The sequence below is a fragment of the Saimiri boliviensis genome, chromosome 1 (genome assembly GCF_048565385.1).
Source record: "Saimiri boliviensis isolate mSaiBol1 chromosome 1, mSaiBol1.pri, whole genome shotgun sequence".
Classification (NCBI taxonomy): domain Eukaryota; kingdom Metazoa; phylum Chordata; class Mammalia; order Primates; family Cebidae; genus Saimiri; species Saimiri boliviensis.
This window is the reverse complement of record NC_133449.1, coordinates 178,522,258-178,642,140: the sequence shown is the minus strand read 5'-3', so window position 1 is coordinate 178,642,140 and position 119,883 is coordinate 178,522,258. Positions and strand designations below refer to the sequence as shown.

Below are 119,883 nucleotides of genomic sequence, written 5' to 3'. Positions count from 1 at the left end.
TCTAACAGAGTAAAATGAGCTATGTATATTTTTCTCACAAAACATTTGAATGTAGAATGAAATTTTTGTAAACAAAAAAATTAAGTCAGTGCAATTTTTAAAAAGTCAAAAGAAATGTAGATCCTATCAGTCAATTAATGGGGCAATCATCTGAGGAAGTTTTGTTTCTACATTAGTTAAGTTACACTAAATGAGTACAAGTGGAAACAGGCTCAAGTCTGTCTGTATGTACAGGACCAAAGACACTAAGGATTAATGGCTGTCCATGACTGGCACAAAAAAGAATAGTTTCAGGTCCCCTCAGAAGGAGCTTTCCAAATACAATAACCTTGTGTGCTTTCATCTTAGGAAAAAAAATTACTTCATGGGTAATTATAGATAGTAAGGGAGTATTCTCTAATCATGTAATAGCTTTATTTCTGTAGTTTCATTTAGTGTTATACTTGACAGGTACAGAGAAAAACTAGATTTATTTACTATTATCCATCACATTTCTCCTACGTTGCAGTGCAATACTAAAGTCACAAAATCAGAGAGCACTGAAATGATAGAAGTTTGTAATAAAAGAGGACACTGATCGACTGGATAAAGAAAATGTGGCACATATATACCATGGAATACTATGCAGCCATAAAAAAGGGATGAGTTCATGTCCTTTGCAGGGACATGGATGAAGCTGGAAACTGTAATTCTCAGCAAACTAACATAAGAACAGAAAACCAAACATCGCATGTTCTCCCTCATAAGTGGGAGTTGAACAATGAGAACACATGGACACAGGGAGGGAAACATCACACACCGGGGCCTGTTGTAGTGGGGAATGAGGGTTGGGATAGCATTAGGAGAATTACCTAATGTAGATGACAGGGTGATGGATGCAGCCAACCACCATGGCACGTGTATAACTATGTAACAAACCTGCATGTTCTGCACATGTACCCCAGAAATTAAAGTATAATAATATAAAAAAGAAGACACAACTATACATGATTTTAAAGATTAAATTTTAAACATTTCAATTTTAGTATCAGTGAATATTATCTTTTTTTCCCCCTCTTACTTAGTACTACATCCTATCACAGAGAAGCTAAGGTGTCTTACAGGCAGCCTTTTTAAGGTTAACAAGTCAGCAAAGAGGAAATGTAAGAAAGAAAATAATTATCTACTCATTCATGCTATATCAGTGTGAACTATTGGGTAACAAAGATTAGACATAAGGCCTACACTCTCACTCAAGGGTAGAAGATTCAGTCTCCCCAAAACTTCAGCAGTCTGGGTTTCTGTCCACCTGCTTCAAAGATTTCCCTCCTGATAGCATAAAAGACATGGGTACTCTTTGCTATAGGCATTTGCTGGTTACCACATGTAGGAAAAGGTGCCAACGAAAGTAAAATCTTCCTACCATACTAATAAGTATAGCCTCAATCATGCTGAATTATCCTGATACAAATTGTAATTTCACTGATAATATCTCATAACAAGACATTCAGAATCAAAGTGATCAAGTATACCTGCCTGAAAAACATTTAGATAGAACTACCTCACTTTTAAAAACTCTTAAACCAACTGGCCATTTATTGCTATATAATAAGGAAATGGCGGTAGTCTCAAGCACCAGAAAACATAAACAGTGATTAATTCAACAAACATTTCTTGAGTCCCTCCAACATCTCAAACTAGAGGTATGGGGAATATGGTACTGAACAATAGAGTCCTTATTCTTAGAAACTGAGTTTTTTTGTGGGAAGAGACAAAATAAACAATATGTTTGCAAGTTGTGCTAGGAGCTAGGAAAGAAAGCATGTATAGCAAGCAACTAACTAATGGAGACCAAATTTAGATAGGGTGGTCAGGGAAGGCCTATCCAAATATGTGGGATTTGAGCTAGTATGTAAAGAATGTAAAGGAACCAGCCATAGGAAGAAGGTGGTGAAGAACATTCTGGCAAAGGGAAGAAAAAGTACAAAGCTCTAAGAGAGAAATGGTTTTGGCCTGTTTGAAGAGGAGAAAGGAGGCCAGAAGAATGAAAACGTACTTTGAGAATGGGAGATGGTTTGAAATGGTTAGAAAGATACAAGGGACTAGATTACATAGGACCTTGTAAATTATGGAAAGGAGGTCAGACTGAGTGTGATGGGAGCTGTCAGAGGAGTTTAAACAGGGGAGGGACATGATACAATTTATGACTCTACTGTGGCTGTTCTGTGGATAAGGAATTTTAGAAGAGGAAGAATAGAATCAGAAAAATGAAACAGGTGACTACCTGTACTTTAAGAGAGAATCGATGGTGGCGAGCAAGTTATTTTGGAGATACACACTTGTAACAGGAATGAAGGAAAGAAAAATCAAAGATGACTCCTAGGTTTTTGCTGTGAGCAACTAAGTAGAAGTCATTTCCTGATTAAAAGACCAGGGAACACATGGATTTGAAGAGGAAAACCAAACATATTAAGTTTGGATGTATTAAGTTTGAATTGCCTATTAGACATCCATGTGGAGATACTGAGTAGAATATATGGGGAGAAACTAGGATTAGTGAGAGAAATTTGGGAGGCATTAGCTTCTAGACAGAATTTAAAATAATGGAATGGATGACTTTGCCTGAAGGGAGTGTGTATATAAAGAGGGTTCAGAACTAAGACCCAAAGAGGATAACACTTACAGGTCTGAAGGAGAAAGATCCAACATAGAAGAATGAGAAGGAGCAGCAGTAAGACAAGAGAAGAAAACGTCTCCAAAAAGAGAAATAAGTCAACTATGTTGAATGTTGCTGAAAATTTAAGTGTTCATTACATTTGTCAATATGGATATCTTCACAAGAACAGTTTCAGTGGAGTAATGTGAGTAAAAGCCAGGTTCCAAAAGACAAAGGGGGCAAATAGGAAATGGTAAAGGAAACGCAGACAACTCCTCTTTTTTTTGCTGAGATGGGGAGCAGACAGGAGATGGAAAGGGAAAATTGGTTTTCTTTTGTTTAAAATGGGAGATATTAAAGAATTTTGTATGCAACCAAAACAACCGAATAGAGATGGTGAAAATAAGCATCTACTATGTTCCAGGTGCTAGGAATACAATATAAACAGGAAGGGTACAGGCCCTGTCCTTAAGAAACTAAGTAATAAAAAAGTATTACAGATTGTGATAAGTTCTGTAAGGTAATCAAACTTTTCCTTCAAATATAAATTGGCTTGAAATCCTCATTTAGAATTCTATTATAAATGCACAAAACTATGACAAAGATTATTTCAACAAATATTTTTCAAACATTTAATATGCCTAATATGTGTCTGTGCTAGAATCCAGAAATACAATAAAGAAGAAGTCATAGTTTCTGCATTCAAGGCCCTTACAGTCTAAGGAGAAAAAGCAATTGACAGGTTGGGTACAATGGCACATGCCTGTAATCTCAGCACTTCGGGAGGCCGAGGCAGGTGATTCACTTGAGATCAGGAGTTCAAGACCAGCCTGGCCAACATGACAAAACCATTGTATGTACTAAAAATACAAAAATTAGCCGGGCATGATGGTACACACCTGTAGCCCCAGCTACTCAGGAGGCTGAGACAAGAGAATCACTTGAACCCAGGAGGCGAAGGTTGCAGTGAGCCAAGGTTGCGCCAATGCCTCCAGCCTGGGTGACAAAGAGCAAGGCTCTGTAACAAAAAAAAAAAAAAAAAAGAAAAGAAAATTGATGGTCAATTATAGTACATTGTGATAAATCCCATGATGTGAGAAACTCTAGAAAGATTTTGATTGAGTCCATTAGTCAGGATGTTCTATGTTGCACATGATAGAAAACTCAAACAAAACTAACATAAGCAAAGAATGAAACTGATGAGCACTCATAATTGGATCTAATGTAGATGAACAGTTCAGGCACAGCTTTAACCAAGGACTGCAACAATGGTATCGAGAATTCAATTTCTTCTTCCCACCTCTAATTTCTCTGTACAGACTATTCCCAGGTAGTGTCTCCAATTGTGGACATAAGCTGGCCACCAGCAACTTCCGTGATATATCCTTTCAGATAAAAGTGCAGGAGAAAAAGGAAAGTGTGTCCCAGCATTCCAAGAAAAAAAGCTCTGATATTTAATCCCAATAAGATCATTATAGGCCTTGGACGCATCCCCAAACCAATTACTGTGCCAGAGTTGAGAGGGATAATGTGAATTCGCTTATGCCATTAAAGGCCTACCCCTGGAACTATCATGGGATCAATCCCACCTAAACCATATGGCTTAGAAATTTAAAATCCACTTAGGGTAAAGTTAGAAGGGCAATGCATAGATGCAGGGAAAGTCGCCACAAATGTCCAAAACCAATATCCATAAGAGAGACAAAAACATGGGGTCTACTGCACAGAGATGGTAACTAAAGCCGTGAGTAGATAACATCACCTAATGTAAGTGTGTTGCATGAAAAGATGCCCCAGAACAGAACCCCAGGAAACACCAAAACTTAAAGATTGGGCAGAGGAAAATAAGCCGTTGGAAGAAATTGAAAAGAGTGAGCTAAAGATGAGACGAAAGCCTGGAGGGTAATGTTTCAGAGAAGTCATTCTTTTCTGGAGGATTTTAGGAAGAAACTACTAGTCTGCAACATCATTAGCTAGAAGAAGTTGGGTAAGATGAGAACTGAAAAATATCCCTTAGATTCGCATCAAGGAGGTTGCTGGGAGCCTTAAGGGGAACAATGTCAGTGGAGAAACAAAGCTGAGGCCAAATTATGTGTGTCTGGGTGTGTTTAGGGAGGGTAAAAGGTGAGGGGTCTGTGAGAAAGAAGAAAGTACACTCTTTAGGAAACATGAATGCAAACAGATGAATGATGGGTTAGCTAGAAGAACATATGGAGTCAAGGTAGGATTTAACATGTAAGATGATGAAACATTTTTAAATTCAAGTTAGAAAATAAGAGTAGAGCAGGAGAGGTTGAAGATAACTTTTTGGGCATCACACCCTTTCTATAAACACATATGTTATATATAAAACATTAAAAGGATATTCATAACTGAACAAGCCATGATGAATGATACCTTGGAGAGGTGGAAAAAAAACCCCATTCTAGTTAAAAATTTTAAAATGGAAATGACATCACCTTTCAGGTTTTTGTTTTGTTTTCTTTTGTTTTGTTTTTGAGATAGAGTCTCACTCTGTCACCCAGGCAGGAGTGCAGTGGCACGATCATTGCTCACTGCAACTTCTGCTTCCTGGGCTCAAGCAATTCTCCCACTTCAGACACCTGAGTAGCTGAGACTATAGGCACGTGCCACCACACCCAGCAAATTTTTGTACTTTTTTTGTAGAGACAGCGTGTCCCTATGTTGCCCAGCCTAGTCTTAAACTCCTGGGCTCAAGCGATCTGCTTGCTTCAGCCTCCCAAAGTGCTGGGATTATATAGGCATGAGCCACTATGCCCGGCTCTTTCATGTACTTTTAACCAAACTTTTTAGCTGAACAAAAACCTGAGATTTGTTTTTAATGAGATAAAATTTTAAGATATAATTTAAAATGATTAAAAATAAAGTTCAGTTACATGCTGAAGTAAAAGGGTTGGTTTTTCTTAGATCGCAGTCTACGTTGAAAATGGATGAAAACTATGAGCTCCTCATCCCAGAAAGAGATGAATTCCTTTTTTCATGTTCTTTCAGGAAGATTCAATGAAAGAACTCTCAGGCCTGCAACAGATACAAGATTGAGCATACAATCTTTTCCAAGAACTTACCAATAGGATTCTTCTTTGGCCTTCTCATGTTACCAGCCGGCAGGCTTCTTCTGCTTTCCTTGCTCTTAATCATAATTGAAGTTGTTGTGTCCTCACTCCTAAGACTTGAATACCAACACCAATGCCAATTCCTTACCCCCTCCCACCTTTCCTTGTACTCCAGTCTATAATACAAAAATATTGGCCGGGCATGGTGGCTCACACCTGTAATCCCAGAGGCAGGCGGATCGTGAGGTTAAGAGATTGAGACCATCCTGGCCAATATGGTGAAACCCTGTCTCTACTAAAATACAAAAATTAGCTGGGCATGGTGGCACACGCCTGTAGTCCCAGCTACTCGGGAGGCTGAGGCAGGAGAACTGCTTGAACCTGGGAGGTAGAGGTTGAAGCAAGCTGAGATAATGCCACTGCACTCCAGCCTGGCACCTGGCAACAAAGCAAGACCCTGTTTCAAAAAAAAAAAAAAAATTGAACGTGCCTTTTCTGGGGAGAAGAAAATAATATATTATACTCAAATGCTACTGCCTCATATCTTGGCTCCACTGCTTCCTAAATTACATAACCCTGGCCAAATACTTACCTCTCTGAGCTACCTATATTTTTTTCATCAGCAATATGAAACTATCAAATGTTTATTTCTTCCAACCCCACCAGGCCCAATCTAAGAATCAAGTATCATTCTTTCAACCTACTACCTGATAAGGAACCAGCAAATAATTCATTATCATTCTCTCCCATCCCACCTGAATTATAAACTGCTTGAAGGCAGAGAACAGGGCTTCTATTTCATTCCTTACTTCCCCACTGCTTATCACATTTCTTCTTTTAAACTCACCACAAGAGTCGCTGACTTAGTTGAGTATTAATATAGAAAACAGGTCTAAATTTTATGCTAGCCTCCATTACTAACTGTCTCATCTATGTTTCTTCACAACTTTTCCATATTTCACCTTCAGATGAAATCACAAAATCACAAATAGCTTTGTTAGTGGCTTAAAGCCTCGTCAAATCATTACAAGGATATCTTCATAGGGATGCCTTGTTAAAAATGAATACTATACAGGTTATTTAACTACAAATTAACTTATAGATGTTATAATTTTTCTTAATCCTGAAGTTTTTGAAATTTGATTATTATGAATATGTAATATTAGTAAAGCCCTTTAGCATTAAGGACTAATCAAGTTAAAATCTCTCCAAATTACAGAACTGGACTCTGTTGACTGTACAGGATTACTGCTTTTAAAGAAGGGAATTGTTGAGATACTGCAAGTTATATTACCAAATTTTTAAGAATCCTACAGATAGTATTAGCTAAAGAAGGTTTTTTTGGGATAAGGTAATATATTAAATAATATGGGACTGATTATACATATTATACATTTCCTGCTTCAGCAAACCGTGAGTATAGAGTTTCTTTCAGTCAGACCTGAAATTAGGTCTCTAACTCATGTGGTTTCAATTAAGTTCTGTTAAAAATAGCTTGTAATATAAGCATTTTCATTTTTAGCACTTCAGTAACTTCACTACCTTTTTGTGTTTTTTGTTTTTGTTTTTGTTTTTCTCTACATTGCTTTAGAGAAAGATCTACTACTTTGAATCATACTAACAATAAACTTTGAAGGAAAAAAAAAAAACATCAAAGGAAGTTACATTGTACCCTGGCATTGGCTTTCTTTTTTCCTTCTCAGACCTCTCAGGGATGAAGCCTCCGTATGAATAGCTAAAAGCATCTATTTTAGTATATAGTCTTCTAATACTAGTGATTTGGTTCTTTGTCTTATAATATAAATACATATATTTTAAGAAGCATATGAATAATGTTTTTTTAACTGATTAAAAGTAAATGACAAGAACCTCAACTGAATTTCAACACAGAGATACATCACGAATAACTAGAGAATTTTTAATTTCATAAAATTTCAGGCAGACATTCTGCTTTACAGACTTTGACTTCACATTCCTATCTTCAAAGTAGTGAAAATTCAGCCACAGCTGTTTTTTCATGCCATTTTTATTATGATATCTGGAGAAAAAAACAAAACAATAGATTACTTCATATACAAGCAGTTGTCCAATAGTTATTAATAACCAGCCCATAGGGAGAGAGCACTTGATGCCCAGGCCACTCTAGTTTCACCCTATCAAGCCTTAGAAAACAAATCCAGAGGCCATTAAAAAAAAGAAAGAAAGAAAAAAAGGAATATTTGGCTTATCCCTTCTAGGGCATGCTGAGGACATGTTCTCTTTGGAGAAACAAGGAGATCTGCTCAATAACATTCTGGTGGAAAGCCCAGGAAAAATCACTGTTAGTGGCCATGATGGGGTCTTTAACCCCAGCGTTGTAACCTGGAGCACCTGATCCAGTTGTGCTTTTCATCCCTATCCTTAGTCACCACCCAGGAAAAAGCCTCTCATATTCTCTCACCTATCCTTCCTTTGCATTTTCCTGCCCTTTGTTGCAGTTGAACCCAGGTTCCATCCCAAAGATAGGATTGATTCTGGGGCCTTTGCCCCCACATTTTGGGCCAAGAGATCAAGAGTGGAACCAGCTTTACCTAGTTAGCACTGTTACTTTCATGCTATGATATACCTCATCCTATGGCCTAATCAGCCTATATCAATGGCTCTGAAATTTTGTTGCATCTAAAACTACCTAGGATTTTAAAATCCTGATATCTAGGCCATCCTCCATACCAATTAGATCAGGGACCCAAATATCAGACAATAGGAAAGTATGATGTGCAGCTAAGGTAAGAACCAGACACCTGTATCTTTGCTATTCAAAGTGGGGTCCATGGACCAGTTACGTCAGCATCACCTAAAAGGTTGTGAGAAATGTGGAATTCTCGGTCCCATTCTAAATGTACTGAATCAAAGTCTCCATTTTAACAAGATCCTCAAGCAATTCAAAAGCACATTAAACTTCTGGAAGTGCTGGCTATATTATACTATTCTCTACTCCTCTACTCCTCTCTGTTTCCTGACCTCAGACACTGCTCATTCATTAAAGACTTTGGAAACTGGTTCACAGTCATCCTCTCCACATGAACTTCTGAGTAACTTCCCAAGTGGGTAATCAGCCAACCCAACTATCTTGTCTCACCTACCCTTTACTTTCTCAGTCTTGAAATACACATCAAAGACCATGAGCTGTATTTTCCTTCGTCATCACCTACAGTACATCATTTCTGACACGTTACAATACTAGAGACCCACAAGTCATCTCTAACTACCATTCTTTCTTACTATCCTGCACCAGTACCTATGTTAGTCACTAAGCTCTGTCAATTATACTAATAAAAATTTTTTAGTTTAGACTGGTTCTCCTAAATCCTACAGAAATCCTAAATCAGATCCCTAAGGCAATGACCTGGGAATGTGCATCATTTTTAAATTCATCTAGTGGTCTGAGTACCACATTTTGAGATACACTAGCTCAGATACTTATTTTTTCAACTTTGCTCACTGGAGCTTTTGCAAAACTCCCATTTAGCCTTTTTGCTTCTAGGGTTATTTCTTCTCAAATCACCCCTATACTTCTTATGAGAATGAGCAAATAAAAAGCAAATTTGGGTCAGGTGTGGTGGTTCATGCTTGTAATCCCAGTTCTCTGGGAGGCCAAGATGAGCAGATCGCTTAAGCCCCAAAGTACAAGACCAGCCTGGGCATCATAGTGAAACCTTATCTCTACAAAATATATAAAAATTAGGTGGGCATGGTAGCACCTGCCTGTAGTACCAGCTACTTGGCAGGCTGAGACGGGAAAGAATCACTGAAGCCTGGAAGGTAGAGGCTGCAATGAGCTATGATCACACCACTGCACTCCAGTGTAGGCAACAGAGCGAGACTCTGTCCCAAACAGACAAACAAAAACACATATATACCTCCATTGGGCTTGTTTTATATATTTGACTTCCTCTATAAAACTATAAACTTTATGAAGATAACTATGTTTTTACCTCAATATCACCAGCAACTATTTCTAGCATATGACATCCAGACTCAATAAATAGTTGCTGAATGAGTGAACTAAACAACTAGAGAATCTCATCTTTTCAATCTATAACTACGATACTAAAACAAGAGATTTAAATGGCCTCCATGATGTCAGACTAGCTTGATTTCTTTATCCCCAAGACACTTGCCGCATATTTCATCTCTGTATTTTCACTGGAACAATGGTTCTGTGTCAAAGACTATACACACTTACCTGATACATTGTTTACATGAGATGGTATAACCAAATTTGTAACTAACCAGTCAGCGTATTTTAGGCTTTTTGCAATTTTCTAAAAACCAAAGAACAATTTCCAAAAGGGAGATGAAGAAAGCTAAGCTTGAGAAACTAACCTAACCTATAGAAAGAAATAATAATCATTGTATAATGAGTGATTTTTATATGTCACACACTTTACAAAGATTATCTCAAGTACAACAATTCTTTGAGGTAAGAACTACTATTTTACTAATTTTACAGATAGGAGGCTAAAATTCAGAAAGTTTAAGAATTTGCTTATATGACAGTTAGGATTTGAACTTATGGATGTCCTATTCTTTTTTTTCTTTCTTTCTTTTTTTTTTTTTTTTGAGATGGAGTTTCACTGTTGTTGCCCAGGATGGAATGCAATGGCGCGACCTCGGTTCACTGCAACCTCCACCTTCTGGGTTCAAGCCATTCTCCTGTCTCAGCCTCCTAAGTAGCTGGGATTACAGGCATCTGCCACCATGTCCAGCTAATTTTGTATTTTTTACTACAGACGGGGTTTCTCGCTGTTGGTCAGGCTGGTCTTAAACTCTCAACCTCAGGCGATCTGCCCACCTCAGCCTCCCAAAGTGCTGGGATTACAGGCGTGAGCAACCGCACCCGGCCGGATGTCCTATTCTTAAGTGATTTCTACTACCATCTTTCAGATAGTCAAATTAATATGTTTCCACTTCATTTGTCACATATCTGTGTCATACTTCTGTGTGATATTATTATCTAGAAAAATCAAACTTCTTGCTAAAGATAACATATGCATCTAGTTAAAGGCTGTGATTCAAGAGTACTAGCCTGATATACAAATTCATAACACATAATTTATCATCTTTTCTGGAGCTCAAAATAAAATTAAAAATTTTAATGTTAATATAAGGATAGTTACAGGTTTTGTCTGATCTATCAAACAGTATTATTAGACTGGAAGTCTTTTCTAACACCTTAAAGTTAAAAGTGTCCTCTCTTGGGTTCCTACAGTGTCTTGTTCTAGTTCTGATTCTGCAAGTAATAAGCTCTGTGAACTTGGGCAGGTCACTTAACCTGGGCAAGTCACTTAACCTGGCCAGGTCATTTTTGTTACATGTAAAATGAGTAAAATAGACTAACGAAATGGTTCTCAAATGTTTGTGTTTACTGAAATCACTTTCAAAATGCAGGTTCCTGTGCCATCGGTAGAGACTATAGTTTACCAAGTCTGCAGTTATTTTGGTGGAGGTGGTTAGAAGGACCACGTATTGAGAAACCTTAGACTAGATGTTTTCTACAGCCTCCTTTATCTGGCTGTCACTATTCTGACTACTTACCCACACCATCTCCTCTATCACATCTCTTTGGTTCACTTTCACCATTGTTTTTTCTTTAATCAGCATAATGCCGGTTATTAATGAACAAAAAGCATACTGATCACAATCCTAGACTGAAATTCAAAAGTGAATTTCACCCTGTAGTCCTGATTAGAGTACTGCCAAAACAGCTAAAACTTTAAATGCCAGGACTAAAAATAGGCTGCTGCATGTTTAAAATAACGTGATCACTAGTTAGCTTGGTGCTTTGCTATTTTTACTAAAGGAAAGAGACAAGTGGCCAGGGGTTGAAAGGGAAACAGGAGGCAGCTGTTATGGTAAGAGCCTGTAAAGAGGCCAGGAGATGGCACCATTAGTTCATTAATTCAACAGTAATGGGGTGCGGAAGCGAAGGCAGTTATCTCTGTAAATTAAACTAAAAGACTTCAGTCTGAACACTCAAAAGAACCACCCAGACACATTTTGGTTTTGATTTGTTGCATAGTTTAAGCCCAGAATTTTGACAATATCTAATATCAGAAACTAGTATGACAGGCCAAAAAATCAAATTAAGAGTATTTCTGGTGTTATTTGTAAACTTTTTTTTTTTTTTTTTAGACAGAGTCTTACTCTATTGCCTAGGCTGATGTGCAGTGACACAAGCTTGGCTCACTGCAACCTCTGCCTCCCAGGTTCAAGCAATTCTCCTGCCTCAGCCTCCCAAGTAGCTGGAATTACAGGCACCCACCACACACCCAGCTAATTTTTGTATTTTTAGTAGAGAGGGGGTTTCGCCATGTTGGCCACGCTGGTCTCGAACTCCTGACCTCAGGTGATCCATCTGCCTTGGTCTCCCAAAGTGCTGGGATTACAGGCATGAGCCACCATGTCTGGCCAACTTTTTCTTAAAGTATAACAAAGTACATATATGCGTAACAACTACATATATGTACAGCTTGATAGGTTTTCACAAACAGAACACACCTGTGTAAACAGCACTAAGATAATGAAACACAACATTACCAGCATCCTAGAATTCCCCCTTGTAATTCCTTCCAAGTAATGCCCCCACTCCAACAAGGTGATCCACTCTGATGATTTTCATTATAGTTTAAGTTTTGCCAGGTTTTATACTATATGTAAATAAGAGTACATGCACTCAACTCTGTCTGGCACCCTTTGTTAAATGCATCATTATGTTTGTAATTGTGTATCTAGCATGCAATATGTAACAGTTGCATCTAACTTTATATTATTGATTTTCACTGCTATATAGCACTCTAATGAATGAATATACCATAGTTTATTTATTCATTTTACTTAATGGGCATTTAGATAGTTTCCAGCTTAAGGCTATCATGAGCATTGATGCTATTAATATTCTAGTTATATATATTTTTGGTGACACAGATATACATTACAGTTGGGTATATTCCTACAAATGGAATTGGTGGGTCTCCAAAGGCCTTCCATCTTTGTAATTTCCAGGAGTCCAGTAGTATGAGGGACATCCCTATTAAGGTGAGGAATAAGGTGTTGCCTCTGGCACCTCCTATAACCAAAAGGGAGATACATGCCTAGTCAGCTTTTAGGAGTTTGGAGTTAACGTATTTCTCATTTGGGTGTGCCACTCCAGCCCACTCACTGAGTGACCTAAAGAGCTGCCAGATTTGAAGGGAGGCCTAGAACAAGAGAATGTTCTGCAGTAGGTCCATGCTGCTATGGAGATGCTTTGACAATTGTGCCAAATGATCCAGCAGATCCAACAGTGCTTGAAGTGTTAATGGCAGATAGAGACGCTGTTTGGACCCTTTGGCAGGTCCCTGCAGATGAATCACAGGGTGAAACTTTAGGATTTGAGCAAAGCCCTTCCATCCTCAGTAGCAAATTACTCTTTTGAGAAACAGCTTTTGGCCTATTGCCAGACTTTAGTAGCAACTAAACACTTAACCAAAGGCCATCAAGTTGCCATGTGACCCACACTGCCCATCATGGACTATGTGTTGTCTGACCTACCAAGTCATAAAGTTGGTGTTAACGGCTGTACTCCATTATCAAATGGAAGTGGTTTATGTAAGACTGAGCTTGAGCAGGCCCTGAAGTTGTAAGTAGGTAACATGAGGAAGTGACCCAAATGTCCATGGCCCCCGCCCTTGCTATATTACTTTTTCTCTCACTGCCTGCTCTTAATATGACATGAGGAATTCTCTACAGTTGACTGAGGAAGAGAAAACACATGTTTGATTTACAAATGGTTCTCTATGATATGCAGGCACTGCCTAAAAGTGTACAGTTAGAGCACCTACAACTTCTTTCTGGGACGTCCCTAAAGGAAATTGGTAAAGATAAGTCCCCTAATCGGCAGAACTGAGAGGAGTGCACCTGGTTGTTGAAAGGAGGAATGGCTAGGTGTTTAACTATATTCTAGAGTGGTAGCCAATGATTTGGCTGTAGGGTTAGGGACTTGGAAAGACCATTGTATTAGTCAGGGTTCCCTAGAAGGGCAGAATTAATAGGATATATATACATAAAGAGGAGTTTATTAAGGAGTATTAACTCACACAAACACAGAGTCCCACAGTAGCCATCTGCAAGGAAGCCAGTCTGAGTCCCAAAGCTGAACAACTTAGAATTCGATGTTAGCGGGCAGGAAGCATCCAGCTTGGAAGAAAGATGTAGGCTGGGAGGCTAAGCCAGTCTAATCTTTTCACATTCTTCTTCTTGCTTTTCATTCTGGCACGTTAGCAGCTGATTAGATAGATGGTGCCCACCAAATTGAGGATGGATCTACCTCTCCCAGTCCACTGACTGAAATGTTAATCTCCTTTGACAACATCCTCACAGACACACCCAGGAACAATACTTTGCATCCTTCAATCCAATCGAGTTGACACTCAGTAATCCACCAAAAGTAGGCTGAAAAACTTGGGAGGCATTGGACAGACCTTTTTTTTTTTTTGAGACAGGATCTCACTCTTTTGCTTAGGCTGTAGTGCAGTGGGGTGATTACAGCTTACTGCAGCCTCCATCTCCCTGGGCTCCAGTGATCCTCCCACCTCAGCCTCCCAAGTGGCTAGAACTACAGGAGCATACCACACCTAATTTTTGTATTTTTTTTTTTGAAGAGACAGGATTTCACAATATTGCCCAGGCTGGTCTCAAACTCTTGGACTCAAACGATTCACTCACCTCAACCTCCCAAACTGGTGGGATTACAGGCATGAGCCATTGCACCCAGCCAGGACAGACCTCTTTCAATGAGGGGGTGGGGAATGAAAATGTATCCCATAAAATTTCACCAAAAGGTGACCTTAGCAGAGGAGAATTTTAATAATAAAGTGAATACAGGATAATCAAGTCTGTAGAATCCAGTCAGTCTCTCCCAGCCACCTCTGTCAGAACAGGGCTAGGGAAAGAGTCTAACTAGTATCCTCTTCGTTCATGCTCATGAACAAAGTGTCCATGGTGGCAAGAATAGAGTTCATACATAGGCTCAGCAATATGGATTTCCACTACTCAAGGCCAACCTGGATGCCACTGCTGAGTGCCCAATCTGTCAGCAGCAGACAACAACACTGACTCCCCAGTATGGTGCTATTTGTCTGAGTGCTCAGTCAGCTTTGTGGTTGATTACATTGAACTACTTCCATCATGGAAGGGGTAGCATTTTGTTATTACTAGAACAGATATTCAATACAAATTTTCATTCCTCATACAAAATTCTGCCCAAATTGACATCCATGGACTCATGGAATGCTTTACCTATGGTCATGATATTTCATACAACATTACCTCTGATCAAGGAACTCACTTCACAGCAAAGAATTGCAGCATGGGTCCTTGCTCCTGGAATTCACTGGTCTATGTTCCCTATCATGCTAAAGCAGCTGTCTTAATAGGATAGTGAGATGGCTTTTTGAAGATGCAATTACAGCACCAGCTGGGGGAAATAACTTGCAGGCTAGGGCAAAGTTGTCTAGAAGGCTATATATATGCTCTGAATCAGCATCCAATAAATGGTACCTTTTTCCCCTCTGTAGCCAGGAATCAAGGGGTAGAAACAAAAGTGGCACCATGCATTATTAACCCTGGTGATCCACTAGCAAATTTTATTCTTTGTGGTCTCATAATTTGATGCTCCACTGGCTTAGTGGTCTTAATTCCAAAGGGAGGAATTCCTCCACCAGGATATTGATTCCATTAAACCGGAAGTTAAGACTGCTCCCACTTTGGAGTCAATAGGCTAAGGGGCTTACAGTGTTGGTTGGGGTGACTGATCCAGACTACCAATGGAAATCTGAACTACTACTCCACAATGGTGGTAAGGAAGAATATGTCTGGAGATCTCTTAGGGTATCTGTTAATTTTATCACATTCTGTGATTAAGGTTAATGGAAAACTATGATAACCCAATCCAGGAAGGACTACTAATGGCTCAGATGCTCAGAAATAAAGGTTTGTGTTAACCAGCAGGCAAAGAACCATGACCATTGGAAGTGCTTGCTGAAGGCAAAAGGAATATGGCATGGGTAGTGGAAGAAGGTAGTTATAAATACCTGCTATGATCACTTGATTAGTCAGGCAAATATCTTTGTTTTTTTCTCTCTCTTATCCCCTTATCATATAATGTATTAATAATAGTTAACTTTCTATCACAGTTTTTAAGTTACAGGATAGCAAGAAGGGTGAACATTGACCAAAACTTTGGGTTAGCACATTTTCAGTTTTATGTAGGACAATTGTAGCATGTTAGGCAAAAATATGACTTTATTATTGTCTTTATTTGGAGATTAAATGTGGTTTAAGAAGATGCAAATGGATGAGTAGTTGATAAGGAATGCACTGCGATGGTTAGTTGTATGTGACAACTTGCCTAAGATATATTACACAACTATTCAGCCAAACTAATCTAAGTGTTGCTGTGAAGGTATTTTGTAGATGTGGTTAATATCTATAATAAACTATATGAACTTTAAGGAGATTATCCCTGATAACGTAGGTAGGCCTCATCCAATCAGTTGAAAGGCCTTAAGAGCAAATCTTAAAAAATGTTTATCTGAACAAGAAGAAATCTGTATGTAAACTGCATCATCGGCTCCTGCCCAAGTTTCCAGCCTGCTGTACAGTTTGCAAACTTGCCCAGCTAGACTTGTACAGTTCCATAACTGTGTATGTCGATTCCTTGTTTTGTTCTCTCTAGAACGGTAATTAGCATACATTAGGCCTTATTCTATCCTCTATAACTTTCAACCTCTCTTTAATATTTTCCACATCTTATTGGCTCTTTTTCTTTGGTAGAATCCTGACAAATACAGGATCTTGCTATTCCCTACCACTATGCTGATGTTATCAGAGATAGAGATAGAAAGAAGTCAATTACATGCTTTCTCCTTGAAAACCTCATAACCTATGGAATATGAAATATGAAAAGTCAGCACTGTAAATTAGGTCGGGTAGCAATATATTATTGTGATAGTCAATTTTAGATATCAATTTGGCTGGAATAAGGGATACTCAGAAAGCTAGTAAAGCATTATTTCTGAGAGATCTGTGTCTGTGAGGATGTTTCCAGAAAAGACTGGCATTTGAATCAGTGGACTGAAAAAAGAAGATCGGCCCTCACTCAAAGTGGTCAGGTACCATCCAACTGGTTGAGGACCAGAATAGAAAAGGCAGAAAAGGCCAGGCGCAGTGGCTCATGCCTGTAATCCCAGCACTTTGGGAGGCCGAGGCGTGTGGATCACGAAGTCAAGAGATCGAGCCCATTCTGGCCAACATGGTGAAACCCCATCTCTACTAAAAATACAAAAATTAGCTGGTGTGGTGCGCCTGTACTCCCAGCTACTCGAGAGGCTGAGGCAGGAGAATTGCTTGAACCCAGGAGGCGGAGGTTGCAGTGAGCTGAGATTGTACCACTGCACTCCAACCTAGTGAAAGAGCAAGACTCCATCTCAAAAAAAGAAAGAAAGAAAGAAAGAAAAGGCAGAAAAAAGGCAAATTTTCTCTCTCTTCTGGAACAAGGACATCCATTTTCTCTTGCCCTTGGACATCAGAACTCCAGGTTCTCTGGCCTATAGATTCTGGGAGTTTCATCACAACTCCCCAGGTTCTAAGTCCCGTGGACTTGGACTTAGTGATGCCACTAGCTTCTCTGGTTCTACAGCTAGCAGATGGCACATCATGGAACCTGTCAGCCTCCATAACCACATTAGCCAATTCTCATTAAAAATCCCTTCATATATCTCTATCTATCTCCTTTTGGTTCTATTTTTCTGGAGAATGCTGACAAAGATAATTATTAAGTATCGAATGAGTAGCACTGAATTGAATATTCAAGGAACTTGTTAAAAAAGGAGAGATCTCTATAGACTTAGAGAATGATCAGGGCAGGTACTGTGGAGGAAATAAATACAAGAATTAAGAGTAGACATCTTGGTTGAATTGAAGTTGTACATATCTAAGCTTCAATTGCTTCATTGGCTGTTTACTCATAAAAATTCCAAAGTGCCATTGAGTAATTAGACATTCTGCCTGAAGCATAGTGAGGGGAGATGTTAAGCCTTTTAAACTGAAAAAAAAAAAACAACAACACTACAAATGCTGCACTTGGAGTTTAGCAGGCTTAAAAGATTGAATTCCTCTCTACCACTTGGAAGAACTATGATGTTGAACAAACTGCATACTACTTTAAATCTCAGAGTCTTTATATGTAACATGGGAATAACAGTACATATCTCATCTATTATAAAGTCATAGTGAGAAATAAATGAAATATAAGGTTCTTAGCACAGTGCCTTTCACAGAGGAAGTACTCAACCAATATGAGGTGAATGTAAAAACATATCCACATCTCTAAAAAGAATGCAACTGAAATTGAAACCAAAACAATACTAAATTTCACATAATTGTAAGAGGAAGTATCCTGGATAGATTTTACATCAGTGTTATAAGCTAATTTTTCAAAAGAGAAAATATCTGTATTTAAAAAATTATTTTACCCTAGTTCCAAAATCTGACCAGACTTTTTTTTTTTTTAATAAAGAGACAGGGTCTCTCTCTGTCACTCAGGCTGGGTGACCTGATGATAGCTCATCATAACCTTGAACTCCTAAGTTCAACTGATCCTCCCGCCTCAGCTATCCAAAGTGCTGGGACTATAGGCATGAGCCACTGAGTCTACCCCTGACCAGGCTTTTATAATTTTACCATTCCCACTTTGTGCAAGAACTACTGGAATATAATTTATAACTGAATTTCCTGTGTACATAAGGCATTTATAATGAAAAAAATTACATCATTCAAAAAGTATGTTCTGCATTCATACTAGAGTACCTTGAGGGATATCCTTAGGAAAAGAATATTTCTTCTTCTTTACAATAACACCTTTATTTTTCACTTGTCTAGTTCCTGGTGATGCTCTAATAATACAACATATTTCTGATGTATTTGCAGGAAACTGAAAAAGAAAAAAGGCAGATATTGCAAAATTCCTCTAAATATTACACTTATATATTGCTTTATTTCAAATGCAACTGGTCTCAATATCTGTATTTCTTAGATATTAATAACAGCAAGCATTTATTAAATGCTTACTCCACTCCCAACAGTAACTGGTTTTAAAACATATGTTCATTTAATATTCACAAGAACCAAACAAGGCAGATTATATTATCTCCATTTTATAAATGAGAAAAGTTTCAGAGAGATTAATTGACTTACTTAAGGATAGGGAGCAAGTAATGCTAGAGTTGAGATTCAAGCATGCTGAAGTGAGAGAGAAAATTTGCATGTTTATTAAGTTAAAACACAAATTTAAATTTAACTGAGTTAAACACTAAATTCCTTGATTTCTCAACTCAGGTAATTTTGACAATTTCCCATAATAAAGAAATACTGGCCAGACACAGTGGCTCATGCCTGCAATTCCAGTACTTCGAGAGGGACTCCTTGAGGCCAGGAGGACGAGAGAGAGAGAGAGAGAGAGAGAGAGAGAGAGAGAGAGAGAGAGAAACACCATATCTTGCAGAAGTGATATATCTTCTTTTTCAGAAATCAGAAGCAGAGATGTATTTATCAAGGGCTTTTGTTATTTTAAATAAAGACTATATAGAAACTTCTTATGTATTTTTTTTTTTTTGAGACAGGGTCTCGTTCTGTTGCCCAGACTGGAGTCTAGTGGCGTGACCTCGGCTCACTGCAACCTCTGCCTCCCAAGTTCAAGTGATTTTCATGCCTCAGACTCCCAAGTAGCTAAAAATACAGGTGTGTGCCACTACATCCAGCTAATTTTTATGTGTTTAGTAGAGACAAGGTTTCACCAGGTTGGCTAGGCTGGTCTCTTAACTCCTGACCTCAGGTGATCTGCCTGTCTCAGCCTCCCAAAGGTGCTGGGATTACAGGCGTGAGCCACTGTGCCCAGCCAGAAACTTCTTATGTAATTTTTTTAATTTTAAATTTTCATAAGTACATAGTAGATATAAATATTTATGCAGTACATGAGATATTTTGGTACAGAAATGCAATGCATAATAATCACATCTACGGAAAATTGGGTATCCATCCCTTCATTGTTTGCATTGCAAACAATCCAATTATACTCTTTTAGTTATTTTTAAATGTACAATTTAAAATACCAGACTTTTATAATTTTACCGTTTCCACTTTGTGCAAGAACTCTTAGAATACAATTTATAACTGAATTTCCTGTGTACATAAGGCAATCTCCTATAGTGCTACCAATACTAGGTCTTATTCATTCTTTCTATTGTTTTGTACCCATTAAACATCCCCAACTTCCCCCACCAACCCCCACTCCCAGCAGCTAGCTATCCTTTGCAGTATCTGGTAACTATCCTTCTATTCTCTATCTCCATGAATTCAATTGTTTTGATTTTTAGATCCCACAAATAAGTGAGAACAAGTGATGTTTATCTTTACGTGCCTGGCTTATTTACCTTAATATAATGATCCCCAGTTCTGTCCATGTTGTTGCAAATGACAGGATCCCATTCATTTTTATGGCTGAATAGTACTCCATTGTGTGTAAGTACCATATTTTGTTTACCCACTCATCTGTTGATGGACACTTAGGTTGCTTTCAAATCTTGGCTATTGTGAACAGTGCTGCAACAAACATGGGAGTACAGATATCTCTTTGCTATACAGATAAATATGGGAGTGCAGATATCTCTCTGATATACTTTCTTTTGGGTATATACCCAGAAGTGGGATTGCTGGATCATATGGTAGCTCTATTTTTGTTCGCTTGTTTGACTTTTTTGCCAAGACAGAGTCTTGCTCTGTTGCCCAGGCTGGAGTGCAGTGGCACAATCTCGGCTCAATGCAACCTCCACCTCCCGTATTCAAGCAATTCTCCTGCCTAGCCTCCCAAGTAGCCGGGATTACAGGTGAGCACTATCATGCTCAGCTAATTTTTGTAGTTTTAGTAGAGACAGGGTTTCACCATGTTGGCCAGGCTGGTCTCAAACTCCTGACCCCATGATCCACCCACCTTGGCCTCCCAAAGTGCTGGGATTACAGGCATGAGCCATTGCTCCTAGCCTATTTTTAGTTTTTTGAGGAACCTCCAAACAGTTCTCCCTAGTGGTTGTACTAATTGACAGTCCCACCAACAGTTTTAATAAGAGTTTCCTTTCTCCACATCCTCACTAGCAACTGTTATTGCCTGAGATTTTGATAAAAGTCATTTTAACTGGGGTGAAATAATATCTCATTGCACTTTTGATTTGCATTTCTCTGGTGGTCAGTGATGTTGAACACTTTTTCATATGCCTTTTTGCTATTTGTATGTTTCCTTTTGAGAAATGTCTTTTCAAATCTTTTCCCCATTTTTGAATCAGGTTATTAGATTGTTTCCTACAGAGGTGTTTGAGCCCCTGGCTATTAATCCCTTGCGAGATGGGTAGTTTGCAAATATTTTTTCTCATTCTGTGGGTTGTCTCTTCATGTTGTTGATTGTTTCCTTTACTGTGCAGAAGCATTTTAACTTGATGTAATCCTATTTGTGTATTTTTGCTTTGATTGCCTGTGCTAATGGAGTATTATTCAATAAGTATTTCCCCAATGTTTCCTTGCAGTAGTGTCATAGTTTGAGGTCTTAAAGTATTTAATCCATTTAATTTTTTGTATCAGGTAAGAGGTAAGGATCAACTTTCATTCTTCTGCATATGGATATCCAGTTTTCCCAGCATTATTTACTGAAGAGACTGTCTTTTTCCCCTTGTCCTTGGTACCATTATGAAAAATAAGCTTACTGTAGATGCGCAAATTTACCCTGGGTTCCCTATTATCGCTACCTGGTCCCACCTTTGACAAGTGGGGATTACTATAATCCAAGGTGAGATTTGGGTGGGAACATAGAGACAAACCATATCAATAGCTTTGGCTATTCTGGATCTTTTGTGACTGCATATAAGTTTCAGAATTGTTTTTCCTATTTCTGTGAGGAATGTCATTGGTATTTTTATAGGGATTCCATTAAATTTGTACATTGCATTGAGTAATATGGATTTTTTTATAATATTGACTCTTCTGATCTATGAACATGAAATATATTTCCATTTTTTGGTGTCCTCTCCAATTTCCTTCATGTTTTATAGTTTTCATTGTACAGATCTTTCACTTCTTTGGTTAGGTAAACTCCAGGCTATTTATTTTTATCTGTGGCTATTGTAAAAGGGATTGCCTTTTAAATTTATTTTTCAGATTGTTCACTGTTGGCATATAGAAATGGTACTGATTTTGGTATGTTGATTGTGTATCCTGCAACTTTCCTGAATTTATCAGTTCTAATAACTTTTTAGTAGAATTTTTAGTTTTTTCCAAGTATAAGATCACATTATCTGTAAACAAAGATAATTTGACTTCTTCCTTTCCAATTTGGATGCCCTTTATTTCTTTCTCTTGTCTGACTCCTCTAGCTAGGACTTCCAACACTATGTTGAATAACAATGGAGAAAGTGAGCATCCTTATTTTGTTCCAGGTTTAAAAAGAAAGGCTTTCAGTTTTTTCTCATGCAGTCTGATACTAGATGTGCATCTGTCATGTATGGCTTTTATTATGTTTGACAGAGCAGAAGCACTGTCATCTTGCATAAACACTGCCACTTTAAGTTCCAGCTCCCTTTCTAGCCTCATGCATTTCAAGGAAATCTCTTCTAACTACAAGCAGTCAGAAACAGCAGACAGTAAAACACAGATAAGACAGCTCTGGCACAGAGGAAGGTGGGGGAAGGTCTCTTGGGTAACTACCAAACTTCATACAATGGGTCACAGTAAAACAGTGGAAGAATCATTACATTCTCCTACTAAAGTAACCCCTTTATCTTTATGTAATAACCTGCTTTGTCTTTTATTACAGTTTTTGCCTTTATATCTGTTTTGTCTATGTATAGCTTACTGCTCTTTTTTGGTTTCTATTGGTATAAAATATCTTTTTCCATCCCTTTATTTTCAGTTTGTATGTATCTTTATAGCTAAAGTGTGCTTCTTGTAGGCAACAGATCACTGGATCTTGTTTTTCTTTTTAATCCATTCATCCACTCTATGTCTTTTCGTTGGAGAGTTTAGTCCATTTACATTCAATGTTGTTATTGATAATTAGGGATTTACTCCTGCAATTTTATTATTTGTTTTCCGGTAGACTGATGATCTTCTCTTTATTTTTTCCTTCCTTGCTGTCTTCCTTTTAGTGAAGATGATTTGCTCTTGCAATACATTTCAATTTCTTGCTTTTTATTTTTTGTGTATCCATTGTATGTTTTTTGATTTGTGGTTACCATAAAGCTTGCAAATATTAAAACATTATTTTAAACTGATGGCAACTTAACACTGATTTGCAAAACATGCAAAAGAATATGAAAACTCAATACTTTAACTTTGTCCCCTTGCTTTTTAACTTTTTTTTTTTTTTCTCTTTACCTTTTATTATACTGTCTATGTCAGGCATCCCCAAACTTTTTACACAGGGGGCCAGTTCACTGTCCCTCAGACCGTTGGAGGGCCGCCACATACTGTGCTCCTCTCACTGACCACCAATGAAAAGAGGTGCCCCTTCCTGAAGTGCGGCAGGCGGGTGGGGTGGGGGCGGATAAATGGCCTCAAGGGGCCGCAGGCGGCCCGCGGGCCATAGTTTAGGGATGCCTGGTCTATGTCTTGAAAAGTTGTTGTAGTTATGATTTACTGCTTTGTTGTTTAGTCTTTCTACTTAAGTCAAGAGAAGTTTACACACCATGATTAACAATGTTATACTATTCTATGTTTTTCTCTGTGCTTACTATTACCAGTGAGTTTTCTACATTTAGATGATTTCTTATTGTTTACTAACATAACATCCTTTTCTTTCATGATGAAGAACTCCCTTTGGCATTTCCTGTAGGAAAGGTTGGTCTTGATGAAATCCCTCAGCTTTTGTTTATCTGTGGAGATCTCTATTTCTCCTTCATGCTTAAAGGATATTTTTGCCAGATATACCATTCTAGAGTAAAAGTTGTTTTCCTTAGCACTTTAAATATGTCATCTCTCTCTCTTCTGGCCTGTAAGGTTGCTACTGTAAAGTTTGCTGCCAGATGTATTAGAGCTCTATTTTACGTTACTTGTTTCTGTTTTCTTGCTGCTTTTAGGATCTTTTATTTATCCCTGACCTTTCAGAGTTTGATTATTAAATGCTTTGAGGCAGTCTTTGGATTAAATCTGCTTGGTGTTCTACAAACTTCTTGTCTTTGGATATTGATATCTTTCTCTATGATTAAGAAGTTCTGTTATTATCCCTTTGAATAAACTTTCTACCCCTTTTTCTTTCTCTACCTCTTTTTTAAGACCAGTAACTCTTAGGTTTGCCCTTTTGAGGCTATTTTCTAGTTTTTGTAGGTGTGCTTCATTCTTTCTTCTTTTTTCTCCTCTGTGTCTTCAAAAAGCCAGTTTTCAAGCTCACTAACTAATTTTTTCTGTTTGATCAGTTCTGCTGTTAAGAGACTCTGATGCATTCTTAAGTATGGCAAATTGCAGTTTACATCTCCAGGATTTCTGTTTGATTCTTTTTAATTATTTGAATGTCTTTGTCTAATATATCTGATAGAATTCTAAATTCCTTCTCTATATTATTTTGAATTTCCTCAAAACAACTATTTTGAATTCTGTCTGAAAAGTCATATATCTGTTCTCCAGGATTGGTCCCTGGTACCTTATTTAGTTTTCCGGTGAGGTCATTATGCTGGTGCTTATAGATGTTCATCAACGTCTAGGCCAGGCGTCCCCAAACTACAGCCTGCGGGCCGCATGCGGCTCCCTGAGGCCATTTGTCCGGCCCCCCACCGCACTTCAGGAAGGGGCACCTCTTTCATTGGTGGTCAGTGAGAGGAGCACAGTATGTGGCGGCCCTCCAACGGTCTGAGGGACAGTGAACTGGCCCCCTGTGTAAAAAGTTTGGGGACGCCTGGTCTAGGCATTCAAGAATGAGGTATTTATTGTAGTCTTCACAGTCTGAGTTTGTTTATTCCTGTCCTTCTTGAGAAGGGTTCTTAGGTATTCCAAGGGACTTGGGCCCCAAGCCCAGTAACACTGGTTTTTGCAGACTTGTAGCAGTACTACCTTGGTAGTGTCAGATAAGATCTAGAAAAATTATCTGGATTCCTAAGCAGAGACTCTTATTCTTTTCCCTTACTTTCTCCCAAACAAATGGAGTCTCTATCTCTCTTTGCTGAGCCACCTGGAACTGAGGGTATGGTGATGCAAGCACCCCTGTAACTAACACCAATAGGACTAAGCTGGGTCAGACCTGAAGCCAGCACAGCATTAGACCTTGCCCATGGCCTTTCCCTTCAGTGTGGTAAGTTCTCCCAGGACCCAGGCTCTCAAGGATGAGCAAGCAACCAAAAACTCTCATGAATAAAATGCAGGCCAGGCACAGTGGCTCACACTTATAATTTCAGTACTTTGGAAAGTCAAAGTGGGAAGATCACTCAAGTACAGGAATTCAAGACCAGCCTGGGAAGCATAGTGAGACTTGACTCTTAAAAAAAAAGAAAAAGAAAATCAGAAAACGTAGCCAGGTGTGGTGGTCCACACCTGTAGCCATAGCTACTCAGGAGGCTGTGACAGGAGAATCACTTGAGCCCAAGAGTTCGAGGTTACAGTAGGATATAATCCCACTACTGCACTCTAGCTGGGTAACAGAGAAAGACATCCTGTCCAAAAACAAAACAAAAACCAGGAATGAAAAGCAGATTTGAAAATGAAACAATCAGAATTTCTCAAAATGAAAAATAAAGTTGGTGAAATAAAAAATTCAGTGAAAAGTTTAAGAAGCAGAGTAGATACATAGAGAATTACTGATGAAACTGCCCAGACTATAGCAAATAAATGAAAAATATTGAACAGAGGTTGAAAGATGTGGAGGATAGAATGAGGCCTAACATTTGATAATTACCATTCCAGAGGGAATATAATAAATAATAGTTGAAAAATTTCTCAACCTAATACAAGACATGAATCTACAGATTTAGGAAGCCCAATCCCAAGAAAAATTAAAATTTACAAAGAACAGCAAACAAAATCAATAATGAAGCCAGGTGCAGTGACTTACTGTAATCCCAATACTTTGAGAGGCTGTGGTGAGAGGATCACTTGAGGCCAGGAGTTCAAAACTAACGTGGGGAACATAGTGAGATCTCATTGTACTAAAAATAAAAAAATAGCTGGGCATGGTGGCATGCATCTGTAGTCCCAGCTACTCAAGAGGCTAAGGTGAAAAGATCACTTGAGCCCAAGAGGTCAAGGATACAGTGAGCCATGATCTTACCACTGCACTCCAGCCTGGGTGAGAGTGAGACTCTGTCTTAAAAAATCATCATCATGGTCATCCACTTATTCACACATTCCAGTAAAATTATAGCACACCCCAGACAAAGAGACCTTAACAGAATCCAGAAAGAAAAGATACATTGTGTCAGGCCCCAAGACCACTCTTAGGCTCTGTGATTTGCTGGGACTCACAGGATTCAGAAAAGCTGTTATATGCACGGTTACAGTTTATTACAGAAAAGGATACAGATTAAAATCAGCAAAGGAAAAAGATACAGGGCCAAGACAAGGAGCAGAAGCTTCCAGTTGTCCTTCTCTAATGGAGTCACATGGTCAGCAGTTAATTCTCCCAGATACAAAGGGGTAGCTCAGTAAGCCTTGGGGTCAGGGTTTCTATTTGGGGTCAGTCACACAGGCATGTAGTTCCTTCATGACAGACTTCAGCTACTCAGCCCCCAGAGGTCAAACAGATACAGGGTAGACCAAAGCCTCAGGCATCTAAAACAGTATTTACCATAAATCACATTGTTTGCATAAACTATCTGGCAAAACCCAAGACCTCAGGCATATGAAAACATTCTTATGAAAAAGAATACTCCAAGGACTCAGAGGTTATCTCCCAGGAGGCTGGCCACAGGACAGTCTTAAGAACTTGGGAATGTGCAAGCCTGTTGAGTTAACCCTTTCCTGCATATATATTTTGCAAGGAAATGACAATTTACTAATAGGACAACTGTAATTGCAACATGTAAGTCAAAAGATAGTGGAAATGATACAGTCAAAGAGCAGAGAGAAAATGACTGTCAACTTAGAAATGTGAACCAAAAAAATGATCTTTTAAGAATAAAGGCAAATTAAAGGCATTTTTAAAAAAACCTAATGCAATCTACCACCAAAGACCATCACTAAATAAACTAATCTAAATGGTGAATTTGTCTTGTTTTCTTTTTTTCTTTTTTTTTTTTTTTAACCAGAAATGGAGTCTCACTATGCTGCTCAGGCTGGTCTTGTACTCCTGGGCTCAAGCGATCCTTTCACCTTGACTTCCCAAAGTCCTGGGATTACAGTCATGAGTCACTGTGCCTAGCCTAAATGGTGAATTTCAAAATGAAGAAAAATGATCTGAGAAGGATGTTCTAAGAGGAAAGAATAAAAGATAAGTAAATTTATATATATTTAATATAAACAAACATTGTCTAAATCATAGCAATAATGCTGATTATTATATTTTTGGGTTAAAGAAAGGTCAGAACCAAAATACTATAAAACAAAAATATGTAAGTTGGGAGAGGATCATTGAACTTAAAGGTATAATAAGGTCCTTATATTTTTTCACCAACAAATTTGAGTTACTGTTTAATTTTTAGACATTACTAACTTAAATATATCTGGTAAAATTTCGAGAGTAGCCATGATTGATATGGTTTGGCTCTGTGCCCCACCCAAATCTCATCTTGAATTGTAATCTAAATTATAATCCTGTGTTGGAGGAGGGACCTGGTGGGAGGTGACTGGATCCTGGAGGCAGTTTCACCCATCCTGCTCTTGCGATAGTGAGTGAGTTCTCATGAGATTTGGTTGATAAGTGTCTGGCATTTCCCCTGTGCTCTCTCGTTCCTACCACCTTGTGAAGAAGGCACCTGCTTCCCCTTCACCTTCCACCATGATTGTAACTTTCCTAAGGCCTTCCCAGTCATGCAGAACTGTGAGTCAATTAAACCACTTTCCTTTATAAATTACCCTGTCTCAGGTAGTATCCTTATAGCAGTATGAGAATGGATTAATACAATGATAAAAAAAAAAATAGAAAGTATAAATTCTAACACAGTAGGGGAAAGAAGTGAAATTTAAAAAGTTTAAATTTTTTTTTTTAATTTTAAGAGTTTCACTGTGTTGCCCAGACACGATCATGGCTTACTGCAGCCTCAAACTCCTGGGCTCAAGTGATCCTCCCACCTCAGCCTCCTGAGTTGCTAGAACTACAGGCATGTGTCACCATGCCTGGCTATGTTTTTTTCTTTTGCAGAGACAGGATTTCTCTATGTTGACCAGGCTGGTTTTGAACTCCTGACCTCAAGCAATCCTCCAGCTTTAGCCTCCCAAAGTGCTGATAATCAAGTGTGAGCCACTATGACCAGCTAAAATTATTTTTTCAATGAATCAAAAATTGTTAAGAAGAAAAAGGAAGCATTCAAAAAATTGGATAAAAGGAAATAATAATTACAATCACAAAAACAAGTCCCAGTATATCAATAATCACAGTACATATGAATGGACTAAATTTGAAAGTTTAAAGACAGAGTTTGTCAGACTGGAAGGAAAATCCAGCTATTTACAAGAGACCTACTATAAACATAAAGCTGTGAGAAGGTTGAAAATAAAAGTGTAGAAAAAGATATGCCAAGGAAATATTTAAAGAAAGGCAGATAACTATATAGTGGACAAAAAAATTCAAGACAAAAGAAAACATTAATAGAAGCAGAAAAGCTTGCTAAAGAATGGAAACAGGTTCAGTTCACCAGAAAAACATAACAATCATAAACATGCACCGAATCAATAAAAGAGCTTCAAAATACATAAAGCAAAAATTTATAGATCTATAGGAAGAAAGTAATAAATCTACCATCATAACAGTGGCTAATTTCAACACATTCCTCTATATTATTGATGGCTTAAATTATAAGATATTAGGAAAGAGAGAAATATTAAAAAACAGAATTAACAAGTTTTGTTTAATTGACATATGGAGAAACTCTACCTATCAACAATTACAGAATAAACATAACTTTCAAACACATGCAACATTTAATAAAAATTGACTATGTATTAGGCTATAATGCATCTATCAATACATTTCAAAAGAATTTACTGGGCTTGGTAGTATACACCTGTGGTCCCAACTACTCAGGAGGCTAAGGTGGGAGGATCACTAGAGCCCAGGAGTTTGAGGCCAGGAATGCACCACTGCACTCCAGCCTGGGTGACAGAGCAAGAACCTGTCTCAAAGAAAAAATATATATATTAAGATTAGAAGATGTAGTAACCATGAAATAGTGAAGTACCCAGAGAACAAAAAATAACTCTTGTACATTAAAGTACATTAAAAACATTATTGCATAGTGCAAAAGCTTTAATATAAGATTTGTTTTGTTTTGTTTTGAGGTATGTCTGGCTCTGTAGCCTAGGCTGGAGTGCAGTGGCATGATCTCATGATCTTGGCTCACTGCAATCTCTGCCCCCTGGGCTTGTCATCCTCCCACCTCAGCCTCCTGAGTAGCTGGGACTATAGGCATACACCACCATGTGCAACTGATTTTTGTATTTTCTTGTAGAGAGGGGATTTCACCATGTTGCCCAGGCTGGTCTCAAACTCCTGAGCTCAAGCAATTTGCCTGCCTTTGGCCTTCCAAAGTGCTGGGATTATCGGTGTGAGCCACAGTGCTCGGCCTAATATAAGATTTGGAAGGTAAATTCGAGGATATCTTACAGAGAGTAGAACAAAATGAAAAAAGGATTTTAGAAAAAGATAGGAAGATTAGAAGGCCAATACAGGAAGCCCAACCTCCATATAACAGATGTTCAAAAAAAGAAAGAAGTAGAGATTATTAATAAAATAATTTTTATAATTTCCCCAAACCAAGGTGCATATTTTTCCAAATTAAAAGAATCCACCATGTTCTAACATATTGCATAGAAAAAGACTCATACTAAAGCGCATTTCAAAGAATCCATACCAGAGATGCAACACTTTCTCTGACTACAATGTAATTAAGTTGGAAGTATACAACAAATACATAAGTTAAAAGTTCTCCTACACTCAGAATTCTAAAATCCACATTTCTAAGGAACTCCTGGCTCAAAGGGAAAATCACAATGGAATGTAAAACTACATAAACCCAAATAATACTGAAATTATAACTTATAAAACTTGTTGGATAAAGCTAAACCAGTACTAAGCAATGTATAAAATAAGCTGAAAGAAAATAGAAAAAAAAAGTCAATAAAGATAAAAGCAGAAACCACTGAAGCACATCATCATAAAATTTCACAACACAAGGGACAAGGAGAAGATTCCTCTGTCTTCCACAGAGAAATAGTTGATCATTAATAAAGGAGGGGAAATCAGCATGGCTTTCCAAAGCAACACTGGAAGCTAGAATTATAATAAAGTTACGCAGAAAAAAAAATTATAAAACTCTCCAGCCAACTTAAAAAATCAAATATGTAGATAAAATAGAAACATTTGTGGTCATGAAAAGTATCAATTTCTATTTCATGTACTCTCTCTCCAATGGAAAATTAGCTCCTAAAAACAGAGAAAGTCATGGGATGGGGAAAACAGAAGATTGGCAAAGCGAATTCTCAGGATGATGGTATGAGGAGATCCTGGGATGGGGCACAGAGGGCAATAGCACCCTATGTGAGAACAGGTCAGAATGTTCTAGGAGAGATTTCCTTAGTAAACTGAAATTTGTGGTAAATTTGGTGAATCTGAAGATCTAAAGAGGCAATATAGGCAATCAGCAAAGAGTTTAGGATGGACTACACAGAAAAATAAGAAAACAAGTATTATGAGTTGAATTTTTCTCCCCAAAAAAGATATGTTGAAGTCCTAACCCCCAGTACTTGTGAAGTTGACCTTATTTGGAAATAGAGTCTGCAGACGAAATCAAGTTAAGATAAGGCTGTTAGGATGGGCTTTAATCTGACTGGTGTCCTTATAAGAAGAGGGAAATTTGAACACAGACACAGACACACAAGGAGAATACATGTGAAGGCACAACAACAAACAAAGGGGAAAGACAGTCATGTGAAGATAGGAGGTAGATATTGGAGTTATGCTGCCACAAGCCAAGAAATGCCTGAGTGTAACAGAAGACAGAAGACAGTGCCTCCCCTCAAGGCTGTGAAGGAAGCATGGCCCTGCCGACACCTTGATTTGAGACTTCTGGTCTCCACAACTGAAATAATGTATTTCTGTTGTTTTAAGAAACCATCTAGTTGTGGTTGTTACAGCATCTCTAGGGCATTAATACAAGAAGCAAACAAGATAATAATTTAGGAGAAACACACACAAAAAAGTGGTCACAGTTTATCGTATGCCATAAATTGGGTAGAGTCTCCACTGATTTTAAGATTTATGAGACTGGGCACAGTAACTTATACCTGTAATATCAGCACTTTAGGAGGCTGAGGTGGGTGGATTGTTTGATAACAGAAGTTCTAGATCAGCCTGGGCAATGTGGTGAAACCCTGTCTCTACAATTTAAAAAAAAAAATACAAAAATTAGCCAGGTGTGCTGACACATGCCTGTAGTCCCAGCTACTTGGGAGGTTGATGTGGGAGGATCAACTGAGCCTGGAAGGTTGAGGCTACAGTGAGTCATTATCATGCCACTGCACTCCAGCCTGGGCCACAGAGTGAGATCCTGTCTGGAAGAAAAAAAAAAAAAGATTTATGAAACAGAAAACAAAAAAAACTTAAAGACTATTTGCATTGCAAAAGAAAGTAAATGAAACTAGGCAATGATCAGATATAACAGAAAATGAGCTTAACATATTTTCAAAAGAAAGATATCTGCTCATCAAAATTCTCATCTTCCTTTTGGTTATAAAGTTTTTCAACTGACCACAGAAGTAAGCAAGTGACCCAGGATTAGCCAATTACAGTTTACCATTTCCCTGACAATGACAATTGGTCCAAAATGCAGGCACGTGACACAGTCAAAGCTAACTGGAACCCATAACCAGGACTGAAAAACATAAACACCTTGAAAGAAACCTCTCCCCTTCAATCTAGTCTATGATAAAGTAAGCCATAAGAGATGGGTGGAAGTCTGTTTCTTGGGTGGAAGCACAAAAAAATGAAGTAAATCAAAGATAGGTTAAGATTTTAAAAACAAGAACAAACAAAACCTAGAAGTTTGAGGAGGACTTTGGGTTTTGTTTTGTTTTTGTTTTCTTTGGAGATACAGTCTCATTCTGTAACTGAGGCTGGAGTGTAATGGTGCGATCTCAACTCACTGCAACTTCCACCGCCTGGGTTCAAGTGATTCTCCAGCCTCAGCCTCCAGAGTAGTTGGGACTACAGGTGCACACCACTGCACCCGACTATTTATGTATTTTTGTATTTTTAGAAGAGTCGGGGTTTTGACATGTTGGCCAGAAAGGTCTTGAATTCCTGACCTCAGGTGATCCACCTGTGTTGGCCTCCCAAAATGCTAGGATTACAGGCATGAATTGAATAAGATTTTCTAACAACATCCACTAAAGTTTGGATTTAACACTCTCCTTCCCAGTTATACCAGTCGATAAATCCTCTTTTGGCCAGGTATGGTGGCTCATACCTATAATTCCAAAACTTTGGGAAGCCAGGGCAGTAGGACTGCTTGAGGTCAAGAGTTCGAGACCAGTCTGGGCAACAAAGTAAGACCACTGTCTTAACAACAAAAAAATAAAAATTAGCCAGTTGTGGTACCACATGCTTGTAGTCCTAGCTATTCAGGAGGCAGAGGTGGATGACTCCTTAAGCCCAGGAGTTTGAGATTACAGTGAACTATATCACATCACTGTGCTCCAGCCTGGATGACAGAGCAAGACCATGTCTCAATCAATCAATCAATCAGGAAGTAAAAATCCTTCTACACTTTTTATTTTTGGTTTACACTATTTGAGGGCTTTTTTGATGTGTGTGTGATGGCAACTGTATTAGTCTGTTTTCATGCTGCTAATAAAGACATACCTGAGACTAGGAAGAAAAAGGTTTAACTGGACTTACAGTTCCACATGGCTGGGGAGGCCTCAGAATCATGGAAGGAGGTGAAAGATAATTCTTACATTGTGGCAGCAAGAGAAAATGAGGAAGAAGCAAGCACAAAAATGTCTGATAAATCCATCAGATCTCGTAAGCTTTATACACTATCACAAGAACAGCATGGGAAAGACTGGTCCCCATGATTCAGTTACCTCTTCCTGGGTCCCTCCCACAACACATGGGAATTCTGGGAGATATAATTCGAGATTCAGGTGGGGACACAGCCAAACCATATAATTCTGCCCCTGGCCCCTCAAAGTCTCATGTCCTCACATTTCAGTCAATCATGCCTTCCCAACAATCCTCCAAAGTCGTAACTCATTTCAGCCAAAAGTCCACAGTACAAAGTCTCATCTGAGACAAGGGAAGTACCTTCCCACCTATGAGCCTGTAAAATCAAAGGCAAGCTAGTTACTTCCTAGATACAATGGGGGTACAGGCATTGGGTAAATACAGCCATTCCAAATGGGAGAAATTGGCCAAAACAAAGGGGTTATGGGGCCCATGCAAGTCCAAAATCATGCAGGGTGGTCAAATTTTAAAGCTCCAAAATAACCTTTTTTTTTTTAAATTTTAACTTTTATGTATTTATTTATTTTACTTTATTTTTTAAGTTCTACTATTCACCTTTTTTATTTTTTTATTTTTAAAAATATATATTTTATTGCACTTTAGGTTCTTGGGTATATGTGAAGAACATGTAAGATTGTTGCATAGGTACATACATGGCAATGTGGTTTGCTGCCTCCATCCCCATCACCTATATCTGGCGTTACTCCCCATGTGATCCCTCCCCAACTCCCTACCCCCTACTGTCCCTCCCCTAGTCCTCCTTAACAGACCCCAGTGTATGATGCTCCATTCCCTGTGTCCATGTGTTCTCATTGTTCAACACCCGTCTATGAGTGAGAACATGCGGTGTTTGATTTTCTGTTCTTGTGTTGGTTTTCTGAGAATGATGGTTTCCAGGTTCATCCATGTCCCTACAAAGGACAAGAACTCATTGTATTTTATGGCTGTATAGCATTCCATGGTGTATATGTACCACATTTCCCTGTCCAGTCTTCCATCAATGGGCATTTGGGTTGATTCCAGGTCTTTGCTATTGTAAACAGTGCCACAACAAACATACATGTGCATATGTCTATATAATAGAAAGATTTATAATCCTTTGGATATATACCCAGTAATGGGATTGCTGGGTCAAATGGAATTAATATTTATAGGTCCTTGAAGAAGCACAACACTGTATTCCACAATGGTTGAACTAATTTACATTCCCACCAACAGAGTAAAAGTGTTCCTATTTCTTCACATCCTCTCCAGCATCTGTTGTCTCCAGATTTTTTAATGATCGCCATTCTAACTGGCGTCAGATGGTATCTCAATGTGATTTTTATTTACATTTCTCTAATGAACAGTGAGAATGAGCATTTTTTCATATGTTTGTTGGCCTCATATATGTCACCCACTTTTGAATGGATTTGTTTGTTTTTTTTCTTGTGAATCTGTTTTAGTTCTTTGCAGATTCTGGATATTAGCCCTTTGTCAGATGGGTAGAGTGCAAAAATTTTTGCCCATTCTGTTGGTGGCTGGTTCAATCTAACGATTGTTTCTTTTGCTGTGCAGAAGCTCTTGAGTTTAATTAGATCTCATTTGTCTATTTTGGCTTTTGTTGCCAATGCTTTTGGTGTTCTAGTCATGAAGTTCTTGCCTAGATCTTATGTTTAAGTCTTTAATCCATCTGGAGTTAATTTTAGTGTAAGCTGTCAGGAATGGGTCCAGTTTCTGCTTTCTGCACATGGCTAGCCAGTTTTCCCAACATCATTTATTAAACAGGGAATCCTTTCCCCATTGCTTGTTTTTGTCATGTTTGTCAAAGATCAGATGGTTGTAGATATGTGGTGTTGCCTCTGTTCTGTTCCATTGGTCTATATCTCTGTTTTGGTACCAGTACCATGCTGTTCTGATTACCGTAGCCTTGTAGTATAGTATGAAGTCAGGTAGCATGATGCCTCACTTTTGTTCTTTTTGCTTAGAATTGACTTGGCTATGCAGGCTATCTTTTGGTTCCATATGAAGTTTAGGGTGTTTTTTTTTCCAGTTTTGTGAAGAGGGTCATAGGTAGCTTGATGGTGACAGCAATGAATCTATAAATTCCTTTGGGCAGTATGGCCATTTTCATGATATTGACTTTTCCTAACCATGAACATGGAATGTTTTTCCATATGTTTGTGTCCTTTCTTATTTCCTTGAGCAGTAGTTATAGTTCTCCTTGAAGAGTTCCTTGACATCCTTTGTTAGTTGTATTCCTAAGTATTTTATTCTCTTTGTAGCAATTGTGAATGGCAGTTCATTCTTGATTTTGCTCTCTTTAAGTCTGTTATTGGTGTATAGGAATGCTTGTGATTTCTGCACATTGATTTTGTGTCCTGAGGCTTTGCTGAAATTGCTTATCAGTTTCAGGAGATTTGGGGCTGAGACAATGGGGTCTTCTAAATATACAATCATGTCTTCTATAAATAAAGACAATTTGACTTCCTCCTTTCCTAATTGGATACACTTTATTTCTTTTTTCTTGACAGATTACTCTGGCTAGAACTTCCAATTTTCTATTGAATAGAAGTGGTGAGTGAGGTCATCTTTATCTTGTGCCAGATTTCAAAGGGAATGCTTCCAGTTTTTGCCCATTCAGTATGATATTGGCTGTTGGTTTGTCATAAATAGATTTTATTATTTTGAGATACATTCCATTAATACCTAGTTATTGAGAGTTTTTAGCATAAAGGGCTGTTGAAATTTGTCAAAGGCCTTCTCTGCATCTACTGAGATAATCATGTGGTTTTTGTCTTTGGTTCTGTTTATGTGGTGAATTATGTTTATGGCCATGCATACGTTGAACCAGCCTTGCATCCCCAGGATGAAGCCTACTTGATCATGATGGATAAGCTTTTTGATGTGCTGTTGCAATTGGTTTGCCAGTATTTTATTGAAGATTTTAGCATCTATGTTAATCATGGATATTGGCCTGAAGTTTTCTTTTCTTGTTGAGTATCTGCTGGGTTTTGGTATCAGCATGATGGTTGGTCTCGTTAAATGATTTGGGGAGGATTCCCTCTTTTGGATTGTTTTGAATAGTTTCAGAAGGAATGGTGCCAGCACCTCTTTGTATGTCTGGTAGAATTCACCTGTGAACGCATCTGGACCTCAGCTTTTTTTGGTTGGTAGGCTATTAATTGCTGCCTCAAATTCAGCCCTTATAATTGGTCTATTCAGGGTTTTGACTTCTTCCTGGTTTAGGTATGGGAGGGTGCAAGCGTCCAGGAATTTATCCATTTCTTCCAGGTTTACTGGTTTATGTGCATAGAGTTGTTTGTAGTAATCTCTGATGCTAGTTTGTATTTCTGTGGAATCGGTGGTGACATCCCTTTTATCGTTTTTTATTGCATCTATTTGATTCTTCTATTCTTTTTTATTAATCTGGCTAGTGGTTTATCTTGTTGATCTTTTCCAAACACCAGCTCCTGGATTTATTGATTTTTTTGAAGGTTTTTTTGTGTCTCTATCTCCTTCAGTTCTGCCTTGATCTTAGTTATCTCTTGTCTTCTGCTATCTTTTTAGTGTTTTTGATCTTGCACCTCTAGCTCTTTCAATTTTGATGATAGAGTGTCTATTTTAGATGTTTCCTTGCTTCTCATGTGGCTATTTATTGCTATATGTTTTCCTCTAGACACTGCTTTAAATGTGTCCCAGAGATTCTGGTAAGTTTTATCTTCATTCTCATTGGTTTCGAAGAACATCTTTATTTCTGCCTTCATTTCATTGTTTATCCAGTCAACATTCAAGAAACAGTTGTTCAGTTTCCATGAAGCTGTGTGGTTCTGAGTTAGTTTCTTAATCCTGAGTTCCAATTTGATTGTACTGTGGTCTGAGAGACTGTTGTGATTTCTGTTCTTTTGCATTTGCTGAGGAGTGATTTGCTTCCAATTACATGGTCAATTTTAGAGTAGGTGTGATATGGTGCTGAGAAAAATGTATATTCTATGGATTTAGGGTGGAGAGTTCTGAAAATGTCTATTAGGTTTGCTTGGTCTGGATCTGCGTTCAAGTCCTGGATATCCTTGTTAATTTTCTGTCTCGTTGATCTGTCTAATATTGATAGTGGACTGTTAAAGTCTCCCACTGTTATTGTGTGGGAGTCTAAGTCTCTTTGTAGGCCATTAAGAACTTGCTTTATGTATCTGGGTGCTCCTGTGTTGGGTGCATATATGTTTAGGATCCTTAGCTCTTCTTGTTGCATTGATCCTTTTACCATTGTGTAATGCCCTTCTTTGTCTCTTTTGATCTTTGTTGGCTTAAAGTCTATTTTATCAGAGACTAGGATTGCAACTCCTGCTTTTTTTGCTCTCCATTTGCTTGGTACATCTTCCTCCATCCCTTTATTTTGAGCCTTTGTGTATCCTTGCATGTGAGATGGGTTTCCTGTATACAGTACAGCAATGGGTTTTGGCTTTTTATCCAATTTGCCAGTCTGTGTCATTTGATTGGGGCATTAAGCCCATTTACATTTAGGGTTAATATTGTTATGTGTGAATTTGATCCTGCCATTTTGATGCTAGCTGGTTGTTTTGCCCATTAATTGACATGGTTTCTTCATTGTGTCAATGCTTTTTACCATTTGGCACGTTTTTGGAGTGGCTGGTACTGGTTGTTCCTTTCCATGTTTAGTGCTTCCTTCAGGAGCTCTTGCAAGGCAGGCCTAGTGGTGAAGAAATCTCTTATCAATTGCTTGTTCATAAAGGATTTTATTTCTCCTTTGCTTATGAAGCTTAGTTCGGCTGGATATAAAATTCTAGGTTGAAAATTCTTTTCTTTAAGGATGTTGAATATTGGCCCCCACTCTTTCCTGGCTTGTAGGGTTTCTGCTGAGAGATCCACTGTGAATCTGACAGGCTTCCCTTTGTGGCTAACCCGACCTTTCTCTCTGGCTGCCCTTAGCATTTTTTCCTTCATTTCAACTGTGGTGAATCTGTCAAATATATGCCTTGAGGTTGCTCTTCTTGAGGAATATCTTTGTAATGTTCTCTGTTTCCTGGACTTGAATATTGGCCTGCCTTGCTAGGTTGGGGAAGTTCTCCTGGATTATATCCTGAAGAGTGTTTTCCAGCTTGGATTCATTCTCTCCATCATATTCAGGTACACCTATCAAATGTAGATTAAGTCTTTTTACATAATCCCATATTTCTTGGAGGCTTTGTTCATTTCTTTTCACTTTTTTTTTTCTTCTAATCTTACCTTCTCATTTTATTTCATTGAGTTGATCTTCCATCTCTGATATCCTTTCTTCTGCTTGGTCGATTCAGCTATTGAAACTTGTGTTTGCTTCATGAAGTTCTCATGTTGTGTTTTTCAGCCCCATCAGTTCATTTATATTCTTTTGTAAGCTGTTTATTCTCATTAGTATTTCATAAAACCTTTTTTCAAAGTTCTTAGTTTCTTTGCATGGGTTAAAACATGTTGTTTTAGCTCAGAGAAGTTTGTTATTACCCACTTTCTGAAACCTGTTTCTGTCAATTCATCAGACTCATTCTCCATCCAGCCTTATTCTCTTGCTGGCAAGGAGATGTGATTCCTTGGAGGAGGAGAGGCATTCTGGTTTTAGGTGTTTTCATCCTTTTTGTGCTAGTTTCTTCCCAACTTTGTGGATTTATCTTCCTGTGATCTTTGTTGTTGGTGACTTTTGGATGGGGTCTCTGAGTGGACATCCTTTTTGTTGATGATGAAGTTATTTCTGTTTTTTATTTTTCCTTCTAACAGCCAGGCTCCTCTGCTATATGACTGCTAGAGGTCCAATGCAGACCATGCTTGCCTGGGGATCACCTGCAATGGCTGCAGAACAGTAAGGGTTGTTGCCAGTTTCTTCTGCTATCTTTGTCCCAGAAAGATATCTGCCAGATGTCAGCCTGAGCTCTCCTTTATGAGGTGTCTCTTTAGATTTACAGGGTTGGGAAGCTGCTTGAGCAGTCTGTCCCTTATGGGAGCTCAAGTGTTGAGCTGTGAGCTCTATTGTTCCGTTCAGAGCTGCTGGGCTGGTACATTTAAGTCTGCTGCAGTGGAGCTCATAACCACCTTTTTATCCTAGGTGTTCTGTCCTGGGAAGGTGGGGCTTTATTTGTACTTTCCTGATGTGCTGCTGCCTTTTTCAGAGATGCTCTGCCCAGCAAGGAGGTAGCCTAGTCACAGTCTGCTAGCAGAGGTGTTGCTGAGCTGCTGTGGGCTCTGCCCAGCTTCTGTGTGAACTTCCTTGCAGTTGTGTTTACAGAGGTATAGTTGGAACTGCCTCAGTAATGGCAGTCTGCCTCAGTAATGGCAGACTGTCTCTGTAATGGCGGACTGCCTCGGTAATGGCAGGTTGCCTCAGTAATGATGGACTGCCTCAGTAATGGTGGACTGCCTTGGTAGTCGGTGGACCACCTCAGTAATGGCTCATGCCCTTCCCCCCACAGAGCTGGACCATCCCGGGTCCAGCTGTGCTTGCTGTGAAACTCTCAGTCCAGAGCATTTCAGATTGCTGGTCTTTGTGGGTGTGGGACTTGCCAAGCCAGATCACCTGGCTTCCTGTTTTAGCCCCCTCTTTTTCAGTTGAATGGGCAACTCTGTCTCCCAGGCATCCCACGCACCAAGTGAAACGGCACCCAGATTTGTGTGAGTTTTTGTGCGGAGACCCACTGCACTGGCTGAAACAGCTGTGCTGGAGACTCATGGCACTTTTCCACCTGGGAATCTCCTGGTCTGTGGGCAGTAAAAATTCATTTGGAAATGCAGTGATCACTCACCCTCTGTGTTCTCATTGGGAACTGCACTCCAGAGCTGTTCCTATTGGGCCATCTTGGATTGTCCTCACCAAAATTATCTTTTTTGACACCAGGTCCCACATCCAGGTCACACTGATGTAAAAGGTGGGTTCCCACAGTCTTGCACAGCTCCACCCCTGTGGCTTTCCAGAGTACAGACTTTCTCCTGGCTGCTTTTATGGGCTGGTGTTGAATGCCTGCTGCTTTTCCAAGTGCACAGTGCAAGCTGTCAGTGGATCTAAAATTCTGGGGTCTAGAGGACAGTGATCCTCTTCTCACAACTCTGCTGGGCAGTGCCTCGGTAGAGATTCTGTGTGGGGGATCCAACCCTACATTTCCCTTCTGCACTGCCCTAGAAGTGAGAATCCTGCCCCTGCAGCAAAATTCTGCCTGGGCATCCAGGTATTTCCATGTATCTTTTGAAATCTAAGCGGAGATTCCCAAACCTCAATTCTTGACTTCTGTGCACCCACAGACTCAACACTGTGTGGAAGCTGCCAAGTCTTGAGGCTTGCACCATCTGAAGCCTGCCCAAGCTCTACATTGACCCCTTTCAGCTACAGCTAGAGCAGCTAAGATACAGGGCACCAAGTCTTGAGGCTGCATACAGTATGGAGATCCTGGGCCTGACCCAGGAAAACACTTTTTCCTCCTAGCCCTCCAGGCCTATGATGGGAGGGGCTACCATGATGACCCCTGATAAGCCCTGGAGACATTTTCCCCAGTATCTTGGGGATTAACATTTGGCTCCTTGTTACTTATGCAAGTTTCTGCAGCCAGCTTGAATTTCTCCTCAGAGAATGGGATTTTCCTTTCTATCACATTGTCCAGCTCCACACTTTTCAAACTTTTATGCCCTGCTTCTCTTTTAAAACCAAATGCTGACTGGATATGATGGCTCATGTCTGTAATCCCAGCACTTTGGGGGGCCAAGATAGAAGGAACACAAGTCAAGAGATCGAGACCATTCTGGCCAACATGGTGAAACCCCATCTCTACTAAAAAAACCAAAAATGAGCTGGGTGTGTTGGCAGACACCTGTAGTCCCAACTACTCAGGAGGCTGAAGCAGGAGAATCACTTGAACCTGATGGAGGTGGAGGTTTCAGTGAGCCAAGATTGCACCACTGGACTCCAGCCTGGTGACAGAGTGAGACTCCATCTCAAAAAACAAACAAACAAACAAACAAAAAACAGAATGCTTTTAATAGCACCCAAGTCACCTCTTGAATGCTTTGCTGCTTAGAAATTTCTTCTGCCACATACCCTAAATCATCTCTCTCAAGTTCAAAGTTCCACAAATCTCTAGAGTAGGGTTAAAATACCGCCAGTCTCTTTGTTAATATGCCAAAACATAACAAGAGTCACCTTTACTCTAGTTCTCTACAAGTTCTTCATCTCCATCTGAGACCACCTCAGTCTGGGCCTTACTGTTCATATCACTATCAGCATTTTTGTCAAAGCCATTCAACAAGTCTCTAGGAGGTTCCAAACTTTCCCACATTTTCCTGTCTTCTTCTCAGTTCTCCAAACTGTTCCAACCTCTCCCTGATACCCAGCTCCCCAGTTTCTTCCACATTTTTGGGTATCTGTTCAGCAACACCCCGCTCTTCAGTATCAATTTACTCTATTAGTCCAGTTTCACTCTACTCAAAAAGACATACCTGAGACTTGGAAGAAAAAGAGGTTTAATTGGACTTACAATTCAAGTTGAAATTTGGGTGGGGACACAGCCACTCCATATCAGTAACCAAAGAAACCTCTGAAATATAACAACAAATTAATGTCTACCAAGTTCTAAGAAGAAAACCCAAGATTTTTATATTTATCTTTCCTTTGTCTGTACACAAATATATCCTCAGATAATAAAAACTCCAAAAGTTAATCACTGCATTCTTCATGACGTAAGAGTTAGTATTATTGCAACATTGGTTGGTAACCCACATTTTATTTTCATAATTTAAAAGACTGAAGTGTTTAAAAGTATTATTGTCTGGGTACTGTAATCCCAGTACTTCGGGAAGTAGGGCAGGCAGACCACTAAAGCCCAGGAGTTTTAGAGACCAGCCCAAGAAACATGACAAAACCCTGTCTCTGCAAAAAAATACAAAATTAGCTGGAAATGGTGGTGCACACCTGTAGCCCTACCTACTCAGGAAGCCAAACTGAGAGGATATCTTGAGCCTGGGAGGCAAAGGTTGCAGTGAGTGGGCCACTGCACTCTAGCTTGGGCAATACAGTAAGTTTCCATCTCAAAAAATTTATTAATTTATGTTTTAAGGCATCTGATGTATAAAATGTTAAAATCATCATCTGAAAGGGGTGGGACAGAGATGTAAAGGGGCAAAGTTTTTGCATGTCAATGAAGTTAACCATAAGTTCAAATTAGAGTATCATAACTTTAGACTGCTAAATAAAGTCAAATTAGAGTATCATAACTTTAGACTGCTAAAGGTAACACCTCTGGTAACTACAAAGAAAATGGCTACAGAATGTACACAGAAGGAAATAAAAAATAAATTCAAATACATCACTACAAAAAAATCAATTACCCACAAAAGAAGACAGTAATGTAGAAAGTGAAGGGCAAAAAAGATAAAGGCATATAGGGAACAATGAGCAAAATGACAAAAATAAGTCTGTCCTTATCAGTAAGTATTTTAAAGAAATGAATTAAATTATCCAGTGGAAAAACTGGGATGGGCACAATGGATAAAAACATATGCTATATGTTCTTTATAAGAGATTCATTTTATATCCAAAGACATAAATAAATTGAAAGAATAAGAAAAGATTCTCCATGTAAATAGTAACCAAAAGAGAGCAGGGGTAGCTATAATAATATTAGATAAAGTTTCAACCAAAAAGTTATGAAACATAGATGAACATTATATATTAATAAAAGACTCAAGAAGAACATATAACAATTATAAACATTTACACAATGAATGACAGACCATCAAAATATATGAAGTAAAAACTGACAGAACTGAAGGGAAAAACACACAACTCTATAATTACAGCTGATGACTTCAAAACCTCCCTCTCAATAATCAATAGAATAACCAGAGAGAAGAGAATAAGAAAATAGAGAACTCAACATAATAAATAAAATTATATGTAACGTATATACAGAACAATCTTTCAAATAAAAGCATATATATTCCTCTCAAGTGGACATGGAATATTTTACAGGATAGACCATGTATCAGGCCACAAATTAAGTCTCAATATATATATTTTTAAAAAGCTATCATACAAAGTATTTGGTCTGACCAAAATAGAAGGAAGTCATAAACAAAAAAACAGAAGTAAAACTAGCTGCTGCAAGTGATCCCCAGGCAAGCAGGGACTGGAGTAGACCTCAGCAGTCCTACAGCAGAGGGGCCAGATTGTTAGAAGGAAAACTAAGAAACAGAAGGAAATAACTTCATCATCACCAAACTGGACGTCCACTCAGAGACCCAATCTGAAAGTCAACAACTTCAAAGATGACAGGTGGATATATCCACAAAGATGGGAAGAAACTAGTGCAAAGAGGATGAAAGCACCCAAAACCAGAACACCTCTCCTCCTCCAAGGGATCACAACTCCTCACCAGCAAAGGAAAAAGGCTGGATGGAGAATGAGTGTGATGAATTGACAGCATCAGGCTTCAGAAGGTGGGTAATAAGAAACTTCTGTGAGCTAAAAGAACATGTTCTAACCCAACGCAAACAAACTAAGAACTTTGAAAAAAGATTTGATGAAATGCTAACGAGAATGGACAAATTAGAGAGGAATATAAATAAATTGATGGAGCTGAAAAACACAACATGAGAACTTCGTGAAGCATGTTCAAGTTTCAACAGCCAAATTGACCAAGCAGAAGAAAGTATATCCGAGGTCAAAGATCAACTCAATGAAATAAAATCAGAAGGCAAGATTAGAGAAAAAAGGGTAAAAAGGAATGAAAAACGTCTCCAAGAAATATGGGACTATGTAAAAAGACCTAATCTACGTTTAATAGGTGTACCTGAATGTGAAGAAGAAAATGAATCCAAGCTGGAAAATACTCCACAGGATATCACCCAGGAAAACTTCCCCAACATAGCAAGGTAGGCCAATATTGAAGTCCAGGAAATATAGAGAACCCCACAAAGATATTCCTCAAGAACAGCAACCCCAAGGCACATAAATGTCAGATTCACCAGGGTTGAAATGAAGGAGAAAATGCAAAGGGCAGCCAGAGAGAAAGGTCGAGTTACCCACAAAGGGAAGCCCATCAGTCTCACAGCAGATCTCTCAGCAGAAACCCTACAAGCCAGAAGAGAGTGGGGGCCAATATTCAACATCCTTAAAGAAAAGAACTTTCAACCCAGAATTTCATATCCAGCCAAACTAAGCTTCATAAGTGAAGGAAAAATAAAATCCTTTGCAAACAAGCAAGTACTCAGAGATTTCATCACCACCAGGCCTGCTTTACAAGAGCTCCTGAAAGAGGCACTAAACATAGAAAGGAACAACCAGTACTAGCCATTCCAAAAACATACCAAATGGTAAAGAGCATCGACACAATGAAGAAACAGCATCAACTAACAGCCAGCTAGCATCAAAATGGCAGGATCAAATTCACACATAACAATATTAACCCAAAATGTAAATGGACTAAATGCCCCAATCAAAAGACACAGACTGGCAAACTGGATAAAAAGCCAAAACCCATCAGTGTGCTGTATCCAGGAAACCCATCTCACATGCAAGGATACACAAAGTCTCAAAGTAAAGGGATGGAAGAAGATTTACCAAGCAAATGGAGAGCAAAAAAAAGTAGGAGTTGGCAATTCTCGTCTCTGATAAAATAGACCTTAAAGCAACAAAAATCAAAAGAGACAAAGAAGGACATTACATAATGGTAAAAGGATCAATGCAACAAGAGAGCTGACGATCCTAAATATATGTGCACCCAATACAGGAGCACCCAGATACATAAAGCAAGTTATTAATGACTTACAAAGAAACTTAGACTTCCACACAATAGTAGTGGGAGACTTTAACACCCCATTGTCAATATTAGACAGGTCAACGAGACAGAAAATTAATAAGGATATCCAGGACTTGAATTCAGACCTGGATCAAGCAAACTGAATAGACATTTACAGAACTCTCCACTCCAAATCCACAGAATATACATTCTTCTCAGAGCCACATCACACCTCTTCTAAAATTGACCACATAATTGGAAGTAAATCACTCCTCAGCAAATGCAAAAGAACGGAAATCATAACAAACAAACAGTCTCTGAGACCACAGTGCAATCAAGTTAGAGCTCAGAATTCAGGAATTAACTCAGAACTGCACGGCTTCATGGAAACTGAACAACTGTTTCTTGAATGTTGACTGGATAAACAATGAAATGAAGGCAGAAATAAAGATGTTCTTCAAAACCAACGAGAACGAAGACACAACATACCAGAATCTCTGGGACACATTTAAAGCAGTGTCTAGAGGAAAATATATAGCAATAAGTGCCCACATGAGAAGCAAGGAGAGATGGAAAATTGACACCCTATCATCAAAATTGAAAGAGCTAGAGGAACAAGATAAAAAAACTGAAAACCTAGCAGAAAACAAGAAATAACTAAGATCAGAGCAGAACTGAAGGAGATAGAGACACAAAAAACCCTTCAAAAAATCAATAAATCCAGGAGTTGGTTTTTCGAAAAGATCCACAAAATAGACAGACCACTAGCAAGATTAATAACAAAGAAAAGAGAGAATAATCAAATAGATGCAATAAAAAACAAAAAAGGGGATATCAACCACAGATTCCACAGAAATTCAAACCATTATCAGAGATTATTACAAACAACTCTATGCACATAAACTGGTAAATCTGGAAGAAATGAATATATTCCTGGACACTTGCACACTTCCATGCCTAAACCAGGAAGAAGTCAAAACCCTGAATAGACCAATAACAAGGTCTGAAGTTGAGGCAGCAATTAAGAGCCTACCACCAAAAAAAAAAAAGCCCAGGTCCACATCGGTTCACAGTCGAATTCTACCAGACATACAAAGAGGAGCTGGTACCATTCCTTCTGAAACTATTACAAATGATCCAAAAAGAGGGAATCCTTCCCAAATCATTTTATGAGACCAACATCATCCTGATACCAAACCCGGCAGAGACTCAACAAGAAAAGAAAACTTCAGGCCAATATCCATGATGAACATAGATGCAAAAATCTTCAATAAAATACTGGCAAACTGATTGCAACAGCACATCAAAAAGCTTATCCACCATGATCAAGTAGGACTCATCCCGGGGATGCAAGGCTGGTTCAACATACACAAGTCTATAAACGTAATTCACCACATAAACAGAAACAAAGACAAAAACCACATGATTATCTCAATAGATGCAGAGAAGGCCTTTGACAAAATTCAATAGCCGTTTATGCTATAAACCCTCAATAAACTGGGTATTGATGGAACATATCTCAAAATAATAAAAGCTATTTATGACAAACCAACAGCCAATATCATACTGAATGGGCAAAAACTGGAAGCATTCCCTTTGAAATCTGGCACTAGACAAGGATGCCCTCTCTCACCACTCCTATTCAATATAGTACTGGAAGTTCTAGCCAGAGCAATCAGGCAAGAAAAAGAAATAAAGGATATTCAAATAGGAAAGGAGGAAGTCAAATTGTCTCTATTTGCAGACAACATGATTGTATATTTAGAAGACCCCATTGTCTTAGCCCAAAATCTCCTGAAACTGATAAGCAACTTCAGCAAAGTCTCAGGATACAAAATCAATGTGCAAAAATCACAAGCATTCCTATACACCAATAACAGACTTAAAGAGAGCCATATCAAGAATGAACTGCCATTCACAATTGCTACAAAGAGAATAAAATACCTAGAAATACAACTAACAAGGAATGTAAAGGACCTCTTCAAGGAGAACTACAAGCCACTGCTCAACGAAATAAGAGAAGACACAAACAGATGGAGAAACATTCCATGTTCATGGTTAGGAAGAATCAATATCGTGAAAATGGCCATACTGCCCAAAGTAATTTAAAGATTCAATGCTATCCCCATCAAGCTACCAATGACCTTCTTCACAGAACTGGAAAAAAACACCTTAAACTTCATATGGAACCAAAAGTGAGCCCACATAGCCAAGTCAATTCTAAGCAAAAAGAACAAAGGAGGAGGCATCACACTACTGGACTTCAAACTATACTACAAGGCTATAGTATTCAAAACAGCATGGTATTGGTACCAAAACAGAGATATAGAACAATGGAACAGAACAGAGGCCTCAGTGGCAACACAACATATTTACAACCATCTGATCTTTGACAAACCTGACAAAAACAAACAATGGGAAAAGGATTCCCTGTTTAATAAATGGTGTTGGGAAAATTGGCTAGTCAGGTGCAGAAAGCAGAAACTGGACCCATTCCTGACACCTTACACTAAAATTAACTCCAGATGGAATAAAGACTTAAACATAAGACCTAACACCATAAAAACCCTAGAAGAAAATCTAGGCAAAACCATTCAGGACATAGGCGTAGGCAATGACTTCATGAACAAAACACCAAAAGCATTGGCAACAAAAGCCAAAATAGACAAATGGGACCTAATCAACTCCACAGCTTCTGCACAGCAAAAGAAACAATCATTAGAGTGAATTGGCAACCAACAGAATGGGAAAAAATTTTTGCAGTTTACCCATCTGACAAAGGGCTGATATCCAGAATTTACAAAGAACTAAAACAGATTTACAAGAAAAAAACAAACAAGCCCATTCAAAAATGGGCAAAGCATATGAACAGACACTTTAGAAAAGAAGACATACATGAGGCTAACAAACATATGAAAAAATGCTCATCATCACTGGTCATTAGAGAAATGCAAATCAAAACTACATGGATATACCATCTCATGCCAGTTAGAATGAAGATCATTAAAAAGTCTGGAGACAACACATGCTGGAGAGGATATGGAGAAATAGACACTTTTACACTGTTGGTGGGAGTGTAAATTAGTTCAACCATTTTGGAAGACAGTGTGGCAAATCCTCAAGGACCTAGAAATAGAAATTCCATTTGACCCAGCAATCCCATTACTGGGTATATATCCAAAGGATTATAAATCATTCTACTATAAGGACACATGCACACAAATGTTCATTGCAGCACAGGTTACAATAGCAAAAACCTGGAACCAACCCAAATGCCCATCGATGATAGACTGGACAAGGAAAATGTGGCACATATACACCATGGAATATTATGCAGCCATCAAAAATGATGAGTTCGTGTCCTTTGTAGAGACATGGATGAATCTGGAAACCATCATTCCCAGCAAATTGACACAAGAGCAGAAAATCAAACACCGCATGTTCTCACTCACAGGCGGGTGTTGAACAATGAGAACACATGGACACAGGGAGGGGAGCACTACACACTGGGGTCTGCTGGGGGAAATAGGGGAGGGACGGCAGTGGGTGGGGAGTTGGGGAAAGATAACATGGGGAGAAATGCCAGATATAAGTGAAGGGGAGGAAGGCAGCAAATCACACAGCCACGTGTATACCTATGCAACAATCTTGCATGTTCTTCACATGTACCCCAAAATCTGAAATGCAATGAAAATAAATAAATAAATAAAATTAAAATTAAAAATAAATAAATAAATTACCCAGTCTCAAGTATTTCTTTATAGCAATGTGAAAATAAACTAATATGGCCATATATGAAAACCCCACAGTAAATATCACATCCAGTGGTGAAAGATGTAAAGCTTTTCCTCTAAGATGAGGAAAAAGGCAAGGATGTCTGCATTTTCAACATACTACTGATAGTTCTAGCCAGAGCAATTAGGCAAGAAAAAGAAATAAAAGGCATCCATATTGTACAGCAAGAAGTAAAATTATTTCTGTTCACAGATAACACGTTATCATTGTGGAAAACCCTGAAGATTGAATTAAAAATTGTTAGAATAAATGAATTCAGCAAATTAGCAGGACACAAAGTCAAAATGCAAAAACCAGGTGAAATTTCTACATATTAACAATGAGCAATCTGAAAATAAATTACAATTCAATTCATAATAGCATCCAAAAGAATATTTAGGAATTAACCAAACAAGTCAAAGACCTACACAATGAAAACTACAAAACACTGGTGAAATAAATTAAAGAAGACATAAATAAATGAAAACACATCCCATGTTTATGGATTGGAAGATGTAATACTGTTAAGATGCCATTATTACCCAGGGTGATCTACAGATTCCATTCAATCTCTATCAAACACCCAGTGATTTTTTTTTTTTTTTTTTTTTTTTTTGCAGAAACAGAAAAACCCATCTTAAAATTCACATGGAGTCTCAAGGGATCCTGAATACTAAAAACAATAATGAAAAAGAAGAACAAAGCTGGAGGGCTCACACTTCCTGATTTCAAAATGCACAGAGCTTCAGTAATCAAAGCCATATGGTACTAACATAAAGACAGACATATAAATCAATGGAATAGAGAGCTCAGAAATAAACCCTCACATGTATGGTTAAATGACTTTTGGTAAGGGTGCTGAACCATCCACTGGGGGAAAGGATGGTCTCTTCAACAAATTATGCTGAGAAAACTGGATATCCACATGCAAAAGAGTGAAACTGGACCCTTACCTAACACAATACACAAAAATTAATTCAAAAATTGATCAATAACCTAAATGCAAGACCTAAAACAAAAAACATTTGAAGAAAATAGAGGACAATAGCCTGGACACAATGAGAAAACAAAAAAAAAATACAAAAAATTAGCTGGGCATGTAACACCTGTACTCATAGCTAATCGAGAGGCTGAGATGGGAGAATAACCTGAGTCCTGGAAGTCAAGGCTGCAGTGAGCCTGTGAGCCTTGACTGTACCTTGGCACTCCAGCATGGAGGACAGAGTGAGACTGTCTAAAAAAAAAGAAAGAAAAGAAAATATAAGGCAAAATCTTCAGATATTTGGTTTTACAACGTTTTCTTGCACAGGACACCAAAGGAATGGGCAACAAAAGAAAAAACAGACAAATTGTCCTTCATGGACATCAAAGACCCTAGCCAAAGTGTATAAAGGTAACCTGCAGAATACGAGAAAACGTTAGCAAATTACATATCTGATGAGTTAAGAGATTTCTTAAAGCACCTCATATGCAAAGTATCTAATATAACAGTAATTGTTTTCTTTAGTAATCGAAGGAAAAATAGAAAATACTACCTCATTTGAAGAATTTTCCCGCAAACTTGACATAGGGACAATTTCATTTGAATTAACATAATTGCTGACATTTGGGAACAGTTCTTCACAAGATGCTTTTTGTACTGAAGACAAATCAATCTATAAAAGAATACATTATTCTTTTGTAGAAGTTAAATATTGCAAAAGCAATGATTTTTAAGTAATTAAAGAAAAGTTTTAAAATACCATATCTTTGGAAGCATTTTCCCGTAAACTTGACACAGAAACAATTTCATCTGAATAAACATAATTATTGACATTTGGAAATAACTCTTCAAAAGATGCATGTTTAGAGACAAATCAATCTGTAAAGAGGGTTATAACATTCTTTCACTTTAAAGTTATTTTTTAATTAGGAGTTTTTGTTTGCCATGAAACATGTTTTTTTCTATTCAGCCATCCATTTATCAAGTGCCTACTAAATGAAATGTATCTATCCAGCAACCATGCTTCCTATAGTAATTTCCTCTGCTCTTCTTTTAAATGTAAACTTCCCAGCATTCTTCCCTTATGTTCTTGCCTACCATTTGAACAACAAAGATTTTTAAAATCACTATGTCTAACACAGAACTCTCTCCTAAGCACCATATCCATTTTTTCTGTCATGTTACTGAACTCACGTATTTCTGTACCAAATTCAAAATTTCAAAAAAGATGACCAATTGATTTAGAGATGATTTAAGGTATACAGGATGCACATAGGTTACATGAAAAAAAAAATACCATGCCATTTTATATCAGGAACTTTAGCATCCACATGTTCTGGTATCTTTGAGAAGTCCTGAAACCAATTCCCCATGGATACTGAGGGATGACTGTGTATAATCAAGACAACCGAAAACACAGACTAATACATTGGTCATAAAAAAAGAAATGCAGTACTGATACTTGCTAAAACATGTATAAACAAAATGTGTCATATACATATAATGGAATATCAATTCATCCTTAAAAACAAAATTCTGGTGCATGTTGTAACACAGATGAACCTCAAGGTGCCATGCTAGTGACATAAGCTAAACACAAAGGACAAATACTGTATGGTTCTACTTATAGGAGGTACCTAGCATAATCAAATTCATAGAAACAGAGAGTAAAATGGTAATTTCTGGGGGCTGGGGTAGGGAGGAGTAGGAAGTTACTGTTTAATGAATATGAAATTTCAGTTTTGCAAGATGAAAAAAAGTTCTAGAGATTAAGAGTGATGATGGTTACAAAACAACATGAATGAATGTACTTCAACTGTACACTTAAAAATTGTTAAAATTATAAATTCTATGTTACATATGTTTCACCACAATTTTTTAAACTGAATGGAAAATAAAGAAGAATCCTGGTTGTTGTTGCATACTCTAATCTCTCCTTCTCTCTTGCATGTATAGGAGCATACAGAGTACTTCCACTGAAAGCGTGCTTTAGCAACAGAAAAACATAGATATTATTCTCTATAGGCAATATACTCCTGATACGAGAAAAACAGAATAATGGGGAGAGAAGGAGCCAGAAAATAGATACTACAAGTGCCAAATGCTAATGCTTACCACAAAACCAGTTGTCTCTGAAGATGGAGTACTTGTTAAAAGGCCTCTCTTTTTCTTATCAGAAGTACTGGAATTTGTTTTCTATAAATGTTTTTATAAAATAGAGATTAGACAGCAGAAATAAACCACTTTAGTATTGTAAAACTACAATTTAAAGTTAGTTGACTACATCATAATATGCAATACAAAAAAATCCTTAATCTCTTTTTAAATTTTTCCTTTTTTTTTTTTGAGACAGAGTCTTGCTCTGTTGCCCAGGCTGGAGTGCAGTGGCGTGATCTCAGCTCACTGCAAACTCCAGTCCCCGGGTTCAAGCAATTCTCCTGCCTCAGCCTCCCGAGTAGCTGGGATTACAGGCACATGCCTTCACGCCCAGCTAATTTTTGTATTGTTAGTAGAGGCAGGGTTTCACCATATTGGCCAGGCTGATCTCAAACTCCTGACCTCGTGATCCACTTGCCTCAGCCTCCCAAAGTGCTCGGATTACAGGCATGAGCCACCACATCTGGCCCTGTTTATTAAATTTTAAACTAACTCACAGGAAACTAAAGAATTTTCTCACTTGAGCTAGATCAAACAATGTCCAAGAGAACTCTATATGGCATAGAAACTATATGAGAATATCTTGGTTGAAATTTTGGTTAATTTAGGAAGAAAAGCTAATTAGAGTGTTGAGTTAGGAAATGGTACCTTGGTTAACTTTGTTAACTGCTAAGAAAGGTATTTTACTTTCAGCATTTAATTCTTAGTATATTAGTGTACTTTTTGTGGAAAGAGATTATAAGTTATTTCTGAAGCTGTGAAAACATATGTAGCAAGGATAATTGGCTTAAAATATGTAAGTTTAAATGTATATAGATACTTTCATTTATGGAACATCAAAATTAAGGAAATTATAAAGTAGGATGTAGGCTCATTTTCTACTTCTTGCAGATACAAAGAGGCAGGCAGACAAAGCAAGAAATAATGAAAGAGTAAGGAGAGAAACAGACAAAATTCAAGATCCAAAGAAAGTGAAAGAAAGCAAGGAAGGGAGAGACTGAAAGAGAGAGAGGGAGGAAGGAAGGAGAGGGGAAGGGAGAGGAGATGAGGGAAAAGGTAGGGATAAGGAGAGGAGGTAGGAGAGGGAGAATGAAAAGCAAAAGAGAAGGACAGAAAAAGAAGACTAACAGAAGGAGAGAGGAAAAAAGAGAGAGAGAGAGAAGACAGAGACCAACACAGATTGTAAGCAGAGATTGAGACAGAAAGAGAGAATGATGAGAAGGACAGTGAGAGAGATCAAGACAGAGACCCAGGAAAAGAGAAAGAGCTTGAGACTGCGAAAGAGAGAAAATCTGGGATAGCAACAGCAAAGAAATAGGAAGAAAGGTAGAGTAGAAAGTAAGTGATAGTTAGACAGAGACTGGCAGCTTTATTTCTAGAAATCAGCTGCCTTTCAACCTTTAGATTCCATGTAACAACCATTTCCTTCTGATAAATGCTCTTTTTGAATAGGTGTCTATTATAAGATCTCAAGTCTGGAATCTTACTTTCATTCTTTCTTTCCCTTCTGGCTTAAAATCTCTTAAACTAATTGTTGGTACAAGACATAATATGGAATAGTTTATTAGGAAAATTTTTGTCAGAAATATTTCTGTATTTACAATAAAAACACATCAGCCTCTAACTTACTGGCTAGCTTTTAATTTTCCTCTTTGAACTATGAAGGTTATTGTATCACTAGGGACTGTGATGCAAGGGTTACAAATAACATATGCAAAGAGAACCTATGGCGTCTGGAGAGTAGGAATTACTCAATGATAACTATTATCATCGCCATTGTGGCAGCACTGAAGGTCCTCTGCTCAGGTCTCCTCGAACAAAGAACCAGCTGTTCCAATGCAGGGAGTGTAGTTAGCTGATATAGTCCCCAACTACAACACCTTTAGAATATGCTTCAGCTTTCATGCTGAGGCCGCCATCTTTTCAAGCAGCCCCAGCCAATGTCTGGGCAAAATAGCCCAACACAAGATTTTCATAATAGACAATCTTTGCTCCAGAACTCCCCATTGTGAGAGCTTCTGTCAGATCTGCATTGAAGACTGAGACTATCCCTGCACAATCCTGTTTCTTCCCTGCCTTCTTTTCTTAGTCATTACCCCCTGATGTTTGACCTCTTTATTCTGTCTGAATATCTGCTTCCCAGTGCTGTCATCTGACACAACTGTCAACTATCAGTCAATTTAAAAAGTATCAGCATTTATATAGCTGTAAGCATATAGCTTCCCTACATTTTCCCTAAATTTGTTAAAAATATATATATTTCTAAATCTTTACATTCAGTACATATTGTCTTTTCAAAAACTATTAGTTAATAATAAATTTATTATTAGTTAATAAAAGACTAGTGCTTATCAATGCAGGTTTTGGGGACTGAGGCAACAAAACTAAAGTGTTCTACCTGCATTGCTTTAAAAAGCAGATCTATAGTGGGAAGATGGAACCTTGACTTTTCAATAATGAGAGTTTAACTTTGAAAATTTATATCTCTATGTTCAGAATCTTTTTCAGGTGAAACAATTCATAATCATGAAATACATTTCATAGTGCTATAAAAACATTTCCAGCACTTCTCAAGTGTCCTATTATCTCAACTTGAAAAAAAGATTTAAACTTAAAAAATAAATGATTTTCTGGAAAAAACATAACATGTCATATATTAAGTAAAAAAAATCTGCTGAAAGACAAAATAGTTTAAAATACAGGTAGAGCAGAATGACCAGGGATGCCCATCCTCCAAGGCTTGCCATACTATTGTAGGTGGCTTTAGCCTTTCAGTAACTGTAGGACCTGGACAGAGTAGGGCAGTCTTGTCCACAGGATGCGGCCAGTCTGATCTGAGTATCCCCATCTGCCAGCCTCTCCTGGGGCCCCAACCTGGTGTGCTCGCTTGCGGCACAGCCTCACATGACCAATCCGGGTGCTTCCTGGGGACCCTCCTCATAGCTCCTTCACTAGCAGACCATGCCTAAATGTCAGAGAGCTCCCACTGACCAGCCATCATGGATGCACACATGCCTACTACCTACAGCCTCCACTCCCCTACAGCCTCCCCAAACCTTGCTTTGCCGTCATGCACTCACCCAAGGTCCTCTCCACTGCTTTGCTGGCCTGCAAGTTCAGGTGAGTTTACCTCCTCCCTCCCACTGGCATGTGTGTGTGCATGCACCCTGTCTCCACTACTGCTGGCATGAGCACACCCTGCCACCGTCAATGTACAGCACTCTGACATGCCAATGTGGCCTGCATGAAGGTGTGTACAAAATCCAGTGCCTCACTGCTGCCAGCACCTGGCTACCCTGCCCCACCACGGCTGCTGCTGCCACACTCAAGCTAGCATAGATCCTGCTATGCTATGCCACCACCTGAGGAAAGGCACTGGTCAGCACTTCCCATTTAGAATGCTGTGGCTGGCAGAGGAGGAACACCTGGGCCCCACCAGTGCATCAGTTTCCTAAGCTCCTGAGGCCAGAGAACAAAGCTGGGGGCCTGGTACCAGCAGCCCTGGAGTTAGAGCAGGCAAACTAGGAATACTGAGCTAAGCTCTGACCCTCTAAATCTTCCTGAAACAAACTTAACAAACATGTAGACCAATGGAACAGAATAGAGAGTCCAAAAATAAAACTGCCCACCTACAACCATCTGATCTTTGACAAAGCTGACAAAAACAAGCAATGGGGAAAGGACTGTCTTATCAAGAAATGGTGCTGGGATAACTGGCCAGCCATATTCAGAAGATTGAAACTCCTTCCTTACACCATATACAAAAATGAAAATGGACTCAACACTTAAATGTAAGACCTAAAACTATAAAAACTCTAGGAGAAAACCACAAAATACCATTCTGAACATAGACCCTGGCAAAGATTTCATGACGAAGAGGCCAAAAGCAATTGCAACAAAACCAAAAATTGACAAATGTGACCTAATTAAAGAGCTTCTGCACAACAAAAGAAACAATCAACTGGGTAAGCAGGCAACCTATAAAATGGGAGAAAATATTTGCAAACTATGCATCCAACAAAGGTCTAATATCCAGGATCTATAATGCACTTAAATTTAAGAGCAAAAACCAAACAATTCCATTAAAAAGTGGGCAAAGGCATAAACAGACACTATCAAAAGAATGTATACACATGGCCAAGTGTGTGAAAAAAATGCTCATCATGAATCATTAGAGAAATGCAAATCAAAACCGCAATGAAATACCATCTCACACCAGTCAGAATGACTTATTAAAAAGTCAAGAACTAGGCTGAGCACGGTGGCTCATGCCTGTAATCCCAGCACTTTGGGAGGCTGGGGCAGGTGGATCACCTTAGGTCAGGGGTTTGAGACCAGCCTGGCCAACATGGTGAAACCCCGCCTCTACTGAAAATACAAAACTTAGCTGGGTGTGGTGACAGGTGCCTATAATCTCAGCTACTCTGGAGACTGAAGTAGAAGAATTGCTAGAACCCAGGAAGCAGAAGTTGCAGTGAGTGGAGACCACACCATTGCATTCTAGTCCGGGTGACAATAGTGAGACTCCATCTCAAAAAAAAAAAAAAAAAAAAAAAAAAAGTCAAAAACTAATAGATGCTGGCAAGATTGTGAAGAAAGCGGGAATGCTTATTTACTGCTGGTGGGAATGTAAATCAGTTCAGCCACTGTGGAAAACAATTTGGTGATTTTTCAAAGAACTCAATGCAGAACTACCATTTGACTCAGCAATCCCATTATTGGGTATATACTCAAAGGAATATAAATCGTTCTACCATAAAGACACATGCACATGTATGTTCACTGCAGCACTATTCACATAGCAAAGATATGGAATCAACCTAAATGCCCATCAATGGTAGACTGGATAAAGAAAATGTGGTACATATACACCATGGAATACTATGCAGGTGTAAGGAAGGAGTCGTTTCAGTATGCTTAAGTCTTTAATCCATTTTGAGTTGATTTTGGTAGATGGTGATGATGTAGTGTGAATATGTGTCCCCATTCAAAACTTATGCTGAATTGTAATCCCCAATAATGAAGGTGGGGCCTGGTGGGAGGTGACTGGATAATGGGGATAGATTTCTCTGGAATGCCTTAGCACCATCCCCTTAGTGTTGTTCTCTTGATATTGAGTGAGTTCTTTTAAGATCTGGTTGTTTAAAAGTATAGTACCTCCTCTGCCTTCTCTCTCTGGTTCCTGCTTTTGCCTTATGAAGTGCTGCTCTTGCTCAGCTCTCCACCATGAGTAAAAGCTTCCTGAGGCCTCCCCAGAAGCAGATGCTGCCATGCTTCCTGTACAGCCTGCAGAACCGTGAGTCAATTAAACCTCTTTTCTTATAAATTACCCAGTCTCAGGTATTTATCACAACACAAGAACAGCCTAACAAAGCTGAGAAATAGAGGTCTAGTTTCATTCTTCTGCATGGAGATATCCAGTTTTCTCAGCATCATTTACTGAAGAGACTGTCCTTTCTTCAGTGTATGTTCTCAATGGCTTGTTGAAGATCGGTTGGCTATAAATATGTATATTCATTCCTGTATTCTCTATTCTTTTCTTTTGGTCTGTGTGCCTATTTTTCTACCAATATCATGCTTGTTTTGGTTAGTACAGCCTTGTAGTGTATTTTGAAGTCAGGTGGTATAGTGACCTGAGCTTGTTCTTTTTGCTTAGGACTGCTTTGAATATTCTGGCTCTTTTTTGGTTCCAAATGAATTTTAGGGTGTTTTTTCTACTTATGCGAAAAAGTACACTGATATTTAATTAGGGATTACATTGAATCTATAGACTGCTTTAGGCAGTATGATCATTTTTAATGATATGAATTCTTCTGATCCATGAGCATGGGATGTCTTGTCTCTTCTTCAATTTCTTTCATCATTGTTTTATAATTGTCCTTGTAGAGATCTTTCATTTCTTGGTTAAATTTTTTCCTAGGTTTTTTTTTTTTTGCAGGTGTTGTAGATGTGATTCCCTTCTTGATTTTTTTCAGATATTTCATTATTGGTTTATAGAAATGCTGATTTTTGTTTGTTTTTATCCTGCAGCTTCATTGAATTTCGTTATCAGTTCTAAGGGTTATTGTTGTTGTTGTTGCTGCTTCTCTTTGAGACAGAGTCTTGCTCTGTGACTCAGGCTGGAGTGTAGTGGCACAATCTTGGCTCATTGCAACCTTCACCTCCTGGGCTCAAGTGATTCTCATGCCTCAGCCTCCTGAGTAGCTGGGATTACAGGCATGTGTCACCCTGCCCGGCTAATTTTTGTATTTTTTAGTAGAGTTGGGGTTTTGCCATGTTGGCCAGGCTGGTCTCAAACTCTTGGCCTCAAGTGGTCACCTGTCTCAGCCTCCCAAAGTGCTGGCATTACAGGTGTGAGCCAATGTGCCCAGCCATAAGAGTTTTTTGATAGAGTGCCTTTTTTTTTTTTTTTTTTTTGCCTGATTGCTCTGGCTAGAACTTCCAATAGTATGTTTAATAGGCATGGGGAAGGTGGGCATCCTTGTCTTGTTCTTAAAGGAAAGGCTTTCAACTCTTCCCCATTCAGTCTGATGTTAGCTGTGAATTTTGTCATATACTGCCTTTATTATTTTGAGTTATGGTCTTTCTATGCCTAGTTTGCTAAGTTTTTGTCATGAAGGGATGTTCAGTTTTATCAAATACTTTCTCTGCATCTATAAAAATCAGGTAGTTTTTGTTCTTGGTTCTGTTAATGTGATTTATCAAATTTACTGATTTGCATACGTTAAACCATTCTTGCATCCCTGGTATAAAACCCATTTAATCAAGGTGTATTATCTTTTTGGTGTGCTGTTGGATGAAGTTTGCCAGTATTTTGTTGAGAATTTTGGTGTCTATGTTCATCAGGGATACTGGTCTGTATTTTTCTCTTTGTTGTTGTTGTGTCCTTGTCTAGTTTTAGAACCAGGTTAATGCTGGCCTCAAAGAATGAGTTAGGGAGAATTCCTTCCTCTTCGATTTTTTGAAGTAGCATGAGGATGATTGGTATTAGTTTTTCCTTATAAGTTTGGTAGAATTTGGCAGTGAATCCATTTGGCCCTGGGTTTTTCTTTATTGGGAGACTTTTTATTACTGATTCAATCTCACTACTTATTATTGGTCTGTTCAGGTTTTCTGTTTCTTCCTTACTCAATCTTGGTACATTGTATGCTTCTAGGAGAATACCAATGTCTCTAAGTTTTCTAGTTAGTATATAATTATTTATAAAAGTCTCTGATAATGTTTTCTATTTCTGTGGTATGAGTAGTAATGTCTTCTTTTTCATTCCTGATTTTGTTTATTTGAGTCTCTTCTTTCTTTGGTTAATCTAGCTATTGGTTTGGTAATTTTATCTTTTTGAACAAAAAACTTTTCATTTCACTGATATTTTGTATGTTTTTTAGTCTCTATGTTGTTTCTTTCTGCTCTGATCATTATTATTTCTTTCTGCTAATTTTGGGTTTTGTTTGTTCTTGATTCTCTAATTCCTTCAAGTCATAATTAAATTCTTTTTTGGAAATCGTTCTACCCTTTTTCTTACATAACATTAAATTTACATAAGCACATACTACTTTTTTGATGTAGGCATTTATTGCTATACAGTTTCCTCCAAGCACTGCTTTTACTATATTCCATACATTTTGATGTTTTGTGTTTCCATTTTTATTTATTTCATGAATTTTTTTTAAAGAGACAAGGTCTTACATTGTCACCCAGGCTGGAGTGCAGTGGCATTATTGTAGCTCACTGCAACCTCAAACTTTTGGGTTCAAGCAATCCTCCTATCTCAGATCCCTGAGTAGTTAGGACTACAGAAATGTTCCAACATGCCTAGCTAATTTTTAAATTTTTTAGGAGACATGAGGTTTCGATATGTTGCCCAGGCTGGTCTCAAACTCGTAGCCTCAAGTGATCTTCTCATTGCAGCCTCCCAAAGTGCTGGGATTACAAGCATTGGCCACTGTGCCTGTCCTTCTTTCAAGAACTTTTTTATTTCCATCTTAATTTCTTCATTGATCCAATAACCATTCAGAAGCATCTTGCTAAGTTTTCAAGTATTTGTATAGTTCCCAAACTTCCTCTTGGTATTGATTTCTAATTGTATTACATTGTGGCCTGAGAAGATACTTGATATAATCTCAGTTTCTTCAAGTTTGTTGAGACTTGTTTTGTGGCCTAACAGAATCTAGCCTGGAGAATGTTCCAGATGTAAATCAGAAGAATGTTAAAGTGTGTTCTGCAGTTGTTGACTAAAAAAAATTCTGTATATGTCTGTGAGGTCCATTTGGTCTAAAGTCCAGGTTAAATCCAATGTTTATGTGTTAATTTTCTGTCTATATGATCTGTTGAGTGCTGAGTGAGTGGGGTGTTGAAGTCTCCCTCTTTACTGTATTGGAGTCTGTCTCCTTTAGATCTAGAAATATTTGCTTTATATATCTGAGTGCATCATTGTGCACTGAGTGCATATGTATTTAGTATTGTTATACTCTCTTCTAGATTGATCCTTTTATCATTATGTAAGGATCTTCTCTGTTTTTTTTTATTTATTTGTTTGTTTTTGACTGTTTTTGACTTAAAGTCTATTTTATCTAAGTATAACTACTCCTGCTCAGTTTTGGTTTCTGTTTGCATGGAATATCTTTTTCCATCTGATATGGTTTGGCTCTGTGTTCCCACCCAAATCTCATCTTGTAGCTCCCATAATTCTTACATGTTATGGGAGGGACCCACTGGGAGATAAATGAATCATGGGGGCAGGTCTTTCCCATGCCATTCTTGTGATAGTGAATACATCTCATGACATCTGACGGTTTTATAAATGAAAGTTTCCCTGCACAAGCACTCTCTGCCTGCTGCCATCCATGTAAGATGTGACTTGCTCCTCCTTGCCTTCTGCCATGATTGTGAGGCCTCCCCAGCCATGTGGAACTGTAAGTCCATTAAACCTTTCTTTTCTTCCCCATCTCAAGTATGTTTTTATCAGCAATATGAAAATGGAGTAACACACCATCCCTTTACTTTGAGTCTCTATTTTTCTTTACAAAGTGCATTTCTTTTTTTTTTTTGAGACGGAGTTTCGCTCTTGTTACCCAGGCTGGAGTGCAATGGCGTGATCTCGGCTCACTGCAACCTCCGCCTTCTGTGTTCAGGCAATTCTCCTGCCTCAGCCTCCTGAGTAGCTGGGATTATAGGCATGCGCCACCATGCCCAGCTAATTTTTTTTGTATTTTTAGTAGAGATGGGGTTTCATCATGTTGACCAGGTTGGTCTCGATCTCTCGACCTTGTGATCCACCCACCTCGGCCTCCCAAAGTGCTGGGATTACAGGCTTGAGCCACCGCGCCCAGCCCAAAGTGCATTTCTTGTAGGCAGCATATAGTTGAATCACGTTTTTTGAAATTATTCAGCCAATCTATATCTTTTAAGAAGTTAATCCATTTATATTCAAGTTTATTGTTGATATGTCATGCTTTGTTCCTGTTATATTCTTTTTTTCTGATTGTTCTGTATACTCTTTGTTCCTTCCTTTTTCTCTTGTCATTGTGTTTTAGTGGTTTTACTATAGTGGTATCATTTGAGTCCTTTCTCCTCCTCCTCCATGTGTTTGCATTACTTGTGAGTTTTGTAGTTTCATGTGTTTTATGATAGTAACTATCATCATTTCACTCCCAGTTTTAGGACTCCTATGAGTTTAGTAGTAATGAATTATCTTGGAATTTGATTATCTGGGAAATATTTTATTTCTCCTTCATTTATGAAGAACAATTTTGCTGTAAATAGTATTCTTGGCTGGAAGATTTGTTCTTTCTGCACTGTGAATATATTATCCCATTCTTTCTGGCCTGTAAGTCTTCTGCTGAGAGAGTCTACTGTTAGTCTGATGGAGTTTCCTTTATCATTAGATACTTTTCTCCTGCCGTTTTTAGAATTCTCTGTTTGTCTTTCATTTAGACAGTTTGACTACAATATGTCATGGAGAAGACCTTTTTCTATTGTATCTGTTCGGGGAATCACTGAGCTTCCTGTATCTGGATGCCTAAATTTCATTAGACTTGGGAAATTTTCACCTATTATTTCATAAATAGATTTTCAAACACTTTCAGTTTCTATTTGCCCTCAGGGATATCAGTACTTCAAATATTTGGTCACTTGATAGTGTTCCATAGTCACAAAGGCATTGCTCATTCTTTTTAATTTTTTCTTTATTTTTGCCTAACTGGGTTATGCAAAAAGAACTGTCTTCATGTTTCTGAGAGTCTTTCTTCTGCTTGATTTAGTCTATTGCTGAATCTTGTGAATGTATTTTGTATTTCATTCAATGAAATCTTCAGTTCCAGAATTTCTGTTTGGTTCTTTTCTCAATAATATCCATCTCTTTGGTAAATTTCTCATTTGTATCCTGATTTTTTTTTCTGATTTATTTGTATTGTTTTTTGGAATTCTCTTGTACCTCACTAAACCTCTTAGTATCAAAATTTTGAATTCTTTTTCCTGGGATTTTGTGAATTTCTTTCGTATTAGGATCTGTTGCTAGAGAATTATTGTGTACCTTTGCAGGTGTCATATTTCCTCACTTTTTCATGTTTCCTGTGTCCTTACATTGATATCCATGCAGCTGGTGTCACAGTTGCTTTTTCCAATTTTTTTGAATTTGCTTTCAGAAGAGGCTTATTTTTCTGAAGATGTGTATATGGTGTTGGTAAGCTAGAGCACATTTGCTCTGATTGTCAGCATATGCAGTATTACTGTTTTTGTATGATTTCTTTGGCTGTAAACAGCATCAGTGGTATCTGTGATTTCCTTGATGGCTTAGCATATGGTTGTTAGTGGAGGCTATTATGAAGTTTTGCTGGGGACTGAGATGCCAAGTAGAGTGGACTTCAGGCCTCACTGGTGGCAGTGGTATGTTGAGTATGCCTGTCCTTGGGTCCCAGGGCAGCATACCCTGGCATTGGTATTAGTGGATATGGGTAGCCAATTGTTGGGCCTTCAGGTGGCTTGCTTGGACGCCAGGAATGGCAGCAGTAGGCCGTGTAGGTGGGCAGATTCTAGAGTCCTTGGGAAGTATGCATAGCATGGCCAAAGGCAGTAGCAGTGGTAGGAAAACCCATTGAAACCCAGTCAACCGTGTTGGTGTTGGCATGGCTATGAGGTTGGGCAGGCTGGTTTCCAGATTTTGCAAGTGGCACACACTGGTGAATGCCAGCTGTGGTGGTAGCAGCAGTTTGACTGGGACTGATGTTAGACCCTGGGAGGAGTGCTCAGGTGCCACCACTGGTGTACTGGGCTGCATGATCCTCAGAACCCCTGAACAGTGTCTTTGGGTACTAGGGGAGGTAGAGCCAAGTTAGGCTGTATCCTTAGGCCCACTCATCATGTGTAAAGATGTTTGCTATGGCATGAAGGGGCAGCATGACCCCCTGGCCACTGGCAGAATGCTCAGGTGGAGGCAGTAGCAGCTGTGCTGTGGCCCTGCAACTGGGGAGAGTAGAGTTGCTTCCCCTGGGAACAGTCATAGGAAGGCAACTGAAAGGCATGGGCTTTATCTGAGCCTTGGCTGAGAGTAGGCAGTGGAATTTATCTTTGGAGTGCATGAGAATGTACAGTTGTCCCTCTGTGGGGGTTAGGGAATAGGATTGCTGTCTGTGGCTGCCTCTACAGCCCCAGGAGGGAAGGAAGGAGAGAAAGAGGGAAAAAAATCATGGAACTGACAGTATGCATGGAAGCAAGAGAAGGATAGGTAATCATGAGGAAGTGAAGAAAAGAAAATGTAGAAAGGATGCGGAAGATTTTTCATTGCTTTTGGCTAAGAAGTGAAATTCAGGCTAAGTTCAGTTAGATCTCTAGGCCACAGTGAATTCTAGTTGCCTGTTAAGTTTAGCTATCCTCTCTTCTCCCTTCCTTCATTCCCATTACTCCTCAACAGTGATATGGTATATCTCATATTAAAAGAAAAACTTTCCTGGCCAGGCGCAGTGGCTCATGCCTGTAACCCCAGAACTTTGGGAGGCCAAGGTGGGTAGCTCATCTGAGGTCGAGAGTTCAAGACCACCCTGACTAACATGGAGAAACATCATCTCTAATAAAAAATACACAATTAGCCAGATGTGGTGGCACATGCCTGTATCCCCAAATACTTGGGAAGCTGAGGCAGGAGAATCACTTGAACCTGGGAGGCAGAGGTTGCTGTGAGCCGAGATTGCACCATTGCACTCCAGCCTGAGCAATAAAAGCAAAACTCCGCCTAAAAAAAAAAAAAAAAAAAAGAAAGAAAGAAGGAAAAAGAAAAAGCTTCCTATAACCCTGCCTATCATCCAGTTACCATTATCTTTCTCTATTTCTCCTGAGAATCAAGCTCTATAAGTAACTGTTATTTCCTTGCTTTCCATAACTCTTCAACCTATTCTATTATGGTTTGCCTCTTTAGTCTGCTAAATTTTTCCTACCAAAGTCACCAGTTTCCTTCATTATTCCAAATTCAATTGACTTCTTAAAAAAACAAGTAAATTTTACTTCTTATTTTTAATTTAATTTTTATTATACTTTAAGTTCTGGGGTACATGTGCAGACATGCAGGTTTGTTACATAGGTATACACATGCCATGGTGGTTTGCGGCATCTATCCCTAACCCCCTGTCATCTACATTAGGTATTTCTCCTAATGCTATACCTCCTCAATCCCTCCATCCCCTCCTATCCCTCCCCTAGCCCACCTCACCTCGACAGGCCCTGGTGTGTGATGTTCCCCGCCTTGTATCCATGTGTTCTCATTGTTCAACACTCACTTATGAATGAGTACATGTGGTATTTGGTTTTCTGTTCTTGTGTCAGTTTTCTGAGAATGATGGTTTCCAGCTTCATCCATGTCCCTGCAAAAGACATGAACTCATCCTTTTATATGGCTGCATAGTATTCCATGGCATATATGTGCCATATTTTCTTTATCCAGTCTATCTTTGATGGGCATTTGGGTTGGTTCCAGGTCTTTGCTATTGTAAATAGTGCTGCAATGAACATATGTGTGCATGTGTCTTTATAATAGGTCAGTTTATAATCTTTTGGGTATATACCCAGTAATGGGATTGCTGGGTCAAATGGTATTTCTAGTTCTAGATCCTTGAGAAATTGCCACACTATCTTCCACAATGGTTGAACTAATTCACACTCACACCAACAATGTAAAAGCATGCCTATCTCTCCACATCCTCTCCAGCATCTGTTGTCTCCTGACTTTTTAATTATTGCTGTTCTAACTGGCGTGAGATGGTATCTCAATGTGGTTTTGATTTGCATTTCTCTAATAACCAGTGATAATTAGCTTTTTTTCAAGTTTGTTGGCTGCATAAATGTCTTCTTTTGAAAAGTGTCTGTTCATATCCTTAGCCCACTTTTCAATGGGGTTATTTTTTTCTTGTATATTTGTTTTAGTTCTTTGTAGATTCTGGATATTAGCCCTTTGTCAGATGGGTAGATTGTAAATTTTTTTTCACATTCTGTTGGTTGCCGGTTTAATGATAGTTTCGTTTGCTGTGCAGAAGCACTTAAGTTTAATTAGATCCCATTTGCCTATTTTGGCTTTTGTTGCCATTGCTTTTGGTGTTTTAGTCATGAAGGCCTTGCCTATGCCTATGTCCTGAATGCCTATGCCTAGGTTTTCTTCTAGGGTTTATGGTGTTAGGTCTTATGTTTAAATCTTTAATCCATCTGGAGTTAGTTTCTGTATAAGTTTTAAGGAAGGGATCCAGTATCAGCTTTCTGCACCTGGCTAGCCAGTTTTCCCAACACCATTTATTAAACAGGGAATCCTTTCCCCATTGTTTGTTTTTGTCCAGTTTGTCAAAGATCAGATGGTTGTAGATGTGTGGTGTTATTTCTGAGGCCTCTCTTGTGCTCCATAGGTCTATATCTCTGTTTTGGTGACAGTGCCATGCTATTTTGATTACTGTACCTTTGTAGTATAGTTTGGAGTCAAATAGCATGATGCCTGCAGCTTTGTTTTTTTTTTTTTTTTTTTTTTTGCTTAGGATTGTCTTGGCTATGCGAGCTCTTTTTTTGTTTCATATGAAGTTTAAGTGGTTTTTTCCAAAGTGCTAGGATTACAGGCATGAGCCACTGTATACCCAACCTTTTATCAGCTATGTGTTTTGCAAATATTGTCTCCCAATCTATAGCTTGTTATCTCATTATCTTGACATTGCCCTTCACACAGCAGAAGGTTTTTTTTATTTTTATTTTAATGAAGTCCAAGTTACCAATTATTCCTTTTATATTTAGGCTTTGGTATTCTATCTAAAAAATCATCATCATACTCAAGGTCACCTAGATCTTCTCCTATATTATCTTCCAGAAGTTTGTTTGTTTTGTAGAGACGGAGTCTTGCTCTGTCACCCAAGAGGACTGCAGTAGCGTGATCTCGGCTCACTGCAACCTTGGTCTCCCAGGTTCAAGCAATTTTCCTGCCTCAGCCTCCCAAGTAACTGGAACTACAGGTGTACACCACCATGCCTGGCAAATTTTTTTTGTATTTTAGTAGAGACAGGATTTCACCATGTTGCCGAGACTGGTCTCAAACTCCTGAGCTCAGGCAATTCACCCGCTTTGGCCTCCCAAGGTGCTAGGTTACAGGCATGAACCATCATGCCTGGCTCTTCTAGAAGTTTTATAGTTTGCATTTTACATTTAGGTCTATGACCCATTTTGAGTTAATTCTTGTGAAGGGTATAAGGTCTGTGTCTAGGTTCATGTTTTTGCATTTTGGGGTCCAATTACTCAAGCACCATTTGCGGAAAAGACCAACTTTTTTCCATTATATTGCCTTTGCTCCTTTGTAAAAGATCAGTTGATTAAATTTATATGGGCCTATTTCTGGGCTCTCCCTCCATTCTGTTCCATTAATCTGTTTGTTTGTTCTTTTACCAAACTCACACTGTATTGATTATTGTAGCTTTACAGTTAAGACTTGAATGAATACAGGTAGTATCAGTCCTTTGACTTTTTCTCCTTCAATATTGAGTTGGTTATTCTGTATCTTTTTCTTCTCTATATAAACTTTAGAACCAGTTTGTCTGCCACATAGGTCCCCCAACAGGTTAGGTTCTGTAAAATACTTTCTCCGAAGCCAGGCCTTGTTACAAAAAACCCAGAATGTTCTAGCATTCTGTTTCAAATAGTTCCTTTCTGCTCCCACTGCTAGAAGCATGAGGGAATTTTACTCTAACATTTACTATGAAGATCTGGTAGTAGAGCTCCTGGAAATAAAACTCACAAAAGTGGCAGGGACACCCCTTATGACTCTCAGATTTGTCCATATGGAGTCTCCAGCAATTCATAAACACTGTTTAGGCTATCCTGTCCTGGTAATGGTTCCCATGGAGGTTTCTGTTCACAGGTTTCTGTTTTGGTAAGTTGTGATTCTCCGTATCCTCCTGTCTATCTATCTAATATTTGGTGAAGCAGTTTTCTCTATGACCTACTTCTCTGACGAACCTAAGAAGAACCAGTGACTTTTCAGTTCATTCAGCTCTTTACTTGTTGTTAGGACAAACCGATAACTTAAGATACTTACATTGCTGCACTAGAAAGTGGAAATCCTACAATTGACTTTTAAATTCCTTCTGAACACAAAGAAACAATAAATTTTGAGATGATGGATATCCCAATTACTCTGATTCGATTATTATGCATTGTGTGGCTTTATCAAAAGATTGTATGTATCCCATAAATATATATAGCTATTATGTACTCATAATAATTAATACTTTTAATATAAATAATCAAAATAACATAGGCACAAAAAACAAAAAAAAAATTTGTATAATACTGGACCTTCAAGCAGCATTGTTCATTCCCCCTTTTGTGGGTGAAATGATTTCCTCTCTTGATACCTATGATTCTATATTCTGTTTATTTTTCTCCTCTTTTCCAGCCACTCTTCCTTTTATACCTGACTATGGAGTTTTCCAGGGACTGACCTGGGCCCACTTCTCTTCCTTACTCCATAGATACTCTTTTCTAGGTGATTTCACCCTTTTCTATGACTTTAAAAAAGTATCTATAATACAGTATATCTCTTCCCCTGACCTCCAGATTTATAGCCAATGGCCTTCTCAACATTTTCATCTTCATGCATCCTCAGAACTCCTTTTTTCCTGTCACACTAAATAGCATCTTTATCCATCAAAGATGCTGTTCTTAACATTTCTTTTTCCTTCATCATTTGTATCCAATCTATCAACTCTACAGGCAAAATTATTTTGAATACACGCGTATGTCTTATCTCTCCTATCAAACACTCTAGTCAAAGCCACCACAATCTTTCACCAAAAATCTTTATAACTTCCTACAAATGGGTCTCCCTATTCACACTCTTGTTCCCTTTTAATTTGCTCCCTATTTCCTTACAGTGACAATCTAGTGTAGGAGAAAGGCTTTAGATCTGGAAATACCTGCAGAACCTCCTCAAAAAAACTGGTGAAAATCTAAAGCTCAGTTTTCTCAGCTATAAAATAGGTAAAAACAAACAAACAAACAAACACTAACTACTAAAGTGCCTGGAATGATATAAAGAAAAGACATAATTAATGAAAAGTCACTCAAAAAGTAGCTCTTGCTACATAGAAAATAAAGTCCCAAATTTTCCCCAAAGACCTCCAGATTCTGGCTGGGCTTGATGGCTCACACCTGTGATCCCACATTTTGGGAGGTTGAGGCGGATGGATCACTTGAGCCCACGAGTTCAAGACCAGCCTGAGTAACATGATGAAACCCCGTCTCTACAAAAAATATGAAAATTAGCCATGTGTGGCAGTGTGTGCCTGCAGTCCCAGCTATAGGTAGGCTGAGGCAAGAGGATCATCTGAGTCTGGGGAGGTCAAGGCTGCAGTGAGTGGTAAGTGAGCCACTGCACTCCAGCCTGGGTGACAGAGCAAGACACTGTCTCAAAAAAAAAAAAAATCTCCAGATTCCAAGCCTAACATATGATTCACTAGTAATCTTCAGCATTATTCAAAGGGATGCTGGAAAAAATGTAAAGTACACTGGTCCACCTAACCCATCCACAGTTTTGTTTTCCACAGTTTTAGTTACCTGTGGTCAACCACAGTCCAAAATATAAAATGGAAAGTTCTGGAAATAAACAATCTGTAAGTTTTAAATTGCACAACATACTGAGTAGCATGATGAGTAGCATGATGAAATTGTGTGCCTTCCCCCTCAGTCCAGTCCACTTCAGGATCATTAGTTACTCAGTAGCTGTCTCAGTTATCAAATCAGAAAAATACAGTATACACAGGGTCAGTACTATTAACATCCACTGGGGGTCTTGGGATGTATACTTCACAGATAAGGGGGACTACTGTACATTTTCATTTTTTTTATAAAATTAAATAATCTATTTGATAAACTCCCAAAATGCTTTTAATTACTGACTTAAATAGCTGAAAAAGAATTCCTTTAAAGGTGTTAGTTAAGGCTAGATACAGTGGCTCATGCCTGTAATCCCAGCAATTTGGAAGGCTGAGGTGGTAGGATCACTTGAGGCCAGGAGTTTGAGACTAACCTGGGCAATAAGGGAGACCTCATATCTACAAAAATAAAGAAAAAAAATTAAAAATTAGCTGGGACTGGTAGTACATGCATGCCTGTAGTTCCAGTTACTCAGGAGGCTGAAGCAGGAGAAAAGCTTAAGCTCAGAAGTTCAAGGCTGTTATGAGCTATGATCGCAGCACCGAACTCTAACCTGGGTGACAGAAAGAGACCCCATTTCTTAACAACAAAAAAAGTAAATTTAAAGTGTTAGTTAAAAGTATATTCTTCATTAATAAAATTCATTATGATTTATGTGTTATTCTGCTTCAATACTTGCTTTTTTCTTTGTTTTTTCAGGAGTTGAAGGGCAAGTTTCCTCAGCAAGCAAAACCTCACAAGCTGCATTATCTATAAATAAAAACATAGTTTAGCGTTCTACTTATTTCATCTGTCATTAACTGTAAGTCCAAAAACCAACAGAATTCAAATTTGACAAAACAAAACAACATTTTTTAAAACCCTTGATTTTAATGACTATGCCTTTGTTAATAATTAAACAAGAAAAATTTATGTATGTTGAATAATAAAAACATCCTTATCTTAAGAGCTCCAGGTTTCACAGAAGCAAATAAAATACATATAAAATATTTTCTTTTCAGTTAGTAGGAAAAGTGATTATAATTCTTCATTCATTATCCAACTATTTCCCACTCCCACATTTTCAAGCTCTTTTCCTACTGCAACTTTTTCTTTTTTTAAATTTCAATAGCTTTAGTGGTACAAGTGGTTATATGGAAAAATTCTATAGTAGTGAAGTCTTGGCTTTTAGTGTACCTGTTTACTGCAACTTTTCTATCAGCATTTTAAACATACTCAAGCCTCTCTCTTCAAAAACTTTTCCTGTACCTCATATCCATCTCCTGCTACAGACCCTATTATCTCTTCTTTCCCACAGGCACTCTTCAAAGATCTGTCCACGTTTACTAACTTTATTTCCTCTCCCTCTATTTACTTCCAAATCTAAAGTATCCAGTTGCACTCCCACCAATATCAGCAGAAACTTTTCCTGTCCTATCTCATTGAACCTTAATACAACAGGCTGGAACATTTCCAGCTTGGCTCCTTTTTATGTCTCTTCTTCAGTCTTGAGTCTTCCCTTTTCCGCTCTCTGGACTCAATCCAAGCAACAAATATTTATTGAGTGCTATGTGCCAATTTTGCCTATCATATGGATTTGAAATTGCACATTCAGCTTTTCTTTTTCCTTTTCTTTCTTTCCATTTATTTATTTATTTATTTATTTTGAGATGAAGTCTTGCTCTGTTCCCCAGACTAGACTGCAATGGTTTGATCTGGGCTCACTGCATCCTCCACCTCCTGGGTTCAAGTGATTCTCCTGTCTCAGCCTCCCAAGTAGCTGAGATTACAGGCACGCACCACCATGCCTAGCTAATTTTCATATTTTTTTTAGTAGAGATGGGATCTCACCATGTTGGCCAAGCTGGTCTCGAACTCCTAACCTCAAATGATCCACTCACCTTGGCCTCCCAAAGTACTGGGATTACAGGCATGAGCCACCATGCCCTACCTGCCTAACTTTTTGTTATTTTTAACACCACTACCTGAATTAAGGCACCAAAAGATTTTTCTTTAGATTTCAATAGCATTTCAATTCACCTCCCTCTGCAGTCCATTATCCTTGTATACCTAAAATACAAATATTGTTTGCTTAAAACTCTTCAAAGGCTTTCTACTGCCCTAAGTTAAACTCAAGCACCTTAATTTACCATTACAAAGTCCTTTTTATGATCTGTGTATTGTTTACGTATTCCTCAGCCTCACTACAGAGGCCAATAAGGTTGAAGACAAAATACACTATGCCCAGTTAAATGTGAATTTCAGATAAACACAGAATAATATTTTAGTATATCACATTTAATAGTACAAGTATGAGCAGTATTTAGGACACACTTACATTAAAAATTATTTGCTGTTTATTGGAATTCAAATTTAACTGAGCATTCTGTAACTTTATTTTCTAAATCTGTCAACACTAGAGACTGATCATTCCTGCCATATGGATCTTTGTGGGTAAGATGAAACAGGTGGTTTGAGAGCTCTGTAGGAGACAAAACAAATACTAAGATTTGGAAATAGATTAGATAGTAGCCTGAGAAATGATAAAAAAGGAAATGTCAAGGTTGACCCTCAGGTTTCTGGTTTGCTAAACCACATCTGGTAACGAAGCTGGAGAATAATAGAGTAGAACCAGGTTAGGTCTTGGCTGTAATGATTCTTAGTCCTCAATCCCCATTTTATTTCATAATCTTGATAACTTTTGTCATAGCTGGGATTATTCTTTCCTTAAAACACTCTCCTCTCCTGGCTTCTGAGGCATCATTCTTCCTGGTTTTCCTACTTCAGCACCAGCCACTAGGTCTCAGTTTCCTTTGCTGAATATTTCTCCCTTTCCCTACTTTTAATGTTGGAGTTTCCTATTTCCATTCACTGTATGTTTTTTAAAAATTATTTTTATCTCCTACATTATTTCATTTAATCCTGTGGTTTCAAAACATCTCTTTGCTGACTCCAAATACGTATCCATAGCCCCAGCCTCTGGCATGAACTCCAGACTCCTCATCATAAACTGTCTTCATAACATCTCTACTTGAAAGCTAATAAGCCTTTCAGTTTTAAAATATTTTATTAAAGTATACCATAAATATAACAGTCACAAATCTTGGTATATATATATATATATATATATATATATATATATATATATATATTCATCCATGTCTCTACCACCCAGATCAAGATATAAAATATCTCCAGCACCTGAGAAGTTTTCTATGTGTTCTTTCCCTGTTGGCTTCTCCTTTCCAAAGACTACCAGTGTTTTGACATGTCACCTTGAATAGTCTTGCCTGTTCTTGAAGTTTATATATGAAATTATATAGTATATACACATTGTATCTATGTTCTTTCATACAACATTATGTGTATGGACTGACAGATCAAATTTAATATGTCCAAAAACATTTCTGTTAATGGTTCTCCCAACTTGCTCTGCCCTATAGTGTGCCTATCTCAGTAAATGGTATCATCATTCAACTGATTTCTCAAGAATTTAAGACTCATCCTTGACTTCTGTTTTTCTCTCTTACCTAATATCCAGCCTAATCACAAATTCCTGGTATATCTGCCTTTAAAATATAATCCAAACCAGACCACTGCTACCACCTTGGTCCAAAACACTATTATCTGATCACTATAATAGTTTAATAAGGTCTTCTGGCTTCAACTCTTGCCTTCTTAGTCTGTTCTACACATAACAGTCCAAATGATTATTCTAAAATATATATCTGAGTCTTTGGAACATAGAAAAGTAACACGTCTTAGAACCTTAGGACCACAGACTTATTGGACCTAGGAACACAGAACTCAAGGGCTCTTAGAAGCTTGGAGTTTCTCCAGCTTAGCGTTTGCTCCTGTGGAGTAATGGATAAAGCAGAAACAATAGGTGAAACACAGTGGTTTCTCAGATATTATATTTAGTTTATTTTACATCTTACTAAAACATTTATGAATATCCTAAAATGGTAATGTCCAGTGTTGTAGCTACTGACCTATGGGGCTATTTAAATGTATTAAAATGAAATAAAATGTAAACTAAAAAAATATATATCTGATCATGTCATCCCTCTCCTCTAAGATGATCTAAGATGTATTTCTCAGTACACTTAGAATAAATGGAGGAGTGCGTTGTAGGGAAGGTGGGGGTGGTTAATGGGTATTTAATTGTACATTTAAAAATAACTAAAAGAGTATACTGGATTATTTGTAACACAAAGTATAAGTGCTTGAGGGCATGGATACTCCACTTACCCTGATGTGATTATTATGCATTTCATGCCTGTATTAAAATATCTCATGTAAGCCATAAATATATATACCATCTATGTATCCACAAATATTAAAAACATTAAAAAGAAATGTGTAATAAAATTTCTAGAGCAAGAAGTAAACTATTTAACTTTAAATTTAAAATTACCGCACAAAAGTAAGAATACAAAAACATACAGAATTCAAGAATCATTATTCTGCCCTACCACCAAGCTTCATAAATATTTTCCATAGCAAAAGAAACACTTTTTATTAGGAAAAACCTAGGTAAAATTATGGTTGTTTTTGGTACCCTTACCACTTTCGCTATAATTATCACTCATCTGTTATTGACACATTCCCTTATTCTTTGATCTGTAAAACAAATCCTTCTAATGCTAACCCTCCAGGGTAGAAGGTATTACTCCTTCCAAGGATTTTGTGCTTTTACAAGTTTAATTTTTATCACTAAACTAGTTTTGCTTAGAACGGAAAGCATATTAATCGTCTTATACCTCTATTTCCTAACTTAATGTGCAGGATTTTGTAAATGCTCATTAAGATAACTTACTAAAATGAAGATTTTGCACATATATATTCATACAAACATTTACAACCATCAAGAGCAAAATCAGTAATTCTCCAAGTTTACTCTCAAATGGATGCTATAAAACTTGATGCAAGAAACACAGAAAAGAGAAATCTGTATAGCAGAGGTTAATAAGGATGTAAACATCTTGCTAAATTTATTCTCATAGTAAATTACATAAAAAAGCATTAATAATACAAGACACTTTGCTGATCCCTTTATTTTTCAATCATTATGCATAACCACAATATATCTGTTTACTTACTGTCCTCTCCTACAATTGAAATCTACAAGGGTAGGAAAAGTGTATCCCCTCCCACTAGTATACACAGCAATGTCAAGTACAGAGTTTATGTTCAGTAAATGTTTATTAAATGAATAAGTGATTGATGCTGTGGAGATAGCTAAGGCCCACTTTCTAATCTCACATATCTTCATTTCTTAAATACAATCAAGCTAAAAAGTACCGTTCACCAAGCTACTAACTTCGTTAATGCATGTTGCATGTAGCAAAAATACAGAATCATTTATTTTAACAGAGTAGTACAATTATTACAGAAAATAATTAGTTTCATTATTTATTACCTGATTCTGAAGTTGAAGCACACTTTGCTTTTGGAGAAATATTTTTATCTTCTACTGTCATCACTCTAAAACAAGAACAAACTAGTCAGTAGTATTTTCTAAATCAGTAACTTTCAAAAATCCTCAAATAATATTTAAAATAAAGATATTTATGTGCAATTAATTATCCTGTGGGAAAATATACAGTTAATTAGAAAATGTTATTGTATTTATATAAACAAATAGTTTAGTAAAAAAGACAATAATACATTTTGTACATTTATCGGTGTAAAGCAATATGTATAGAGAGCAGGACACAGTGTTTAGAATAAGACAGACCTTCCTTTAAACCCCAGTTCTACTACTTATACTTTGAGTGGCCTCTGGAAAGCTACTTAGCCTGTCTTGAGTCTTGGTTACCTTACTTATGTAAAAGGGATAGCTATCTTGTTTCCTAAGATTCTTGTGGAAACACTTTTAACATACATGAGAGATTGATGATGATGATGATGATGATTGAGAGTCTTGCTTTGTTACCCAGGCTAGAGTGCAGTAAAAGATTTTTTTTGAAATTAATATGATGGGTTTTTTTGGTACTTCTACAAATTAGACCACCTCCAATTCTATCTAAATGTGTAGGAAAGGACTAGCTATAAATAAGAGGAATAAATACCAAAGGATCAAAGTTCAGCCTTTGACCACAAAAATGGGATTTCTGAGTCCCTAGCAAGAAAATGCAGTTGAAACCCAAGGTGAGAAGGGGATTTTCTAAATTCCTATACCGATTAATTGAATAGTTGAACTCAGTAAACAGGTATAATTTTATCCTTTCATATTTCCCTTTAAACACATCCTGTCAAAATACTACTTTCTTGCCTCTGAATGAACTTTCAGGTAGATTTCTTTTTACTAATGCCTTTCTGGCATTCTCTTATAAGAAGTAGTTATTTATAGGCAACACAAAGTTCAGTGTAATATCACAACTCCAAACTCTTCTTATCTAATTTAAATTTTTTCCTTTTCTCAGCTTGGGCTTGATTTAGACTCAGAATATGCTGTAGGAAAAGCAACCACCATTGCTTTTGTCTCTATTTCTTGTTCTTTTCTCTTACCTATTTGGAAGTTATTCTTTTTGTTCCTCTGGCAGTGAATTACAGTGAGTTCTAGAAATGCACAGGAAAGGTCTTTCTCAGCCTTGACTGATACTCTTTTGTGCCATTGGTATCTCTGGGGTATGAAAGATAATCAAAGGCCGGCTCTTTCAAACTTGAAGTATTCTGAAAAGTTCTTTGGAGGTTTACCTAGCACTGGGGCTCTCTCACTTGCTGCTTTTTATCATCTCCTCAGCTTTTGCCTTTGATGACAGAACACCCAACCACTTTTGAGTGAGGTTACTTCATCCTTTGCAGGAAGTCATATTGGGCATAATCCCTTTCAAGATTATCCATAATTATTCCCCTTCTATGGAATCCATATTTGATGTATAGGCACTATGCACAAATCTTTGTCATGTCAAACTCTAAAAGTATATCTAGCTTCCTCTTTATTCTGCCACTCCAAAGAACCTAATAGACTCTCTTGCCTTTAGAGTTATCAGGTATGAGTCAGAAACTAAATCCCAGGGACATATGCTGAACCTTTCAAATGGTTCTCTTGGAAATTCCTCGCTTGTGTTGAGGTGAGGGGGAAGTCTCCTCGCTCCCTCCAAATGACACCAATAACAGCTCTTGTCAAAGAAATAGGCATTCTTGGACTTTGCATCCTTTCCATGTATTCTTAGCCTTTTCTTAGTTTGGAGATGAGTAATGAGTGAATGCTGGTAAAACTGGGTTTTGATCTCACCTTTTACAAACTCCACACAGATAATTCTACACAGAATAAGGAATGGGGGTACTTGACAACCATTTGTTTTCATCTGTAAGATCATTGTCCAAACTCTAAGACACCATGAAAACCACATTTAACGTTCTGCCACATTCCTCAAGTTCCTATTAACATATGTTAAGTTAAAACACAACTACAGAGTTCTACTATTAGCCATTGCTATGGTTTGAACGTTTGTTCCCTCCAAAATTCATGTTGAAATTTAATTCCCAATGTGAGAGTACTGAGAGACAGGGCCTTTAAGAGGTAACTGGATCATGAGGGCTCTGCCTTTATAAATGGATTAAACCATTCATGGATTAATGGAGTAATGGATTAATAAGTTATCATGGGAATGGTATGATGGGCTTTACAAGAGGAAAAAGGCCTGAGCTACTGTGCTCAGCCCCTTTGCTATGTGATGCCCTTTGCCACCACAGGACTCTGCAGAGTCCTCACCAGCAAGAAGGTCCCCACTAACTGCAGCCCCTTGACTTTAGAATTCTTAGCCTTCATAACTGTAAGGAATAAATTCCTAGCCAGCCATGATGACACATGCCTGTAGTCCTATTTACTCAGGAGGCTGAGGATGGAGGATCACTTGAACCCAGGAGTTTGAGGATACAGTGAGCTAGGATGGTGTCACTGCACTCTAGCCTGGACAACAGAGTAAGACTCTGTTTCTTAAAAAAAAAAGAAAGAAAGAAAGAAAAGAAAAGAAAAAAAATAAGATAGGAAAGAAAGGAAGGAGGATAGACGGATGGAAGGAAGGCAGAGAGATGGAAGGAGGGGTGGAGAGAGAGAAAAAAGAAAAGAATGAGAAAGGAAAGAAACAAATAAAAAGAAATAAAGAAATGAAAGAAATAAAAAGAAAGAAAGATAGATAGATAAATAGATAGATAGATTCCTTTTCTTTGTAAATTACCCAGTTTCAGGTATTTGTAATAAGCAACAGAAAGCAGACTAAGACAACCATATGATACAGAAAAAGCTACGGAAGTTAACAAAGATAGATCCCTCCTCTACATCTTCCAGTCTAGAGCATTATTACAAAGAAAAGGGGGATAAAGACTTAGAAAATAAACAGATAGTGGGAGCTGACTTTTATCCCTCAAGCCCAAAATATAAAGATAGGGGTAATAAGTGGGAAGATGACATTAGAAGAGGTGAAGAGAAAGCCAGAAGGATAGGGAGTATGTACCAAATTTCATGTTTAGAACTCTAGGAGATGTCCACACAGGGTGGAAACAAGAAGAGCTGGGGATGTTCAGGCAGAGAGGGGACCTCAGTTAGCCCTTCTGAGATTCTCTTCAATCCTGTGCATTGAGAACAAGTTCTCAAGGTTCCATACACCACACACAATGAAGAAAATGGCCAAATTTATAGCCAAAACACCTGAATAGGAGTGCTGGAGTGAGGTGACTTTACTACAAAGATTGCAGAAAGTCACCTAGTCATAGTCCAGATACTTCAATGAGACTCAAAGGGTTTGGGAAAGCAACAGAAACCAAGGTGAGGTAAAATCAGCAATGGAGGACCTCAGGTCCTAAATAAGGCCTTAAGTTTATGAGTCAATGACTTTTTTTCCAGTGGAGCCTAGACCAGCTATAGAACCAGTCTAGAAACCTGGCAGCATCAATCAGTAAAAATCCAGAGACAGCTTATGGGATTCCAGATACTCTCAGGTCCCAATCTTACCCTTTCCCCAGGCCTGCTAGAAGGCTACATAAGGTCTGCCCCATTCCTATACACCTACGTTTAAAGTGACTATTTGTCCAAACTGGAACATTTCTGAGAGTACAAGGGTACTCTATTAAGAATAAGGCCAGAAAAACAGGTACATACTGAGACTGCCCAGGCAGGTAACGGGATATGATCACCTACCAATATACCATTCTCTGGGATATGGAATGGGGATAAAATCCGATTCAGCATTCACCCAAAAAGGACTTCTAACTGGAAGTAAATGGATGACAATAAGTAAGTTTAACTCATGATTTCCCAGCTAAATAGGGGAGAAGGGTGATGAGGGTTTATGAGAACTTTTGATGAGTTATTTTTAAAAACAAAGGTATATTTTCTTTGTACATGTAAGTGGTAGGTTTTATTTTTCAAAGAGAGGTCAGTATTTAGATGAGACAGGAAATAGTATCAGATACACATGATCAAGTGTTTTATTACATTTGCTCCATGTAAATACATATGTGACAGTCATTAAAGTGGATCTACAAAGAAGTTATAGCAATATAAATAAAACTCCCTTTCTCCATTAGCTACTATGTCGAAGTTGTATGGATTTTACTTTGTGAATGTGCCACTTAAATAAGGAGAATGCCAGATGTCTAGTAGATAATAGGCACTCAAATCTGGTATCATTATTATCCAAATATCACTCTATCCTTCTTAAGAATATATTACATTATAGATTGTGGAAGGAATTTTTTAAGTGACCTTAGTCATTTATATTTACAATTTTCATTGTAATTTACTAAAAGACAATTCACCCAAAAACAACAGTAACAGATTTTCTTTTCTTCAGAAATTTCTCACCATTTAGATGTGGCATATTTATAAAGAGGCTATCATACTAACGCTACTCCCTTCTCACTCTACAAACTTTCCTAAGGAGACAACTAGGCCTTCAGCCCAGTACTTTTCCCTTGCTCTCCAGGCCGGGCCATCCAACTCCTTGCTGGACATCTCCACTTTAAAGTACTGTCAGTACCTCAGTGTCACCGCAACCCACTCTTGCTTTTTCATTTGTGTTCCCTCACCTAGTGAGTAAGTTTTCATGCAATTTCCTAAGTCAGAGGGCTGGGGGCCAACTTGAATTTCAACTTCTTCCAATTTGTCATTAAAAATTATTGACTATCCCTCTTGAATTTGTCTTCAACTTTTCCTTTTTGCTATTGTTGCTGAGGGCAGAGATTTTAAAATCAATTTTGTTCACTACTATATCTCTAGCAATTACAACAGGTCTGACACGTGATGAGTCCTCAACAAAAAACAAATGAAGACCTGAGTTTGTGGAGAATCATACTTGCTATAAAAGTATTATAAAATAAGGTTTCAAAAGCTTGATACAATTAAAAATTCTTTAGTTCTTACATTTTTCTATGGCACTTCTGATAGTCTTCTGAAGAGGTACCTAGGAAAGAAAACAAAAGCAATCTATTAGAAATATAATTGAATCCATGTCCAGATGGGATCACAGCCAAATTCTACTAGATGTACAAAGAAGAGCTGGTACCATTCCTTCTGAAATTATTCCAAACAATTCAAAAAGAGGGAATACTCCTTAACTCATTTTATGAGACCAACATCATCCTGATACCAAAACCTGGCAGAGATACAACTAAAAAAGAAAATTTCAGGCCAATATCTATAATAAACATCAATGTAAAAATCTTCAATAAAATACTGGCAAACCAATTGCAACTGCACATCAAAAAGCTTATCCACCACGATCAAGGAGGCTTCATCCCGGGTATGCAAGGCTGGTTCAACATATGCAAATCTATAAACGTAATCCATCACATAAACAGAATGAAAGACAAAAACCACATGATTATCTCAATAGATGCAGAGAAGGCCTTCAACAAAACTCAACAGTGCTTTATGCTAAAAACTCTTAATAAACTAGGTATTGATGGAACATATCTCAAAGTAATAAAAGCTATTTATGACAAACTCACAGACAATATCCTATTGAATGGGCAAAAACTGGAAGCATTCCCTTTGAAAACTGGCACTAGACAAGAGTGCCCTCTCTTACCATTCCTATTGAACATAGTATGGGAAATTCTAGCCAGAGCAATCAGGCAAGAAAACCAAATAAAGGTATTCAATTAAGAAAAGAGGAAGGGGTCTTCTAAATATACAATCATGACAATTTGACTCTATTTGCAGACAACATGATCATATATTTAGAAGACCCCATTGTCTCAGGCCAAAATTTCCCTAAAATGATAAGCAACTTCAGCAAAGTCTCAGGATACAAAATCAATATGCAAAAATCACAAGCATTCCTATACACCAATAACAGACAGAGGGCCAAATCATGAGCAAACTCCCATTCACAATTGCTGCAAAGAGAATAAAATACCTAGGAATACAACTAACAAATAATGTAAAGGACCTCTTCAAGGAGAACTACAAACCACTGCTCAAGGAAATGAGAGGACACAAACAGATGGAAAAACATTCCATGCTTATGGTTAGGGAGAATCAAGATCATGAAAATGGCCATACTGCCCAAAGTAATCTATAGATTCAATGCTATCCACATCAAACTACCATTAACCTTCCTCACAGAACTGGAAAAAACCACCTTAAACTTCATATGGAGCCAAAAAAGAGCCTGCATAGCCAAGACAATCCTAAGCAAAAGAAAACAAAGCTGCTCAGTGAAATCAGAGAAGACAGAAACAGATGGAGAAACATCCCATGCTCATGGTTATGAAGAATCAGTATCATGAAAATGGCCATACTGCCCAAAGTAATTTACAGATTCAACACTATCCCCATCAAGCTACCAATGACCTTCTTCACAGAACTGGGTAAAAAAAAAAACACCTTAAACTTCATATGGAACCAAAAGAAAGCCTGCAAGCCAAGTCAATTCTAAGCAAAAAGAACAAAGACAGAGGCATCATACTACCTGACTCAGAACTATACTACAAGGCTACAGTAATCAAAACAGCATGGTACTGGTACCAAAACGGAGATATAGACCAATGGAACAGAACAGAGGCCTCAGAGGCAACGTCACACATCTACAACCATCTGATCTTTGACAAACCTCACAAAAACAAGCAATGGGGAAAGAATTCCCTGTTTAATAAATGGTGTTGGGAAAACTGGTTAGCCATGTGCAGAAAGCAGAAACTGGACTCCTTCCTGACAACTTACACTAAAATTAACTCCAGATGGATTAAAGACTTAAACATAAGACCTAACACCATAAAAGCCCTAGAAGAAAACCTAGGCAATACAATTCGGGACACAAGCATAGGCAAGGACTTCATAAATAAAACACCAAAAGCAATGAGAACAAAAGCCAAAATAGACAAATGGGATATAATTAAACTTAAGAGCTTCTTCACAGCAAAAGAAACAATCCTTAGAGTGAACCAAGAACTAACAGAATGGGGAAATGTTTTTGCAATCTACCCATCTGACAAAGGGCTAATATCCAGAATCTACAAAGAACTAAAACAGATTTACAAGAAAAAAACAAACTCATCAAAAAGTGGGCAAGAGATATGAACAGACACTTTTCAAAAGAAGACATTTATGTGGCCAAAATACACATGAAGAAAGCTTGTCATCACTGGTCATTTGAGAAATGCAAATCAAAACCACATTGAGATACCATCTCACACCAGTTAGAATGGTGATCATTAAAAAATCTAGAGACAAGATGCTGGAGAAGATGTGGAGAAATGGAATGCTTTTACACTGTGGTGGGAGTGTAAATTAGTCCAACCATTATGGAAGACAGTGTGGCGATTCCTCAAGGATTTAGAACTAGAAATACCATTTGACCCAGGAATCCCATTACTGGGCATATACCCAAAGGATTATAAACCGATCTATTATAAAGACATATGCACACATATGTTCACTGCAGCATTATTTACAATAGCAAAGACTTGGAACCAACACAATTGCCCATTAAAGATAGACTGGATAAAGAAAATATGGCACATATACTCCACAGAATACTATGCAGCCATAAAAAAGGATGAGTTCATGTCCTTTGCAGAGACATGGATGAAGCTGGAAACCATCATTCTCAGCAAACTGACACAAGAACAGAAAACCAAACACCACATGTTCTCACTCATAAGTGAGTGTTGAACAATTAGAACACATGGACACAGGGAGGGGAATATCACACACTGGGGTCTGTTGGGGTTTGAGGGCTAGGGGAGGGATAGCAGGAGGTGGGGAGATTGGGGAGGGATAACATTAGGAGAAATATCTAATATAGGTGACCAGGGGATAGAGGCAGCAAACCTCCATGGCATGTGTATACCTATGTAACAATCCTGCAAGATCTGCACATGTATCCCAGAACTTAAAGTAAAAAAAAAAAAAAAGAAAAAGAAATATAATTCAAAGACAAACCATAGGCAAAAATTAGGTAAAAATGAGTATTTCCCCCCAAGTGTAGTTTATTTTCATAACTTTTTAAATATTGTTTTTTGTGTCTGCCACTTCAATTAGGTAAAAATATTTTCAAAATATCAAAGCAAAAAAAGTTGCAAAATTTTATGAGACACAGGAATCTCTCCCTTGTATTTGAATAGTTCTTTATAATTTTTGAAGTCTTTTTACATCTAGTATCTTTTTTTTTTACAACGATTTTTACAACGATTCTGTCATGTAAATATATCAATTTATTATCCCCATTTTATATAAGAAAAAAATAACTGGTCAAATCACAAAACTAGGCCAGGCATGGTGGCTCACACCTGTAATCCTGCACTTTGGGAGGCCAAGGCATGTGAATCACCTGAGGTCGGGTGTTTGAGACCAGCCTGGCCAACATGGTGAAACCCTGTTTCTACTAAAAATACAACGATTAGCCAGGTGTGGTAGCATGCACCTGTAATCCCAGCTACTTGGGAGGCTAAGGCACGAGAATCACTTGAACTCAGGGGGTGGAGGCTGCAGTGAGCCGAGATCACACCACTGTACTCTGGCCTGGGCAACAGAGTGAGACTCCATCTGAAAAAAAAGATTTACAAAACTAATAGTCAAATACTAGTTGAATACCAAATATATGGAAACATATACTAGTAGATTGATTAGTCAAGAGAATTTCTGCCAACCCACATTTGAATGCCTCAGGTACATTAGGATATTACTAGGAATAGAAAGAACCATGAGTATAGTTGTCTAAAGAAATCAAAATCTTTAGTGGCTGTGGCAGTTTGCTTACGTTAGAATAGAATTTTAAAATCTCCCCAATTAAGCAGAGACAAAGTAAATGATGCCTTTAAGCATTTCCTAAAAGGGAGGTTCTCAGAACATAAAGGCTACAGTGGCCACTTATCATCCAGCATCTACTCTATTTTTGCCGGTAACAGTCACCTGTTTTGCTTTGTTTTGTTTTTCCTGATGGTTTAGGCATAGCCTACAACTCAACGCAGTGAGAGCTCTGCATCTCCCTGGACACAGTGACTGGTTCAGGGAAAGGCATATAAACTAATTAAGCCCATGTATAAGGTTCAGGACTTCTGTTCCAATACTTGGGAAAGAGAAACACTTTTTAAAATGGATTTGAGGCTGTGAGTATGTAACCCTAGAGCTACCAAGAGTTGCTCTAGGAAGGGACTTGACTGGGAGCATAACTGACACAGAGGGATCCAGAGCCAAGAGATAGAGAGGAATTGGGTCCTACTGGTATCATTTAAAACCCTGGATCAAGTTGCATATATTTACCTGATTTATTGCTGAATTTTTCAGTTACATGTGCTAACAAATTACCTCTTTAACCTAATATTGTTATATTTTTTTGACATTTGCAAGGGACAAGGACCCTAACCAAAACATTTGCCAAAGAGACAGGCTGCTTCTTTGAGCACTTTATTTCAGCAAAGGAGATGCCAAACTAAACATAATACAGAAGACAAGGCCTTCAAACACTGTAGATTGCCATCTAGACAGCTATCAACTTTCCAATAAAGGACCTCTAACTCAATGTTTAGTTCTTTGACTAATATGCCCCTTTCTTAGCAGCAGGCACTAATAGGTGGGCAGACAATATCCATTCCTATTCCCCTTCTCCATTTTCCTTGCCTTCTACCACAATAGAGGATAGGAAAGCAAGATTTCTCAACCTCCCTAGATGCATGACCCAGTTCTGGCCAATAGACCAAAGTAGAGGTCGGCTGGGAATTTCTGGGAAAGCTTTTCTTCTTCCCATAAAAGGATATATGTGTGGCTACTCCTGCCCCTCTCTTTCTTTCTACCAGAAACAGGGGTGTGACACTTAGAGGTTTAGCAACCACCTTGCAACTATGGGGTAACAAGCCAGCACCCTTGGTTGTATGTTGACATAAGAGCCTATGATCTTGATGATATTATTGAGTTGCTACACTAGCTCTGGGCTGGTACACATAAACCTAATATAAATAAAAAATTTTTGCATGACAAAAAATACCATAAACAAAAAGACAACTGACAATCTGGGAGAAAATATTCATAACATATGAACAAAAGGTCACAGACAAAAGACCAATATTCTTCAAATAAAAATGACACCTAAACATATCAAAAATGTTTAAACTCACATATAATTATGGAAATTATTAGGAGTTTAAACATATAATTAAAATAGCACAGATATATCATTTCTCACCTATGAGAATAGCAAAAACTAAAAAAAATATGACAACACATTCTTGGTAAGGATATAGGGAGACCAGCACTTTGACACATGGCTGTTGGGAATGCAAACTGTTATAATCCTTCTGGAGGAAAATTTGGCAATATCCAATAAAACAATATATGCATTTACCTTTTGACCCAGCTATTCTACCTCTGGAAATCTACCTTGAAGACACACTGCCAATAACATGAAATATATATCATAAGTTTATGATATAAGTATTGTTTTTAGTGGCAAGTATTGTTAAGTATTGTTTATAGTGGCAAAATATTGGGGGAAAATCTAAATAACCAATTTATAGGTATTTTTGAATAAGCAAAAGTACATCCACACAGTGGAGTACTGTGCAGCTGTAAAAAATAAGAGGAAGATCTCTATGTAAACCAACGTGCAGTGATTTCTACTACATACTATTAGGTGGAAAAATTGAAGTGAAAAAAGAGTAGTTATACAGCGTGCTACCCTTCATGTAACAAAGAGGAAGATATAAAGAAATACACAGATATCTCCTCTTTTGTACAAAAGAAACACAGGAAGGATAAGCCAAAAACTAAAAAGACCAGTTACCCACAGCGGGTAGGGGAGAAAAGGGTAGAAAGAAGAGAAGAATGGTAGCTGGAAGAAGGAGAAAGTGATAAGTTTCTGAGAATACATTTTTATACAGCTATGACTATTAAAACCACAGTAATATTTCATATTCCTGAATACATAAGCAAAACCAAACAGGACAGGTGAATGCAAAAGTAAATCCAACAACAATAAATAAGTCTAACTATACATATTACAGGTGAATAACTTCTCATATGCTAAGAGCAGTGGGGAGAAAATGAACTTACATAACTTTGGAAAATTAGTATTTTGACTGGATGCTGTAATGCTAAAGACAAAAAGGACTGTACATAAATGCTGTAATTTATTCACTAAATGTGTTTCTTTCAGGGGACTGGGTTAACACCTCTGAAACTACTCTCTATATATACTAGAATTAAATAAATAAATAAATTCAATAAATAAATGATGAAAGTATTGGATTTCAAACCATAGAATAAATATCCATGAGTATACAGTGAATAAGAAACCAAATAAACAGCAGAAAAGAGAAAGTTCTTCTTTTACAGTAGAATTCCAATTAATGAAAACAGCAGAAAAGAGTAGACTAAAAAAAAACACCATTAGACAGACACCACAGTAACATGGGTTGAAGTCAGCTGGCTCATTTAACGGCTGCTAAAATTAGTGAAATAAAGTTCTAGGGGAAACAGAGTTTACAGTCTCAAACTATCTTTTTGTAGATATTCAAAAATTACAAAGAGAAAACAGCAATTTTTAATTGGAGAAATTCAGTAGATACTGGGTTAACCAAATGATGAAGTTTAACATCACCAGTAATCACGAACCCCTTGATACAATATGAGGCACTGCAAAGGCAAAACATCATTTCTGTAGTATTCTTACCAAAACTCCGTAACTTCATTCCCCTACCCGGCTTTTTTTTGGAGAAGATTCTCATTCTGTCACCCAGGCAGGAATTCAGTGGTACAAACACGGCTCACTGTAGCCTTGACCTCCTATGCTCAAGTGATCCTCTTACCCTTCCACCTCAGCCTCCCGAGTAGCTGGGACTGCAGGCACGCACCATCACATTTAGCTCATTTTTTATTTTTTGTAGAGACAGGGGTCTCACTATGTTGCCCAGGCTGGTCTCGAATTCCTGGCCTCAAACAGTCCTCCCACCTCAGTCTCCCAAAGTGCTAGGATTACAGATGTGAGCCACTGCTCCTGGCCACAACTTCATTCCTGTCATGAGGAAACATCCAGTAGATAAATCCCAACCAACGGACATTCTACAAAGTAACTCATCAGTAATCTGAAAGACTGAGGAACTATTACAAACTGCAGGAGACTAGGGAGAAATAACAATTAAATATGACGTGGGATCCAGGATAGGATCATGTAACAGAAAAAAAAAAAAAAAGACTGAAAGTCTAAAAATAGTTCAAAATAAAAAGTTATAAAAGGCTGAGTGCAATGGCTTATGCCTGTAATCTCAGCACTTTGGGAGGCCAAGATAGAACTGCTTGAGGCCAAGAGTTGGAGACCAGCCTAGGCAACATAACAAGACTCCATCTCTACAAAAAATTGTCTAAATTAGCTGGTTGTGGCCAGGTGCGGTGGCTCAAACCTGTAATCCCAGCACTTTGGGAGTCCAAGGCAAGTGGATCACCTGAAGTCCGGAGTTCAAGACCAGCCTGGCCAACATGGTGAAAAACCCCGTCTCTACTGAAAATACAAAAATTAGCTGGGTGTAGTGGCATGCACCTGTAATCCCAGCTACCAGGGAGGCTGAGGCAAAAGAATTGCTTGAACCTGGGAGGCAGAGGTTGCAGTGAGCCAAGATCATGCCACTGTACTCCAGCCTGAATGACAGAGCAAGACTCTGTCTCAAAATAAATAAATAAAAATAAATTAGCTGATTGTGGGTGTACATGCCTATAGTCCTAGCTACTTGGGCTGCTAAGACTGGGAATATCACTTGAGATCAGAAGTTAGAGGTCATAGTGAACTATGACTGTACCACTGCACTCCAGCCTGGACAACAGAGTGAGACCCTATCTCAAATTTTAAAAAGTTATTTAAAAAGTAAACCCAGCCCAGGGCAGTGGCATGCCTGTAGGGAGGCTGAACCGGGAGTATCACTTTAGCTGAGAAGTTCAAATCCAGCCTGGGCAACATAGCAAGATCTCCAAGCTACAATTTTTTTTAATTAAAAAAAGTGGCTCACACCTGTAATCCCAGCACTTTGGGAGGCCAAGGTGGGTGGGTGGATCACAAGGTCAAGAGATCGAAGCCATCCTGGCCAGCATGGTGAAACCCTGTCTCTACTAAAAATATAAAAATTAGCCAGGTGTGGTGATGGGCAACTATAATCCCAGCTACTTGGGAGGCTGGGAAAGGAGAATTGCTTGAACCTGGGAGGTGGGGGTTGCAGTGAGCCAAGATTGTGCTATTGCACTCCAGCCCAGGTGACAATGCAAGACTCCACCTCAAAAAAAAAAAAAAAGTAAACTCATACATACTTATACTATTATTAGATATTATCTATAGCCAAAGGCAATCCAACTGATAAACTTAGCTTAGAAATCATTCAAGAGAAAAAATACTTTGCTTTTCCAACATAGATAAGAAATGCTCTCCTGTATGTGTGACTCACTTAAAATTGCAGAGACATTTGAAAACTGTGGTGCCTTCTCTATCGCTACTGCTTTACTAGTATCCAGAAGAGTAGAATTCTTCCACTGCATGTGTTCTTCTAAGTTGGGACACTCCCAGTCTAAAACAGCAGAGAAGAAATTGTGTAAGACTTTGAACAACAGCCTACAAATGATGGGTTACCTCCTACCTCACCGTAGGTCCCCAACCCCTACCAAATGATCTTGGTATGATCTTGGCTCACTGCAACCTCTGCCTCCTGGGTATTATAATAGAAGGTTTTGGATGAGACAGAAAAAAAAAATAAGCCTGATAGATCAATGAAGTAATAGTCTATGTTCTATTCTGGTTCTCTTATCCTGTCTTCCTTTATAGACTTTTGTACCATAGGATTATTGATCTAAGAGACAGGTAGCACACATATGAGCTGCCTGTTATATTTTATAAATGTTATGCCTATGTGCCATTAAAAATAACATCACTAAATAACACACAGTCAGCCCTTTGTATCTATGAGTTCCACATTTGTGGATTCAACCAACCATGGACTGAAAATATTCACGAAAAAAATTGCATCCATATTCAACATATACCGACTTTTTTTTCTTGTCATTATTCTCTAAACAATATCGTATAACAACAGTTCTGTTTATATAGCATTTACATTGTATTAAATATCATAAGAAATCTAAAGATGATTTAAGGTATATAGGAGGATGTGCATAGGTTACATGCAAATACCATGGCATTTATATCAGGGACTTCAGCACCCACAGATTTTGGTATCCAAGGGAAGTCTTGCAACCAATCCCTACGTATACCAAGGGACAACTGTATATAAACTGCTATTATTTAATATCAGTTTTAAGCTTTCCAGTGACTTTCCACTATGGAAGAATAAGGCTATCCCCACCTTTCCTACCCCTCCCATTGTCCCCATATTGTTATATCACATATTAAGTTAGATTAATATTCATGTAGACATTATGATGATAAAATGTTATAAAAACGCTGTTTACTCTGGTGGTATATCAAGATCACCTTTTGTTTTTCCTGGAGTCAATACAAGTCCCTTTCCTTATTTGTTTAGTTTTACACACACACACACACACACGCATACCACACACACAAGCTTTTTTGAGATAGTCTTGCTATCTCGCCCAGGCTAGAGTCTGGTGGTATGATCTTGGCTCTCTGCAACCTCTGCCTCCTGGGTTCAAGTGATTGTCCTGCCTCAGACTCCCGAATAACTGGGGTTACAGGCACCCACCACCATGCCAGGCTAATTTTTGTATTTTGCAGAGGCAAGAGTTTCACCATGTTGGCCAGACTTGTCTTGACGTCCTGACCTCAAGTGACCCACCTGCCTCAGCCTTCCAAAGTGCTGCAATTACAAGCGTGTGCCAGTACTCCCAGTCTCGCTATATTTTTAAAGCTATTTAATCTCAAATGCTACCAAACTGCATGAGTCCATTCCATTTATTCTATTCCCTGGTGTTCTAAAATTTCATAATGCTGTGCCTTGGTGTTTTTCATCTGCTGCACTAGGCACACTATGGTCCTTTTAACCTGGAAACTCATAATTTATAGCTTGAAAAATGTTATTGAATTATTTCTTTGATAATTTTCTTCCTTTTTTCCATTATATTTTCAGGGAACTCCTATTATTTGATGTTGGATTTCATATACTGTTCTTCTATCTTATCGTTTTTCCTCTAAATTTTAATGTTTTTTATTTTCTCATTTTTTCCTCCTTTTTTTTTCTAGTAAATCTCAACTTAATATTTTAATCCTTTTACTGAGTTTTCCATTCTGCTATTGCATTTCATTGTTCTTCGAATAGCCTTTTTAAAAAAATAACAGTCTATTCTTATTTAATGGATAAAATATGTATTTTCTTATCTCAAGGAAGATTTTAAAAAATATTTTCTCCTTCTTATTTCTCCTTGATTCTTTTTCCTATTTAATTTTCTTGTTTCAAATTTTTTAATTTTAGAAGTTTAAACATTTTAATTTTTAAAATTCCTCTTCTTTATTGTTAGAACACTTCACATGAGAGCTACACTCAAACTTTCAAGTATACAATCCAGTGTTGTTAACTAAAGGCACAGTGTTCTATAGCAGCTCTCTAGAACTCACTCTTACATGTGTAAGTGAAACTTAATACCCATTGATAAGAACTCCCAATTTTCCCATCCCGCGAGATCCTGTCAAACATCATCCTACTCTCTGCTTCTATGAGTTTGACTATTTTAGATAACTTATATGAGAGGAAATGTGAAGTATTTGGCCTTCTGTGACTGGCTTATTTCATTTAACATAATGCCCTCAAGGTTCATCCACGCTGTCACAAATTGCAGGATTTCTCTCTACGGCTGAATAATATTCCATTGTATTTATATACCACTTTTTTTTTTCTTTTTTTTGAGACGGAGTTTCGCTCTTGTTACCCAGGCTGGAGTGCAATGGTGCGATCTCGGCTCACCGCAACCTCCGCCTCCTGGGTTCAGGCAATTCTCCTGCCTCAGCCTTCTGAGTAGCTGGGATTACAGGCACGCGCCACCATGCCCAGCTAATTTTTGTATTTTTAGTAGAGACGGGGTTTCACCATGTTGACCAGGATGGTCTCGATCTCCTGACCGTGTGATCCACCCACCTTGGCCTCCCAAAGTGCTGGGATTACAGGCTTGAGCCACCGCGCCCGGCCCATACACATTTTTTTAATCCATTCATTATCAACGAACATTTAAGTATTTTCCCACATCTTGGCTACTGTGAATAATGCTGAGATGATTAAGGGAATGCTAGTATCTCTTTGAGATCCTGATTTTAATTATTTTGGATATTCATAAGAGGGATTGCTGGACCACATGGTCATTCTGTTTTTAATTTTTAGAGACCACTCCATACTGTTTCCATAGCTGCTGTGCCATTTTACATTCCGACCAACAGTGTACAAGGGTTCTAATTTATCCAAACCCTTGCCAACATTTGTAATCTTTTGATTTTTGATAATAGCCATCTTAATAAATGTGAGGTGATATCGTGGTTTTGATTTGCATATTCCTGATGATGAATGATGCTGAGCATTTTTTCATATACTTGTTGGCCATTGCTGCTGCTGCTTTGGAGAAATATCTATTCAAGTTCTTTGTCTATTTTTAAAATTAGGTTGTCTTTTTTGTTTAGTTTTACTATTCAGTTATAAGAGTTCCTTATACATTTTAGTTATTTACCCCTTTATCAGATATATAATTTACAGATATTTTCTCCCATTTTGGTAGGTTGTGTGTTTACTCTGTTTATTGTTTCTTTTGCTGTGCAGAAGCTTTTTAGTTTGATGACATCTCACTTGTTACTGCTCCTGTTGCCTATACTTTTGGCATCATATCCATGAAATCACTGCTAAGACTAATTTTATGAAGCTTTTCCCCTCTATTTTCTTCTAGGAGTTTTACAGCTTCAGGTCTTATATTTAACTATTTAATACATTTTGAATTATTATGTATAGTGTCAATGTTCAATTTCATTATTTTGTATGTAGATACTCAGTTTTCCCAACAGTATTTGTTGAAGAAAGTATCCCTTCCTCGTGGTGTATTCTTGGTACTCCAACCTGTCAAAAATAAGTTGGCCATATGGATTCATTTCTCTTATGACAGTGCCATACTGCTTGAATTACCATAGCATTGCAATGTATTTTGAAATCAGGAAGTATGATGCTCCTACTTTGTTCTTCTCAAGATTGTTTTGGCTATTTGAGCTCCTTTGTGGTTCCATATACACTTCAGGGTTGCTTTGCTATTTCTTTTTTTTCTTTTCTTTCCTATATTATTTTTTTTTTCTTTTTGAGACGGAATCTCCTTCTATTTCCCAGGCTGGAGAGCAGGGGCATGATATTGGTTCACTGCAACCTCTGCCTACCAGGTTCAAGCGATTCTCCTGCCTCAGCCTCCTGAATAGCTGGGATTACAGGCATGCACCACCACACCTGGCTAATTTTTTGTATTTTTAGCAGAGACAGGGTTTCACCATATTGGCCAGGATGGTCTTGAACTCCTGACCTTGTGATCCACCCACCTCGGCCTCCTGAAGTGCTGGGATAACAGGTGTGAGCCACTGTGCCCGGCCGCTTTGTTATTTCTATTAAAAAATGCCATTGGGATTTTGACAGAGATTGAATCAAATTTATAGATTGCTTTGGTGTATGGTATTTTACCAATATTAAGTCTTCCAAATCATAAACATGGGATGTGTGCCCATTTGCTTGCATCTTTTTAAATTTTGTTCATCACTGTTTTCCAGAGCACATATCTTCTACTTCTTAAGTTTATTCCTAAGCATTTTATAGTTTTTGATGATATCGTAAATGAAATGGTTTTATTTCCTCTTCAGGTAGTTTATTGCCAGTATATACAAACACGACTGATTTTCATATGTTGATTTTTATAATCTATAATTTTACTGAATTCACTTATTCGTACAAATAAGTTTTTGTGGTGTCTTTAGAGTGTTTTACATATAAGATCATATCCTCTGCAGATACGGATTATTTTACTTCTATTCAATTTAGACACTTTTTATATTTTTGTTGCCTAATTGCTCTGGCTAGGACTATGTTGAATAAAAGTATTCAGCATACTTCCTGATATTAGAGGAACAGCTTTCAGTTTTTCACTACTGAGTATGATGTTGGCTATGAGCTTTTCATATATGATCTTTATTATGTTGAGGTAACTGCCTTCTGTTCCTAGTTTGAGAGTTTTCATCATTAAAGATATTGAATTTTGTTAAATCCTTTTACTGTATCTATTGAAATTATAGTGTAACTGTTACCCTTTATTCTGTTGATGTGGTGTATCACTTTAGTTGATTTTTATATATGGAACCATCCTTACATTCCAGAGATAAATGCCACTTGGTCATGGTATATGATCTTTTAAACGTAGAGATGAATTTGAACTGCTAGTATTTTCTTTAGGATTTTTACCTCTATGTTCATCAGGAATATTGTCTTATAGTTGTCTTTGCTTATAGAATTTACCTTGCTTTAGCATGAGGACTCAAAGAATTAGTTAGAAAATGTTTTCTCCTCTTTAATTTTTTTTCTTTTTTTTTTTTGAGACGGAGTTTCGCTCTCGTTACCCAGGCTGGAGAGCAATGGCACCATCTTGGCTCACTGCAATCTCCGCCTCCTGGGTTCAAGCAATTCTCCTGCCTCAGCCTCCCGAGTAGCTGGGACTAAAGGCGTGCGCCACCGTGCTCAGCTAATTTTTTTGTATGTTTAGTAGAGAAGGGGTTTCACCATGTTGACCAGGATGGTCTCGATCTCTTGACCTCGTGATCCACCCGCCTCGGCCTCCCAAAGTGCTGGGATTATAGGCGTGAACCACCATGCCCGGCCAATTTTTTAGAAGAGCTTAAGAAGAATTGGAATTAAATATTCTTAAATGTTTGGTAGAATTCACCAGTGAAGCCATCTGGTCCTGGACTTTTCTTTGTTGTAAAGTTTTTGATTACTGATTCAATCTCCTTACTAGTTAGAGGTCGGTCCAAATTTTATATTTCTTCATGACTCAGTCTTAGTAGGCTTTGTTTCTAGAAATGTCTTCTTTCTAGGTTATTCAATTTATTGTCCTATAATTGGGCATAGTAGTCTGATGATTATTTTTGTTTCTGTGGCATCAGGCATAATGTCTTCTCTTGTACTTTGAATTTTATTGAGTCTTCTTTTTTTCTTAATCTAACTAAAAGTTTGTCAAATTTGTCTTTTCAAAAAACCAACTCTTAGTTTCACTGATTTTTTTCTATTTTTTTCAATTCTCTGTTCCATTTACTTCTGCTCTAAACTTTATTATTTCCTTACATTTGATAGTATTTGGCTGTTTGTTCTTTTTTCTAGTTCCTTGAGGCACAACATTAGCTTATCTGAAATTTTTCTTTTTAAACGTAGTTATTTATTGCTATAAAATTTCCTCAGTACTGCTTTTGCTATATCCCATATGTTTTAATATGTTGTGCTTTTGTCCCAAGATATTTTCTAATTTCCTTTTTGATTTCTTCTTTGACTCACTGGTTATTCAAGCATATGTTAAATTTCCACATATTTGTGATTTTCCAGTATCCCTTCTGCTACTGATTTCTAGTTTTGTTCCACTGTGGTCAGAAAAGATACTTGGTATGTTTTCAACCTTTCATTTGTTAAGACTTGTTTTGTGACATAACATGATCTATTATGGAGAATGTCTTATCTGTGCGTGAGAGAAATATATATTCTGCCACTGTTGGGTAAAATGTTTCGTATATATGTTAGGTCCATGTGGTCAACATCACTGTTCAAGTCTGCTGTTTGCTTACCTGTTTTCTGTCTAAATGTTTTATCCATTGTTAAAAGTGGGTTATATTGAATTATCCCACAGTTACTGTATTGCTATGTTTCCCTTCAGTTACGTCATTATCTGTTTTACATATTTAGGTGCGATGTTCGGTGCATATGTATCTATAACTATCTATCTTCCTGGTGAACTGACCCTTTTATTATTATATATTGTTCTTGTCTCTTATGACTGTTTTGGATTTAAAGTCTGTCTTGTCTGACATAAATATAGCTACCCCAGCTCTCTTTGGTTACCATTTGTATGGAATATCTTTTTTCATCTCTCCACTTTTAGTGTATGTATCCTTAAATCTAAAGAGGGTCAACTGTAGACATCACATCATTAGATCTTGTTCTTTTATCCATTCAGTCACTCTGTGTTTTGATTGGGAAGTTTAACTTACTTAAAATAATTATTGACAGATAAGGACTTATTGTCATTTCACTAATTGTTTCTGTCTTGTGTTTCCTTTGTCCCTCTTTCCTTTAGTGCTATCTTCCTTTGTGTTCCACTGTTTTTTGTGTAACTGATAATACTTTTCTTTTTCTTCTTTTGCGTGTCTTCCACAGCAATTTTGTTTGTGTTGACCACGGGGCTTACATAAAATCTTATATAGTTGTGACAGTCTAAGCTGATAATTTCAATTTCAATTGCATACAAAAACTACACTTTTACTTCTCCCCCTCCTGCACTTTATTCATGTGACAATTTATTTATTTTATGTTGTATTATTAACATCTTCAGTTAGTTTCTAACATTTTTATCTTTTAACTCATAAATCAGAATTTAAAGTGATTTAATTCTGGTATACTACTATTAAAATATTACTGTATTCTATGCAGTATACTATTACCCTACTATTGTAATAGTAAACTATCTTTACAGTATTACTATATTCTGTATTTATCCATATATTTACCTTGAGTTTTATACTTTCACTTTGCTGTTTAGCATCCTTGAGTTTCAACTTACATAACTCCCTTCAGCATGTCTTGTAAGTCAGGTCTAGTCATGGTGAACTCCCTCAGCTTTTCTTTGTCTGGGAAACTCCTTGTCTCTCCATTTTTGAAAGACAGTTTTTCTAGGTATACTGTTCTTGGTTGATCATTTTTCTGTCAACACTTCGAATATATCATCCCATTCTCTCTGATCTGCAAGGTTTCTGCTGAGAAATCCACTCATAGTTTCATGTCAAATCACATTTTACTTGCTGCTTTCAAAATTCTATTTGTATATGACTTTTGACAACTCGATTATAGTGTATCTCAGTGTGGATTTCTTGGGTTCCTTTTACTTGGGTCCACTGGGCTCCCTGGATCTAAATATCCATTTCATTCCCCAGATTTGGGATGTTTTTAGCCACTATTTCTTTGAATACACTTTCTAGTCCTTTTTCTCTTCTTCTATGGGACTCCCATAATACAAACACTAGTCTGCTTGATAGTGGCTCACAAGTCTCTTAGGATATCTTCAATCTTTTCATTCTTTTTTCTTCACTATGGCATAATGCTAAATGACCTTTATTTTTCTTCCAACTTTTATTTTAGATATAGGGGGTACATGTGCAGGTTTGTTACATGGGTAAACTGTGTATCACTGGGGCTTGATGTACAAATGGTCTTGTCACCCAGATACTGAGCATAGTATCCAACAGGTATTTTTCAATCTTCACCCTCTTCTCACCCTCCAATCTCAAGCAAGCCCCAGTGTTTATTGCTCCCTTCTTTGTGTCCATGTGTACTCAATGTTTAGTTCCAACTTATAAATGAGAACATATGGTATTTGGTTTTCTGTTCCTGCATTAATTTGCTTAGGATAACAGCCTCCAGCTGCATTCATGTTGATGCAAAAGATATTATTTCATTCTTTTTTATGGTTGTGTAGTATTCTATGGTGTACATGTACCACACTTTCTTTATCCAGTCTACCACTGATGGGCATTTAGGTTGGTTCCATGTCTTTGTTATTGGGAGAGTGTTGCAACAAACATATGTGTTCATGTGTCTTTATAGAATGATTCCTTTGGAAATATATCCAAAGTAATGGGATTGTTGGGTCAAATGACAGTTCTAGGTTTTTTGAGAAATCTGCAAACTTCTTTCCACATTGGCTGAACTAATTTATATTCCAATTCCCCAACAATATATAAGCTTTCCATTTTCTCTACAATCTCACAAACATGTTATTTTTTGACTTTTTAATAATAGCCACCTTTACCGGTATGAGATGGTATCTCATTGTGGTTTTTGATCTGCATTTCTCTAATGAGAAGAAGACATACTTCTTTAGTCTTCTTTATATTCATGTCCATTGCCCATTTTTTAATGGGATTGTTTCTGCTTGCTGATTTAAATTCCTTATAGATTCTGGATATTAGATCTTTGTTGGATGTATAGTTTGCAAATATTTTCTCCCATTCTGTAGGTTTTCTGTTTACTGTGTTGATGGTTTATTTTGCTGTGCAGAAGCTCTTCAGTTTAATTAGGTCCCATTTGTCAATTTTTGTTTTTGTTGCAATTGCTTTTGGAGTCTTTAAAAATGACCTGTCTTCAGGCTCACTAATTCTTTATTCTTCCTGAGCTACTCTGCTGTTATATTGCTCTACTGAAGTTTTTTATTATCCCTTTTTTTTAAGAGGTCTTGCTTTGTCACCCAGGCTGGAGTGCAGTAACATAATCATAGCTCACTATAATGTCAAACTCCTAGGCTCAAGTGATCCTCTCCCCTCAGCCTCCCAAAGCATTGGGATTACAGGAATGAGCCACTGTGCCTGGCCTCAGTTCAGTGATAGTATTCTTCAGGTTCAAAAATTCCTATTTTGTTCTTTCTTTTTAAAACTTTATTTTTATTGAAATTCTTATTTTGTTCATTTATTATTCTTCTCAGCTTGTTGAGCATCTTTTTAATGATTATTTTGAATTAGCTATCAGACAATTTGTATATCTCCATTTCATTAGGGTCAGCTTCTGTGGATTTATCTTATTCCTTTGTTGGGACTATGTTTCCCTGCTTCTTAATTTCCTTGACTCTTGTTATCAGTCTATGCATTAGACAAAACAGTCACTTCTCCTAGTCTTGCAGACTGGCATTATACAGAAGACCCTTACCAATATAAGCCTACCCAGAGATCTCTCAAATCTTTGTGCTAGTCCAGACCATCATCTTTGTTCTTGTTAGCCTTAAGGCATTTAGAGCATGACAGATCCTGCCAACATTCTAAAACAGGAGTGACAGAAGCTAGTCCCAAGAACATCTCTTGAAAAGTTAGAATATTGGACACACAGTCCAACTCTTTCTCTCCCCAGGGAGAAGCCAGAATCTGCTTTTTTTTTTTTCCCCACTGACTCTGCACTGAGCTAGGTGGAGGACCTATGGCAAATGTTTGTGTCCTAGACCAAACTGTCGTCTTTGTTCTTAGCAGTCACCAGGCACCTTGGACATGTTGGGTCCCATCAGCACTCTAAGACTGGCAGGACAGAAGTCAGTTGCCTCAGGCATCCCTCAGAGAATTCAGAACACTGGATGTATCACCCAGTCCCTTATCCTGCTCTTCCCCTTAGGGAGAAGCTGAAAGATATGGTATGGATTTCCTTCCAATTATATGGTGCTGTGCTAGGAGTAGGAATTATGGTGAGGAGGCTCAAATTTTCCTACTAGCTTTGATGTGGCTGGCCCCATGCTTGTCAGTATGCAAGAACCTGTCAACTGTTTTCTGAATTTCTCTCAAAGGGAATTGGTCCATGCATTTTTGTTGAATTGCTGTGTCCATAAGGAGTAGGCAGGTCCACAGCTTCCTGTTTCAACATCTTGCTGACACCATTCCCACATTTTGTTTTGTTTTAGTATCTCTTTTTAAATGTTAGAGGCTTTCTTCAGAAATCTGGTGATCCTTGGCTCTCTGTTCATATTTAAAAGTGGGTCCTAAAAGGCTAAGTGGTATCCTTATGGCCTAGGCGGGGCTTGTCATACAGTTGGCTTCACTATAGGGTCTTCTGCCTGGTCAGTTTCGCTGAGGACTCCTGAGGTCAGTATTTTAGATATTTTCTTCTGGGGTAATCAGTTCCTGAGAAAATAATCTTCCATTTTCTCAACAGAAAGTTCAAGTCTGGGAAGCTGACAGGGAAATGGGCTGCTGGGGTAGGGTGGAAATAAGCATTGGGTGAGCAGATCCCATAATTTAGGATGTACACTTTTACTTAATTCCCTCTCCTACATTCAGTACATTATCTGCAGCAGTCAGCTTTGGCAGTATAATAAACAACCACAAAATCTCAGTGGCACAAAGTGAAAAGCATTTATTTCTTGTTCCCATGTCTATTAGTTGGCTCAGGTAACTCAGATTACAGGTCTGCAGATCAGCTGGGGCAGCAATCTGCAGTGAGCAGATTGCCTGGGCTGCTCTACTCTTTAACTCTCATTCTGGGGTTCCACAAGAGAGGCAGCAGCTAATTAGGATACATTCTTATGATAATGGCAAAAGTGCAAGAAGACAAGCCCAACCATTTAAGCAATTTTGAAGCTTTTCTTAAATTTGGTTTGTTGTTGAAAACAAGTGATGTGGCCAATCCCAAAGCCAAAGAGTGGAAAAGTATACTCCACCCATTATAAGGGTATGAATACAATACTACAGAGAAATGAATAACTGGGACTGACATTTCAAAATACCACAGTATCCCTGCTATTAACAGTACCTACTATTCTCCAGTCTAGAGTCTCTGTTTTAAGACCTTCTAAAGAATAAATCTCCTGGCTCCCTTTGAGCAGTAAAGAAGCAGTTCATCACATCTTTCATGTTTTTGACATCTATTTATAAGTATTTGGAACAACCAAATTATGAGCTTTTCTGTGACACCATAGTGCAAACTGGCTGTTTCTAGGGTATTCACATTGTTGGTTTAGGACTCCGATTTCTTAGGTCTGCTGTATCAAAGCATCTGATCTCTAACTCTCCAAACTTTGTACTTTTTTTTTTCCAATTATCTTTGTCCTTATGAGTTTATTACTTTAAAGAAAAAGCTGTTTTCTGCATTGCAAGATGGTAGAGTAAGGCATGTATTTGATCTGCCATCATTAACCAATGGCTGCATTTATATATATATATATATAATAAATGTAAATAACTCTTAATTTGTGGAGAAAATTCAAGCAGGGACTTGGCCTAGCCAACATTTAAGTTACTTGCTGAAAAGAAAGAGAAGTGCAGGAAAAAAAGATAACCCATGGTTCAAGAGAACAAGTATACATTCATTAGGTGCAAAATTCATTAATAATTGGATGTGCATTACATATAAATGCTAAATGACATTTCTTCATCCTTCCTTGATCTATTCTTGCTCTACTGTGTGACTGGGAATGAAATACAATGGGCAATGCTCAAGGAGGTTGGAATTACTTTCTTACCTAAATAATCTGATTTTCTGAACAGTTCAGGTGATGGGAAGTTCTCTTCAAAACTCTTGTATTCTGTGTAAGAGTCTGTGACTGAATAGTTCAGATGAGAACTGGCTATATCATGCTGCAAACTTAATCCTGTAGAATAAAGGAACAAACAAAATAGATAAAATGTTTTGATACAAAACAGATGTGAAATCCTAAAAATTAAAACAGATGGAAATGGACATGCTGAGTTATATATTATTACTACGAATGTAAAACTGCTTCTACATACAACTAAAAAGGGATAATATTTTAAGCTATTTTAATTTGACCTTAGACAATCGTTCTATTTTTGATGGTGATAAATTCGTTATAATCCTCTTTTGTTGTTTTTGAAAGTTTTACAACTTACTCCTTTTCTCTACTTTGGTTCAGTCGTAATTCTGGGCTCAAATATTTAAGTTTTATATATAAGTAATCCACTAAGTGTAAGCTAACTAGCTGAGGAAAGGGTGATTCCGGTTATTTCATCTGAAAAACAATGAGCCTACGCATACACAAATAGGTTAAAGGAACTTAATAAGACAGCACAGAAATAGATTCATACATAGATGAGCAACTGATTTTTGACCAATGTGTAAAGGCAATTCAGTGGAGAAAGCACAGTCTTTTAAACAAAATGTGCCAAAACAACTAGGTATCCATATGAAAAAGAAACAAAATTAAAAAAAAAAAGCTTGCACTCATACCTAACATCATGGAAATAAATTAACTCTAAATGCATCATAGATCTAAATGTAACTCCTAAAACTTCTTTTAAAAAGGGAGAAAATTGTGACACTGAGTTATGCAAAGAATTTTTTGATATAACATTAAAAACGATTCATAAAACAATAGCACCGATAAACTGGACTTTACCAAAATTTAAAACTTCTCTTCAAAAGAGTATTAAAAGACAAGCTACAGATGTGGAGAAAATATTTGCGAGTGGACTGAAATCCAGAGTGTAAAGAACTGGCTGGGCACGGTGGCTCATTCCCTTGGCCTCCAAAAGTAATAGCACTTTTGGAGGCCAAGGGGAGAAGGCCATTTGAGCCCAGGAGTTTGAGACCAGCCTGGGCAACATGGTGGGACCCCATCTCTATAAAAACAAAAAACAAGGAAAACCAGAATATAAAGAACTATGAAAATTCAGTAATAAGAAAACAAATCCTCAATAAGAAAATGGACAAAATAATTGAACAGAGAATTTTCCCAGACTCAGAGGTCTTAAAGTCATTCCTATGGGAGTGAACTAGAATGAAAAACTGTTCAATAAATGGTGGTGACAGAACACAGTACTAAAAGTTGAGGAGAACCAGAGGTTTGGTAAGAAAAGGGAAAATGTGCTCTGCTATATTTAGTCTGCATTTATTAAACATTTCCAATATGACAGGATAGAAATCAACACTGATAGAAACTGGTTACAGGGGTATGGGGTGGTAAGTAAGGGATCAAAGGGGAGCATTATTCTGAAAACCTATTATATCCTTCCCTGGAACTAACTTACACCTATCTCTGCTCATCTATTACCTACCTGAGACAACTAACTTTGTCCTTCCTCCCTTGACCTCACCACAACTTTTTCTCGTATGCCAACTCCCTTGTTAAAAATGAGAATTGTTTCCCATCTGGCCATCTTCTCCAACTGCCTCTGCAACACATAAATTGATTGACTCAATCTACCATCCTTCTCCATATTCTTAGCTTTCAAGAGTAGCAGGCTGTCCCTCTGAGCATCCTTTGCTCTCCCTTCTCCAACTGCCCTAGAGTGTCCTGTCCCTATCCTTGCTAACTTTTATCCTTCTCAAACTGTCTTCATCCTTCCCATCCATATGTTGTGTCTGTCTTGCCTTCCATTTCTCAAAATTTTATGAATACCTCTCATAGCTGAGCTATCCTTAACACTAAGCCCCAGAACTCAAGTCAGGCTGAGAAATAAGGAAAACACACCATCTGGGTAGTTGAGTAGAGAAAATAATAAATGTTAATGCTGTATCAGTGGGAGATTAATGCTGTATCAGTGTGACAAGTAAGAAATGTAAATGCAATTAAAAATACATTTTTATCAGTACCATTCCTTCTGAAACTACTCCAAACAATACAAAAAGAAGGAATCTTTCCCAAATCACGTTATGAGACAAACATCATCCTGATACCAAAACCTGGCAGAGACTCAACAAGAAAAGAAAACTTCAGGCCAATATCAATGATGAACAAAGATGCAAAAATCTTCAATAAAATACTGGCAAACCAATTGCAACCGCACATCAAAAAGCTTATTTGCCATGATCAAGTAGGCTTCATTCTGGGGATGCAAGGCTGGTTCAACATATGCAAATCTATAAACATAATTCACCCCATAAACAGAACCAAAGACAAAAATCACGATTACCTCAATAGATGCAGAGAAGGCCTTTGACAAAATTCAGCAGCCCTTTATGCTATAAACCCTCAATAAACTAGGTATTGATGGAACATATCTCAAAATAATAAAAGCTATTTATGACAAATCAACAGCCAATATCATACTGAATGGGCAAAACTGGAATCATTCCCTTTGAAATCTGGCACTAGACAAGGATGCCCTCTCTCACCACTCCTATTCAATATGGTATTGCAAGTTCTAGCCAGAGCAACAAGGAAAGAAAAAGAAATAAAGCGTATTCAATTAGGAAAGGAGGAAGTCAAATTGTCTCTATTTGCAGATGACATGGTTATATATTTAGAAAATCCCATCATCTCAGCCCAAAATCTCCTTAAACTGATAAGCAACTTCAGCAAAGTCTCAGTATACAAAATCAATGTGCAAAAATCACAAGCATTCCTATAAACCAGTAACAGACTTAAAGAGAGCCAAATCAAAAAGGAACTGCCATTCACAATTGCTACAAAGAGAATAAAATACCTAGGAATACAACTAACAAATAATGTAAAGGACCTCTTCAAGGAGAACTACAAGCCACTGCTTAACAAAATAAGAGAGGACACAAACAGATGGAGAAACATTCCATGTTCATGGTTAGGAAGAATCAATATCATGAAAATGGCCATACTGCCCAAAGTAATTTAAAGATTCAACACTATCCCCATCAAGCTACCAATGACCTTCTTCACAGAAATGGAGAAAAACCACCTTAAACTTCATATGGAACCAAAAGAGAACCCACATAGCCAAGTCAATTCTAAGCTAAAAGAACAAAGCTGGAGGCATCACATTACCTGACTTCAAACTATACTACAAGGCTACAGTAATAAAAACAGCATGGTACTGGTACCAAAACAGAGATATAAACCAATAGAACAGAACAGAGGCCTTGGAGGCAACACAACATATTTACAACCATCCGATCTTTGGCAAACATGACAAAAACAAGCAATGGGGAAAGGATTCCCTGTTTAATAAATGGTGTTGGGAAAACTGGCTAGCCATGTGCAGAAAGCAGAAACTGGACCCCTCCCTGACACCTTACACTAAAATTAACTCCAGATGGATTAAAGACTTAAACATCGGACCTAACACCATAAAAACCCTAGAAGAAAATCTAGGTAAAATCATTTAGGACATAGGCATAGGCAAGGACTTCATGACTAAAACACAAACAGCATTGGCCACAAAAGCCAAAATAGACAAATGGGACCTAATCAAACTCCACAGCTTCTGCACAGCAAAAGAGACAGTCATTAGAGTGAATTGGCAACCAACAGAATGGGAAAAAATTTTTGCAATCTACTCATCTGACAAAGAGCTAATATCCAGAATCTATGAAGATCTAAAACAGATTTACAAGAAAAAAACAAACAAGCCCATTCAAAAGTGAGTGAGGGATATGAACAGACACTTTTCAAAAGAAGAAATATATGAGGCCCACAAACATATGAAAAAATGCTCATCATCACTGGTCATTAGAGAAATGCAAATCAAAACTACATTGAGATACCATCTCACACCAGTTAGAACGGCAATCACTTAAAAATCTGGAGACAACAGATGCTGGAGAGAATGTGCAGAAATAGGAACACTTTTACACTATTGGGAGTGTAAATTAGTTCAACCATTGTGGAAGACAATGTGGCAATTCCTTAAGGACCTAGAAATAGAAATTTCATTTGAACCAGCAATCCCATTACTGGGTATATATCCAAAGGACTATAAATCGTTCTGTTATAAGGACACGTGCACACGAATGTTCATTGTGGCACTGTTTACAATAGCAAAGACTTGGAACCAACCCAAATGCCCATCGATGATAGACTGGACAAGGAAAATGTGACACATATACACCGTGGAATACTATGCAGCCATAAAAAACCATGAGTTCGTGTCCTTTGTAGGGACACAGATGAACCTGGAAACCATCATTCTCAGCAAACTGACACAAGAACAGAAAATCAAACACCGTATGTTCTCAATAATAGGCGACTGTTGAACAATTAGAACACATGGACACAGGGAGGGAAGCATCACACACTGGGGTTGTGGGGAGTAAACAGGGGAAGGACGGGGTGGGTGAGGAGTTGGGGAAGGATAACATGGGGAGAAATGCCAGATATAGGTGATGGGGAGGAAGGCAGCAAACCACACTGCTATGTATACCTATGCAACAATCTTATATGTTCTTCACATGTACCCCAAAACCTAAAATGCAATAAAAAAAAATAACTGGTTTGGGATAGCCAGATGTCCTGCATTTTAGCAAGAATATTAGAAACTGGGGCCAGAGAAGTGGCCCAAATTGTCCCTCCTGTTCCCTCCCTCTATGCTTCACAACATAACCCATATTTATTTATTTATTTTTATTTAATTTAATTTCACTTTTAGAGTTGGGGTCTCACTTTGTTCTTCAGGCTGGAGTGCAGTGGCAATCTCAAACTTCTGGGCTCAGGCAATCCTGTCTCGCCTTTCCAAGTAGCTGGGACTACAGGTGTCTACCACCATGCCTGGCTAATTTTAGAATTTTTTTTTTGTAGAAATGGGGTCTTGCTATGTTGCCCAGCTGGTCTTGAACTCCTGGCCTCAAGTGAGCCTCCTACCTTGGCCTCCCAAAATGCTGGGATTACAGATGCAGGCCACTGTACCTGGCCCCATATTCATTTATTAATTACATTTTATTCATTTATTTAACTTTCCTGTGAAGTTTTGCACATGGCTTCCTCAATTCTCCAATCTTAAGCCTTTTTTCCTTCTAGAACCATGCTTATATCCTTTCTGGTTCCAGTCACATATTTTGGGTCAGACAGTCTAGTCCTAGCACTGTACTTTTAATATCACCTGTAGTGACTTCAGAGACTTCTTTGAAGCCACAAGACCATCCGGTTCAATACCAATATTTTGAATCTAATCACTATTCTAGAACATTCTCAATATTAAATACCTTAAAGGTGGCTTAAACACTTTTTTAACTTAAATGAATGTACGGAAAACAAAAATCTTTTCATTTAAAACCTACCAACTAAAACCTACCACCAGGCATGGTGGGGCACACCTGTGGTCAGGAGGATTGCTTGAGCCCAGGAGTTCAGGACTGCAGTGCACTGATTGCACCTGCAACAGCCTAGGCCACAAAGAGACCAGTGTGAGAGTGTGTGTGTGTGTGTGTGTGTGTGTGTGTGTGTGCGTGTGTGTGTGTGTGTTTGAGACAAGAGTCTTGTTCTGTCGTCCAGGCTGCAGTGCAGTGGCACAATCTCAGGTCATTGCAACTTCCGCCTTCCAGCGATTCAAGTGATTCTCCTGCCTCAGCCTCCCAAGTAGCTGGGATTGCAGGGGCACACCACCACACCCAGCTAATTTTTGTATTTTTAGTAGAGATGGGGTTTAACCATGTTGGCCAGGCCAGCCTCAACATCCTGGGCTCAAGTGACCTGCCCACCTTGGCCTCCCAAATGCTGGGATGACAGACGTGAGCCACCATATCCAGCCACAAGACTATTTCTTTTCTTTTTTTTTGGTGGGAGGGGATGGAGTTTTGCTCTTCTGCCCAGGCTGGAGTGAAGTGGTGTGCTCTTGGCTCACTGTAGCCTGTCTCCAGGTTCAGGCGATTCTCCTGCCTCAGCCTCCTGAGTAGGTGGGATTGTTGGCACCTGCCACCACGACTGGCTAATTTTTGTATTTTTAGTAGGATTACAGGAGTGAGCCACCGTGCCTGGCCAGCAAGACCCAGTTTTTATAAAACAAAATAAAAAATAGGCTGGTGCTGTGGCTCATTCCTGTGATCGAGCACTTTGGGAGGCCAGGTGGGCGGCTCATCTGAGGTCAGGAGTTCAAGGTCAGACTCACCAACATGGTGAAACCCCGTCTCTACTAAAGGTACCAAAAATTAGGCAGATGTAGTGGTGGGTGTCTGTGACCCCAGCTGCTTGGGAGGCTGGGACAAGAGGATCGCTTGAGCCTGTGGGGGCGGAGGTTGTGGTGAGCTGAAATCACATTGTACTCCAGCCTGGGCAACAGAAGCAAAACTCCTTCTCAAAATAAAACAAAAACAAAATAAAAAATAAACCTACCAACTATTTGTAAAAAATATATATTTTTTTAATCAAATTATTCATTGTTAAAATGATAAATAGTTCTACAAGGCTTATAGCTCGTCTCATACTGCCCCATCATAATTTCTTACTCTCTAGAGACAATTACTTTCAACTCTATTAAAAGTTTCTTTTGATAGGCACCTCCTTTACATTTCTAAATTAAATGTATTCAATGTTTCTATTACTATGACTATTCAAATATACTCATAGCCAAGCCCTATATTGTGAGCCACATTCATCACCTTTTTGCCACAATTTCTTTTCGAGTTATTCATTACCTAATTTTAAAATTTCTTTTCTAAGTACTTAATAAGTATTAATACTAAGTACTATTTTGTACCAACTTTTTTTTCTTTTTGAGACAGAGTCTCACTCTGTTACCCAGGCTGGCGTGCAGTGGTGGGATCTTAGATTACTGCAACCTCTGCCTCCTGAGCTCAAGCGATCTTCCCACCTCAGCCTCTTAAGTAGCTGGGATTACAGGTGCGCGTCACCATGACTGGCTAATTTTTTGTATTTTCAGTAGAGATGGGATTTCACCATGTTGGCCAGGCTGGTCTCAAACCCCTGACCTCAGGTAATCCCCTCACCTTGGCCTCCCAAAGTGCTGGGATTACAGGCATGAGCCACAGCACCTAGCCTTGTTCCAACTTTTTACAAGAGTATAAATTTCTTCTCAATACTTTAAAAAACATCAGGTTATCTATTTTTTATTTTCTTCCCTCTCCTTTTTTTCTTTTTTAAAAATAGTATAGCTATTGGAGATCTCAATCCATTTGCTCAAATTTGGATTGTTTGTCCTCTACACATCCTACACCAGGCGTCCCCAAACTTTTTACACAGGGGGCCAGTTCACTGTCCTCAGACCGTTGGAGGGCCGCCACATACTGTGCTCCTCTCACTGACCACCAATGAAAGAGGTGCCCCTTCCTGGAGTGTGGCGGGGGGCCGGATAAATGGCCTCAGGGGGCCGCATGCCGCCCGTGGGCCGTAGTTTGGGGACGCCTGTGACCTACACAGTTGTCTTCTTGGGATTTCCTTTTACCATTATCCTAAGGAATTAACATATTTCCTGTATTGGATAAGAGCCTTTGATTCCTAGATCTCATGATCTCTTCTTTATTATTTCCTGGTTTTCTTGGAACATCTGCTCCACTTCTGAGAAAAGGTACAAAGAAGATGTGTCTAAAAATTCCTTTATCCAAACATTTACGAGTGACAGTTTGGCTGAGTAAGAATTCTAGGTTAGTATATTTAAGAGACTGATTCAATTTTTTGATGTGTGACAGCTTTTTTTTTTTTTTTTTTTTTTTTTTTTTTTTTTTTTTTTTTTTTTTTGAGACAAGAGTTTCATTCTTGTTGCCCAGGCTGGAGTGCAACGGCACAATCTCAGCTCACCACAACCTCCATCTCCCAGGTTCAAGCAATTCTCCTGCCTCAGCCTCCCAAGTAGCTGAGATTACAGGCATGTGCCACCACTCCTGGCTAATTTTGTCTTTGGTAGAGACGGGGTTTCTCCACGTTGGTCAGGCTGGTCTTGAACTCCCAACCTCAGATGATCCTCCCGCCTCCGCCTCCCTAAGTGCTTGGATTACAGGCATTAGCCACTGCACCTGGCTTACGTGTGACAGCTTTTAAACCTCACTGTTCTCTTCCCCTTCCCACTTCACATCTGGGTGACAAAAGAGCCTTGGTGTTCCATCTTTTGGCAATGGCTACAAGTTCAAACCATGCACAGGAAGCCTCAACCTGGTCCTATCCTCTAAACATCATGAAAACCCCAGGCCAGTTCTCCTTCCCCCTGCATTCTCAAGTCATTTTGAGTCCTGCTTGGAGTCACCTTTCTCCCGAGAAAGGCTCATTATATGAGTACTATACCTTTCCATACCTTCTTAGTATGTGGATGGCATTGAAATCCAGGACAACTTATGAGTGGGGGTCCATCTTGACTCTACAAAATCAGTGTTCTTCAGAATTCTGAATATTTTTCTCCCCAACATGTTCTACCTTCTGGAGTTATTCTTCAGAAATCCAATGCCACTCATATTCTTGATTTCTTATTGAAACTGATTATTTTTTCTCTGGAAAACTAATAAATTTCTCCATCTTGAGGATTTAAACATTGTATAATGTTATAACTTGGCAATTTTTAAAAAATTTATTGTGGTGAGCACAGTTTGCACCAGCCAAATTTGACTCTCAGTGTCTCCATTCATACTATTCAGAATCTGAATGGCTTTCAGGAAATATACTCATTTTTAATTCTAGAAAATTTTCTAGCTTTCTGTGTTTAATAATTTTCCTTCTGTTTATAATGTCTGAACTGCTGTTTTTTAGATATTAGAATCATTGGACTCATCTTTTTCTTTTTAAAATAAGAACTTTATTGAGATATAATTCATATGCCATAAAACTCTTTTTTTTTTTTTTTTTTTTGAGATGGAGTCTTGCTCTCTTGCCTAGGCTGGACTGCAATGGTGTAATCTTGGCTCACCGCAACCTCCGCCTCCTGGGTTCAAGCGATTCAGCGATTCTCCTGCCTCAGCCTCCCAAGAAGCTGGGATTACAGGTGCACACCGCCACGCCTGGCTAATTTTTTGTATTTTAGTAGAGACAGGGTTTCATTGTATTGCCCAGACTGGTCTTGATCTCCTGAGCTCAGGCAATCCACCTGCCTCGGCCTCCCAAAGTGCTGGAATTACAGGTGTGAGCCACCATGCCTGGCCAAAACTCACCCTTTTAAAGTGTACAATCAAGTTTTTTGTAAACTTATGGAGTTGTGTCACCACTGACACTATTTCTATCCTCAATCTTCTCTTTCATGTTTGTTCAAATTATTGGAATATTTCCTTAAATTTATCATCCAATTCTACAGAATGTTTTTTGATTTCATATTTTTATTTTTTTTAATGAATTCTTTTAGTGCTGAATGCTTTTTATAGAAGCCTGCACTTGTTTCATGGACACAACATTTTTTCATCATCTTGAGGATATCAATGATATGTGGCTTTTTAAAATATTTCTTTTTCTTGTATTTTCTGTGTCCTTCAAGTTTTTTTATTTTTATTTTTATTTTATTTTATTTTATTTTAGGATCTGTTATTTTTAATGTTTGCTTCAAACGTCTGGTAATTCTTGAATGTTCAAGAATGAGATACCAAAATGGCATCATAACTGGGGCTTAGGAAGAAGTGGATTTTACTGAAGAGTATTTAGACAGGGACCAGGCCATACTGCCAGAACACACAAATTCCACAGTCTTCTCCTGGCCACACAAGAGGAATCCTCTAATCTTCTAATTGGAGTGTGTTTGCCTGAGTGCATTAGGGGTTAGGGGTCTGGGGATTTCACATCAAAATATAAGACTTTCACTTAACTCCCTTCCTCCCCCGTCACCGCTAGTTTTCAATACAGTATCCTTGAATCCAGTCCCTCTGCTTTGGTATCTTAGACTACCAGGGTGGGAAGAAGCATAGTTGCCTGGCCATAGTGTGTTAGGGAAAGAATCAAAGCATCTAACTGCTACTTTTAAAGAGTCGAAAAAAATCTTTCTTTAAAGATTTCCTCCAGGAATATGTAGTGCCTCTAATTCCTGAACCTTTAGCCTGAATCAGTTTGTTTCTTGGTTTGTCTCTAGATGCCAAGTTTTCAGCCTTTTTTTTTTTTTTTTAAGATTTGTTAGGTCAATTATAATTCACTAATCTACCTTCCAAATTCCAAACTTTCATTAATTATCTCTTGCCAGCTGAGGTCTCTTCTTTTTGAACCTATGGCTTTACAACATTTTTATGCCTTTATTGACATCTTTGTAGGGTTTCAGAAAAGAGAAGTAAATGCATATTCAATCTTCAACATTAAATATCAATCCTTAATTTTTCAATGTGTTATAAAGTTACGAGATTCTGAGGTAGAATTAAAACAATAAATCATATATCATATGTTAACTAGAATTCTGTGGGCTGCTCAAAACTTAGCCCATCACAATATTTTATTGTGGGAAAAACTATTTCAAGTTTCAAATATCAATCAGCAAATGAACTCTTAGAATACAAGCAGTTTGTAAGTTAGAGATAGTTTATTTTCTATTTCCTTATACCTTTCATACGTCAACTTGATAAACCTAGTAATCAAGGACATTTTTCATACATTTAAACTATGATTTTAGAAAATATTGATTATGGTTAAACAATATTTTCTCTAAATAAAGTACAAGACCCATCCAACAAGCATCTGAAACACTCGACAATTATCTGAACCTGTATTATCTTTAAAACTGTATTCCAAGCATGGGATAGGAAGATAATTCTTAGATAGTCCTAATTCTCAATGGCTTTAGAGCCATTGTCCTCTTTTTCAAGAGTGAAGGACAGACAAAAACAATTACACTGTGGTTGTGAGTCTTTTGACACAAGTATATAGAGTGCCACAGAACTACCAGGATAGAACAAGTCACCTAGAAAAAGAGAACAGAGGTCAGGAGAAGATTCCCAGGAGAAATGGCTCCTGAATTTATATTTGGAAAAGTTAATAAGGCAAAGAAGGGAGAGTAAGGAGAGAAAAGCATTTCCTGAGCACATCCTATGTTCTTTTGCACTGCACTCTAGGAAATATTCCTCTAGTCTGTTTTCTAGCTCACTATTTTAGCTGAATTAATTCCAATATTAGGCTCTTTTGTTAAGTTTTTAATCTGATAATATTTTTAGTTCCCAGGGACTATAATTTTTTTTTAGCAGCCTGCTATATTATGGATTCAGTGGCCTCTTGTATCTAGTGATATTTAGTTTTGTGCCATTTCCTCAAATGTTAGTTCTGTTTGCTGCATTTGTTGCCTCTTTTCCATAGAACTGGTTTTCTTCAAAAGTTTGGCTATTCCTCATTGTCTTACTCATGTTTCTGAGAATCTGTTTATATGTCAGTAAGTAAAAATTCTGAAACAGTGGCTTGCTTCTGGAGATTTTGGAAGAGTGATGAGACATTCTGGGAACTTGTGTTCTAGGTGGAGATGTCCTGTATTTTCCAGGTATTGTAGGTTAGGTGGGGACACTGCCCTAACTGGCCAGTGTCCAACTGGAAGTCTGCTGTATCAGAAGTCCCACTTCAGAGAGGCATACTAACTTTATTATGGAGTTAACAAACATAAGAATTGCCTATGTCTTTTACTTTTTTCTTCCTCTGCTATCATATGGCAATATGGAGTTAATTAAGACTCTCCTCTGTTTTTCAACCTAGCCCCAACATTGACCCATAAAAGCCAGCTCCCCTGATAGTTCACTTTGCTTAGGGTAATTCTCAGGGTCTTCTCCTGGCAGCAGGCACTGGTAGCTGCCAGAGTTTCGAATATAAGAAGGGTACAATGGAAAAGGGACCAGATATTTCAAATATAGTTCTTAGCCCACCACCCTGACAATTCCTTCAAGACCTCTTCTATTACAGTCTTTTGCATTTACTGATCAAAGATTTAGAGTATTTCTAGAGCTACTTTTACCTCTGCAGTGGTTTTTTTCTGCTCTTGATATGTTCACCAATCTTGTCTCATTTGCTTTTAAGAATTCCTCTGTATTTCTGATGTGCTGGTGGCATTCTTGTTTTCAAAATAATTTTGATTATACCAATATGTAGATGGCTCACAAATTTCTATCTCCAGCCCTCCATATCTAACTACCTGTTTGATATTAATACTTAGTCATCTTAAATGCACTCATAACTTAATATACTAAAAACTGAATTTCTAGTCTTTCCCTCAAACCAGTTTTTCTTTCAGTGAATGGTACTACCTTGTATCCAGTTATACAAGCCAGAAACAGTAGTCATCTTTGACACTTCCATCGCCTTCACTCTTCATTTGCCAAATCCTGTCTCATTACCTAAAACAGCCATCATATCAACAACCTTCTTTCCATTTCCAATGTCACCATCCTAGTAGAAGGTGCATGACTTCTTCCCTAAACTACTTCAACAGCCTCTTAACTGCACTCCTGACTCTTTCCAGTCCTTCTTCCACACTACAGCTAAAGTGATCATATCACTCTGTATTAAAATGACTTCAATGACTTCCTACTGCTCTGAATATAAACATATATTTTTTTTATATAGACTACAAGGCTATGCAGGGTCTCAAACTTGTTATCTAATCCTGTGTTACAATCACATTTCCTCCCACTCTCTGTACTGCAATCAGTTGGCCTTCTTCAGTTACTCAACACATAATGCTCAGTCTCATGTTAGAGCTTCCCTCTGCCTGAATTTCTCTTTACTCATCTCTGCAAAGTTAATTTCTACTCTCCTTGAGATGTTAATTCAATTGCCATTCCCTCATGGAAGTCTTCCCTAATTTCTCTAACTAAACTTAATCACACTCAAGTCAATCTCTTTTATAGTGCTTATCACAACATTTACTGGCATGTGCCTAAAGGCTTTCAGGATGAGATCTACAGCACAGTCAGAAGGATTCACTTTGGAGTGGGAAAAAGACACCTCTTCCACTGAGATGGGAAGATGGGGAGAGATATGAATGGATGTTTATGTTTGGAGGAAAGACAGAAAGCTGAGGGAGTTCACATCAGACAGTCTTACCTGATACTAGTTCGCTATTTGATGAACTACTATCAACCTGGAGGGCATCAGTAACTGATTCCTAAGGGAAATAAGAATTAAAAATACAGCAAAATTATGAGATTGACTATTTTTATATTATAATCTTGTACCACATTGATTTGATTAGCTTGGAAACATCAACTTGGATGTTTCATATATATAATATTTTCATTTGGTTTATTGTTCAGATTTAATCTGATATTTAACAATAAACCTAAAAATAAATATTAAATTATAATACTATGAGCATATCTTGTAAACAACAATATGCTAGTCAATTAACTACTGTGGGATGACAGCAAAAAAAGCTGGTTCCCTCAGGGGGAGGGGCTTTTTTTCCATCTATAGATGGAAATACATAAATAAAAAAAAAACTGTGAAGTCTAAAATACTGGAAATAAAATTAAAGGCAAGTAAACAAATATGGAAATGGTTATATATGTGTGTACAAAAGTATAACTATCTTTAATATGTAATAGACATTTCACAAAAAAGTACAAATGGCCAATAATCTGAGAAAAAAAATCAACTTCCCCAGCATTCAAAGAAATGAAAAGTAAAACAACATGCTACTTTTCATCTATCTATCTATATTTCACATATATATACACACACACATATATAAAAAAGTTTCAGGTAAGTTGGTGTTGATTTATCAACATGAATCAAAAACTTGAAACATGATTCAACCTGTGATCCACGGCAAAGTATTTATCTTAGGGTAACAATGTGAGGTACAACAAAAAACTTTTGTAACAGAATGTCTATGGTTATCAACAACAGCAAAACCTAGGAAACAATCTCAATTTCCCAACCACAGGGAAACAGTAATACAAATTACAGTTTATCTATCTACAAAGCAAAACACTATGAAGACACTAAAGATCACATTTTTGAAGACTATTTAATGTATGAGAATATACAATAAGACAATTTGTAAGTTTTTTTAAAGCACAGGAAAAAAAGAACAGAAAGAAATACATTAAAATTTGAAGACTTTCAAAACACTATTTTTGTATAGTGTAAATATAAGGACTATTTACACTGTTAAAGTATGGGATAAAAGCCTTAAAAAAAAAATCCCTGTGTTGAAACTGCCTTTCCCAAGAAACATGATATAAAGGAATTATTAAGTTAAAAAAATAGAACTTGGCCATGTGCAATTGCTCATGCCTCTCATCCCAGTACTCTGGGAGGCTGAGGTGGGTGGATCACTTGAGACCAGGAGTTTGAGACCAGCCTGGCCAATCTAGAGAAACCCCATCTATACAAAAATTAACTGGGTGATGGTGCATGCCTGTAGTCCCAGCTACTCAGGAGGTTGGGGCAAGAGAATCGCTTGAACCCTGAAGGCGGAGGCTGCAGTCAGTAAGCCAAGATTGCACCACTGCACTCTGGCCTGGGTGACAGAGCAAGACTCTGTCTCAACAACAATAAAAAAGGGAACTTAACTATGAGTTTAATGCTAATGTCAGATGAGTCACAAGCAATTTTTAAAATCTGAGTTTCCCTAAATTAGTGCTGTATAGTTTTAAAACATAGTGCAGAATTCATATTAAATACAGCATATCAAGAAGTTATATAATATTCTAATGAATAAACATTAGAATGCTCTGCAACATATTAAACAATATGAAAGTTTCCAGTTGTTAATGGAAAATCAAATGGAAAAGATGAAAAAGAAGTTATTAAGTAACGTTTTGTATTTCTCATACAGAAAATTCACCAACTACGGATGTTTCTCCAAAACTTTTCAAAGGAAAGAGAAAAACAAAACTGTATGACTATGAATCTACCCCAAGTCATAAATTCAAAGCCCTGTCTAAAGACACATCAGTGTTTATAAAAATACTGGAGAGCTGTGTAACATCTACTGAACAAAGAAGGTTTTATTCTTTCATCTGGAGGTACAACAGGTACTGATAGTCTCTACACTAAGTGTATCCAAGGACTAAATGAGAAACATACATACACTCAACGGTGCAATCTTCTCATCCTGGGTGTCTTCACTAGACCTATTTTCTTGTAGGCTTTTCTCTCCTGCAACTCTTAAACGAGGGCTAACAAACAAACAACACAATTAGTTTGCACCATTTGGACTCGGCTCTCCCTGTCTCTGTTCAGATTGTTCAGATTCTGAAAGGTTGTTTAGGGACATCTTTAGGAAGAAGATGTGGTGACTTGCACCAAAACCCAAATGCAGTGACACAATCATAGCTCACGGACCAATTTATCTCACTTCCTTTTATGTAAATTGGCAAGCCTTCCCCCGCTTTTTTATTGCCCATGAACTATGCAATGTTATCCACCGTAACGCAGGGAAGCCTTCCCCTTTTAAAAAATAAATCTTTCTGAAAAAAAGAAGAAAAAAAAGAGAAAAAAAAAAAATCTTTCTGCAGTAAAATTTTAGGGCCTATACTCTGAGAAGAGCGAAATCAGAGTACTGTATTTGTTTTCTTCACTGACTGTTAGAATAAAAGGCTACTAGCAGAAAATTCGGACTGAAGTTTTCTGAGGCGGCCAGCCAGGGTGGGGCTACGTACCTGGGCGGCCCAGAGCTGCTACCTCCCCGGCTGCTCCGCTCTGTTTTCTCTGCAATCTTAGGCCACCCATGCGCCTTGCCTTTTCTCTTCGAACCTGAGAGAGGGCGGCACGTTTCAGGGCAAGAGCCCTGGAAACCCACCCACAGGCTTCAGGGAGGCCCTGCGCCCGAGGCCTAGCACCCCCGCCCGCCCTCGGTCACGCCCCGCAGGGCTGCTTGGCGAGGCTTACAGTGAGCGAGCCTTGAGCCTGGACCTGGTGGGGGCTCTGCCCTCGCGGGAGAGCCTAGGTCTGGCGTCGGGGTGAGATTGAGCCTCTGAGCCGCCCGCTTTTTGCGGGTATACACACGCAGCGACCACATTGATAGCCCACCCTTCCCCCAGGCCTCGGGCGTCTCTGGACCCTCGATGGCCTGCCTTCCAGAGGATCCGGGCTAAGTCCCACGGAGTCAGCGCCAGGCGAGGCCCACGGAGCAGCCTCACAGCAGCTTACCGACCTAAACCAAAATCCCCAGAACTACGGCCGCCGGCCCGGCTCCCGCGTTTTTATCTCTGCGAAGCCGCGCAGAGGCTTCTGGGAAGGCGGAGGAACGAAGCAGCCGCGCAGCCTGCTGAACGGGCCGCTAGTGCAGGCTCCCTCAACGCCAGCCAAATAGAAGTTTTTTGGAAAAAAATTTTTTCCTCCTCTAGGAGAAGGTTAATTCAGCCCCTATTCTCGGTCTGAGCACTTAGGTTTCCCCTGTAGCTGCATGCTTAATTCATCTGCGCATGCAGGAGCAAAGGCGTTCCCTCCTTTGAATGGGCCCAACACCTCCTCGGAGCGAGCTCTTCTATCAGCGCTGCATAAGGCCTAGTAACGGAGTTTTAGGCCTCGAGCACAGGCAGTCTTTTGAGGGGTCAACCTCAGTGCAGGAAGGTCACAAAGAGGACTGAATGCACCTTAAAGTGATAAGGAGCTTCTCCCTGAGGAATCAACTTCAGTCCCCTGGGTCTTCAACTTACTGGGAGGCTATGGTAATTGAGAGTCTAACCAAGCCTCTGAAGATCCCTGGCTCTAGGAGGCTACTTCTGGGTGACAGAGTCCCTTAGCCTGTGTCCAGGATCCATCTCTGGACATCAGGGCATCCTTGTGGTTAAGGTAGACGATATCATAGGGGCTCTCTTTCTAGTGCTCTGGGCCTTAACTTGTTGCTGCAGCAGACCAATCTGATTCAACCTTTTTTTTTTTTTTTTTTTTCATGTTTTTTGAGACAGGGTGTGGCTTGTCACACAGGCTAGAGTCCAGTAGTGTAATCATAGCTCACTGCAGCCTCAAATTCTGGGCTCAAGTGATCCTCTCACCTCAGCCTCCTGAGTAGCTAGAACTACAGGCACATGCCATTGTGCCCAGCTGATTTAAATTTTTTTTTTTTTTTTATAGAGACAGGGTCTTGCTATGTTATCCCCACTGGTCTTGAACTCCTGGTTTCAAGTGATCTGCCTTGGCCTCCCAAAGTGTTGAGACTACAGGTGGAAGCCACTTTGCCCAGCCTTGGTTCAACTTTTATGTAACAAAGTTGTGAGTTGTTTTTCAGTTGCCATGAATCCTCAGGTCATGTAACCTGAGCATGCTGCCTAGATAAACCAAGCATGTGGCCACAGGGGAAGCCAAGTGCTCAGATCAAGGAGGAGGGCATCAAGCAGATATGACATGGCAGGTTCCAACCAGGTTGAGCTCTGACTTCATCCCATCCAGGATCCAGTTAGAGCCTCCCAGCATCACCTCATTACAAGATCCAATCAGATCATGTCTCGTTACCCTATGCTTATAAAAACCAACCCAAACCCCACCTTAGGATGACAGATTTGAGCATTTCCTCCTATCTCCTTGCCAGCCCACTTGGAATAAAGCTTTTCTTTTCCCAAAAGCAGGTGCCATGATATTAGCCTCTACATGCATCAGGCAATAAGCCCATTGATTGATCATTAACAAACTCTTCTTCTCTGTCAATTAGAGAGATGTTGGAATTACCTGCCTTTCTCTCCATACCCTAGGTTGAACCATCTGTTATTGTTATGTGCATAACATTTAAAATGCAATTTGAAGAGATAAAATTATGAAAACCTCAAAGATTTTTCTGTAACACTTCAATCTTGCACGTGTGAATTTAAGTACATATACATCCAGAATATTTTTGTAATATAATATATTTTTGTAATAATGTAATATAATCACTCCAAATATTTTATTTAAAATCTGCTCACAGAAACATTTTGATAATCAATTTACTAGATAATTAATCATCAAAATCTAGCTTTGTAAAGAACAGATGGTAGGCATTCTTACCTGCTTTTGCCTAGTGTTTTGAGTCACTGAATCAATATTTACCGAGCACCTTAATCTGTATTAAGCACTGTGGTAGGTCCTGGAGATACAGAAGTGAATCGGAAATGGTCCTTCAGTTAAGGATCTCACAGCACTGCTGCAGTATAAAGCAATTATCATCTTTCAATATCCTTTCTTTAGTTGTGTCCTTAATATGCTGACAGGCCGTCTCCAGTTTACAAGCCAGGCCTTTATGCACCTCTCTCTCCCTTCGGGGGCTGTTGTAAAAAACTCAGAGTTCTCAAATGACATTTGGGAGGTCCAGAGCCTGGGATGCCTTAGGCCCAGAAATGGAAAAAACATTGCAAAATGAAAATAGGTTAAACCCAAAGCTGGTCTGCCATTTGGTGGTTCTGTACCCTAGAACTCTGTCTTACTATACTGAATTATATTCAGTCATGCGCCATCAAGCAATTCCATAGTTTTATGGGAATTAATGCATTGGGTTTCAAAACTGGAAATAAACTTTGATATAATTTCTTTAGCCAAAAAGGTCCTTGGAGATGATCTAGATGCCCCCTCATTTTGCCACTGAGGAAACCAGAGTGTAGGGAAGCTATTTAAAACAAATGATTGGCATAGGGAACATGGTTCTCCTGGCATCTGACTGCTGTGCTTGTCATACTCCCATTCTTCCTAACACATGCCAGGGAGAAAGGTAGCGGGAGCAAAGAGAAGAGCCTGAATCCTTGATAGCAAGGGGAGGTGAAGGAACTAGAGACAGACTTGGTCTCTTTGACACTTCACTTGGAGTCAACCTATAAAGGGGGAACAAAATATGTCCCCTATGAAATGATGAGGTAGGGCAGAGATACCTCAAATTCAGTCATCTGTCTCCCCCTACTCCACTTCCAAATACACAAACACCAATACAAGTGTTCAGTCATGAGTGTTAAACTTCTTCTATTACCCCATTGCACTGCTTCCACACCTAGACCCAGAACTCAGTAATCAGCATGTCAGTTCAACACATGGTGGATGTGACTAGGTTTAAAATGGTCATGGAGATATTAACTTCCATGGGAAAACAAATGTCAAAGAGATTTCTTAACATATCTTTTGGGAAAACAGCCAGTTTGTGGGTTTGGGATTCCCTGGAGCCCAAAGGAAATGTTTTTGAATGGTGTTTTCTTATGGAGTAACCCACTGAGCATCTTTGTGGTGTTTATTTTTGCTTGGATGATAAGAATGGAATAAATTACAGTGATAGAGGAAATTTACCTTCAAGTATTACAGTTTTAATGCTATGCAACTTATGAAAAAGACCAAGGGGATTTTCCTTCAATAGGTATTTCTTTAGCATATACTATGAGCCAGAGCTGCACTGGGCCTAAAACTTCAAGCAACTCAGTCTAAATGGGGATGGGGCAAAGGGACCCTCAACCAATCAACCACGTGAGAAGCTTCTCAGAGAAAAGGATGCTGAAATCTGAGTTTTAAAAGATGACTGGTAGGAGTTAGACAGGGAAATTAGAGGAAAGGACATTCTAGGAGAAATGGACTGTTATGCGCAAAGGCATGTCGGCACAGGAAAATATGATGCTTTTAGGGAACTATAAAAAGTAATTGGTATGATTGGAGCTGAGGCTCCATGGAGGAAGGAGGGGCTAGTTATTGAGTACTGAACCAGGGAGTTTGACCTTTATCCTGGCAACCGTGGGAAGTCACTGAAGGACTATTAAGCAGGAAAATGGCATGACTAGATTTTCAATTTAGAAAGATTGCCCTGGCTGAAATATGGGTGGTGAAATCTGAAGATGCTGGGGTGGAAACATGAAGACTAGTTAAGAAAGCATTGCAATATTCCAGACAAGAGATAAGGGTGGCACAAACTACAGTAATAGCTGTGACAATAGGGAGGAATGGATGATAGCAAAAATATGGACAAGGCAGAATCTGCATATCTTGGACACAGCAGAATTCATCATTTTAAGAAATTGTATCCATTATTCTGAATATCAGTAAAAGACATGGAAATGGTATTTTAAAGGCCATGATGACGGAAAATTTGAAGATAATTATTTGTTATGTATTCATAAAAATGATTTAAATCCAGGAGATATCTGACAATAGCAAAAGTTTCAACAGAGGCCTGGGCAAAGGAGCTCCTCTCTGGATGCACCATAAGTTCTTGGAGTTTGTGGAACTTTAGCAGAGGACACAGAGTATGGATGTAAAGTATACTTATTGGTAAGGTAGCTTGATACTATGTTTACCATAAGCACTAACTGTGATTGATAATTACCAAATATACTCACATGAGGGGATTATGTTATGTAAATATATAAAATAGTAATTATAAACAACTTTGATAAATGAAAAATCTTTTATTTTTTACAAAAATTTTCATAAATGCATTTTATATTTGATATGCATGCTATAACAAAGCAACTGAAAATATAATTACAGTTAAGATACTTTT

At 38.2% G+C, this 119,883-nt stretch overlaps 1 protein-coding gene across 1 annotated transcript; it reads right to left on the bottom strand.

The window, feature by feature from the left end:
• Positions 1-7,613: 7,613 nt before the first annotated feature.
• On the bottom strand, positions 7,614-117,321 carry MEIKIN (meiotic kinetochore factor). Its single transcript, XM_039469492.2, has 13 exons — positions 115,353-117,321; positions 115,100-115,193; positions 114,529-114,616; positions 112,536-112,596; positions 99,423-99,551; positions 87,647-87,766; positions 79,143-79,182; positions 74,193-74,257; positions 69,471-69,541; positions 51,587-51,667; positions 50,025-50,144; positions 18,598-18,721; positions 7,614-7,747 (listed from the first exon to the last, which is right to left on the bottom strand). Exons 1-13 carry the CDS (start codon positions 115,456-115,458, stop codon positions 7,725-7,727), a joined length of 1,122 nt encoding a protein of 373 aa, XP_039325426.1. The 5' UTR covers positions 115,459-117,321; the 3' UTR covers positions 7,614-7,724.
• Positions 117,322-119,883: the final 2,562 nt, after the last annotated feature.

Bases quoted from the DNA above. Each gene is read 5' to 3' on its own strand.
- MEIKIN (XM_039469492.2), bottom strand. From the start codon at position 115,458: ATGTGGTCGCTGCGTGTGTATACCCGCAAAAAGCGGGCGGCTCAGAGG. The intron at 115,194-115,352 runs GTCCAGGCTCAA...GCCCTCTCTCAG, and splicing joins GAGGGCAGAGCCCCCACCAG to GTTCGAAGAGAAAAGGCAAG. The intron at 74,258-79,142 runs GTAAGAACTAAA...TTCTTGTTTTAG, and splicing joins CAGAAGTGCCATAGAAAAAT to AGTGATGACAGTAGAAGATA.